This window comes from Salvelinus namaycush, chromosome 26, assembly GCF_016432855.1.
Source record: "Salvelinus namaycush isolate Seneca chromosome 26, SaNama_1.0, whole genome shotgun sequence".
Classification (NCBI taxonomy): Eukaryota; Metazoa; Chordata; class Actinopteri; order Salmoniformes; family Salmonidae; genus Salvelinus; species Salvelinus namaycush.
In genome coordinates, this window is record NC_052332.1 from 40,376,234 (window position 1) to 40,510,683 (window position 134,450).

The 134,450-nt window shown below is 43.7% G+C and overlaps 2 protein-coding genes across 2 annotated transcripts; both read left to right on the plus strand.

Annotated features, from left to right (window-relative positions):
- The first annotated feature begins 31,362 nt into the window (after nt 1–31,362).
- On the plus strand, nt 31,363–92,002 carry LOC120021164 (SR-related and CTD-associated factor 4-like). The gene is made up of 20 exons (XM_038964803.1): nt 31,363–31,505; nt 40,371–40,454; nt 55,867–55,911; nt 57,825–57,986; nt 58,651–58,792; nt 59,898–60,040; nt 60,185–60,943; nt 72,100–72,173; nt 72,305–72,380; nt 78,780–78,956; nt 80,805–80,887; nt 82,586–82,788; nt 83,360–83,460; nt 84,122–84,235; nt 84,435–84,591; nt 84,991–85,112; nt 86,591–86,792; nt 88,085–88,189; nt 90,276–90,818; nt 91,833–92,002. The coding sequence occupies exons 1-20, from the start codon at nt 31,476–31,478 to the stop codon at nt 92,000–92,002; spliced, it is 3,492 nt and encodes a 1,163-aa protein (XP_038820731.1). The 5' UTR covers nt 31,363–31,475.
- Nucleotides 92,003–111,800: 19,798 nt separating this feature from the next.
- Nucleotides 111,801–118,224, plus strand: LOC120021629 (superoxide dismutase [Cu-Zn]-like). Its single transcript, XM_038965435.1, has 4 exons — nt 111,801–111,952; nt 114,607–114,773; nt 117,006–117,123; nt 117,314–118,224. Exons 1-4 carry the CDS (start codon nt 111,881–111,883, stop codon nt 117,419–117,421), a joined length of 465 nt encoding a protein of 154 aa, XP_038821363.1. The 5' UTR covers nt 111,801–111,880; the 3' UTR covers nt 117,422–118,224.
- Nucleotides 118,225–134,450: the final 16,226 nt, after the last annotated feature.

Here is a 134,450-nt window from a genome sequence, read left to right on the forward strand (position 1 = left end):
AGATGGAGAGATGGAGAGATGGAGAGAGCGGGGGATGAAGGGTTTGAAGAAAGAGAAAAACACCCTGCTATCTTTAGGTGGATTAGGTGTCAGGATCGGCGAGGGAGGAGGAGGGGTAGACTCTTCTAGACTCCTCCCCCCTACCCTTCTGAGTTTGTGTAGAGCGCTAACGCCAGCCAGCTGGCTGGCTCCTGTCGCCGTGGAAACGCTGAGGAGATGGATGGCAACAGGCAGCACGTGCTCCTTTGTTGCTGTAGCAACCTGCCCCTGGATGTGGGCGGATACAGCATGCTGGTTGGACCGCCTCGCCGTCCTCTAGAATCTAGCTGTTGTTATGGTAGCAGACACACTGGAACCTCGTGGTAGTGGAGGGAAAGAGGGTGATGGGGGAGGTGTGAGGGAGGGTGAGGAGGAAAGGAAAGAGGGTGAGGGGGGGTGTGAGGGAGGTTGAGGAGGAAAGGAAAGAGGGTGAGGGGGGGTGTGAGGGAGGTTGAGGAGGAAAGGAAAGAGGGTGAGGGAGGATGAGGGGTTTAGGCTGTTGTTGTTATGATAGAGGGGTAAGGTGTTGTCAGGGATGTAGTGTAAAAGAGGCTTCCTGGTAGGAAGTGTTGCTAGGCACATTAGAGAGCTGTTGGTAAACAAACGTCAACAACCCTAGAAGACCCTGTTCGTCGTCTGACTCCGCCCTACACACGTCTTTCAGTCCCTGAAAAGCTACTTTTTAATGTCAACTTTAAATACATATTTAATAAAAAATAAATATCAAACCAAAACAGCATATAACTATTTATTAATGATTCATTTAATTTATTTAATCTGTCGTTCTGCCCCTGAACAAGGCAGTTAACCCACTGTTCCTAGGCCATCATTTAAAATAAGAATTTGTTCTTAACTGACTTGCCTAGTTAAATAAATAATAAAATAAAAAAACAGGATTTAATGTTTTAATGTCAACTTTAAAAACAGAGAAAGAAATACTTAAAAAATATATATATATTTAAAATAATATAATACATATAAATCAATTAGAACAATAAAAAACTTGAATGACCTTTGACTTTAGGGGCTGGTTTCCTGGACACAGATTGAGTCTTGTACTGGACAAAAAATAAAATAAAAGGACAATCTTCATTGAAAAGGCTTTTTTGTTGTTAGTCCAGCACTGGGCTATATCTGTGGATGTTAGTGTGGATGTTAGTGTGGATGTTAGTGTGGATGTTAGTGTGGATGTTGGTGTGGTGTGGATGTTAGTGTGGATGTTAATGTGGATGTTAGTGTGGATGTTAGTGTGGATGTTAGTGTGGATGTTAGTGTGGATGTTAGTGTGGATGTTAGTGTGGATGTTAGTGTGGATGTTAGTGGGGATGTTAGTGTGGATGTTAGTGTGGATGTTAGTGGGGATGTTAGTGGGGATGTTAGTGGGGATGTTAGTGTGGATGTTAGTGGGGATGTTAGTGTGGTGTGGATGTTAGTGTGGATGTTAGTGTGGATGTTGGTGTGGTGTGGATGTTAGTGTGGATGTTAGTGTGGATGTTAGTGTGGTGGGGATGTTAGTGTGGATGTTAGTGTGGATGTTAGTGTGGATGTTAGTGTGGATGTTAGTGTGGTGTGGATGTTAGTGTGGATGTTAGTGTGGATGTTAGTGTGGATGTTAGTGTGGATGTTAGTGTGGATGTTAGTGTGGATGTTAGTGTGGATGTTAGTGTGGATGTTAGTGGGGATGTTAGTGGGGATGTTAGTGTGGATGTTAGTGTGGATGTTAGTGTGGATGTTAGTGTGGATGTTAGTGGGGATGTTAGTGTGGATGTTAGTGTGGATGTTAGTGGGGATGTTAGTGGGGATGTTAGTGTGGATGTTAGTGTGGTGTGGATGTTAGTGTGGTGGGGATGTTAGTGTGGATGTTAGTGTGGTGTGGATGTTAGTGGGGATGTTAGTGTGGATGTTAGTGTGGATGTTAGTGTGGATGTTAGTGTGGATGTTAGTGTGGATGTTAGTGGGGATGTTAGTGTGGTGGGGATGTTAGTGTGGATGTTAGTGTGGTGTGGATGTTAGTGTGGTGGGGATGTTAGTGTGGATGTTAGTGTGGTGTGGATGTTAGTGGGGATGTTAGTGTGGATGTTAGTGTGGATGTTAGTGTGGATGTTAGTGTGGATGGTGGATGTTAGTGTGGATGTTAGTGTGGATGTTAGTGTGGATGTTAGTGTGGATGTTAGTGTGGATGTTAGTGGGGATGTTAGTGTGGATGTTAGTGTGGATGTTAGTGGGGATGTTAGTGGGGATGTTAGTGTGGTGTGGATGTTAGTGTGGATGTTAGTGGGGATGTTAGTGTGGATGTTAGTGTGGATGTTAGTGTGGATGTTAGTGTGGTGTGGATGTTAGTGTGGATGTTAGTGTGGTGTGGATGTTAGTGTGGATGTTAGTGTGGATGTTAGTGTGGATGTTAGTGTGGATGTTAGTGTGGATGTTAGTGTGGATGTTAGTGTGGATGTTAGTGTGGATGTTAGTGGGGATGTTAGTGGGGATGTTAGTGGGGATGTTAGTGTGGATGTTAGTGTGGATGTTAGTGTGGATGTTAGTGGGGATGTTAGTGGGGATGTTAGTGTGGATGTTAGTGTGGATGTTAGTGGGGATGTTAGTGTGGTGGGGATGTTAGTGTGGATGTTAGTGTGGTGTGGATGTTAGTGTGGTGGGGATGTTAGTGTGGATGTTAGTGTGGTGTGGATGTTAGTGGGGATGTTAGTGTGGATGTTAGTGTGGATGTTAGTGTGGATGTTAGTGTGGATGTTAGTGTGGATGTTAGTGTGGATGTTAGTGTGGATGTTAGTGTGGATGTTAGTGTGGATGTTAGTGGGGATGTTAGTGTGGATGTTAGTGTGGATGTTAGTGGGGATGTTAGTGGGGATGTTAGTGTGGTGTGGATGTTAGTGTGGATGTTAGTGGGGATGTTAGTGTGGATGTTAGTGTGGATGTTAGTGTGGATGTTAGTGTGGTGTGGATGTTAGTGTGGATGTTAATGTGGATGTTAGTGTGGATGTTAGTGGGGATGTTAGTGGGGATGTTAGTGGGGATGTTAGTGTGGTGTGGATGTTAGTGTGGATGTTAGTGTGGGTGTTAGTGTGGATGTTAGTGTGGATGTTAGTGTGGATGTTAGTGTGGATGTTAGTGTGGATGTTAGTGTGGATGTTAGTGGGGATGTTAGTGTGGATGTTAGTGTGGATGTTAGTGTGGATGTTAGTGTGGATGTTAGTGTGGATGTTAGTGTGGATGTTAGTGGGGATGTTAGTGGGGATGTTAGTGTGGTGTGGATGTTAGTGTGGTGGGGATGTTAGTGTGGTGGGGATGTTAGTGTGGATGTTAGTGGGGATGTTAGTGGGGATGTTAGTGGGGATGTTAGTGGGGATGTTAGTGTGGATGTTAGTGTGGATGTTAGTGTGGATGTTAGTGTGGATGTTAGTGTGGATGTTAGTGTGGATGTTAGTGTGGATGTTAGTGTGGATGTTAGTGGGGATGTTAGTGTGGATGTTAGTGGGGATGTTAGTGTGGATGTTAGTGTGGATGTTAGTGTGGATGTTAGTGGGGATGTTAGTGTAGATGTTAGTGGGGATGTTAGTGGGGATGTTAGTGTGGTGTGGATGTTAGTGTGGATGTTAGTGGGGATGTTAGTGGGGATGTTAGTGGGGATGTTAGTGGGGATGTTAGTGTGGATGTTAGTGGGGATGTTAGTGGGGATGTTAGTGGGGATGTTAGTGGGGATGTTAGTGTGGATGTTAGTGTGGATGTTAGTGTGGATGTTAGTGTGGATGTTAGTGTGGATGTTAGTGTGGATGTTAGTGTGGATGTTAGTGGGGATGTTAGTGGGGATGTTAGTGTGGATGTTAGTGTAGATGTTAGTGGGGATGTTAGTGGGGATGTTAGTGGGGATGTTAGTGTGGATGTTAGTGGGGATGTTAGTGGGGATGTTAGTGGGGATGTTAGTGTGGATGTTAGTGTGGATGTTAGTGTGGATGTTAGTGGGGATGTTAGTGGGGATGTTAGTGGGGATGTTAGTGTGGATGTTAGTGTGGATGTTAGTGTGGATGTTAGTGGGGATGTTAGTGTGGATGTTAGTGTGGATGTTAGTGTGGATGTTAGTGAGGATGTTAGTGGGGATGTTAGTGGGGATGTTAGTGTGGATGTTAGTGTGGATGTTAGTGGGGATGTTAGTGGGGATGTTAGTGGGGATGTTAGTGTGGATGTTAGTGTGGTGTGGATGTTAGTGTGGATGTTAGTGTGGATGTTAGTGTGGATGTTAGTGTGGATGTTAGTGGGGATGTTAGTGTGGATGTTAGTGTGGATGTTAGTGTGGTGTGGATGTTAGTGTGGATGTTAGTGGGGATGTTAGTGGGGATGTTAGTGTGGATGTTAGTGTGGATGTTAGTGTGGTGTGGATGTTAGTGTGGATGTTAGTGTGGATGTTAGTGTGGATGTTAGTGTGGATGTTAGTGTGGATGTTAGTGTGGATGTTAGTGTGGATGTTAGTGTGGATGTTAGTGTGGATGTTAGTGTGGATGTTAGTGTGGATGTTAGTGTGGATGTTAGTGGGGATGTTAGTGGGGATGTTAGTGTGGTGTGGATGTTAGTGGGGATGTTAGTGTGGTGTGGATGTTAGTGTGGATGTTAGTGGGGATGTTAGTGTGGATGTTAGTGTGGATGTTAGTGTGGATGTTAGTGTGGTGTGGATGTTAGTGTGGATGTTAATGTGGATGTTAGTGTGGATGTTAGTGGGGATGTTAGTGGGGATGTTAGTGTGGTGTGGATGTTAGTGTGGTGTGGATGTTAGTGTGGATGTTAGTGTGGGTGTTAGTGTGGATGTTAGTGTGGATGTTAGTGGGGATGTTAGTGGGGATGTTAGTGTGGATGTTAGTGTGGATGTTAGTGTGGATGTTAGTGGGGATGTTAGTGTGGATGTTAGTGGGGATGTTAGTGTGGATGTTAGTGGGGATGTTAGTGTGGATGTTAGTGGGGATGTTAGTGTGGATGTTAGTGGGGATGTTAGTGTGGTGTGGATGTTAGTGTGGTGTGGATGTTAGTGGGGATGTTAGTGTGGATGTTAGTGGGGATGTTAGTGTGGATGTTAGTGTGGATGTTAGTGGGGATGTTAGTGGGGATGTTAGTGTGGATGTTAGTGTGGATGTTAGTGTGGATGTTAGTGGGGATGTTAGTGGGGATGTTAGTGTGGATGTTAGTGTGGATGTTAGTGTGGATGTTAGTGTGGATGTTAGTGTGGATGTTAGTGTGGTGGGGATGTTATTGTGGATGTTAGTGTGGTGGGGATGTTAGTGTGGATGTTAGTGGGGATGTTAGTGTGGATGTTAGTGGGGATGTTAGTGTGGATGTTAGTGTGGTGTGGATGTTAGTGTGGTGTGGATGTTAGTGTGGATGTTAGTGTGGTGGGGATGTTAGTGTGGATGTTAGTGGGGATGTTAGTGTGGATGTTAGTGTGGATGTTAGTGTGGATGTTAGTGTGGATGTTAGTGTGGTGTGGATGTTAGTGTGGTGGGGATGTTAGTGTGGATGTTAGTGTGGATGTTAGTGTGGTGGGGATGTTAGTGTGGATGTTAGTGTGGATGTTAGTGTGGATGTTAGTGTGGATGTTAGTGTGGATGTTAGTGTGGATGTTAGTGTGGATGTTAGTGGGGATGTTAGTGGGGATGTTAGTGTGGTGTGGATGTTAGTGTGGTGGGGATGTTAGTGTGGATGTTAGTGTGGTGGGGATGTTAGTGTGGATGTTAGTGGGGATGTTAGTGTGGATGTTAGTGTGGATGTTAGTGTGGATGTTAGTGTGGATTGTAGTGTGGATGTTAGTGTGGATTGTTAGTGTGGATGTTAGTGTGGATGTTAGTGTGGATGTTAGTGTGGATGTTAGTGTGGATGTTAGTGTGGATGTTAGTGTGGATGTTAGTGTGGATGTTAGTGTGGATGTTAGTGTGGATGTTAGTGGGGATGTTAGTGGGGATGTTAGTGGGGATGTTAGTGTGGTGTGGATGTTAGTGTGGTGGGGATGTTAGTGTGGATGTTAGTGTGGTGGGGATGTTAGTGTGGATGTTAGTGTGGATGTTAGTGTGGATGTTAGTGTGGATGTTAGTGTGGATGTTAGTGTGGATGTTAGTGTGGTGGGGATGTTAGTGTGGATGTTAGTGTGGATGTTAGTGTGGATGTTAGTGTGGATGTTAGTGTGGATGTTAGTGTGGATGTTAGTGTGGATGTTAGTGGGGATGTTAGTGGGGATGTTAGTGGGGATGTTAGTGTGGTGTGGATGTTAGTGTGGTGGGGATGTTAGTGTGGATGTTAGTGTGGTGGGGATGTTAGTGTGGATGTTAGTGGGGATGTTAGTGTGGATGTTAGTGTGGATGTTAGTGTGGATGTTAGTGTGGATGTTAGTGTGGATGTTAGTGTGGATTGTTAGTGTGGATGTTAGTGGGGATGTTAGTGGGGATGTTAGTGTGGTGTGGATGTTAGTGTGGTGGGGATGTTAGTGGGGATGTTAGTGTGGTGGGGATGTTAGTGTGGATGTTAGTGGGGATGTTAGTGTGGATGTTAGTGTGGATGTTAGTGTGGATGTTAGTGTGGTGTGGATGTTAGTGTGGTGTGGATGTTAGTGTGGTGGGGATGTTAGTGTGGATGTTAGTGTGGTGGGGATGTTAGTGTGGATGTTAGTGTGGATGTTAGTGGGGATGTTAGTGGGGATGTTAGTGTGGATGTTAGTGTGGATGTTAGTGTGGATGTTAGTGTGGATGTTAGTGTGGATGTTAGTGTGGATGTTAGTGTGGATGTTAGTGTGGTGTGGATGTTAGTGTGGTGTGGATGTTAGTGGGGATGTTAGTGTGGATGTTAGTGTGGATGTTAGTGTGGATGTTAGTGTGGATGTTAGTGTGGATGTTAGTGTGGTGTGGATGTTAGTGTGGTGGGGATGTTAGTGTGGATGTTAGTGTGGATGTTAGTGTGGTGGGGATGTTAGTGTGGATGTTAGTGTGGTGGGGATGTTAGTGTGGATGTTAGTGTGGATGTTAGTGTGGTGGGGATGTTAGTGTGGATGTTAGTGTGGATGTTAGTGGGGATGTTAGTGTGGATGTTAGTGGGGATGTTAGTGGGGATGTTAGTGGGGATGTTAGTGGGGATGTTAGTGGGGATGTTAGTGGGGATGTTAGTGTGGATGTTAGTGTGGATGTTAGTGGGGATGTTAGTGGGGATGTTAGTGGGGATGTTAGTGGGGATGTTAGTGTGGATGTTAATGTGGATGTTAGTGGGGATGTTAGTGGGGATGTTAGTGTGGATGTTAGTGTGGATGTTAGTGGGGATGTTAGTGGGGATGTTAGTGTGGATGTTAGTGTGGATGTTAGTGTGGATGTTAGTGTGGTGGGGATGTTAGTGGGGATGTTAGTGTGGATGTTAGTGTAGATGTTAGTGGGGATGTTAGTGGGGATGTTAGTGTGGATGTTAGTGTGGATGTTAGTGTGGATGTTAGTGGGGATGTTAGTGTGGATGTTAGTGTGGATGTTAGTGTGGATGTTAGTGGGGATGTTAGTGGGGATGTTAGTGGGGATGTTAGTGGGGATGTTAGTGGGGATGTTAGTGGGGATGTTAGTGGGGATGTTAGTGGGGATGTTAGTGGGGATGTTAGTGTGGATGTTAGTGGGGATGTTAGTGTGGATGTTAGTGTGGATGTTGGTGGGGATGTTAGTGTGGATGTTAGTGTGGATGTTAGTGTGGATGTTAGTGGGGATGTTAGTGGGGATGTTAGTGGGGATGTTAGTGTGGATGTTAGTGTGGATGTTAGTGTGGATGTTAGTGTGGTGTGGATGTTAGTGTGGATGTTAGTGGGGATGTTAGTGGGGATGTTAGTGGGGATGTTAGTGGGGATGTTAGTGGGGATGTTAGTGGGGATGTTAGTGGGGATGTTAGTGTGGATGTTAGTGTGGATGTTAGTGGGGATGTTAGTGGGGATGTTAGTGGGGATGTTAGTGTGGATGTTAGTTTGGATGTTAGTGTGGATGTTAGTGTGGATGTTAGTGGGGATGTTAGTGGGGATGTTAGTGTGGATGTTAGTGTGGATGTTAGTGGGGATGTTAGTGGGGATGTTAGTGGGGATGTTAGTGGGGATGTTAGTGTGGTGTGGATGTTAATGTGGATGTTAGTGTGGATGTTAGTGTGGATGTTAGTGTGGATGTTAGTGTGGATGTTAGTGTGGTGTGGATGTTAGTGTGGATGTTAGTGTGGATGTTAGTGTGGTGTGGATGTTAGTGGGGATGTTAGTGTGGATGTTAGTGTGGATGTTAGTGGGGATTTTAGTGTGGATGTTAGTGTGGATGTTAGTGTGGATGTTAGTGTGGATGTTAGTGGGGATGTTAGTGGGGATGTTAGTGGGGATGTTAGTGGGGATGTTAGTGTGGTGTGGATGTTAGTGGGGATGTTAATGTGGATGTTAGTGTGGATGTTAGTGTGGATGTTAGTGTGGATGTTAGTGGGAATGTTAGTGTGGATGTTAGTGTGGATGTTAGTGTGGATGTTACTGTGGATGTTAGTGGGGATGTTAGTGGGGATGTTAGTGGGGATGTTAGTGGGGATGTTAGTGTGGATGTTAGTGTGGATGTTAGTGTGGATGTTAGTGTGGTGTGGATGTTAGTGTGGATGTTAGTGTGGATGTTAGTGGGGATGTTAGTGGGGATGTTAGTGGGGATGTTAGTGGGGATGTTAGTGTGGTGTAGATGTTAGTGTGGATGTTAGTGTGGATGTTAGTGTGGATGTTAGTGTGGATGTTGGTGTGGATGTTAGTGGGGATGTTAGTGTGGATGTTAGTGTGGATGTTAGTGTGGATGTTAGTGTGGATGTTAGTGTGGATGTTAGTGTGGTGTGGATGTTAGTGTGGATGTTAGTGTGGATGTTAGTGTGGATGTTAGTGTGGATGTTAGTGTGGATGTTAGTGTGGATGTTAGTGTGGATGTTAGTGTGGATGTTAGTGTGGATGTTAGTGTGGTGTGGATGTTAGTGTGGATGTTAGTGTGGATGTTAGTGGGGATGTTAGTGTGGATGTTAGTGTGGATGTTAGTGTGGTGGGGATGTTAGTGTGGATGTTAGTGTGGATGTTAGTGTGGATGTTAGTGTGGATGTTAGTGTGGATGTTAGTGTGGATGTTAGTGTGGATGTTAGTGGGAATGTTAGTGTGGTGTGGATGTTAATGTGGATGTTAGTGTGGACGTTAGTGTGGATGTTAGTGTGGATGTTAGTGGGGATGTTAGTGGGGATGTTAGTGTGGATGTTAGTGGGGATGTTAGTGTGGTGTGGATGTTAGTGTAGATGTTAGTGTGGATGTTAGTGTGGATGTTAGTGTGGATGTTAGTGTGGATGTTAGTGGGGATGTTAGTGTGGTGTGGATGTTAGTGGGGATGTTAGTGGGGATGTTGGTGTGGATGTTAGTGGGGATGTTAGTGGGGATGTTAGTGGGGATGTTAGTGTGGATGTTAGTGTGGATGTTAGTGTGGATGTTAGTGGGGATGTTAGTGTGGATGTTAGTGTGGATGTTAGTGTGGATGTTGGTGTGGATGTTAGTGTGGTGTGGATGTTAGTGTGATGTGGCCCCAGCCCCAACAACCATCTCCAGCCTAGAGACAGTCACCTCCAGCCCCAACAACCTCTGTCCCAGAGACAGTCACCCCTTGATCTAGAGATGGAGGGAGGGAGGGAGGGAGGGAGAGAGGATGAGAAGAGGGAGAGGTCATTAATTTTACAAGACCCCAAAACCCAAACAAGTGTCTCTCTTTACCTCTCAGACAGAATACATTAAGAAACAAGTGTCTGAGACAGTTGGACCAACAACGCACACACACAGAATACATTAAAGAGCAACCGAATTTTAAAAAAACAAACGTATCCTTTTGAAAACGGTTTATGTGGCATCGATGAGTCAGAAATGTTGTGGTTTTTTTGTGTCAAAATTGACTACAAAATGTAAATAGGATAATTGTGGTCATGAAGTCAGTATCACCCAAAACGGAGATTTGCAAGATTCAGGGATGTAGAGTAAGTCAGAGCTTTTCTTGGGTTCGGTTTGTTTAAATCCTCAACCCTGATATCATCAACCCTGCCCACAGCTGACAATATATCATCAACCCTGCCCACATGCCCACAGCTGGCAAGATATCATCAATCCTGCCCACAGCTGGCAAGATATCATCAAACCTGCCCACAGCTGGCAAGATATCATCAAACCTGACCACAGCTGGCAAGATATCATCAAGCCTGCCCACATGCCCACAGCTGGCAAGATATCATCAACCCTGCCCACAGCTGGCAAGATATCATCAAACCTGCCCACAGCTGGCAAGATATCATCAACCCTGCCCACAGCTGGCAAGATATCATCAAACCTGCCCACAGCTGGCAAGATATCATCAACCCTGCCCACAGCTGGCAGCACCCAAGAAATTATACATTTAGAGCGCAGCTGCACATGGCCCTGATTGTAATGCCCACTAGCACATGGATACAGATTGGTTTAAATAAATTGATAATAAAAATATTGTGGAAGCTGTACTGTTAGATTTCAGTGCAGCCTTTGATATTATTGACCATGAGCTGTTGTTGAGAAAACATGTTTTATGGCTTTTCAACTTCAGCCATATCGTGGAATCAGAGCTATCTATCTAATAGAACTCAGAGGGTTTTATTTAATGGAAGCTTCTCTCTTAAACATGTAAAGTGTGGTGTACCGCAGGGCAGCTCTCTAGGCCCTCTACTCTTTTCCATTTTTACCAATGACTTGCCGCTGGCATTTAACAAAGCATGTGTGTGTCCATGTACACTGATGGATGATTCAACCATATACCAATCAGCAACCACAGCTAATGAAGTCACTGAAACCCTTAACAAAGAGTTGCAGTCTATTTTGGAATGGGTGGCCAGTAATAAACTGGTCCTGAACATCTCTAAAACTAAGAGCATTGTATTTGGTACAAATCATTCCCTAAGTTCTAGACCTCAGCTGAATCTGGGAATGAATGGTGTGGCTGTTGAACAGGTTGAGGAGACTAAATTACTTAGTGTTACCTTAGATTGCAAACTGTCATCAAAACATATACATTCAATGGTTGTAAAGATGGGGAGATGTTTATCTGTAATAAAGAGATGCTCTGTTTTTTTGACACCAAACTCCACAAAGCAAGTCCTACAGGCTCTAGTTTAGTCTTATCTTGATTACTGTCCAGTCATACGGTCAAGTGCTACAAAGAAAGACCTAGTTAAGCTGCAGCTGGCCCAGAACAGAGCGGCACGTATTGCTCTTCATTGTAATCAGAGGGCTAATATACAGTTGAAGTCAGAAGTTTACATACACCTTAGCCAAATACACTTAAACTCAGTTTTTCACAATTCCTGACATTTAATCCTCGTAAAAAGTCCCTGTCTTAGGTCAGTTAGGATCACCACTTCATTTTAAGAATGTGAAATGTCAGAATAATAGTAGAGAGAATGATTTATTTCAGGTTTTTTTTCATCACATTCCCAGTCGGTCAGAAGTTTACATACACTCAATTAGTATTTGGTAGCATTGCCTTTTAATTGTTTAACTTGTGTCAAATGTTTCGGGTAGCCTTCCACAAGCTTCCTACAATAAGTTTGGTGTATTTTGGCCCATTCCTCCTGACAGAGTGGCGGCAGGTAGCCTAGTGGTTAGAGTGTTGGACTATTAACTGAAAGTTTTCAAGATCGAATCCCCGAGCTGACAAGGTAAAAATCTGTTGTTTTGCCCGTGAACAAGGCAGTTAACCCACTGTTCCCTGGTAGGCTGTCATTGTAAAAAATAATTTGCTCTTAGCTGACTTGCCTAGTTAAATAAAAGAGCTGGTGTAACTGAGTCAGGTTTGTAGGCCTCCTTGCTCGCACACGCTTTTTCAGTTCTGCCCACAAATTTTCTATAGGGTTGAGGTCAGGGCTTTGTGATGGCCACTCCAATACCTTGACTTTGTTGTCCTTAAGCCATTTTGCTTTGGAAGTATGCTTGGGGTCATTGTCCATTTGGAAGACCCATTTGCGGCCAAGCTTTAACTTCCTGACTGATGTCTTGAGATTTTGCTTCAATATATCCACAATTTTCCTACCTCATGATGCCATCTATTTTGTGAAGTGCACCAGTCCCTCTTGCAGCAAAGCACCCCCACAACATGATGCTGCCACCCCCGTGCTTCACGGTTGGGATGGTGTTCCTCGGCTTGCAAGCCTCCCCCTTTTTCCTCCAAACGTTACGATGTTCATTATGGCCAAACAGTTCTATTTTTGTTTCATCAGACCAGAAGACATTTCTCCAAAAAGTACGATCTTTGTCCCCATGTGCAGTTGCAAACCGTAGGCTGGCTTTTTTATGGCGGTTTTGGAGCAGTGGCTTCTTCCTTGCTGAGCGGCCTTTCAGGTTATGTCGATATAGTACTCGTTTTACTGTAGATATAAATACTTTTGTACCTGTTTCCTCCAGCATCATCACAAGGTCCTTTGCTGTTGTTCTGTGATTGATTTGCACTTTCCGCACCAAAGTATGTTCATCTCTTGGAGACAGAACGCGTCTCCTTCCTGAGAGGTGTGACGGCCATGTGGTCCCATGGTGTTTATACTTGCGTACTATTGTTTGTACAGATGAACGTGGTACCTTCAGGCGTTTGGAAATTGCTCCCAAGGATGAACCAGACTTGTGGAGGTCTACAATTATTTTTCTGAGGTCTTGGCTGATTTCTTTTGATTTTCCCATGATGACAAGCAAAGAGGCACTGAGCTTGAAGGTAGGCCTTTAAATACATCCAAAGGTACACCTCCAATTGACTCAAATGATGTCAATTAGCCTATCAGAAGCTTCTAAATCTATGACATCATTTTCTGGAATTTTCCAAGCTGTTTAAAGGCACAGTCAACTTAGTATATGTAAACTTCTGACCCACTGGAATTTCAATTGTTGAAAAAATGACTTGTGTCATGCATAAAGTAGATGTAAACTTCCGACTTCAACTGTGTATGCTATGCATGCCAGTCACTCTTGGATAAGCGTTGAGGAAAGACTGACTGCCTCACTTCTTGATTTTATAGAAAAACACGAATGTGTTGAAAATGCCAAATTGTTTGCATAGTCTATTTACACACAGCACGGATACACACACTTACCCCAGTATATATGCCACCAGGGGTCTTTTCACAGTCCCCAAGTCCAGAAAAAATTAAAGGAATCGTACAGTATTATACAGAGTCACGAGTGCATGGAACTCCCTTCCATCTAATATTGCTCAAAGGAACAGTAAACCTGGTTTCAAAAAACAAATAAAGCAACACCTCACGCCTCTCCTCCATGTGACCTACATGTTGTGTGTAACGCCTCTTCCTACCCAGACAACCTTTTGGTAAAGAATACAGTGATTTGTAATTAAACTGTCTGAAGGGCGCTGTGATAATACCATCCAGGGGGTTAAGAGTAGAGGCAGCTGCACTTTGCGAAATAATATCTCAATAATCAACAACAGGTAGAAACTTTGATAAATAGTATCACCATTTAAAAATATATATCTATATTTAACATTTATTTCACTAGGCAAGTCAGTTAACGTTGTATTTAGGAGGTATGCGCAAACACACACACACACACACACACACACACACACACACACACACACACACACACACACACACACACACACACACACACACACACACACACACACACGCACACACACACCACCCTGTGAAATAAATCACTCATTATGGTAAGATATTATTTCCTTGATCCAATCAGATGGTTCTAAAATCTCTACAGCAAAAACACCAGCAGTGAGAATTGATTCCGTTCTCATATAAATTAACTGATTGGGATTTGATTCAGTTCTCATATAAATTAATTGATTGGAATTTGATTCAGTTCTCATATAAATTAATTGATTGGGATTTGATTCAGTTCTCATATAAAACCAATCATTACAGAGCATAACCATGGTACTGTAAGGAGAGTTGCAAAACTTTGTAAAAATGTTACTTCCTGGTTAGAAGATTCCTGGAGTTTCAAGGGTATAACAGGAAAACTAGGAATACTCAACCCAGGATTTCTGGAAAACCAAATTTTGGGGAAATTTGACTGACTTTTGCAACCCTAATGGTAAAAAATAAAATCTATCATCAGAAAATGAACAACTGTAAGACAAATCTATCATTGGAGAGTTAACTAAGTTAAAATAGAAGACTTCACTCTAGTAGAATTAGACCAAACACGGTCGGTGGCAAGCAGGAATAAAAACAACAGGCTAAAACAACTTCACTGACGAGTCACGGTTTTGTCTCACCAGGGGTGATGGTTGGATTCGCGTTTATCGTCGAAGGACTGAGCGTTACACAGAGCCCTGTACTCTGGAGCGGGATCGATTTGGAGGTGGAGGGTCCGTCATGGTCTTGGGCGGTGTGTCACAGCATCATGGGACTGAGCTTGTTGTCATTGCAGGCAATCTCAACGCTGTGCGTTACAGGGAAGACATTCTCCTCCCTCATGTGGTACCCTTCCTGCAGGCTCATCCTGACATGAGCCTCCAGCATGACAATGCCACCAACCATACTGCTTGTTCTGTGAGTGATTTCCTGCAAGACAGGAATGTCAATGTTCCGCCATGGCCAGCGAAGAGCCCGGATCTCAATCCCATTGAGCACGTCTGGGACCTGTTGGATCAGAGGGTGAGGGCCATTTTCCCCAGAAATGTATTGCAAGTGCCTTGGTGGAAGAGTGGGGTAACATCTCACAGCAAGAACTGGTAAATCTGGTGCAGTCCATGAGGAGATGGACTGCAGTACTTACAGTTTTTTACGATTGCTGACACACTACAATTTAACTTTTCCCACAATTAGCAAAACCTTACACTCAAGGAGCAAAACACAAGGCTAGATTTGCACAACTGTAAGCACATTGTCAGCTTCACACTATTTGCAAAACATTACACACAGTGATTTGCAAAACACTAAACACACTTGTATACATCAGACACAGAAGTATATCATAATGTCACTTCCTTGCAATTCAAAAGCACTGACTGTCAAATTACCACACCTATGAGCCAATCTGTTAAACACAGCCATCAGGTGCACAAACACATGATTGCTAAATTGTAGACACACCAATCAGGTTTAAGCACTATAAAAATGCAGGAGGTAGGTTCACCTGCCTTCAACCAAAATGCCTTCAACCAATATAATCAATGTCACAGGGCAACATGGGGGTAACATCACCCTTTGCGCTGCCATTTCACAGCATGGGGTTGTCCTCCATCATGCCAAAATGGGCCTTTACAACACACCTCACATTCTCTCATTTTTGGACCGATTGCACCACATCGTCACAGTAGGTAATGAAATGCACCAGATGCAATACACGGTCTTCTGGGACAATGTGTCATTCCACCGCTCTGCTTTGGTCCAGAACTGGTTTCAACACCATCCACAGTTGACAGTACTATACCTTCCACCATACTCTCCGTTTCTAAACCCTATCGAAGAGTTTTTCTCTGCATGGCGGTGGAAGGTTTACGATCTCCAGCCCCAGGCTCAGGTACCCCTCATTCAGGCCATGGAGGACGCCTGTGACCAAGTCGACGGCGCAGCTGTGCAAGGATGGATTCGACATTCAAGACGGTTCTTCCCGCGTTGTCTTGCTAATGATGATATTGCTTGTGATGATGAAATTCTCTGGCCAGATCCAGCTAGGCGAAGAGATAATGTATAGTATGTTTACTGTAGTATTTTCTGTACAATATTGTCAGTTTTTTTCTGATAATTTTTTATGTTTGTTGTTGTTGTTATTTACTGTAATTGTAACCTGTACTGGATACAGTATTTTAAGTTTGTCTGTTGTTTGCTGAGCTAACAGTGTTATGCACACTACTGTAGTAGCATGAAAACTGGGACATGTTTTGTTGTGATTCTCCATGTTGACATGTTGACTGATTTGGGTATATGGAGAGAAATAAATGATATTTTCCTCAGTCTGCAGCGTTGGTCTTGTGTAGTGTTTGTATAGTTGCACTTTCTCTGTGTACTTCATTTACACTACTCTAATCACTGACGATTAGACTTGCTAAAAGTGTTTTAGGTTAGCAACAGCAGTGTGTAACTGGTTCAAAAAGATTGAAGTCATATGAAATGTGTGTGTTTCGTATGGTAACAAAATATCATTTTTATGAAGTCGTGTATAGTTTTGACAAAAGTGTTCCATTTTGCAAATGATCTGAAGTGTTGTGCTACTTTGGTGTAGGGTTGTGCTAATTGTGTGTAGTGTTTTGACAAACCGGGCCCTGTTTTCAAAATTGTGCTTAAACAATTGAAAAAAACTGTAATGCAGCTGGTGGCCACACCAGATACTGACTGTTACTTTTGATTTTGACCCCCCCCCCCCCCCTTTGTTCAGGGACACATTATTCCATTTCTGTTAGTCACATGTCTGTGGAACTTGTTCAGTTTATGTCTCAGTTGTTGAATCTTGTTATGTTCATACAAATATGTACACATGTTAAGTTTGCTGAAAATAAATGCAGTTGACAGTGAGAGAATTTAAAAAATATATATATTATATATTATAATTTTTTTATTTAACCTTTATTTAACTAGGCAAGTCAGTTAAGAACAAATTCTTATTTACAATATATATATATATATATATATAGTACCAGTCAAAAGTTTGGACACATCTACTCATTCAAGGGTTTTGTTTATTTGTATTATTTTCAACATTGTAGAATAATAGTGAAGACATCAAAACTACACATACTCAAAGCTGTCATCAAGGCAACGGGTGGCTACTTCGAAGAATCTCAAATCTAAAATACATTTTGATTTGTTTAACACTTTTTTTGGTTACTACATGATTCCATATGTGTTATTTCATAGTTTAGATGATCCATCTCTTTATCTATCTTGATCCATCTCTGTATCTATCTTTATCCATCTCTTTATCTCTCTGTATCCATCTCTTTCTCTCTGTATCTATCTTTATCCATCTCTGTATCTATCTTTATCCATCTCTTCACCTCTTTATCCATCTCTTTATCTATCTTGATCCATCTCTGTATCTATCTTTATCCATCTCTTTATCTATCTTGATCCATCTCTTCACCTCTTTATCCATCTCTTTATCTATCTTGATCCATCTCTGTATCTATCTTTATCCATCTCTTCACCTCCTTATCCATCTCTGTATCTATCTGTATCCATGTCTTTACCTCTGTATCTATCTTTATCCATCTCTTCACCTCTTTATCCATCTCTTTACCTCTGTATCTATCTGTATCCATCTCTTTACCTCTGTATCTATCTTTATCCATCTCTTCACCTCTTTATCCATCTCTTTACCTCTGTATCTATCTGTATCCATCTCTTTACCTCTGTATCTATCTTTATCCATCTCTTCACCTCTGTATCTATCTGTATCCATATCTTTATCTCTCTTTATCCATCTCTTTATCTCTCTGTATCCATCTCTTTATCCATCTCTTTATCTATCTTTATCCATCTCTTTATCTCTCTTTATCCATCTCTTGATCCATCTCTTTATCTCTCTGTATCTATCTTTATCCATCTCTTTATCTCTCTGTATCTATCTTTATCCATCTCTGTATCTATCTTTATCTATCTCTTTATCTATCTTTATCCATCTCTTTATCTATCTTTATCCATCTCTTTATCTATCTTTATCCATCTCGTTCTCTCTGTATCTATTTTTATCCATCCATCCAGCCACCCCAAAGACACAGTGTTTAATTTAGTAGACCAAACAAACATGCATGGTGTTAAATCTACTCCATATTGGTCATAATCCTAGACACCATATGAGCAAAACATGTTTTTCCTCCTCTGTAGCTTCTATTGTTCCTGCTGGTACAGTACAGTGGGCTGTCTGGCTGGAATTACTGGTCATCATCGCCACCTAGAGTTCATCTCTGGATATACACCTGTTCTTTTTTTTTTTACTTGGAAAATACCAGTATTAAGGAGACAAAGAACTAGCCTGAGTGCCAGTGTTTGAGCGATCATCAAATATGGTGGATAAATGAAGATGTCCCACTCATCACTCAATTGTGATCTCCATTTTTGGGGTGCTCTCCCATAGGCACCAATGCATTAGCAGCTGGGTCTGGTCTGGTCAGTTCATTGACTGTAGGCTATATGAACCGGGGGGGAAAGAGTGAGTGGGATGTCTCGCTTCCTCTTCCATCTATTATGCCTTGGGTCCTGTGTTTTGATTAATTATGTCACAGGACCTGAATTTAACCTTTCTTTTAAGCCTTTTCCAGAAATTAGAATTTGACAAAAAATAAAAGCAATTGTCTGAGGATGGTGCCGGAGGATGGTGCCAGAGGATGGTGCTGGAGGATGGTGCTGGAGGATGGTGCTGGAGGATGGTGCTGGAGGATGGTGCTGGAGGATGGTGCTGGAGGATGGTGCTGGAGGATGGTGCTGGAGGATGGTGCCGGGGTATGGTGCCGGGGTCTGGTGCTGGAAGATGGTACTGGAGGATGGTGCCAGAGGATGGTGCCAGAGGATGGTGCTGGAGGATGGTGCCAGAGGATGGTGCTGGAGGATGGTGCCGGAGGATGGTGCCAGAGGATGGTGCCGGGGTCTGGTGCTGGAAGATGGTACTGGAGGATGGTGCTGGAGGATGGTGCCGGAGGATGGTGCCAGAGGATGGTGCCGGGGTCTGGTGCTGGAAGATGGTACTGGAGGATGGTGCTGGAGGATGGTGCCGGAGGATGGTGCCAGAGGATGGTGCCGGGGTCTGGTGCTGGAAGATGGTACTGGAGGATGGTGCTGGAGGATGGTGCTGGAGGATGGTGCCGGGGTCTGGTGCTGGAGGGATGGTGCTGGAAGATGGTACTGGAGGATGGTGCTGGAGGATGGTGCCGGGGTCTGGTGCTGGAGGATGGTGCTGGGGGGATGGTGCTGGAAGATGGTACTGGAGGATGGTGCTGGAGGATGGTGCCGGGGTCTGGTGCCGGAGGATGGTGCCGGAGGATGGTACTGGACCATCTGAGATAAAAGGAGACAGTTTGATGAAAAAGCTTTAAATACAAAAAGGTTCAAATCCAGGTCATGTGACATGATTAAACAAAACACAGGGACATAATTTCATACCAACTCCTTGTCACTCAGGCCACTGTTTGGCTTGACAATGACAGCACTGTAGTTGGCAAGATCCCGAAAAGATCTTGGATCTAAGAATTATTATTAGAATTGTTTCACCTGACACCAGGCTCTTTCTCAATTGCTTAAAGAAGGACTGTGCAGGGTACTTACTGGCTGATTTCGTCTTGGTTTTCCTCCTCCTTTATGGGGGAAAAAATTACACTGAAAACAAGATTTGTGTCTTGGAGGCATGGTTTGATGTAGGTGTGTCTTGAGTGTGTCCTCACTACCCAAGGGTGTGTTTGTAAAGTCACTCTGTCAGTCTACTCCGATATGAGATCATGACAAGTAAACCATTTGTAATGGGAGCCTTTTGGGACCTGATCAAAATTAGTGCACTAAACAGGGTTCCATTTAGGCCTCAAGCCACTGTTAATAGTGTGTTAGGGTTCTCTCAACCAGTTTTTTCTCTACAGCCGATCTGTACTCCAGGGTGACTGGCTGCTACTTTGGGGCTCACTGCTGCCACCTGCTGACGGGAAGACCCCAGGACAGTAGCTGTATGGACCATAGAATGAGAGGGGCGTTAGATCAATCACATTGAAGGTCCCAGGACAGTAGCTGCTGGACCATAGAATGAGATGAGATCAATCAATCCGATCAAATGTTATTTGTCACAGGTGTGGACTAACAGTGAAATGGTTACGGGGCCTTTCCCAACAGTACAAAGAGAAAGAAAATAGAGAAATAATAGAAAAGTAAAACACGTAATAATAAATACACAATGAGTAACGATTACTTGGCTGTATATATACACAAGGGGTACCAGTACTGAGTTGATGTGGGAGGGGTACGAGGTAATTGAGGTAGATACTGTATGAACACGTAACTAGGAATAAAGTGGCAGATAATAGCAACAGCGTGTGATTTTATTTTAATTACCTAGGCAAGTCAGTTAAGAACAAATAATTATTTACAATGACGGTCAAAAAAAGTTTGTGCAACAAACAAAAAAAAAACCCGGTAAATGTAGATAAATAGTGAACCAAATAGCTACCTATCTAACTCATTATTTAGCATGGCTTGGGGCTTGCGGGGGAAGAAGTTGTTTAAGGTCCTGTTGGTTCCAGACTTGGTGTACCGGTACCGCTTGCTGTGCTGTAGCAGAGAGAACAGTCTGACTTGGGTGGCTGGAATCATTGAACATTTTTTAGGGCATCCCTCTGATAGCGCCTGGTATAGAGGTCCTGGATGGCATGGAGCTCAGCCCCAGTGATGTACTGGGACCATACGCACTACCCTCGGTAGCGCCTTGCGGTCAGATGCCAGGCGGTGATGCAGCCAGTTAAAATGCTCTCAATGGTACAGCTGTATAACTATTTGAGGATCTGAGGGCCAATGTCAAATATTTTCAGCCTCCTGAGGGGGAAGAGGCGTTGTTGCCCTCTTCACAATGATAGATCCTTAGTGATGTGGACACCGAGGAACTTGATGCTCTCGACCCACCCCAGTTCAGCCCCAACGATGTGATTGGTGGAATGCTCGGCCCTTCGTTTCCTGAAGTCCACGACCAGCTCCTTTGTCTTGCTGATGTGGAGGGAGAGGTTGTTGTCTCTGACCTCCTCCCTATAGGCTGTCTCATCGGTGATCAGGCCTACAACCGTTGTGTTGACGGCAAACTTAATGATGGTGTTGGAGTTTTGAGCAGCCACGCAGTCGTGGGTGAACAAGGAGTACAGGTTGGAACTAAGCACACACCCCTGAGGGGCCCCGGTGTTGAGGGTCAGCGTGGCTGATTTTTTGTTGCCTACCCTTAACACCTGGTGGTGTCCCGTCAGGAAGTCCTGGATCCAGTTGCAGAGGGAGGTGTTTAGTCCCAGGTTCCTTAGCTTAGTGAAGAGCTTGGAGGGCACTATGGTGTTGAACGCTGAGCTATAGTCAATGAACAGCACTCACAAAAGGTGTTGCTCTTGTCCAAGTGGGAGAGGGCAGTGTGGAGTGCAATAAAGATTGCATCACCTGTGGATCTGTTGGGGTGGTATGTGAATTGGAGTGGGTCTAGGGAGTCTTGGATAATGGTGTTGATGTGAGCCATGACCAGTCTTTCAAAGCACTTTATGGCTACAGGTAGTCATTTAGGCAGGTTACCTTGGCGTTCTTGGGCACAGGGACTATGGTGGTCTGCTTGAAACATGTAGGTATTACAGACTGGGTCGGGGAGAGGTTGAAAATGTCAGTGAAGACACTTGCCAGCTGGTAAGCTCCGAGTATGCGTCCTGGTAGTCTGTCTGGCCCCGCGGCCTTGTGAATGTTAACCTGTTTAAAGGTCTTACTTACATCGGCTATGGAGAGCGTGGTCACACAGTTGTCCAGTCTTAGTCCTATGTTGACACTTTGCCCGTTTGATGGGTCATCGGAGGGCATAGCGGGATTTCTTATAAGCGTCCGGGTTATTGTCCCACTCTTTGAAAGCGGCAGCTCTAGCCTTTAGCTCATTGTGGATGTTGCCTGTAATCCATGGCTTCTGGTTGGGATATGTATGTACGGTCACTGTGGGGATGACTTATTATTGAGGCTGATGACTGAGGTGGTAAACTCCTCAATGCCATTGGATGAATCCCGGAACATATTCCAGTCTGTGCTAGGGAAACAGTCCTGTTGCTTAGCATCCGCATCATCGGACCACTTCGGTATTGTGAGCCTCATAACTGGTACTTCCTGTTTGAGTTTTTGCTTGTAAGCGGGAATCAGGAGGATAGAGGTTTTACAAATGGAGGGCGAAGGAGAGCTTTGTATATATTTCTGTGTGTGTAGTAAAGATGATCTAAAGTTGCACAGGTGGCATGCTGGTAGACATGAGGTAAGACGTTTTTCAGTTTTCCTGAATTAAAATCACTGGCCTCTGGATGAGCATCTTCTTGTTTGCTTATTGCTTTATACAGCTCGTTGAGTGTGGTCTTATTGCCAGCATCAGTTTGTGGTGTTAAATATACAGCTACGAAAAGTATAGATGAAAACTCACTTGGACGGTCTACAGCTCGTAATGAGGTATTCGGACTCAAGCGAGCAGAACCTTGAGAATGACTTAATAGGAGAGATCTCGCACCAGCTGTTGTTAACAAAGACACACACACCAACCCCCCTTTGATCTTACCCGAAGCTGCCGTTCTCTTCTGCCGATGCATTGAAAAGCTAAGTTGTAAATTATTCGTGTTGTGTTCAGCAAATTTTAAAAGAAACGTAGGTTATTCCAGTTCTTCAGGTGCCGTTAATAGGATAGTCTCCAACAGAGCTCGTCCAGTTTATTCTCCAGTGGTACCAATAGAACAGAGGGTAGAGGCGGTTTATTCAGTTTATTCCGCCGCAGTTTCAGCAGGACGGCCGCACGTCGGCCTCTATACACGCACGTCTCTTCTGAGTGTCGGGGATTAGGGCCTGGTCCGGGGTGAGCAGTATGTTCTACACTGCCGAAACGTGGATGTAGAAATCTTTATCCAAATCCAGGTTAGTGATCTCTGTTCTGATGTCCAGAAGCTCTTCTCATCACAGGAAACGATGGCAGAAACATTATGTACAACAACAACAAAAAAGTTACAATCTGCGCAAAAAAAAAACAAGAAAAACTGGTCAGGAGGCTATAAAACGACCGCTAAACATTCTACCGACAAATTTCCACATTCTATCAATAAACATCTATCGCCATTCTCTAACATTCAATCAATCAATTTAATTGAAGATCCCAGGAAATAGATGCATGGACCACAGAATGAGACTAGATCAATCAGTCAAGTATTCATAAAGACAGAACTTATAAAGCAGAATAGATATACAGTACACTATATAAACAAAAGTATGTGGACACCCCTTCAAATTAGTGGATTCAGATATTTCAGCCACACCTGTTGCTGACAGGTGTATAAATCGAGCACACAGCCATGCAATCTCCATAGACAAACATTGGCAGTAGAATTGCCTAACTGAAGAGCTCAGTGACTTTCAACGTGGCAATGTCATAGGATGCCACCTTTCCAGTTCATCAAATATCTGCCCTGCTAGAGCTGCCCCCGGTCAACTGTAAGTGCTGTTAATGTGAAGTGGAAATGTCTAGGAGCAACAACGGGACCGCCGAGTGGTGAAGCGTGTAGCACGTAAAAAACGTCTGTCCTCAGTTGCAACACTCACTACCGAGTTCCTACTAGATCAACTAGATCTGGAAGCAACGTCAGCACATGAACTGGTCGTCGGGAGCTTCATGAAATGGGTTTCCATGGCCGAGCAGCCTAAGATCACCATGAGCAATGCCAAGTGTCGGCTGGAGTGGTAGAAAGCTCGCCGCCAGTGGACTCTGGGGTGATGGATCACGCTTCACCATCTGGCAGTCCACGGACAAATCTGGGTTTGGCGGATGCCAGGAAAACTCTACCTGCCCCAATGCATAGTGCCAACTGTAAAGTTTGGTAGAGGAGGAATAATGGTCTGGGGCTGTTTTTCATGGTTCGGGCCCCTTAGTTCCAGTGAGGGGAAATCTTAACGCTACAGCATACGATGACATTCTAGACGATTCTGTGCTTCCAACTTTGTGGCAACAGTTTGCGGAAGGCCCTTTCCTGTTTCAGCATGACAATGCACACGTGCACAAAACGAGGTCCATACAGAAATGGTTTGTCGAGATCGTTGTGGAAGAACTTGACTGGCCTGCACAGAGCCCTGACCTCAACCCCACCGAACACCTTTGGGATGAATTGGAACGCCGACTGTGCAACCTCACTAACGCTCGTGGCCGACCTCACTAACGCTCGTGGCCGACCTCACTAACGCTCGTGGCCGACCTCACTAACGCTCGAGGCCGACCTCACTAACGCTCGTGGCCGACCTCACTAACGCTCGTGGCCGACCTCACTAACGCTCGTGGCCGACTAACGCTCGTGGCCGACCTCACTAACGCTCGTGGCCGACCTCAGTAACGCTCGTGGCCGACCTCACTAACGCTCGAGGCCGACCTCACTAACGCTCGTGGCCGACCTCACTAACGCTCGTGGCCGACCTCACTAACGCTCGTGGCCGACCTCACTAACGCTCGAGGCCGACCTCACTAACGCTCGTGGCCGACCTCACTAACGCTCGTGGCCGACCTCACTAACGCTCGAGGCCGACCTCACTAACGCTCGTGGCCGACCTCACTAACGCTCGAGGCCGACCTCACTAACGCTCGTGGCCGACCTCACTAACGCTCGTGGCCGACCTCACTAACGCTTGTGGCCGACTAACGCTCGTGGCCGACCTCACTAACGCTCGTGGCCGACCTCACTAACGCTCGAGGCCGACCTCACTAACGCTCGTGGCCGACCTCACTAACGCTCGAGGCCGACCTCACTAACGCTCGAGGCCGACCTCACTAACGCTAGTGCTAGTGTCCACATACTTTTGGACATGTAGTGTATATAGATTACTTTAATAAAAGGTTCCCAGATGGTTTTGTGTTGTGATCTGCATAAAATATTTTATCAGTGCTGCTACTCACTACAGGATTTGACTTACATCGCGTCAGCATCTTGATTGTCAGAGAAGAATGCTTTAAAATGTTCACGTTAACCAAATGATGCTGGATGTACAGGAGCTACAGAGCCTTCAGAAAGTGTTCACACCTCTTGACTTTTTCCCACATTTTGTTGTGCTACAACCTGAATTTAAAATTTGAATAAATTGAGATGGTTTTTCACTGGCCTACACACAATACCCCCATAATGTCAAAGTGGTTTCTAAAAATTTTACAAATTAAAAGCAGAAATGTCTTGAGTCAGTCAGTATTCAACCCCTTTGTTATGGCAAGCCTAAATACGTTCAGGAGTAAACATTTGCTTAAGAAGCCACACATTAAGCAATAATAATAATAATAATAATAATAATAATAACAATAATAATAATAAGTGTTTAATTGTATTTTTTTTTATGACTACCTCATCACTGTATGGATCAACAACATCGTAGTTACTCCACAATACTAACCTAATTGACAGAAGGAAAAGAAGATAACATTTACAGAATAAAAATATTCCAAAACATGCATCCTGTTTGCTACAAGGCACTAAAGTAATACTGCTAAAAAACTGCAGCAAAGTAATGAACTTTGGGTCCTGAATACAAAGTGTTGTTCGGGGCAAATTCAATACAACACATTACTGAGTAACACTCTCCATATTTTCGAGCATAGTGGTGGCTGCAACATGTTAAGAGTATGCTTGTCATCGATAAAGACTGGGGAGTTTTTCAGGATAAAAAAAGAAACAGAATGGAGCTAAGCACAGACAAAATCCTAGAGGAATACCTGGTTCAGTCTGCTTTCCACCAGACACTGGGAGATGAATTCACCTTTCAGCAGGACAATAACCTAAAACACAAGGCCAAACCTACACTGTAGTTGCTTATAAAGAAGACGTTCAATGCTCCTGAGTGGGAGAGTTACAGTTTTGACTTAAATCTACTTGAAAATCTATGGTAAGACTTGAAAATGGTTGTCTGGCAACGATCAACAACCAATTCGACAGAGCTTGAAGAATTTTGAAAAGAATAATGGGCACATGTTGCAATAGACACTAAAAAGTCTGCAGGTCCAGACATCTGGATCTCTACCTCTTAAAGATAGCAGCTGGTATTATTACTGAACCTGTGGCTCACATTTTCAACTTGAGTCTCTTGACCAATTCCATACCCAGCATTTGGAAATCAGTTTATGTCCTCCCACTGCTAAAGGTTGGAGATCCCTCAGATGCTAATAACTATCGTCCTATCTCCAAACTCCCTATCCTGGCCGAGGTCTATGAATCCCTAGTGAACTCCCTATCCTGGCCAAAGTCAATGAATCCCTGGTGAACTCCTTATCCTGGACAAAGTCAATGAATCCCTGGTGAACTCCCTATCCTGGACAAAGTCTATGAATCCCTAGTGAACTCCCTATCCTGGACAAAGTCAATGAATCCCTAGTGAACTCCCTATCCTGGCCAAGGTCTATGAATCCCTAGTGAACTCCCTATCCTGGACAAAGTCTATGAATCCCTAGTGAACTCCCTATCCTGGACAAAGTCTATGAATCCCTAGTGAACTCCCTATCCTGGACAAAGTCTATGAATCCCTAGTGAACTCCCTATCCTGGACAAAGTCTATGAATCCCTAGTGAACTCCCTATCCTGGACAAAGTCTATGAATCCCTGGTGAACTCCCTATCCTGGACAAAGTCTATGAATCCCTGGTGAAGTCCCTATACTGGACAAGGTCTATGAATCACTAGTGAACTCCCTATCCTGGACAAAGTCTATGAATCACTAGTGAACTCCCTATCCTGGCCAAAGTCTATGAATCACTAGTGAACTCCCTATCCTGGACAAAGTCTATGAATTCCTAGTGAACTCCCTATCCTGGCCAAAGTCTATGAATCACTAGTGAACTCCCTATCCTGGACAAAGTCTATGAATTCCTAGTGAACTCCCTATCCTGGACAAAGTCTATGAATCCCTGGTGAAGTCCCTATACTGGACAAGGTCTATGAATCACTAGTGAACTCCCTATCCTGGACAAAGTCTATGAATCCCTAGTGAACTCACTATCCTGGCCAAAGTCAATGAATCCCTAGTGAACTCCCTATCCTGGCCAAAGTCAATGAATCCCTAGTGAACTCCCTATCCTGGCCAAAGTCAATGAATCCCTAGTGAACTCCCTATCCTGGCCAAGGTCTATGAACCTCTAGTGAACTCCCTATCCTGGACAAAGTCAATGAATCCCTAGTGAACTCCCTATCCTGGCCAAGGTCTATGAACCTCTAGTGAACTCCCTATCCTGGACAAAGTCTATGAATCCCTAGTGAACTCACAGTTAAACTTCTTAACTGAAAAGAACATACGGAGCGGGGTGCAGTCTGGCTTTAGATCGGGGTACAGCACCACAACTGCAGCTACGGCAAATTACATTAACGCACTTAATAAAAACCAACATTGTGCTGCTCTGTTTGTGGATTTATCAAAGGTCTTTGATTCAGTTGACCATGAATTGCTGCTAGCTAGACTCAGAAACATTGGTGCTTCTACACCTGCATTGTTTGCTGTTTGGGGGTTTTAGACTGGGTTTCTGTACAGCACTTTGAGATATCAGCTGATGTAAGAAGGGCTATATAAATACATTTGATTTTGATTTGAAATTTGATTTGATTGGGTCTCAGTGAAGGTGCAGTAAATTGGTTTAGGAACTATCTTTCTGACAGAACTTAATGTGTGTATATACTGACAATCACAAGTCTAGCTGTCTAGAGATTAATAGAGGTGTCCCCCTGGGTTCCGTTATAGCTCCTGTGTTGTTCTCAATTTGTATTAATGATTTGGGAAATGAGACGCAACCAGCAAAGTTACATCAATATGCAGATGATACAGTCATATATTAATGTGCTCCTTCTCTGGTTCAGGCTGTTGAAGAGCTCCAGACTGCTTTTCAGTCACTGTAGGCCTCCCTTTATGATCTCAAACTGGTCTTGAATGTACAAAAACAATTATTCATGACCTTTACCAGAGTTGGAACTCAGAGAACGTTAGCATTGTCACATCTGGTGGTTTATCCATTGAAAAAGTGTCATCCTACAAATACCTAGGTATATGGTTGGGTGACAAGTTGTCCTTTAAAGTTCATGTGGATAATCTTGTGAGGAAGCTTAAATTTATTTTTTATTTTTGTAATGAGGCTTGCTTCCCGCTTATGGCTAGAAAGAAGCTTGTTCAGGCCACTTTTCTCTCTGTAATTGATTATGGTGACTTGTTGTATATGCATACATCCTCCTCTGTCTTACAGAGACTGTACTCTGTTTATCATGCATCCTTGGGCTTCATTACAAATGCCAAGTCACTCATTCACCATTGCACCTTGTACCAAATGGTAGGTTGGACCTCACTTTATATGCTCAGAAAGATACATTTGTATGTGTTCATCTACAAAGCCCTTTTGGGTAAACTCCCTCTTTACCTCTGTAGTCTGGTCTCCTTCACCACCAGCAGTTACCATACCCGGTCTGCTAGGTGGTTGCTACTTCTTGCGACTACAGGGGGTGCTGTTCCGAATTAGCATTTTGTCGTCTCCAAATTAAACTGCCTAGTACTCAATTCTTGCTCGTACAATATGCATATTATTAATTCTATTGGAAAGAAAACACTTTCTAGTTTCATACAAAGTTGGAATGATGTCTGTGGGTGACCCAGAACTCTTTCTACAGCGAAATCCATGACAGACAGTGAAAGGTCTGAGAGCGAAGCTCTGGTTTCAGATCAGTTTTTAAGGTCTCTGTCTATCCTATGGAACGACACGAACTGCACCCGCCTTCCCCTGGATGTCAGTAACCAATGAGAAGTGGAATGGGCCTTCTCCGTAGCTCTCAGAGGTTATAAAAGACCAAGGAGTGAGAGTAGCCCCCCTTTCGACGCTCGCCCTTACGCAGGAAGGGACCTCCGGACGCCATTTTCACAGGCTCGGTTATCAACTTGAAATGTATCCGTCTGTAATTTAATTCGATATAGGACTTAGAAACATCATAAGGTAGTTAATTTAAACCGTTTTATAGGAAATTATATCCGTTTAGTGCGATTTTGAGGAATTTCTTTGTTGTGCACTCTGAAACTTTGGACACGTTTTGGAGTCCCGTTCGATCGTTAGTGGATATTTCGAAGGACAGAGGACATCTATCGACCAAAAGACGTTTATAACATAGAAAGGATACATTGCCCAAGAATATGATGGAAGAACAGCTCATAGTAAGCAATATTTAATATGATAAATTGTTGTTCTGTCGAAATATTTTAAACGCATATTTCGCCATTTTGTTTGGTGTAGCTTCACTTGGCGAACCCTGTATTGAAAAGTAAGGATAATTTTACAAATGTAAATCAGCGGTTGCATTAAGAACTAATTTGTCTTTCGATTCCTGTCAACCCTGTATTTTTTAGTCAAGTATATGATTAGCTTTCAATTAAACTAGATCACTCTGATAGATGACGTCAGACATATTGAGGCTTGATTTCCTAGTATTTTTATTGTGTAACCACGGTTTTGTATGGCTAAATATGCACCTTTTCGAACAAACTGTATATGTATGTTGTAAAATGATGTTACAGGAGTGTCATCGGAAGAATTCTGAGAAGGTTAGTGAAAAAATTAATATCTTTTGGCGATGTTGACGTTATAGCGCTCTTTGGCTGGAATCGATGCTCTGGTAACGTTTGCACATGTAGTATGCTAACTTATCGATTTATTGTGTTTTCGCTGAAAAACGCTTAGAAAATCTGAAATATGGTCTGAAATCACAAGAACTGGGTCTTTCCATTGCTATGCTTTGTCTATTTTTATGAAATGTTTTATGATGAGTAAATTGGTCATACACGTTGCTCTATCTAGTAATTCTAGTCGATTTGTGATGGTCGGTGCAATTGTAAACTGTGATTTCTACCTGAAATATGCACTTTTTTCTAACAAAAACTATCCTATACCATGAATATGTTATCAGACTGTCATCTGATGGTTTTTTTTATAGGTTATTGGCTATCAATATCTTAGTTGAGCCGAATTGGTGATAGCACCTGAAGGAGTAAGAAACTGATGGAGTTAGAATAGTGGTGTATTTTGCTAACGTGTTTAGCTAATAGATTTACATATTTTGTCTTCCCTGTAAAACATTTTAAAAATCTGAAATGGTGGCTTTATTCACAAGATCTGTATCTTTCATCTGGTGTCTTGGACTTGTGATTTAATGATATTTAGATGCTACTATCTACTTGTGAAGCTATGCTAGCTATGCTAATCAGTGTGTGGGGGGTGGGGGGTGATCCCGGATACGGGGTTGAGGTTCGGTAAAGGTTAAAGTCCCCAGGACATTCACACTATTAGGCCAGACTGCCTTCTCTTCTTGTAGACCAGAGGCATGGAATAGTCTACAATCCATAGTTCATCTAGATATGTTAGTGCCACTGAATGAATGTACAATATTGATGGGAGACTCTGTTACAGAGGAGTGTAAATGCTTTTTTTTAGGCTGGATCATGTTGTATTGTTGTATGTTTTAATTCTGAAATGTATTGATTGTTGCTGCCTTCTTGGCCAGGTCTCTCTTGAAAAAGAGCCTCTGGGTCTCAATGGGCTTTTCCTGGTTAAATAAAGGTAATAATAATCAAATCTTATACTGAACAAAATATAAACGCAACATGCAACAATTAAAACGATTTTACTGAGTTACAGTTCATATAAAGAAATCAGTCAGTTAGGTCCTAATCTACTTATTTCACATTACTGTAGCCATGGGTGGGCATAGGCCCACCCACTTGGGAGCCAGGCTTACCCACTGGGTAGCTGGCCCAGCCAATCAGAATGAGTTTTTACCCACAAAAGGGTTTTACTACAGACAAAAAATACTCCTCAGTTTCATCAGCTGTCCGGGTGGCCGATCTCAGATGATACCTCAGGTGAAGAAGCTGGATGTGGAGGTCCTGGGCTGGTGTGGTTACACGTGGTCTGCGGTTGTGAGGCCGGTTGAATGTACTGCTAAATTCTCTCAAACCATGTTGGTAGAGAAATAAACATTACATTCTCTGGCAACAGTTCTGGTGAACAAAACTTTGAGACATCTGTGGCATTGTTTTGTGTGACAAAACTGCACATTTTATTGTGGCCTTTTGTCCCCAGCACAAGGTGCACCTGTGTAATGATCATGCTGTTTAATCAGCTTCTTGATATGCCACACCTGTCAGGTGGATGGATTATCTTGGCAAAGGATAAATACTCACTAACAGGGATGTAAACAAAGTTGTGCACAAAATTTGAGAGAAATAAGCTTTTTGCGCATATGAAACATTTCTGGGATCTTTCATTTCAGGTCATAGAACCAAACACTTTACATTTTGCGTTTATATTTTTGTTCAGTATATATATATCTTCAAAACATTTCCAAAACATACATTTGACACAATTCAGATTAAATGAATACATTGTATGCCTATAAAATCAGAACATAACGGTACATTGTATTGATTCAAAAGTTCAACTGGGGCATGGTTAAATCCATATACAATACCGCCACCGTGTGGCCAAGTACTATAACTACTCCAATCCCGTCTGCTGGCCACAGATATATCCATATACAATACCGCCACCGTGTGGTCAAATGTTACAACTATCCCAATACCGTTCTGCCTTGCTCCATACCCTTCTGCAACTAGAGAGCGGACATGTTAGCCCTGTCATAACGGGGATAACGGGTAGTTGGATACTTAGTGCAGGGATTTGCTGCTAGGGAAATCATGGACGCCGTAAACGCTTTCAACCATGAGGTGAGTTGGCCCGTAGAGCGTCGAGAATGTGGGTATTTCGTCCGTCAAAAATGGGGACCGTCGTGTGTATGTGCCTCTCGCTGTTGTGAAGACGGGCGAGGAGGCCTGTTATGGAGGCCTAGCCCTAACTAGCTAGCTACCTATCTGTGTATCTTAACAGCTCTAATTCAGGATTCTTTTTGAATACTTTCTCGTTAAAAGGTGATCTTCCTTGATTTATAATTTACTTGATATGTGAAAGTTTAAACGAACGTTACGTTAGTTATCATGCATTATTGAAACGGCTACGTTGACTAGGTAGCTAACGTTAGCTTGCTATCTAGTTATCGACATCAACACGATAGTTAACAGCATGTTAACTTAGCAAGTAACAAGACTTCTGTTAGTTAGAACAAAATAACAGCTACTGTCAAAGGTTTTTTACATAACTAACGTTAGCGAGTTAATAGCTAACAATGATTCGGGTTCTGACTAGAGGGAGTACAGCGAACGTTACGACCGGAAGATAACTTTTTCGTAGTATGTTAGCAGCAGGTTAGGATAATTAGGTGTCCGGTTAAGAGACTTAGGTTAAGATTAGGAAAAGGGTTAGGGACTAGTTAAAATATGTTCTCCTAACATGCTACGAAAAGTCACGTCCAGTCCTGGCTGTACTCCTAGTTACAAACCATGATTCGGTTAAGCTAGTTAGCCAAATTGGCTAACACAGGAAACATTGAAGGGCGGTTAGCTAGCTGTACTAGCCCAATAATAAGAGAGCCTAACGTTACTTCCAATGATATATTTAAGAAATAAGGCCCGAGGGGTGTGGTATATGGCCTATATACCATGGCTAAGGGCTTTTCTTATGAACAACGCGGAGTGCCTGGATACAGTCCTTAGCCGTGGTATATTGGCCATATACACCACAAACCGCCGAGGTGCCTTATTGCTATTATGAACTGGTTACCAACGTAAAAAAAAACAACCATGTTTTTGTCATACCACTGGTACATGGTCTGATATGCCGCGTCTTTCAGCCAATCAGCATTCAGGGCTCTTACCACCCAGTTTATAAAACTACAGTATGTGTTCACTAGATGACTGACAGAGGGCGCTGTCCTGAAGGCACCGTCCACCATTATGATAGTCAAAGGAACCGCCTTCATAGGAATGAATGGGAACCTACAGTATTTCAATGTAATGTTTCAAGAACAAAAATACATGCATTTTAAGTATTTATTTGTTATGGTGGGGACTGCAACATAAGAACTCCATAAAATACATGTTTATTGAGAAATGACTGACTTCTATTCAAGTTCATACAATACTATATGTTGTATAAAAAAATGTTGGGGTGTCTGTACTGAAGGAAAAAATACATTTATCTTCCAAATCCTGTAGCAGTTGAAATGCATCACAATGTTGATTATTTTTAATTAACTAGGCAAGTCAGTTAAGAACAAATTATTATTTATAATGACAGCCTACACCGGCCAAACCCGGACGACTCTGGGCCAATTGTGCACCGTCCTATGGGACTTCCAATCACGGCCGGATGTGATACAACCTGGATTACTAGAATTTAATGCATAATCCCATAATAATGTTTTCAATATTGCCGACCAATTTAAGATCAATTTTATGGAAAAGTTATTTCCCCATGAAGTCAGTAAAAATAAATGGCAATTGTCATTCAGTAACAATTAACTTATAAACTGGTTCACCCATACACTGTAAAAACAGATTTATTTACTGGTCTTGGTGATCCAATGCTGAAAGCCCTGTATCATACTAAGTATACAAGTAGATTTACCAAATCTACACAGAGAAAAGCCCCAAAACAAATAGACTCTGTATCACGCTGAAACTGTATTATCTGAACGGACACAGGTAGAGGGCAAGACTGCGCAATTTTCCCTTGAGAAACCAAATACAATCTAACAGGTTCTCAAACAGGTACACGTATAAGCACAGGTACATCATTTTCTCGTATTCATCACACTGACTCCAAAGTTTGGTGCGTAAGCCACATAGCTTACTTCTATGGGCACTGATATGCACACGCTCCTATTACGCACAACCAGAATGACAGAGACACACAGAACTCTAACATAACACGGGAAATCTGAACAAAGGCAACCATACTCTCTGTTAGTAATTGTTGCTTGATGCCCAGCGCTTGCAAAATAAACCGTTTATATTCTTGATCACCAACATTTTTGTTGGGAGATGCATATATTTATTTATTATGGTTATCCTCTCTTTCTTCAAGTTGACGTCTGCGTTGTACCCAACCTTATAGCTGTACAGGAAAATCCACCATCGGTTCACTAGCTCACCTGACCTCTGTTGATTTGAAAGTTTGCTAGTCCAATCAGAAGGGGCGAGGTTGCGTTTCACTAGCCAATCTGTTGCGTGTATTTCTTTTGCAACAGCGATGTAACTGGTACTGTCTCTGGCTGTGTGGAGAGTACTCCTCGGACCCTGTGCCACAAAAATGACTGACATAACGTTACAAAACCCGGCCTGATCATTTCAAGTCATCAGTCTCAAGTCAAAGTCGAGTCCCGAGTCTTGATGGTCCATATCAAGTCTCAGGTTATTTTAATCAAATTTGTGACTTGACTGGTTTTAAATATCCAAATTTAAAATCAATATGCTGAAATAGGTTGTGATATTTTGAAGACCAAAATACATAAAAATTACTCAATACACACATGCCATACTTGTGTTCAGATTATTTGGTATTTTGCTAAATTAGTACCTTTTATAAACGGCTACTCACCAATATTTACCAAGTGGTCACTTGACTGGAATTGATTAGCTTGTTCTACTGTAATTAATAGATGGCGCAAATTAAAAATTACCTTGTCCGAAAGAGATTTACACGGTTATCAAAAAGTCACACCAGGGTAAGTCTACACGAAACACAGCCCTTATTTTAAGTGTTTCTATAATCCTCTTTTGGGAAAAATGAGTGGTGGAAAAACAATTAGAACCAATTTCCTTGTTTGACCGCTAGGTTTTATGGGTATTATGACACCTCCACTGTGGAGGTGTCATAATTGTTCCATTGACTTCAATTCAATATCAATTTGAGGGATTAATTGGCGCAAGCTATTAATTACAGTAGAACAAGCTAATCAATTCCAGTCGAGTGACCGGTCAAAAAATGATTGGAACCATTTCCCTGTTTTGACAGCTAGGTATTATGACTCCTACTGTGGTACTCTTTAACAGCGGCGACCGTTTTCTCTCTAAACGGACAAACCCAATGAACTTGTGTATACTACATGTCAGCCATTTATCAACGAACAGTATACTGTATCTCTGTGAGGAAATTATTTTGGTAGATAGCCAATACTGGGAAAAGGAGTCGTTTCTAAATAGCAACATTGGGTTGGCTTTCATTTTAGTGATACCCTGAAATCATGTGAGACCACACACGTTTATAAGAGGAGAGCCCAATACGTGATCTGAAAATAACAGCTGCCTATCCACTACGGACTGGCGCATGTGACAAAAACACTGGTACTAAACCAAAGATATTGATCTATTTTAAGCAATCGATTTTGTGAGATCATGATGACTAAACTTTAATACATAACCACCAATCTGAGGTAAAAATGGATGTGTTTTTCCTGTAATTTTTGTGTGGTGAAAACGTTAGTCTGTGTATTGTAGTAACATGTTCTATCCACCATAGGGACATTATTCATAATGTCAAAATAATTTTGGTTGATAGTAAATGAATTCCACTCATAGATTTTTACAACAATAACATTTGTCAATACTTTAACCAGAGAATTTTAAAATGTTCCTAAACACAATTTAACAAGACGCTCTAGACTAGAGCTTTTCCATGGTGACTGTGCAGCAGCCGGAACATTTCACGTCCCTAGCAGTAGACTGGCTGCTAACGTTAAACTACATTTTATTGTCAATGCACAATATTTGTTCAACAGTTATGAAAGGACTATTATAAAATACATAAAAACAGCAGTTAAACTGGACACACATATCACCACTTCATCTATGCTTATTAATAACATCAACAATGGGGTTATCGTTTTGTTAGCTAGTTAGCTAACTAGCATACACAGACGTTTGCTTACATGCGTTGCTATGGTTACACAGTAGCGCAAGCTGTCCTCAGCAGTCCGTCTCTCAAGATAGACCAAAAAGGACATTTTCTACATTGAACATTACGATACTTAGATATGAATTGTCTTCCCACATCCCTTGAATTGGCTGTTTTTAATGTGGGGATATTGTTTTTCCCCTTGATTCACTTCCCAAAAGGAGGAGTATGATAATGTTTATATACGGCATTGGTTACTCCCTATAGTCCAAGGACCTTGACATGTTCTGTTTAAAAGGTGAATTGGCTCTGGAAACCAAAACAGCCAAATGCTCCGTCTAAACGTCAATCGATTGGCAATTGTGGTTCGGTTCTAAAAAAAATAAATCACTCTGCTTTCATATCACATTAAAATAATTTCACAAATGCTAAATACACACTTATGTACACTGTTTTAACAGTTGCACCCAAAAGTATTTTTCAGTGATAAAATGTCTTCCGTTTATAGACAGGTGTTAGGAGACTCGGATAGCTAATTAGCACAGACTCGGTCTTCCATAAACAATGATCTGTAACATGGAGTTATGGCCGTGTGGGAACACTAACCCTATAAAAAGGTGTGTAGTAATTTAACCTTTTTGTTTTTTGAAAATAATTTCTCGCTGACTTTAAAGATGTGTTCCTTATATTTCCAAAACTGTACCGCAAGCGATGCGTGTTAAAAGCCTAGTGCAGTCAAAAAATGTTTTTTTCCTGTGTTTTTATAAAGATTTCCACACCGTGAGGTTGGAATAATATTGTGAAAATTATGATAATGCCCTTTTAGTGTAAGAGCTGTTTTGAAAAGACTGCCTGACATTTCAGCCTGTTTTGGTGGGATGGAGTTTTGGCCTGCCTTGTGACATCACCAGGTAAATGAGTTAATAGACCAATAAGAAATAGTTCCAAACCTCTCTGCCAATAACATCTAGTTTTCCACTCCCTACTCAGACCACTCCCAGAAAGTTCAGGAAACATTATTGCTTGAGAAATTGCTTTTTTGCAAAGAAGCAATAGTGCATTCAGAAAGTATTCAGACCCCTTCACTTTTTGTTAAGTTAGTCTTATTCTAAAACTTATTAAATATTGTTTTCTCCTCAATCTAGACACGATACCCCATAATGACAAATACATTTTTGGAAATGTATAAAAAAAACACTGAAATACCTTATTTACATCAGAATTCAGACCCTTTGCTATGAGACTCTACATTGAGCTCAGGTGCTTCCTGTTTCCATTGATCATCTTTGAAATGTTTCCACAACTTGATTGGTGTCCATCTGTGGTAAATTCAATTGATTGGACATGATTTGGAAGGCACACACCTGTCTATATAAGGTCCCACAGTTGACAGTGCCAAGCCATGAGGTCGGTAGAGCTCTGAGACAGGATGTGGAGGCACAGATCTGGGAAAGGGTACCAACACATTTCTGCAGCATTGAAGGTCCCCAAGAACACAGTGGCCTCCATCATTCTTAAATGGAAGAAGTTTGGAACCACCCAGACTCTTCCTAGAGCTGGCCGCCTGTCCAAATTGAGCAATCGGGGGAGAAGGGCCTTGGTCACGGAGGTGACCAAGAACCCGATGGTCACTCTGACAGAGCTTCAGAGTTCCTCTGTGGAAATGGGAGAACCTTTCAGAAGGACAACCATCTCTGCAGCACTCCACCAATCAGGCCTTTGTGGTAGGGTGGCCAGACAGAAGCCACTCCTCAGTAAAAGGCACATGACAGCCCGCTTGGAGTTTGCCAAAAGACACCTAAAGGACTCTGACCATGAGAAAGATTCTTTGGTCTGAATGCCAAGCTTCACGTCTGGAGGAAACCAGGCACCGCTCATCACCTGGCCAATACTATCCCTAAGGTGAAGCATGGTGGTGGCAGCATCATGCTGTGGGGATGTTTTTCAGCAGCAGGGACTGGGATGGAATCAGGATCGAGGGAAAGATGAACAGAGCAAAGTACAGAGAGATCCTTGGGGAAAACCTGCTCAGGACCTCAGACTGGGGCGAAGGTTCACCTTACAACAGGACAATGACCCTAAGCACACAGCCAAGACAACGCAGGAGTGGCTTCGGGACAAGTCTGAATGTCCTTGAGTGGCCCAGCCAGAGCCCGGACTTGAACCCCATCGAACATCTGTGGAGAGACCTGAACATAGCTGTGCAGCGACGCTCCCCAACCAACCTGACAGAGCTTGAGAGGATCTGCAGAGAAGAATGGGAGAAACTCCCCAAATACAGGTGTGCCAAGCTTGTAGCCTCATACCCAAGAAGAGTCGAGGCTGTAATTTCTGCCAAAGGTGCTTCAACAAAGTACGAAGGGTCTGAATTAAAAAAAAACAGTTTTTGCTTTGTCATTATGGGGTATTGTGTGTAGATTGAGGGGGAAAAAATATTTTAGAATAAGGCTGTAACGTAACAAAATGTAGAAAAAGACCAATGGGACTGAATACTTTCGAAATGCAGTTTTTTTTTTGGTTTAAAAAATATGTTTCACAGCAACTTAGATGGTACAATGATAAACAGGCACTGAATAGTGTAGTTATTCTCATTAACTGAAATTGAGCAAACAGTGTAGAATTTTTAGCAACCAGAAAATTACAGAGTGATTTCCACTAGAAAACAAAGTCAAAAAGTCAGAACAGTTTTCCCATTTAGACAGAAGTCGCACAAGCAGGAGAAATCAATAGACGAATATCACAGTCAAATCACAACACTTGCAATAATAATGTGAAACACTACAATTCCACTATTAGCGCCAGATATATTATGGACATTTTCTGAAATTACAATTCAATTTTTATTTATTTTATTGTTTGCGTAGCACCTTTTTAATTGTTACCCAGAAATGATTTGATATTGAGATAAAAACGGCTAGATTAGCCCTTTTAATGTTTAGAGAAAGCGCCAGGGCTCATAAAACTCCCCCAGTCAGAAGAGAGTCTTGTCAATAGAAGAGAGTCTTGTCAATAGGCGCTAAAGCAGTTAGCGTCTATGAATTGGGTAAGCTAGCTGTAGCTTGCAATCTACCGTCACAGATGGAACAATGAACCAGATATTTCACTGGATGTATAAATGTGAAGCATCCGTTTGGCGTTTCCAGTCACTACCAAATATGGTAGTGAGAGGAAGCACAGTGGCGGTCAGTGAGAGAAGATGGAAGGAGATGGATTTTGGCCAACATTCTGCAAAAAATTCATCGATGAACCACTTGATCTCAATACAGTGCGCTGTCTTGTATAATTTGCCCTTTGCAAACGTTTTATTTTTATTAATTTTTTAAAATCGCGCTGTTTAGGAGTGCAAATGCTTCAGAGTAGGCGTTCCCTAACGCAAATATGCAGATGCATACTAGAACGCTCCAATAGGATATCGCTAGCGCGTGCTTGGCTTTGCTCACCTCCTTGCTTGTTCTGCCCACTATGACTCATTTGATCCCATTGGAAACGACAAGCTGTGGTGTATCTTGGTTTAGTTATAAAAACATCTTTGATAGCATGGACAGACGTATGCCAGTTTTGTTGTAGACTGTTTTGAGAGAAATCATGGCTGTTTCATTTGTGCATCCTGGTATTTCTTAATTCTTAATTCCTTTCTTTTTAGTTTTTGGATTTGTGTGTATTGTTTTTTATCTATGTATTACTGTACTGTTGGAGCTAGAAACACAAGCATTAGGTATTACTGCACTGTTGGAGCTAGAAACACAAGCATTAGGTATTACTGCACTGTTGGAGCTAGAAACACAAGCATTATATATTACTGCACTGTTGGAGCTAGAAACACAAGCATTATGTATTACTGCACTGTTGGAGCTAGAAACACAAGCATTAGGTATTACTGCACTGTTGGAGCTAGAAACACAAGCATTATATATTACTGCACTGTTGGAGCTAGAAACACAAGCATATCACTGCACTGTAGGAGGTAGAAACACAAGCATATCACTGCACTGTTGGAGGTAGAAACACAAGCATATCACTGCACTGTTGGAGGTAGAAACACAAGCATATCACTGTACTGTTGGAGGTAGAAACACAAGCATATCACTGTACTGTTGGAGGTAGAAACACAAGCATATCACTGCACTGTTGGAGGTAGAAACACAAGCATATCACTGCACTGTTGGAGGTAGAAACACAAGCATATCACTGCACTGTTGGAGGTAGAAACACAAGCATATCACTGCACTGTAGGAGGTAGAAACACAAGCATATCACTGCACTGTTGGAGGTAGAAACACAAGCATATCACTGCACTGTTGGAGGTAGAAACACAAGCATATCACTGTACTGTTGGAGGTAGAAACACAAGCATTAGGTATTACTGTACTGTTGGAGCTAGAAACACAAGCATTAGGTATTACTGTTGGAGCTAGAAACACAAGCATTAGGTATTACTGTTGGAGCTAGAAACACAAGCATTAGGTATTACTGTTGGAGCTAGAAACACAAGCATTAGGTATTACTGTTGGAGCTAGGAACACAAGCATTATGTATTACTGCACTGTTGGAGCTAGAAACACAAGCATTAGGTATTACTGTACTGTTGGAGCTAGAAACACAAGGAAATCGCTTCCCCTGCGATAACCTCTGCCAAATATGTGTACGTGACCAATAAGAATAGTTTTTAATTTGAGGTGTACCTACCATAGGAATCAACTCGAAGCGTACCGTTGACTATGTACAGACCCACTGTGCGACAGAGCTGCAGGTGACCTCTTTTTTCTTTGTTGGTCATCTATCTCCCTCTCTCTCTCTCCCAGCTGTTCTCCTTGATGGACATGAAGCCCCCAATATCTCGAGCCAAGATGATATCCATCACTAAGTCAGCCATCAAAGCTATGAAGGTAAGTTGTGTGTGTGGTATGAGAGTAGTGGCGTTATAAAATCTGTGCTTTGTGGAGGTAGAGAAGTCATGCTCTCGACAGGGACAGCGAGAGTGTGTGTGTGTGTGATAAAACAACTCAACCAGCGCCGTCTGCTTTGTTCAGTGTCGGACCATAAGTCTAAGAAAACACCATGTGTTTCTGTTACAAGTCTAAGAGCCAGACACAGATTAAAAGGTTACTGTGAGATTCTGACAACTAAACAATTTCCCCGATCCAATTCTAACTAGCGTTAAGGTAAATCCATTTTGAATTCAATCACTTTTCGATAGCATCCATTTTGTTTTTAACAAAACTTTCCATACATGTTTTCCCGTGGAAGAAGTGGTCAGAAAGTGATGTTTTTGGACCTGAATGCCAAAATATTCACGAGATGATAAAAGGTGCTCAAAGTTGATCCATTTTTGCATTACATGAGACAGCCATGTCTACATCACTGGAATATATGAAGGGTTGAGTTTGATATCATTTAAAAAGCTTACAAACAGCATTGTCAAACTATTTCATATTATTATTGTTATTAAAATGTTTTTAATAACAATAACAATGAACCTTAACCAATAACAGTTTACCGTAGTTCTCTAGAACAGTTGAGCCTGTCACATGTTTGTTTTGTAAATTACACAGCAGGAGAAAGAGAGGGAATTGATGAGGCCAGCTGTGTGTTTGGTTTAACTTGCTAGTTATCTCAGTAAGTGTCTGAATTAATACGGAGACGGGCATCATATAGTGTTAGCTTTCTGCTGTGCTAGTTATCTCAGTAAGTGTCTGAATTAATATGGAGACGGGCATCATATAGTGTTAGCTTTCTGCTGTGCTAGTTATCTCAGTAAGTGTCTGAATTAATATGGAGACGGGCATCATATAGTGTTAGCTTTCTGCTGTGCTAGTTATCTCAGTAAGTGTCTGAATTAATAAGAGGACGGGCATCATATAGTGTTAGCTTTCTGCTGTGTTTGAGAAGTCAAAGCGCTTTGGATAAGTTCTTGATTTCCTTGCGTTTTTAATCCTCCTTTGCTCCTCCCTCTTCTCCGAGCAGAGCAGGCAGGCCCGTTGCACCAGCGACTCCACACAGACACAGTGTTGACATGCTGTTCCAGAGCCAGTACTGTTCTTCCTCCAGACTCCACACAGAGTGTAGACATGCTGCTCCAGAACCAGTACTGTTCTTCCTCCAGACTCCACACAGACACAGGGTGTAGACATGCTGTTCCAGAGCCAGTACTGTTCTTCCTTCAGACTCCAGACTCCACACAGACACAGTGTGTAGACATGCTGCTCCAGAGCCAGTACTGTTCTTCCTCCAGACTCCACACAGACAGAGTGTAGACATGCTGCTCCAGAACCAGTACTGTTCTTCCTCCAGACTCCACACAGACACAGTGTAGACATGCTGCTCCAGAACCAGTACTGTTCTTCCTTCAGACTCCAGACTCCACACAGACACAGTGTAGACATGCTGCTTCAGAACCAGTACTGTTCTTCCTCCAGACTCCACAGACACAGGGTGTAGACATGCTGCTCCAGAACCAGTACTGTTCTTCCTTCAGACTCCACAGACACAGGGTGTAGACATGCTGCTCCAGAACCAGTACTGTTCTTCCTCCAGACTCCACACAGACACAGTGTAGACATGCTGCTCCAGAACCAGTACTGTTCTTCTTCCAGACTCCACAAAGACACAGGGTGTAGACATGCTGCTCCAGAACCAGTACTGTTCTTCCTCCAGACTCCACACAGACACAGTGTTGACATGCTGTTCCAGAGCCAGTACTATTCTTCCTTCAGACTCCACACAGACACAGTGTGTAGACATGCTGCTCCAGAGCCAGTACTGTTCTTCCTCCAGACTCCACACAGACACAGTGTAGACATGCTGCTCCAGAACCAGTACTGTTCTTCTTCCAGACTCCACAAAGACACAGGGTGTAGACATGCTGCTCCAGAACCAGTACTGTTCTTCCTCCAGACTCCACACAGACACAGCGTGTAGACATGCTGCTCCAGAGCCAGTACTGTTCTTCCTCCAGACTCCACACAGACACAGCGTGTAGACATGCTGCTCCAGAACCAGTACTGTTCTTCCTTCAGACAAGCATGTGTCTAAACGTTGTTCATTTGCACAATGTCTCTCGTTCACATTCGCTTGTAAATGTCCAAACTCACCAAAAATGACATTCGGTAGCTTCTACCTACAGTATATATGGTTATACCTTCCTGTCTGGTGGTAATGTGATTTCCATGGTAACATGTCAGTGGTCATACCTTCCTGTCTGGTGGTAATGTGGTTACCTTGGTAACATGTCAGGGTGGTCATACCTTCCTGTCTGGTGGTAATGTGGTTACCTTGGTAACATGTCAGAGTGGTCATACCTTCCTGTCTGGTGTCCCGTATGCAGTATTAGTTCCCTGGTCCTGGTCCAGAATACACAGGGTTTCTCCCTCCCCATATTGACTGATACCTGATCCTGGTTCAGAATACACAGGGTTTCTCCCTCCCCATATTGACTGATCCTGGATCAGAATACACAGGGTTTCTCCCTCCCCATATTGACTGATACCTGATCCTGGTCCAGAATACACAGGGTTTCTCCCTCCTCATATTGACTGATACCTGATCCTGGTCCAGAATACACAGGGTTTCTCCCTCCCCATAATGACTGATCCTGGTTCAGAATACACAGGGTTTCTCCCTCCTCATATTGACTGATACCTGATCCTGGTGCAGAATACACAGGGTTTCTCCCTCCCCATAATGACTGATCCTGGTCCAGAATACACAGGGTTTCTCCCTCCCCATATTGACTGATACCTGATCCTGGTCCAGAATACACAGGGTTTCTCCCTCCCCATATTGACTGATACCTGATCCTGGTTTAGAATACACAGGGTTTCTCCCTCCCCGTATTGACTGATACCTGGTCCAGAATACACAGGGTTTCTCCCTCCCCATATTGACTGATACCTGATCCTGGTTCAGAATACACAGGGTTTCTCCCTCCTCATATTGACTGATCCTGGTCCAGAATACACAGGGTTTCTCCCTCCCCATATTGACTGATACCTGATCCTGGTCCAGAATACACAGGGTTTCTCCCTCCTCATATTGACTGATCCTGGTCCAGAATACACAGGGTTTCTCCCTCCCCATATTGACTGATACCTGATCCTGGTCCAGAATACACAGGGTTTCTCCCTCCCCATATTGACTGATACCTGATCCTGGTCCAGAATACACAGGGTTTCTCCCTCCCCATATTGACTGATACCTGATCCTGGTCCAGAATACACAGGGTTTCTCCCTCCCCATATTGACTGATACCTGATCCTGGTTCAGAATACACAGGGTTTCTCCCTCCCCATATTGACTGATACCTGATCCTGGTGCAGAATACACAGGGTTTCTCCCTCCCCATATTGACTGATAACTGATCCTGGTCCAGAATACACAGGGTTTCTCCCTCCCCATATTGACTGATACCTGATCCTGGTCCAGAATACACAGGGTTTCTCCCTCCCCATATTGACTGATACCTGATCCTGGTCCAGAATACACAGGGTTTCTCCCTCCCCATATTGACTGATCCTGGTCCAGAATACACAGGGTTTCTCCCTCCCCATATTGACTGATACCTGATCCTGGTCCAGAATACACAGGGTTTCTCCCTCCTCATATTGACTGATCCTGGTCCAGAATACACAGGGTTTCTCCCTCCCCATATTGACTGATACCTGATCCTGGTCCAGAATACACAGGGTTTCTCCCTCCCCATATTGACTGATCCTGGTCCAGAATACACAGGGTTTCTCCCTCCCCATATTGACTGATACCTGATCCTGGTCCAGAATACACAGGGTTTCTCCCTCCCCATATTGACTGATACCTGATCCTGGTCCAGAATACACAGGGTTTCTCCCTCCCCATATTGACTGATACCTGATCCTGGTCCAGAATACACAGGGTTTCTCCCTCTACATATTGACTGATACCTGATCCTGGTCCAGAATACACAGGGTTTCTCCCTCCCCATATTGACTGATCCTGGTCCAGAATACACAGGGTTTCTCCCTCCCCATATTGACTGATACCTGATCCTGGTCCAGAATACACAGGGTTTCTCCCTCCCCATATTGACTGATACCTGATCCTGGTCCAGAATACACAGGGTTTCTCCCTCCCCATATTGACTGATACCTGATCCTGGTCCAGAATACACAGGGTTTCTCCCTCTACATATTGACTGATACCTGATCCTGGTCCAGAATACACAGGGTTTCTCCCTCCCCATATTGACTGATACCTGATCCTGGTCCAGAATACACAGGGTTTCTCCCTCCCCATATTGACTGATCCTGGATCAGAATACACAGGGTTTCTCCCTCCCCATATTGACTGATACCTGATCCTGGTCCAGAATACACAGGGTTTCTCCCTCCCCATATTGACTGATACCTGATCCTGGTCCAGAATACACAGGGTTTCTCCCTCCCCATATTGACTGATACCTGATCCTGGTCCAGAATACACAGGGTTTCTCCCTCCCCATATTGACTGATACCTGATCCTGGTCCAGAATACACAGGGTTTCTCCCTCCCCATATTGACTGATACTGGTCCAGAATACACAGGGTTTCTCCCTCCTCATATTGACTGATCCTGGTCCAGAATACACAGTGTTTCTCCCTCCCCATATTGACTGATACCTGATCCTGGTCCAGAATACACAGGGTTTCTCCCTCCCCATATTGACTGATACCTGATCCTGGTCCAGAATACACAGGGTTTCTCCCTCCCCATATTGACTGATACCTGATCCTGGTGCAGAATACACAGGGTTTCTCCCTCCCCATATTGACTGATCCTGGATCAGAATACACAGGGTTTCTCCCTCCCCATATTGACTGATACCTGATACTGGTCCAGAATACACAGGGTTTCTCCCTCCCCATATTGACTGATCCTGGATCAGAATACACAGGGTTTCTCCCTCCCCATATTGACTGATACCTGATCCTGGTCCAGAATACACAGGGTTTCTCCCTCCCCATATTGACTGATACCTGATCCTGGTCCAGAATACACAGGGTTTCTCCCTCCCCATAATGACTGATCCTGGTCCAGAATACACAGGGTTTCTCCCTCCCCATATTGACTGATACCTGATCCTGGTCCAGAATACACAGGGTTTCTCCCTCCCCATATTGACTGATCCTGGTCCAGAATACACAGGGTTTCTCCCTCCCCATATTGACTGATACCTGATCCTGGTCCAGAATACACAGGGTTTCTCCCTCTCCATATTGACTGATACCTGATCCTGGTCCAGAATACACAGGGTTTCTCCCTCCCCATAATGACTGATACCTGATCCTGGTCCAGAATACACAGGGTTTCTCCCTCCCCATATTGACTGATACCTGATCCTGGTCCAGAATACACAGGGTTTCTCCCTCCTCATTTTGACTGATACCTGATCCTGGTCCAGAATACACAGGGTTTCTCCCTCCCCATATTGACTGATACCTGATCCTGGTCCAGAATACACAGGGTTTCTCCCTCTACATATTGACTGATACCTGATCCTGGTCCAGAATACACAGGGTTTCTCCCTCCCCATATTGACTGATACCTGATCCTGGTCCAGAATACACAGGGTTTCTCCCTCCCCATATTGACTGATCCTGGATCAGAATACACAGGGTTTCTCCCTCCCCATATTGACTGATACCTGATCCTGGTCCAGAATACACAGGGTTTCTCCCTCCCCATATTGACTGATACCTGATCCTGGTCCAGAATACACAGGGTTTCTCCCTCCCCATATTGACTGATACCTGATCCTGGTCCAGAATACACAGGGTTTCTCCCTCCCCATATTGACTGATACCTGATCCTGGTCCAGAATACACAGGGTTTCTCCCTCCCCATATTGACTGATACCTGATCCTGGTCCAGAATACACAGGGTTTCTCCCTCCCCATATTGACTGATACCTGATCCTGGTCCAGAATACACAGGGTTTCTCCCTCCCCATATTGACTGATCCTGGATCAGAATACACAGGGTTTCTCCCTCCCCATATTGACTGATACCTGATCCTGGTTCAGAATACACAGGGTTTCTCCCTCCCCATATTGACTGATCCTGGATCAGAATACACAGGGTTTCTCCCTCCCCATATTGACTGATACCTGATCCTGGTCCAGAATACACAGGGTTTCTCCCTCCCCATATTGACTGATACCTGATCCTGGTCCAGAATACACAGGGTTTCTCCCTCCCCATATTGACTGATACCTGATCCTGGTCCAGAATACACAGGGTTTCTCCCTCCCCATATTGACTGATACCTGATCCTGGTGCAGAATACACAGGGTTTCTCCCTCCCCATATTGACTGATCCTGGTCCAGAATACACAGGGTTTCTCCCTCCCCATATTGACTGGTCCTGGTCCAGAATACACAGGGTTTCTCCCTCCCCATATTGACTGATCCTGGTCCAGAATACACAGGGTTTCTCCCTCCCCATATTGACTGATACCTGATCCTGGTTCAGAATCTCTCTCCATTCAGAGACATCAGTATCTAGCCTGTCTGTCAGAGTGTCAGGTCTCTCTCCATTCAGAGACATCAGTATCAAGCCTGTCTGTCAGAGTGTCAGGTCTCTCTCCATTCAGAGACATCAGTATCTAGCCTGTCAGAGTGCCAGGTCTCTCTCCATTCAGAGACATCAGTATCAAGCCTGTCTGTCAGTGTGCCAGGTCTCTGTCCATTCAGAGACATCAGTACCAAGCCTGTCTGTCAGAGTGTCAGGTCTCTCTCCATTCAGAGACATCAGTATCTAGCCTGTCTGTCAGAGTGTCAGGTCTCTCTCCATTCAGAGACATCAGTATCAAGCCTGTCTGTCAGTGTGCCAGGTCTCTGTCCATTCAGAGACATCAGTACCAAGCCTGTCTGTCAGAGTGTCAGGTCTCTCTCCATTCAGAGACATCAGTATCTAGCCTGTCTGTCAGAGTGCCAGGTCTCTCTCCATTCAGAGACATCAGATTCAAGCCTGTCTGTCTGTCAGTCTGGACTTCATCACATCATCTTGCTAGTCTCCATCTGCTGGCTTCATACATGTTTCTGTGAACACACACACACACACATACATAGTGACTGTTCTATTACCAATGGCAGTTAGGATAGGTAATATTTGACTCACAAACAAGTACTATGTTGAAGTTTGAACAGGTCAGACTAAACCTACCTAATTCTGTTCTCCTTACCTGCTCACCTGGTGAGCAGGTAAGAGGTGAGGCTGGAGGTGAGGTCTTTGCCAGAACCCCGTTGATGGCATAGCAGCATAGATCAGCTCCTGGCCTCTCATCAAAGATACTGGTCGGTCACACCCAAACACACACACATACACACACTGATTACATTATCAATGGTGGTTGTGACTAGCCTGGTAGAACCAAGATGATCGCTGCTTTCAACTTTCTATTTCACTTCAGATATCATCAAATGTGTAGTGAAATAGAATGATAAACACAGATCAGGCTGGTTCCACCAGGCTAGGTTATACCCTGGACATTATATGGTGATCAGGCTGGTTCCACCAGGCTAGGTTCCACCCTGGACATTATATGGTGAACACAGTGACCAGGCTGGTTCCACCAGGCTAGGTTCCACCCTGGACATTATATGCAACTAATAAGTAGAAAATAAGCAACAAATAATGTCAGTTTACATAAACTATGTTTCACGATTGAGCCTGAAAGCTGTTGTCGCTGACAGGTGAAGGTTGCTGGCCGGATACTGGCCAACGTGATTGTCTGTTCCATTCATAGGAATGTTCACAGTGAGGTCATGTCTGACTGTTCCATTAATAGGAATGCTCACAGTGAGGTCATGTCTGACTGTTCTATTCATAGGAATGCTCACAGTGAGGTCATGTCTGACTGTTCTATTCATAGGAATGCTCACAGTGAGGTCATGACTGTCTGTTCTATTCATAGGAATGTTCACAGTGAGGTCATGACTGTCTGTTCTATTCATAGGAATGTTCACAGCGAGGTCATGTCTGACTGTTCTATTCATAGGAATGCTCACAGTGAGGTCATGTCTGACTGTTCTATTCATAGGAATGTTCACAGTGAGGTCATGACTGTCTGTTCTATTCATAGGAATGTTCACAGTGAGGTCATGTCTGACTGTTCTATTCATAGGAATGTTCACAGTGAGGTCATGACTGTCTGTTCTATTCATAGGAATGTTCACAGTGAGGTCATGACTGTCTGTTCCATTCATAGGAATGTTCACAGTGAGGTCATGTCTGACTGTTCTATTCATAGGAATGCTCACAGTGAGGTCATGTCTGACTGTTCCATTAATAGGAATGTTCACAGCGAGGTCATGTCTGACTGTTCCATTCATAGGAATGTTCACAGTGAGGTCATGTCTGACTGTTCCATTCATAGGAATGTTCACAGCGAGGTCATGTCTGTTCTATTCATAGGAATGCTCACAGTGAGGACATGTCTGACTGTTCTATTCATAGGAATGTTCACAGTGAGGTCATGACTGTCTGTTCTATTCATAGGAATGCTCACAGTGAGGTCATGTCTGACTGTTCCATTCATAGGAATGTTCACAGCGAGGTCATGTCTGCCTGTTCCATTCATAGGAATGTTCACAGTGAGGTCATGTCTGTTCTATTCATAGGAATGCTCACAGTGAGGTCATGTCTGACTGTTCTATTCATAGGAATGCTCACAGTGAGGTCATGTCTGTCTGTTCCATTCATAGGAATGCTCACAGTGAGGTCATGTCTGACTGTTCTATTCATAGGAATGTTCACAGTGAGGTCATGACTGTCTGTTCCATTCATAGGAATGCTCACAGTGAGGTCATGTCTGCCTGTTCCATTCATAGGAATGTTCACAGTGAGGTCATGTCTGTCTGTTCTATTAATAGGAATGTTCACAGCGAGGTCATGTCTGACTGTTCCATTCATAGGAATGTTCACAGTGAGGTCATGTCTGTCTGTTCTATTAATAGGAATGTTCACAGCGAGGTCATGTCTGACTGTTCCATTCATAGGAATGTTCACAGCGAGGTCATGTCTGACTGTTCCATTCATAGGAATGTTCACAGTGAGGTCATGTCTGTCTGTTCTATTAATAGGAATGTTCACAGCGAGGTCATGACTGTCTGTTCCATTAATAGGAATGTTCACAGTGAGGTCATGTCTGCCTGTTCTATTCATAGGAATGTTCACAGCGAGGTCATGTCTGACTGTTCCATTCATAGGAATGTTCACAGTGAGGTCATGTCTGCCTGTTCCATTCATAGGAATGTTCACAGTGAGGTCATGTCTGCCTGTTCCATTCATAGGAATGTTCACAGTGAGGTCATGTCTGCCTGTTCTATTCATAGGAATGTTCACAGTGAGGACATGTCTGTCTGTTCCATTAATAGGAATGTTCACAGTGAGGTCATGTCTGTCTGTTCCATTAATAGGAATGTTCACAGTGAGGTCATGTCTGACTGTTCTATTCATAGGAATGTTCACAGTGAGGTCATGTCTGTCTGTTCCATTAATAGGAATGTTCACAGTGAGGTCATGTCTGTCTGTTCCATTAATAGGAATGTTCACAGTGAGGTCATGTCTGTCTGTTCCATTCATAGGAATGTTCACAGCGAGGTCATGTCTGACTGTTCCATTCATAGGAATGTTCACAGCGAGGTCATGTCTGACTGTTCTATTCATAGGAATGTTCACAGTGAGGTCATGTCTGACTGTTCTATTCATAGGAATGTTCACAGTGAGGTCATGACTGTCTGTTCTATTCATAGGAATGTTCACAGTGAGATCATGTCTGACTGTTCTATTCATAGGAATGTTCACAGTGAGGTCATGACTGTCTGTTCCATTCATAGGAATGTTCACAGTGAGGTCATGTCTGACTGTTCCATTCATAGGAATGTTCACAGTGAGGTCATGTCTGACTGTTCCATTCATAGGAATGTTCACAGTGAGGTCATGTCTGTCTGTTCCATTCATAGGAATGCTCACAGTGAGGTCATGTCTGTCTGTTCTATTAATAGGAATGTTCACAGTGAGGTCATGTCTGACTGTTCTATTCATAGGAATGTTCACAGCGAGGTCATGTCTGACTGTTCCATTAATAGGAATGTTCACAGTGAGGTCATGTCTGTCTGTTCCATTCATAGGAATGCTCACAGTGAGGTCATGTCTGTTCTATTCATAGGAATGCTCACAGTGAGGTCATGTCTGACTGTTCCATTCATAGGAATGCTCACAGTGAGGTCATGTCTGTTCTATTCATAGGAATGCTCACAGTGAGGTCATGTCTGACTGTTCCATTAATAGGAATGTTCACAGTGAGGTCATGTCTGTCTGTTCCATTCATAGGAATGTTCACAGTGAGGTCATGTCTGACTGTTCCATTAATAGGAATGTTCACAGTGAGGTCATGTCTGACTGTTCTATTCATAGGAATGTTCACAGCGAGGTCATGTCTGACTGTTCCATTAATAGGAATGTTCACAGTGAGGTCATGTCTGTCTGTTCCATTCATAGGAATGCTCACAGTGAGGTCATGTCTGTTCTATTCATAGGAATGCTCACAGTGAGGTCATGTCTGACTGTTCCATTCATAGGAATGCTCACAGTGAGGTCATGTCTGTTCTATTCATAGGAATGCTCACAGTGAGGTCATGTCTGACTGTTCCATTAATAGGAATGTTCACAGTGAGGTCATGTCTGTCTGTTCCATTCATAGGAATGTTCACAGTGAGGTCATGTCTGACTGTTCCATTAATAGGAATGTTCACAGTGAGGTCATGTCTGACTGTTCTATTCATAGGAATGCTCACAGTGAGGTCATGTCTGACTGTTCTATTCATAGGAATGTTCACAGTGAGGTCATGACTGTCTGTTCTATTCATAGGAATGTTCAGTGAGGTCATGTCTGACTGTTCTATTCATAGGAATGTTCACAGTGAGGTCATGTCTGACTGTTCTATTCATAGGAATGTTCACAGTGAGGTCATGACTGTCTGTTCTATTCATAGGAATGTTCACAGCGAGGTCATGTCTGACTGTTCCATTCATAGGAATGTTCACAGTGAGGTCATGACTGTCTGTTCTATTCATAGGAATGTTCACAGTGAGATCATGTCTGACTGTTCTATTCATAGGAATGTTCACAGTGAGGTCATGACTGTCTGTTCTATTCATAGGAATGTTCACAGTGAGGTCATGTCTGACTGTTCCATTCATAGGAATGTTCACAGTGAGGTCATGTCTGACTGTTCCATTCATAGGAATGTTCACAGTGAGGTCATGTCTGTCTGTTCCATTCATAGGAATGCTCACAGTGAGGTCATGTCTGTCTGTTCTATTAATAGGAATGTTCATAGTGAGGTCATGTCTGACTGTTCTATTCATAGGAATGTTCACAGCGAGGTCATGTCTGACTGTTCCATTAATAGGAATGCTCACAGTGAGGTCATGTCTGTCTGTTCTATTAATAGGAATGTTCATAGTGAGGTCATGTCTGACTGTTCTATTCATAGGAATGTTCACAGCGAGGTCATGTCTGACTGTTCCATTAATAGGAATGCTCACAGTGAGGTCATGTCTGACTGTTCCATTAATAGGAATGCTCACAGTGAGGTCATGTCTGACTGTTCCATTCATAGGAATGCTCACAGTGAGGTCATGACTGCATGATGTTGATGAGGGCCCCCTTGCTGGTCTTGTCGATACTGCATGTTCAGCTGCAAACTGGACATCTATACAACTGCAGCAGGCACTCTTATGAGGCGGTGTTGACTGGGAGGGCCTGTGACAGGGAGATAAGACAGCCAAGTGGTAAATTTGAATTTTGTTCCAAAGAAAGGACAAATATTTTTGCTAATGACTCTACTAGTCGTATCTGCTTGGCCTACTAGTTTATCAAGCCTGGTATTTTTTATACAACTTTTCACATAACACATTACCTGTCGTTGTTGATGAAGCCGCCAGTGTCCTCAGGGCAGTAACTCAGGTCACTATCAGAGGCCTCGTGATGGTGTGTCCTTTACATAGGAGTCGGGGGAGACTGGCAACAACGGAGGAGGTGTTACCGGGGTACTTATATCATAGGAGTCGAGGGAGACTGGCAACAACGGAGGAGGTGTTACAGGGGTACTTCTATCATAGGAGTCGAGGGAGACTGGCAACAACGGAGGAGGTGTCACAGGGGTACTTCTATCATAGGAGTCGAGGGAGACTGGCAACAACGGAGGAGGTGTCACAGGGGTACTTCTATCATAGGAGTCGAGGGAGACTGGCAACAACGGAGGAGGTGTTACAGGGGTACTTCTATCATAGGAGTCGAGGGAGACTGGCAACAACGGAGGAGGTGTTACAGGGGTACTTCTATCATAGGAGTCGAGGGAGACTGGCAACAACCATTGTGTCGCATGGCACTTTCATTCTGAGGTCTTGCTTGACAAGCTGTTAAAATAGCAAGTGAACAGTGAATGCAATTTATTTTTGGAGGTCGGTAAACCATTGCAATCACATTTCTGGACATGTTATGATACCCACCTTTGCTCCTTCTGGTAGATTCCGGTGTCCGTTCAACTGTGCACTTTGCCTAACAGAAAAACAGGGTCGACGATTGTCATCATCCCTCAATTATAAACATAGCTCGAGAAATAAGGAAATCTCGTTTGGAAGTTAATTCTATGCTTTATAGACTGACTGGCTGACGCCGTTTACACTCTTTTTACATTTAAAAAAATGTATTTAACCATTATTAAACTAGGCAAGTCGGTTAAGAACAAATTCTTATTTACAATGACGGCCTAGGAACAGTGGGTTAACTGCCGTGTTCAGGGGCAGAACAACACATTTTTACCTTGTCAGCTCGGGCATTCAATCTAGCAACCTTTCGGTTACTAGTCCAACGCTCTAACCACTAGGATACCTGCCTCCCCCTCTTTCAATGGACACTATGCAACCAACTGTGACATGTTTTGCTATGGCCCTGGGTTGGTTTGAGTTTGTTGCTGCTAGTTAATACGTTGTTGTCGACATGAGTTAGCTAGTACCACCACATCTGCATACAGTATTTATTTGTGCCCTAGTGCCCTAATGTGACTGTTTCGTCTAAATTACACTAACTTAGACTGGCATGGAAATACGATGACATTGCTAAAGTAGGGAAATAATTTTAATGTTACTAGCCAAGTTCTTCAACAATATATAGTAATGCTAATGTTAGCTGGCTAAGATACAGTAGTCCCCTCATAGTTAGCTGGCTAAGATACAGTAGTCCCCTCATAGTTAGCTGGCTAAGATACTGTAGTCCCCTCATAGTTAGCTGGCTAAGATACTGTAGTCCCCTCATAGTTAGCTGGCTAAGATACTGTAGTCCCCTCATAGTTAGCTGGCTAAGATACTGTAGTCCCCTCATAGTTAGCTGGCTAAGATACTGTAGTCCCCTCATAGTTAGCTGGCTAAGATACTGTAGTCCCCTCATAGTTAGCTGGCTAAGATACTGTAGTCCCCTCATAGTTAGCTGGCTAAGATACTGTAGTCCCCTCATAGTTAGCTGGCTAAGATACTGTAGTCCCCTCATAGTTAGCTGGCTAAGATACTGTAGTCCCCTCATAGTTAGCTGGCTAAGATACAGTAGTCCCCTCAATCATAGTTAGCTGGCTAAGGTCTAAATTCAATCTGGCGTCATCACAATTATTTGCCTTCCTTTGAAATGTTATCGTGTTTCCAAGCCAAATCTGAGTTGTACTGAGGTAGGCTAATGTTAGCCAGCTAACTAGTTGGTAGCTAGCTAGCTAACGTCAGCTATGCTAGCGACGATAATGATGATTAAATATACATAACAATCAGTTTATGGTCTAGCTACCGGTATACTCACCACCACTGGGGACCAAGTCCAACCACCTATTCAGCAGGCCATGCTAACCATAGTTGTTGGCTGTGCATCCTGCAGGAAGCATGCAATCAATGCATGGTCAATCCTTATAAGGCTTTTCAGTCTCAAACGGCTGTGATCCTTTTGAACGTGTTGGGGGTGATGAAATAACGGCGTCCCATTCAATGAAGGGAAGCGAAGTGGGCAGAGGGGCGATTTGCATGGGGACCTTGACAAATGGGGGGGCATGGTTGACAAGATTGTAATCCAAACCCGACTTTCATTTAGGGGCGCGTTCGTAAATTCGCTCTGGCTATCTACTCCGATTTCAGAGCACTCTTAGGGGATCAATATCATGCCAAATGTATTCACAAATGTAAATCGCTTACATTTGAGGATGGGTGATTTACATTTGTGGAAAGTGATTCACATTTGTGAATACATTTGTCATGATATTGATTCCATACACTCTCGTTTTGACTGTGCCAGAACGCAGAATAACTGATGAATTTACGAACGCTCAACAACTGTTGAAAATGGCCGGTGTCGGTAAACGTAATTTAAATGAATTTACGAACACACCTTTAGTTGTCGTGACTCAGGTTCCAAACTCCATTTTAGACCAGACTGACTTTATGACCAAAATCATCCTATTTACACTTTGTAGTCAATTTTGACATTCTAATAAATGTTTCTGACTCATATCGATGCCACTTGCCGTTTTTCAAAGTAATTAGTTGGTTTTTAGCGGCAGTCACTCTTTAAAGGTAAAAAACAACAACTAATTGTTTTTTTAAATCAAGAAATGTATGAAATAGAAACCCTGTTTGTAAGCTTTTTAAATGATATCAAACTCAACCCTTTTATATATTCCAGTGATGTAGACATGGCAGTCTCATTTTATCTCCTGAATGTTTTGGCCTTCAGGTCCAAAAACATCCCTTTCTGACCTTCTTCCACGGCAAAACATCTATGATTTATTATAATTGTTTTAAACAAAAGAATGTAAGAAAAGTGAATTTAAAATGGATTTACCCGTTAGTGCAATGACTGAACGTCTCCAGGTAGGGTAGCATTAAAAACATTATTTATTTAACCTTTATTTAACTAGGCTAGTCGGTTAAGAACAAATTCTTATTTACAATGACGGCCTACCGGGGAACAGTGGGTTAATTGTCTTGTTCAGGGGGCAGAACGACAGATTTTGACCTTGTCAGCTCGGGGATTTGATCATGCAACCATTCGGTTCAAAGTCCAACGCTCTAACCACTAGGCTACCTGCCGCCCCAGCATACACCAGCATCCTTTTAATGAAGCCTTGTCCTGCACTAGAAAGCAGGCTCCATTTGAAAAGAGAATTTTAGATTTTAGTCCTTGACTAGGCTTCCATCTGTGTCTGTTACTAAAACTCTCTGACATCTGTTTTCTTCTCTTCCAGTTATATAAACACGTGGTCCAGATTGTTGAGAAGTTCATTAAAAAGGTGAGGTGCCTCCACACATCCTATCTTCTACACTGTATGCTATACTTTAGGGATAGTCAACTCTTATCCTTACGAGCTCCTAATTACTGCTAGTTTTCTGTTCTACCTGATAAGTAATAAAACCCAGCTGGTGACCCAGGTCTAAATCAGTCCCTGATTTAAAGGGAAAGAATTTAAGAAAGCAGTGGAACTGGCTTGGACGTCCAGATTTGAATTAGAGGCCTATACATTATCCACATCCTAAACTTCCTAGCATTGGGGGTTGTTTCTGGATATGGAGTGTTGATGTGTTGGCTGTTACACTGAAGACTCACTTTTACATATCTATATATCTCGCTGTCTGCCTGTCTCGCTGTCTGCCTGTCTCGCTTACGCTGCCTGTCTCGCTGTCTGCCTGTCTCGCTGTCTGCCTGTCTCGCTGTCTGCCTGTCTCGCTGTCTGCCTGTCTCGCTGTCTGCCTGTCTCGCTTACGCTGCCTGTCTCGCTGTCTGCCTGTCTCGCTGTCTATCTGTCTCGCTGTCTGCCTGTCTCGCTGTCTGCCTGTCTCGCTGTCTGCCTGTCTCGCTGTCTGCCTGTCTCGCTGTCTGCCTGTCTCGCTGTCTGCCTGTCTCGCTTGCGCTGCCTGTCTCGCTGTCTGCCTGTCTCGCTGTCTGCCTGTCTCGCTTGCGCTGCCTGTCTCGCTTGCGCTGCCTGTCTCGCTGTCTGCCTGTCTCGCTTACTGTCTCGCTGTCTGCCTGTCTCGCTGTCTGCCTGTCTCGCTGTCTACCTGTCTCGCTGTCTGCCTGTCTCGCTTACGCTGCCTGTCTCGCTGTCTGCCTGTCTCGCTGTCTATCTGTCTCGCTGTCTGCCTGTCTCGCTGTCTGCCTGTCTCGCTGTCTGCCTGTCTCGCTGTCTGCCTGTCTCGCTGTCTGCCTGTCTCGCTGTCTGCCTGTCTCGCTGTCTGCCTGTCTCGCTTGCGCTGCCTGTCTCGCTGTCTGCCTGTCTCGCTGTCTGCCTGTCTCGCTTGCGCTGCCTGTCTCGCTTGCGCTGCCTGTCTCGCTGTCTGCCTGTCTCGCTTGCGCTGCCTGTCTCGCTGTCTGCCCGTCTCGCTGTCTGTCTTGCTGTTGTGGTGGAAAATCGTCTTAGAAATATAAAACTTACAAGAACTTGTGAATTCAATAAAGGCTTTTAATACAAAATATCATAAGCCGTGCTGGTCCGCGGAACAGCCAACTTCCCTGAGCACTCGCTCTGTTTTTATACACATACAGCATATGAGTCCATCCCACATGCAAATGAAGTTACTTCCCTCAGTCCATCTGCTTTCGGTTAGGTTATAATGGTGGCGGGACCCTTTCATGTCCTAAAAATAATATATTTATTATGCCTATAGTCCATCTGTTGGTCAGTTGGCTGGCACCCTCCTTCGTGTGTCCCTCTGACATTGGTATGTCCAGCTGTCCTATGGGCCTATGTCTTTGGCCTTTGTACTTCCCTCATCAGAGCTAGCAGATGCACCAAGTGTCATCTTCTCCTCCTGTGGTCTGATGTACACATGTCCTTGCTCTATAGTATTACATCTGTCCCTATATGTAACATTAACTCCCACACTGTCTGTCTTACTGTCTCTCTCTTTGTCTGTCTCCTCTCTCTCTCGTCTGTCTGTCTGTCTGTCTGTCTGTCTGTCTGTCTGTCTGTCTGTCTGTCTGTCTGTCTCCTCTCTCTCTCGTCTGTCTGTCTGTCTGTCTGTCTGTCTGTCTGTCTGTCTGTCTGTCTGTCTGTCTGTCTCCTCTCTCTCTCTTTGTCTGTCTGTATGTCTCTCCTCTCTCTCTCTCTCTCCCTCTCCATTTAATTTTCAATTGACTCTCTTTCTGTCTGTATCTTACTCTCTCTCCCCTCTCTCTTTCCCCTGCCCCCTCCCCCGTCTCCCCCAGTGTAAGCCGGAGTACAAGGTGGCAGGTCTATATGTTGTAGACTCCATCGTCCGACAGTCCCGTCATCAGTTCGGCGTGGACAAGGACGTGTTCGGGCCACGGTTCACCAAGAACATCACGGGAACGTTTGAGAACCTCTGTCTCTGTCCCACTGAAGAACGGGTAAGACCATGCTGACGGTGGAAATGATGATGATGATGATGGTTATAATGGTGGTGAAACAAGTTATAATGGATACTTGAGGACGCTGTACTTTCTCATAACAAATCTCTCTCTCTCCTCCTTTCTCTCTCCTCCTTTCTCTCTCTCCCTTCCTTTCTCTCTCTCTCTCTCCCTTCCTTTCTCTCTCTTCCTTCCTTTCTCTCTCTCCTCCTTTCTCTCTCTCTCTCCTCCTTTCTCTCTCTCTCTCTCTCTCTCTCTCTCTCTCTCTCTCTCTCTCTCTCTCTCTCTCTCCTCCTTTCTCTCTCTCTCCTCCTTTCTCTCTCTCTCTCTCTCATTATCCTCCCCTCTCTCTCTGTCTCACTATCCTCCCCTCTCTCTCTCTCTTTCTCTCTCTCTCTCCTCCCTTCTCTCTCTCTCTCTCCTCCTTTCTCTCTCTCTCCTCCTCCTCTCTTTCTCTCTCCTCCTTTCTCTCTCCTCCTCCTCTCTCTCTCTCCTCCTTTCTCTCTCTCTCTCCTCCTCTTTCTCTCTCTCTTTCTCTCTCTCTTTCTCTCTCTCTCTCTCTCTCTTTCTTTATCTCTCTCTCCTCTTTCTCCCTCTCTCTCCTCTTTCTCTCTCTCTCTCTCTCTCTCTCCTCTTTCTCCCTCTCTCTCCCTCCTATCTGTAGAGTAAGATAGTGCGTGTGTTGAATCTGTGGCAGAAGAATGGTGTGTTTAAGATGGAGATCATCCAGCCTCTTCTAGATATGGCTATATCTGGTTCCAGCAGTGCTGCAGCTGCAGACACCGAGATGGACGACCCAGACCCAGGTACTGTCTGTTAGCCCAGACCCAGGTACTGTCTGTTAGACCAGACCCAGGTACTGTCTGTTAGACCAGACCCAGGTACTGTCTGTTAGACCAGACCCAGGTACTGTCTGTTAGCCCAGACCCAGGTACTGTCTGTTAGCCCAGACCCAGGTACTGTCTGTTAGCCCAGACCCAGGTACTGTCTGTTAGCCCAGACCCAGGTACTGTCTGTTAGCCCAGACCCAGGTACTGTCTGTTAGCCCAGACCCAGGTACTGTCTGTTAGACCAGACCCAGGTACTGTCTGTTAGCCCAGACCCAGGTACTGTCTGTTAGCCCAGACCCAGGTACTGTCTGTTAGCCCAGACCCAGGTACTGTCTGTTAGCCCAGACCCAGGTACTGTCTGTTAGACCAGACCCAGGTACTGTCTGTTAGCCCAGACCCAGGTACTGTCTGTTAGCCCAGACCCAGGTACTGTCTGTTAGCCCAGACCCAGGTACTGTCTGTTAGACCAGACCCAGGTACTGTCTGTTAGACCAGACCCAGGTACTGTCTGTTAGCCCAGACCCAGGTACTGTCTGTTAGCCCAGACCCAGGTACTGTCTGTTAGCCCAGACCCAGGTACTGTCTGTTAGCCCAGACCCAGGTACTGTCTGTTAGCCCAGACCCAGGTACTGTCTGTTAGCCCAGACCCAGGTACTGTCTGTTAGCCCAGACCCAGGTACTGTCTGTTGGCCCAGACCCAGGTACTGTCTGTTAGCCCAGACCCAGGTACTGTCTGTTGGCCCAGACCCAGGTACTGTCTGTTGGCCCAGACCCAGGTACTGTCTGTTAGCCCAGACCCAGGTACTGTCTGTTAGCCCAGACCCAGGTATTACTGTCTGTCTGTTAGACCAGACCCAGGTATTACTGTCTGTCTGTTAACCCAGACCCAGGTATTACTGTCTGTCTGTTAACCCAGAACCAGTTATTACTGTCTGTCTGTTAACCCAGACCCAGGTATTACTGCTGTCTGTCTGTCTGTCTGTCTGTCTGTCTGTCTGTCTGTCTGTCTGTCTGTCTGTCTGTCTGTCTGTCTCTGTCTCTGTCTGTGTGTGACTCATTCTCTTGTTCTTCTGTCCTCCAGGTTTCCCCTCATCCCCCTCACCAGTAAAGGGTCCAGTCACCTCAGTAACAGAAAACACAGTTGTGGCGCCTGTCCCTCAGCTTCAGAACTCTGACGCATTCGCTGCTGTCGCTCAGCTCTTCCAGTCCTCAAAGGGACAACAGGTGTGTCTGAGTAGATTTTTTCCCTCAACAACTTTTATTTTTGCTAGTCCCATCTTCAGGCTTCCCCAGTGTCCTAACTCCACTTTCTCTCTCTCTCTCTCTCTCTCTCTCTCTCTCTCTCTCTCTCTCTCTCTCTTTCTGCAGCTTCAACAAATGCTCCAGAACTTCCAACAAATTCCGTTAAAGCCTCAGACTCATCCCTTCCCGCCCCAGACCCACAGCCACCCCCAGGCTCATCCCCAGCCGCATCTTCAGGCTCCACCCCATCCCCAGCCGAATCTCCAGGCTCCACCCCATTCCCAGCCGCATCTCCAGGCTCCACCCCATTCCCAGCCGCATCTCCAGGCTCCACCCCATCCCCAGCCGCATCTCCAGGCTCCACCCCATCCCCAGCCGCATCACCAGGCTCCACCCCATCCCCAGCCGCATCTCCAGGCTCCACCCCATCCCCAGCCGCATCTCCAGGCTCCACCCCATCCCCAGCCGCATCACCAGGCTCCACCCCATCCCCAGCTGCATCACCAGGCTCCACCCCATCCCCAGCCGCATCTCCAGGCTCCACCCCATCCCCAGCCGCATCTCCAGGCTCCACCCCATCCCCAGCCGCATCTCCAGGCTCCACCCCATCCCCAGCCGCATCTCCAGGCTCCACCCCATCCCCAGCCGCATCTCCAGGCTCCACCCCATCCCCAGCCGCATCTCCAGGCTCCACCCCATCCCCAGCCGCATCACCAGGCTCCACCCCATCCCCAGCCGCATCACCAGGCACATCCCCAGCCTCCAGCCAACCTCCACCACCTCCACTCCCAGCCCCATCTCCAGACCCTCACCCCGGCCGCTCAGCGACTCCCCCTCCCCTCCAGCGAGCCCACCCAGCAGAAAACAGCGTTTGACAAGGTGGCTGTGAGTTCCCTTTCTTACTATCGACCTGTAACCGCAGAGTGGGGTTTACCTCCTAGTCCCACAGGGGTGTTAGTGACGGGGGTAAAGGTGATTCAGAATAGTTTTTATTTTGTTTGTTTTGATGGCGTTTCAAAATGATCGTTGTTATGGGAAATGTCTTGTCTCTAGTAATGGTAGCCAGGGATATGTTGAACAATACAACAACCTAACCTAGATTTAGATTTAAATGAGAATAACCAGAAGATTTATTTAACCAGGTCAGTGATTTAGAACACATTCTCGTTGACAGTAACGACCTGACCAACACAAGAGAAAGACACTGTGCAGCAAAGCATTTCTGAAAATCTCAACACACACAGGGAAAGTATTCAGACCCCTTGACTTTTTCCACATTTTGTTACGTTACAGCCTTATTCTACAATGGAATCAATCTACACACAATACCCCATAATGACAAAGTTAAAACAGGTGTTTAGACATTTTTGCAAATGTATTAAACACCAAAAACAGAAATACCTTATTTACATAAGTATTCAGACCCTTTGCTATGAGACTCTACATTGAGTTCAGGTGCATCCTGTTTCCATTGATCATCCTTGAGATGTTTCTACAACTTGATGGGAGTCCACCTGTGGTAAATTCAATTGATTGGACATGATTTGGAAAGGCACACACCTGTCTATATAAGGTACCACAGTTGACAGTGCATGTCAGAGTTAAAACCAAACCATGAGGTTGAAGAGATTGTCTGTAGAGCTCCAAGACGGGATTGTGTCGAGGCATAGATCTGGGGAAGGGTACCAAAAAATGTCTGCAGCATTGAAGGTCCCCAAGAACACAGTGACCTTCATCATTCTTAAATGGAAGAAGTTTGGAACCACCCAGACTCTTCCTAGAGCTGGCCAGACGGCCAAACTGAGCAATCGGGGGAGAAGGGCCTTGGTCAGCGAGGTGACCAAGAACCTGATGTTCACTCTGACAGAGGTCCAGAGTTCCTCTGTGGAGATGGGAGAACCTTCCAGAAGGACAACCATCTCTGCAGCACTCCACCAATCAGGCCTTTATGGTAGAGTGGCCAGACGGAAGCCACTCTTCAGTAAAAGTCACATGACAGCCCACTTGGAGTTTGGCAAAAGGTACCTAAAGACTCAGACCATGAGGAACAAGATTCTCTGGTCTGATGAAACCAAGATTGAACTCTTTGGCCTGAATGCCAAGCGTCACATCTGGAGGAAACCTAGCACCATCCCTACGGTGAAGCATGGTGGTGGTGGCAGCATCATGCTGTGAGAATGTTTTTCAGTGGCAGGGACTGGGGAACTAGTCAGGATCGAGGGAGAGTTGAACGGAGCAAAGTACAGAGAGATCCTTGATGAAAACCTGCTCCAGAGCGCTCAGGACCTCAGACTGGGGCGAAGGTTCATCTTCCAACTAGACAACAACCATAAGCACACAGCCAAGACAACGCAGGAGTGGCTTCGGGACAAGTCTCTGAATGGCCTTCAGTGACCCAGCCAGAGCCCGGACTTGGACCCGAACATCTCTGGAGAGACCTGAAAATAGCTGTGCAGCGACGCTCCCCATCCAACCTGACAGAGCTTGAGGGGATCTGCAGAGAAGAATGGGAGAAACTCCCCAAATACAGGTGTACCAAGCTTGTAGCGTCATACCCAATAACACTCGAGGATGTAATCGCTGCCAAAGATGCTTGAACAAAGTACTGAGTAAAGGGTCTGAACACTTATGTAAATGTGATATTTCAGTTTTTTATTTTTAATAAATTAGCAAAAATGTAGTTAGTATGCCAAAAGTTCCTGGATGTCGTACAAAATTTTCCAAAATATGAAGTATACACGCCAATGGCACTATTTCCGTACTTTAGGGCCCATAATGCAGTTCTTCAAGAATTGGGCGTGGCTTTACATCGTTTTCAGATTTGAAGAAAATGCAGGAAAATATGCAGCCTAAGTCCGACGAGAGCAGATAGAAATTCGTTGCTTTGACTAATTATGACAAATGTTAAGAAAATGTTGAGCAATGTAATAAAGTAATTACTTTTCAAATAAGTTACGTTAAGCTATCGTTACGAAACGCATATCATTACAGCAGTATGTACCGGTATGTTAGCTAGTTACCTCGTTAGTTGGCTACTAATACATCAAACTTGCCAGTATATTAACTATCTGCTATCTAAAGTTCAATTCAGAAGTTTACATACACTTAGGTTGGAGTCATTAAAACTCGTTTTTCAACCACTCCACAAATTTCTGCAGGAGGGACTGGTGCACTTCACAAAATAGATGGCATCATGAGGCAGGAAAATTATGTGGATATATTGAAGCAACATCTCAAAACATCAGTCAGGAAGTAAAAGCTTGGTCGCAAATGGGCATACTTCCAAAGTTGTGGCGAAATGGCTTAAGGACAACAGAGTCAAGGTATTGGAGTGGCCATCACAAAGCCCTGACCTCAATCCTATAGAACATTTGTGGGCAGAAGGCTGAAAAAGCGTGTGCGAGCAAGGAGGCCTACAAACCTGACTCAGTTACACCAGCTCTGTCAGGAGGAATGGGCCAAAATTCACCCAATTTATTGTGGGGAGCTTGTGGAAGGCTACCCGAAACATTTGACCCAAGTTAAACAATTTAAAGGCAATGCTACCAAATACTAATTGAGTGTATGTAAACTTCTGACCCACTGGGAATGTGATGAAAGAAATAAAAGCTGAAATAAATCATTCTCTCTACTATTATTTCACATTTTTAAAATAAAGTGGTGATCCTAACTGACCTAAGACAGGGAATTTTTACGAGGATTAAATGTCAGGAATTGTGAAAAACTGAGTTTTAATGTATTTGGCTAAGGTGCATGTAAACTTCCAACTTCAACTGTTGCTACCCAACGTTTATTGACTTGATTATTCCCGTCATTCTTAGCTTAGCTAAATGGTATGGCGCGTTCTCAATGAACATTTGGGTGCGTTCGTAAATTCACTCTGGCTATCTACTCCGATTTCAGAGCACTCTTGTCTGAGTACCAGAGCACAGAATAATGAATTAACAAACGCTCAACACCCGTTGAATATGGCCGGTGTCAGTAAACATCGGCAAAAAAGGCGGAATTAAATTGCTGCCAGCAGCACAGTTAGTCACCAACGCTCTGGATAACATGACAACAGCCTAACCAGCTTCTGCTAGAGCGAGTAAAATGGTCAGAGGGGTCTCATTTGTCTCTGGAAGTAGCTAGCAATCTAGCCAATGTTAGCTTGGGTCCCTGACTGCTGTTGTAAGGCCCAGAAAGCTCAAATCAACCCTACTCCTCGGCCCGAACGTCCAGTGTGCGCTCCGAGAGCGAAACGCACGGGATTTAGAAACGGACAATCTGACAACGCCATGAATTTACAAACGGACAATCTGACAACGCTCTGAATTTACGAGCGCACTCTGGCACTCCACATTTGAATTTAAGAACACACCCGAAGTCGTAAAATGTCTAACTAGCAATTTGTTATGCTAACTAGCTAGCAGGAGGTTGCATAGCAACCGCATCAACTTCCTGTAGACAGGCGAAGGCGAAGAGCTAATACGCTCAACTGAAAGTAAACTGTTAGTTTACAGTATACTAAAATGAACTAATAGTATGTAGTGTATAAACTCATTAAGTATGTAGTATACAGTATACTAATACAGGTATTCATTAAGTGTGTAGTATACAGTATGTTAGTATGGGTATTCATTAAGTATGTAGTATACAGTATGTTAGTACGGGTATTCATTAAGTATGTAGTATACAGTATGTTAGTACGGGTATTCATTAAGTATGTAGTATACAGTACGTTAGTACGGGTATTCATTAAGTATGTAGTATACAGTATGTTAGTACGGGTATTCATTAAGTATGTAGTATACAGTATGTTAGTACGGGTATTCATTAAGTATGTAGTATACAGTACGTTAGTACGGGTATTCATTAAGTATGTAGTATACAGTATGTTAGTACAGGTATTCATTAAGTATGTAGTATATATTCATTAAGTATGTAGTATACAGTACGTTAGTACGGGTATTCATTAAGTATGTAGTATACAGTATGTTAGTACGTGTATTCATTAAGTATGTAGTATACAGTACGTTAGTACGGGTATTCATTAAGTATGTAGTATACAGTATGTTAGTACGGGTATTCATTAAGTATGTAGTATATATTCATTATGTAGTATACAGTATGTTAGTACGGATATTCATTAAGTATGTAGTATACAGTATGTTAGTACAGGTATTCATTAAGTGTGTAGCATACAGTATGTTAGTACGGGTATTCATTAAGTATGTAGTATATATTCATTAAGTATGTAGTATACAGTATGTTAGTACGGGTATTCATTAAGTATACAGTATGTAAGGGAAGTCCCCCCCCAATTGTACAAAATAACATGGCAACTTATTGGCACCGAGCGCAGCATATACACGATGGACAAGTACACTACTTCTGGCGGTGTTTCATCCAAAGTTGATGGCAAATGCCATATTGCAAATGAGCTGTGTAACACTCCAAAATTCCTATAGTGGGCGAGTTTGTTCTATTTAAATTTTTCATAGGCTTTATGTAACGCAAGTCAAGACCCAAGAGTAAAATTTTGAGATTTTGAAAGTTTTGGCAAAAACTTATCACCCCCTTAAAATAGTGCTTTCTGGACCGTTTTTCGAAATTCTTTCGAGTTTTATGTCAATTACACATGTGTAAGAACTATATGAAAATACTTTTTTCAAATTTTATTAACATAATTTTTTTTGAAATTTTATTTGAACTTAAGGTATATGTTTTGTGCATTTGGAATGTGATTTCATAGGAAGTCAAAAGTCAAAAATGTCAAAAATTTGGAAAAAACGTATCACCCCCTTTAAAAAAGTGCTTTCTGGACCGTTTTTTGAAATTCTTTCGAGTTTTATGTCAATTACACATGTGTAAGAACTGTATGAAAATACTTTAGTCACATTTATTATCATAATTTTTTATAAATGTTTACTTGTACTTAAGGAATATGTTTTGTGCATTTGGAATGTGATTTCATAGGAAGTCAAAAGTCAAAAATGTCAAAAATTTGGAAAAAACGTATCACCCCTTCATAGTCGAAAATAACATTTTTTTTTAAAAGGCCAAAATGAAGCATTTAAAACTGTATTGAAAATCGTGCGTGGTAACCCAAAACATGAAACAGAATATTTTTTGACTTTTTTTGAAAACCTCCATAAATCACTCAGGCCAGCACCCATTGATTTTTGCCCGTAGTATAGTGCTCCCAGAGCGGGTATGGAAGTCTGGATCCCCCCTAAAAGCATTTAAGGCTCTGTGTGTCTTTAAGCACCATACTTTTTCATTCCATCCTTGCTGTGTGTGTCTGTGTGTGTGTGTGTGAGCTTTTCTTTGACATCTGATTAGAGAAATGACTGATTTACACTTCATGAGGGTTGCCTAATCACACACTTAAAGTTTTGGAAAGATCTGACTTTTTTAACCCTTTGAAACAGCACCTATGACCCCATTTTAAGGCACTTCCGGTTGGCACAGGAAGCTATAAGTAAACACCTATCCTGATCGGGGTATGCTTTTACAGAATCCTGAGTTTTAAGTCTATACGTTAAGAACTGACTGATTTACACAGGGTTGAATGCACTATATATCACAAACTGCTGGTTGGGTAAAACACTTTTAGGGTGATTTTATCACTTCCGGTTGCTCCAGGAAGCTTAGAATCAACACAGGTAGACCTCATAGTGGCTTGATGGATTGTCATTGAAGACAGGTTCATAAGACATTCATAACCCACATAGGGTTTATTTAAAGAATGCACGTTACATTTGCATATGATTCAACAGTGAAAAACATCACATCATATTGCAAACATAACACACTGTTGAATCATATTGCAAACACACACTGTTACATTTGCAATATGATGTGTTGAATCATATTGCAAACATAACACACAGTGTTACATTTGTAATATGATGTGTTGAATCATATTGCAAACATAACACACAGTGTTACATTTGCAATATGATGTGTTGAATCATATTGCAAACATAACACACAGTGTTACATTTGTAATATGATGTGTTGAATCATATTGCAAACATAACACACAGTGTTACATTTGCAATATGATGTGTTGAATCATATTGCAAACATAACACACAGTGTTACATTTGTAATATGATGTGTTGAATCATATTGCAAACATAACACACAGTGTTACATTTGCAATATGATGTGTTGAATCATATTGCAAATGTAACGTGCATTCTTTAAATACTTTAGAAATACAAAATTGAACGTCCTGATGACCTCAGGATGGCCGGGCAGTGTTAGTGGTTCCTCTCCATCGCTCGTTGCGTGGTAATTTCATCATGTCGATTTTGGTGATGGTACCCCCCCGTTGAAACATATTGCAAATGCACAAAAGTCAACGAGCAAGTCAGTGTCCATCAGTCAATTGGATATTGTCAGACACCAAACTGATACCATCTGACACTAAACTCACTTTTTCCAACTCCTTTAGAAGCCAACTATAACATATTTCAGAGCAGGCCCAAAATTCACAGCGCCTTCCATTTAAACCATAATAAAACAAATAATACGTAGTTATGTTCTAGCTGCGGGTCCAGTTCTCACATTATGTTTAGCCCTATGTGAGGCGACCTCGAATCCCAAGTTTCGGCTCGATAGGTCATTCGGTGCCCGAGCAATACCTTAATTGGTGCTGAAAATCCACTTTTTTCATTGCCTTGCTACGGGGTCCTTGAATGAGCAATCAAACAGGCTCGTTGGGGTCTGACTCTATGGGCCGAGCCGGTTTCAATGCACCTAGTCTTGAGACTCTGGGACTTTTCTAAATGTCGTCAGTTTCGTTGAGCTGAAAATGAATTGAAAACATAGCAAATACACGAGGCTGTTTATCGGTCTGAGAACCTTCTAGAGCCACATAACTCACCGTGCACAATCGACCTGAGGTCTAGAACAGGTTTGTAAAGTTTCAGAACTCTAAGTCTGACGGTTCTTTAAAAGTTGGAACAAAAGTAACTACTACAGGCACTGTCTGCCTCTTAGCCCCTCAGTGTGTCCCTCCATCATTTCTGTTTGGGTGTGTAAATTTTTCTTTGAAATCTGATGGGACTAATGACTGATTTACAGTTCAGGAGGGTTGCCTAATCACAATTATGAAGTTTTGGAAAGATTTGACATTTTTAACCCTTCAAAACAGCCCATTTGACACCAATTATGGCACTTCCGGTTGGCACAGGAAGCTGAAAGTAAAGACATATACTCACTGGAGTATGCTGTTACAGAATCCTGAGTTTTAAGTCTATATGTTAAAAATTGACTGATTTACATAGGGCTGAATGCACTATTTCTCTCAAATTGCAGGGTGCTTATTGCAAACACTTTTAGGGTGATTTTAACCACTTCCGGTTGCTCCAGGAAGCTTAGAATCGACACAGGTAGACCTCATGGTGGCCTAATGGACTGTCATCAAAGACAGGTTCATAAGACATTCATAACCCACATAGGCTTCAGGTTGAATTTAGGGGAGCAGTCAATGTATTCCTATGGGGCGAAATGTCATTGTAAACTGTTTGATGTAAACACCTTCTTTTAACTGTGAAGGGTTAATGCCACAAGCTCAAGGATAGGCTTGCACAGATCGGGAGGACCTTAAGAACATTCCTGAGGTGAAATTGTGTTTCTAACCTTAACGGTTCTCTCTCTGTCTCCCAAAAGCAAATAAAATTGACATTGAGGTCAAAAGGTCATTCGTGTCCGTTCTCTTGTAACGGTCGCTGCGCTCAGACCGAGCGAGCTACGGTCAAGCGGGGCATCCCGTTGAACTCGGCACGGCCTGGAGAATATGGCGATGTCATTTTAGTGGTGATTTCAGAATGCTATTTTGGTGCATTCATGGAAGGCGCTGTGAATTTTGGGCCTGCTCTGAAATATGTGATAGTTGGCTTCTAAAGGAGTTGTAAAAAGTGAGTTTGGAGTCAGATGGTATCAGTTTGGTGTCTGAAAATATCCAATTGACTGATGGACACTTGCTAGTTGACTTTTGTTGACACTTGCTAGTTGACTTGCTAGTCGACTTTTGTACATTTGCAATATGTTTCAACGCGGGGGTACCATCACCAAAATCGACATGATGAAATTTCACGCAACGAGCGTTGGAGAGGAACCACTATCACTGCCCGGCCATCCTGAGGTCATCAGGACGTTGACTTTTGTATTTCTAAAGTATTTAAAGAATGCACGTTACATTTGCAATATGATTCAACATCACATCATATTGCAAATCTAACGTGCATTTGCAATATGATGTGATGTTGAATCATATTGCAAATGTAACGTACATTCTCTTAAATACTTTAGAAATGCAAAAGTCAACGGTCTGATGACCTCAGGATGGCCGGGCAGTGATAGTGGTTCCTCTCCATCGCTCGTTTCGTGAAATTTCATCATGTCGCTTTTTCCTCATGGTACCTCCCCGTTGAAACATATTGCAAATGTACAAAAGTCAACGAGCAAGTCAGTGTCCATCAGTCAAATAGATATTTTCAGACACCAAACTGATACCATCTGACTCCAAACTCACTTTTTCCAACTCCTTTAGATGCCAACTATAACATATTTCAGAGCAGGCCCAAAATTCACAGCGCCTTCCATTTAAACCATAATAAAACAAATAATACGTAGTTATGTTCTAGCTGCGGGTCCAGTTCACACATTATGTTTAGCCCTATGTGAAGCGACCTCGAATCCCAAGTTTCGGCTCGATAGGTCATTCGGTGCCCGAGCAAAACCCTAATTGGTGCTGAAATTCCACTTTTTTCATTGCCTTGCTACGGGGTCCTTGAATGAGCAATCAAACAGGCTCGTTGGGGTCTGTCTCTATGGGCCGAGCCGGTTTCAACGCACCTAGACTTGAGACTCTGGGACTTTTCTAAATGTCGTCCGTTTCGTTGAGGTCAAAATGAATTGAAAACATGGCAAATACACGATGCTTTTTATCGATCGGAGAACCTTCTAGAGCCATATAATTCACCGTGCACAATCGACCTGAGGTCTAGAACAGGTTTGTAAATTTTCAGAACTCTAGGTCTGACGGTTCTTTAAAAGTTGGAACAAAAGTAACTACTGCAGGCACTGTTTGCCTCTTAGCCCCTCAGTGTGTCCCTCCATCATTTCTGTGTCGGTGTGTATTTTTATTTTTTTTAATCTGATGGGATGAAGGACTGATTTACAGTTCATGAGGGTTGTCTATTCACATATATGAAGTTTTGGAAAGATTTGACATTTTTAACACTTCGAAACAGCCCATTTGACACCAGTTATGGCACTTCCGGTTGTCACAGGAAGCTATAAATAAACACATATCATCACTGGAGTAGGCTGTTACAGAATCCTGAGTTTTAAGTCTGTATGTTAAAAATTGACTGATTTACATAGGGCTGAATGCACTATTTCTCTCAAACTGCAGGTTGGCTATGGCAAACACTTTTAGGGTGATTTAACCACTTCCGGTTGCTCCAGGAAGCTTAGAATCGACACAGGTAGACCTCATGGTGGCCTGATGGACTGACATCAAAGACAGGTTCATAAGAAAATCATAACCCACATAGGCTTTAGGTTGAATTTAGAGGTGCAGTCAATGTATTCCAATGGGGAGACATTTCATTGTAAACTATTTGATGTAAACACCTTCTTTTAACTGTGAAGGGTTAATGCCACAAGGTCAGGGTTAGGCTTGCACAGATCGGGAGGACCTTAAGAACACTCCTGAGGTGAAATTGTGTTTCTAACCTTAACGGTTCTCTCTCTGTGTCCCAAAAGCAAATGAAATTGACATTGAGGTCAAAAGGTCATTTGTGTCCGTTCTCTTGTAACGGTCGCTGTGCTCAAACCGAGCGAGCTACGGTCAAGCGGGGCATCTCGTTGAACTCGGCACGGCCTAGAGATAATAGTAATGCCATTGTGGGCTTTGTGTGTCGTTAAGCACCGTACTTTTTTACTCCATCTTTCCTTTTTGTGTGTGTGTGATTGTGTGAGAGAGATTTTCTTTGACATCTGTTGGGAAAAATGACTGATTACAGTTCATGAGGGTTGTCTAATCACACAAGTGAAGTTTTGAAAAGATCTGACCTTTATTACCCTTCAAACCTGACCCTGTGGCACCATTTTAAGGTACTTCCAGTTGACATAGGAAGCTGAAATTGAACACATACCCTCCTTGGTGTAGGCTCTTATATAATATTGAGTTTTAAGTCTTTATGTTAAGAACTGACTTATTTAAAGAGGGTTAAATGAGTGTGTGTTATTTCATAAAATCATATAAAATCACAGGATTCTCGCAGAGCTTCGAGACCCACTTTAAAAATGTACGTCTGAACACACTGCAACTGGATCTGTGATTTTTTTGGAAAAAAAAATCCTCTCTGTGAACATCACCAAACGGTCAATGTACGATTTCTCTTAAATTACGATAGATAAATGGCTGGTTCTTTTTTTCCTGACACCGTATGCTTATGTACTTTGACATGAAGCGGTCAAATTAGCACCCTACTTGCGTTTTAACCCTTTAATCCCAGAAAAATGGCCATAACTCAAAAAGCGCCGAGGTCTCGACGCCATCTCGTTCGGGGCCAACTGCCCATTACTCCAAACCTACGCTCGCCGAGTTTCGTCTTCGAAATATTTTCAGTTTAGGAGAAAAGGCCGCGCTCGTTTGCCACGTGCTCGTGCGCCTGCAATATGATTTATTTTCCCTCTTGTGGGAATTTTCGAGAATGCAGAAAAAAGTCAAAAATTTGTCATTTTTATAAAACGGAAACCGAAATTCCGAAACGTTTTTTTGAGTGACTTCCTGAAAGAGCTCTCCGCCGCCCACGGCCCGACGCCGTCCGCGATTTTCTGCGACGTATTAAGACGTCAGGTAAGGGACCGTACATTTGCAATGGGACTTTCTTCACTAACCATACGGCTCCCGTCTCAGAGTTCCCTTAAGGTATGTTAGTACGGGTATTCGAACACAGCTATTGACAACACGCAGGCTTGGAAATGGAAAACAATGTGTGTGAGTTGAACCTTGTCTCTTCTCGTTCGTCTAGACGCTGTTGGACCGTTTTGACTATGACGATGAGCCTGAGGGAGCCGACGAATCAAAGAAGCACCAGACATCTTTGTAAGACCCTCCCCCTTGTACTGTGTGTGTGTGTGTGTGTGTGTGTGTGTGTGTGTGTGTGTGTGTGTGTGTGTGTGTGTGTGTGTTGTGCATCTATATGTTAACTGTGTGTATTTGTTTCATTCTGACAGTACCCAGCAGCCTCCAGGTTTCCCCCAGCACTTTCAACAACACATGATGGGCATGATCCAAGACCTCACACACCAGGTAATAAACATGGTACAAGACCTCACACACCAGGTAATAAACATGGTACAAGACCTCACACACCAGGTAATAAACATGGTACTAGACCTCACACACCAGGTAATAAACATGGTACAAGACCTCACACACCAGGTAATAAACATGGTACAAGACCTCACACACCAGGTAATAAACATGGTACTAGACCTCACACACCAGGTAATAAACATGATCCAAGACCTCACACACCAGGTAATAAACATGGTACAAGACCTCACACACCAGGTAATAAACATGATACAAGACCTCACACACCAGGTAATAAACATGGTACAAGACCTCACACACCAGGTAATAAACATGATACAAGACCTCACACACCAGGTAATAAACATGATGCAAGACCTCACACACCAGGTAATAAACATGGTCCAAGACCTCACACACCAGGTAATAAACATGATGCAAGACCTCACACACCAGGTAATAAACATGGTCCAAGACCTCACACACCAGGTAATAAACATGGTCCAAGACCTCACACACCAGGTAATAAACATGGTACTAGACCTCACACACCAGGTAATAAACATGGTACTAGACCTCACACACCAGGTAATAAACATGGTACAAGACCTCACACACCAGGTAATAAACATGGTACTAGACCTCACACACCAGGTAATAAACATGGTACAAGACCTCACACACCAGGTAATAAACATGGTACAAGACCTCACACACCAGGTAATAAACATGATCCAAGACCTCACACACCAGGTAATAAACATGGTACAAGACCTCACACACCAGGTAATAAACATGATCCAAGACCTCACACACCAGGTAATAAACATGGTACAAGACCTCACACACCAGGTAATAAACATGGTACAAGACCTCACACACCAGGTAATAAACATGGTACTAGACCTCACACACCAGGTAATAAACATGGTACAAGACCTCACACACCAGGTAATAAACATGGTACAAGACCTCAAACACCAGGTAATAAACATGGTACAAGACCTCACACACCAGGTAATAAACATGGTACAAGACCTCACACACCAGGTAATAAACATGGTACAAGACCTCACACATCAGGTAATAAACATGGTACTAGACCTCACACACCAGGTAATAAACATGGTACAAGACCTCACACACCAGGTAATAAACATGGTACTAGACCTCACACACCAGGTAATAAACATGGTACTAGACCTCACACACCAGGTAATAAACATGGTACAAGACCTCACACACCAGGTAATAAACATGGTACTAGACCTCACACACCAGGTAATAAACATGGTACTAGACCTCACACACCAGGTAATAAACATGGTACTAGACCCCACACACCAGGTAATAAACATGGTGCTAGACCCCACACACCAGGTAATAAACATGGTACAAGACCTCACACACCAGGTAATAAACATGGTACTAGACCCCACACACCAGGTAATAAACATGGTACTAGACCTCACACACCAGGTAATAAACATGGTACAAGACCTCACACACCAGGTAATAAACATGGTACAAGACCTCACACACCAGGTAATAAACATGGTACAAGACCTCACACACCAGGTAATAAACATGATCCAAGACCTCACACACCAGGTAATAAACATGGTACAAGACCTCACACACCAGGTAATAAACATGGTACTAGACCTCACACACCAGGTAATAAACATGGTACTAGACCTCACACACCAGGTAATAAACATGGTACTAGACCTCACACACCAGGTAATAAACATGGTACTAGACCTCACACACCAGGTAGTAAACATGGTCCAAGACCTCACACACCAGGTAATAAACATGGTACTAGACCTCACACACCAGGTAATAAACATGGTCCAAGACCTCACACACCAGGTAATAAACATGGTACAAGACCTCACACACCAGGTAATAAACATGGTACTAGACCTCACACACCAGGTAATAAACATGGTACAAGACCTCACACACCAGGTAATAAACATGGTACAAGACCTCACACACCAGGTAATAAACATGGTACAAGACCTCACACACCAGGTAATAAACATGGTACTAGACTTCACACACCAGGTAATAAACATGGTACAAGACCTCACACACCAGGTAATAAACATGGTACTAGACCTCACACACCAGGTAATAAACATGGTCCAAGACCTCACACACCAGGTAATAAACATGGTACAAGACCTCACACACCAGGTAATAAACATGGTACAAGACCTCACACACCAGGTAATAAACATGGTACTAGACCTCACACACCAGGTAATAAACATGGTACTAGACCTCACACACCAGGTAATAAACATGGTACTAGACCTCACACACCAGGTAATAAACATGGTACAAGACCTCACACACCAGGTAATAAACATGGTACAAGACCTCACACACCAGGTAATAAACATGGTACAAGACCTCACACATCAGGTAATAAACATGGTACTAGACCTCACACACCAGGTAATAAACATGGTACAAGACCTCACACACCAGGTAATAAACATGGTACTAGACCTCACACACCAGGTAATAAACATGGTACTAGACCTCACACACCAGGTAATAAACATGGTACAAGACCTCACACACCAGGTAATAAACATGGTACTAGACCTCACACACCAGGTAATAAACATGGTACTAGACCTCACACACCAGGTAATAAACATGGTACTAGACCCCACACACCAGGTAATAAACATGGTACTAGACCCCACACACCAGGTAATAAACATGGTACTAGACCCCACACACCAGGTAATAAACATGGTACTAGACCCCACACACCAGGTAATAAACATGGTACTAGACCTCACACACCAGGTAATAAACATGGTACAAGACCTCACACACCAGGTAATAAACATGGTACAAGACCTCACACACCAGGTAATAAACATGGTACAAGACCTCACACACCAGGTAATAAACATGGTACAAGACCTCACACACCAGGTAATAAACATGGTACTAGACCTCACACACCAGGTAATAAACATGGTACTAGACCTCACACACCAGGTAATAAACATGGTACTAGACCTCACACACCAGGTAGTAAACATGGTCCAAGACCTCACACACCAGGTAATAAACATGGTACAAGACCTCAAACACCAGGTAATAAACATGGTACAAGACCTCACACACCAGGTAATAAACATGGTACAAGACCTCACACACCAGGTAATAAACATGGTACAAGACCTCACACATCAGGTAATAAACATGGTACTAGACCTCACACACCAGGTAATAAACATGGTACAAGACCTCACACACCAGGTAATAAACATGGTACTAGACCTCACACACCAGGTAATAAACATGGTACTAGACCTCACACACCAGGTAATAAACATGGTACAAGACCTCACACACCAGGTAATAAACATGGTACTAGACCTCACACACCAGGTAATAAACATGGTACTAGACCTCACACACCAGGTAATAAACATGGTACTAGACCCCACACACCAGGTAATAAACATGGTACTAGACCCCACACACCAGGTAATAAACATGGTACAAGACCTCACACACCAGGTAATAAACATGGTACTAGACCCCACACACCAGGTAATAAACATGGTACTAGACCTCACACACCAGGTAATAAACATGGTACAAGACCTCACACACCAGGTAATAAACATGATCCAAGACCTCACACACCAGGTAATAAACATGGTACAAGACCTCACACACCAGGTAATAAACATGGTACTAGACCTCACACACCAGGTAATAAACATGGTACTAGACCTCACACACCAGGTAATAAACATGGTACTAGACCTCACACACCAGGTAATAAACATGGTACTAGACCTCACACACCAGGTAGTAAACATGGTCCAAGACCTCACACACCAGGTAATAAACATGGTACTAGACCTCACACACCAGGTAATAAACATGGTCCAAGACCTCACACACCAGGTAATAAACATGGTACAAGACCTCACACACCAGGTAATAAACATGGTACTAGACCTCACACACCAGGTAATAAACATGGTAGAAGACCTCACACACCAGGTAATAAACATGGTACAAGACCTCACACACCAGGTAATAAACATGGTACAAGACCTCACACACCAGGTAATAAACATGGTACTAGACCTCACACACCAGGTAATAAACATGGTACAAGACCTCACACACCAGGTAATAAACATGGTACTAGACCTCACACACCAGGTAATAAACATGGTCCAAGACCTCACACACCAGGTAATAAACATGGTACAAGACCTCACACACCAGGTAATAAACATGGTACAAGACCTCACACACCAGGTAATAAACATGGTACTAGACCTCACACACCAGGTAATAAACATGGTACTAGACCTCACACACCAGGTAATAAACATGGTACTAGACCTCACACACCAGGTAATAAACATGGTACAAGACCTCACACACCAGGTAATAAACATGGTACAAGACCTCACACACCAGGTAATAAACATGGTACAAGACCTCACACATCAGGTAATAAACATGGTACTAGACCTCACACACCAGGTAATAAACATGGTACAAGACCTCACACACCAGGTAATAAACATGGTACTAGACCTCACACACCAGGTAATAAACATGGTACTAGACCTCACACACCAGGTAATAAACATGGTACAAGACCTCACACACCAGGTAATAAACATGGTACTAGACCTCACACACCAGGTAATAAACATGGTACTAGACCTCACACACCAGGTAATAAACATGGTACTAGACCCCACACACCAGGTAATAAACATGGTACTAGACCCCACACACCAGGTAATAAACATGGTACAAGACCTCACACACCAGGTAATAAACATGGTACTAGACCCCACACACCAGGTAATAAACATGGTACTAGACCTCACACACCAGGTAATAAACATGGTACAAGACCTCACACACCAGGTAATAAACATGGTACAAGACCTCACACACCAGGTAATAAACATGGTACAAGACCTCACACACCAGGTAATAAACATGATCCAAGACCTCACACACCAGGTAATAAACATGGTACAAGACCTCACACACCAGGTAATAAACATGGTACTAGACCTCACACACCAGGTAATAAACATGGTACTAGACCTCACACACCAGGTAATAAACATGGTACTAGACCTCACACACCAGGTAGTAAACATGGTCCAAGACCTCACACACCAGGTAATAAACATGGTACTAGACCTCACACACCAGGTAATAAACATGGTCCAAGACCTCACACACCAGGTAATAAACATGGTACAAGACCTCACACACCAGGTAATAAACATGGTACTAGACCTCACACACCAGGTAATAAACATGGTACAAGACCTCACACACCAGGTAATAAACATGGTACAAGACCTCACACACCAGGTAATAAACATGGTACAAGACCTCACACACCAGGTAATAAACATGGTACTAGACCTCACACACCAGGTAATAAACATGGTACAAGACCTCACACACCAGGTAATAAACATGGTACTAGACCTCACACACCAGGTAATAAACATGGTCCAAGACCTCACACACCAGGTAATAAACATGGTACAAGACCTCACACACCAGGTAATAAACATGATACAAGACCTCACACACCAGGTAATAAACATGGTACTAGACCTCACACACCAGGTAATAAACATGGTACTAGACCTCACACACCAGGTAATAAACATGGTACTAGACCTCACACACCAGGTAATAAACATGGTACAAGACCTCACACACCAGGTAATAAACATGGTACAAGACCTCACACACCAGGTAATAAACATGGTACAAGACCTCACACACCAGGTAATAAACATGGTACAAGACCTCACACACCAGGTAATAAACATGGTACAAGACCTCACACACCAGGTAATAAACATGGTACAAGACCTCACACACCAGGTAATAAACATGGTACTAGACCTCACACACCAGGTAATAAACATGGTACTAGACCTCACACACCAGGTAATAAACATGGTACTAGACCTCACACACCAGGTAATAAACATGGTACAAGACCTCACACACCAGGTAATAAACATGGTACAAGACCTCACACACCAGGTAATAAACATGGTACTAGACCTCACACACCAGGTAATAAACATGGTACAAGACCTCACACACCAGGTAATAAACATGGTACAAGACCCCACACACCAGGTAATAAACATGGTACTAGACCTCACACACCAGGTAATAAACATGGTACAAGACCTCACACACCAGGTAATAAACTGCTCTTTCTCTCTATTTGTGTCTCTCTCTTCTTTCCGTTTCCTCTTTCTCCCCCCTCTCTCTCTGTCAGAACACACACACACAGTATTAAAACTCCCCTGTCTTTCTCCCTCCATCCAGATACCTCTCCCTCCCAACGGCCAGCTCCAGGGCTATGGTCTGCTGCCGGGCCAGGCCTACCCAGGAATGGTGGGTCCTCCAGGCCAGCCCCTCCCTGGTACAGCACCTCCGGGCTTCCCTGGGGGATACCCTCCAAATAAGGACGCCTTCGGCCAACACGTGGGCCAGCAAGAACAGGTGAGATTAGTACATTAATAGATTTGAATTAGGTTCGGTGGATTTTTATTAGACATGAATGGTTAAAAACATGAACATAGTAATCCCGCACTTAATATAATAGCTATGGACCAGTCCAATCTTTATATATTTATTTTATTTGACCTTTATTTAACTAGGCAAGTCATTTAAGAACAAATTCTTATTTACAATGACGGCCTACCAGTGGGTTAACTGCCTTGCAGGACGACAGATTTGTACCTTGTCAGCTCGGGGATTCGATATAGCAACCTTTTGGTTACTAGTCCTCTTACCACTAGGCTACCTGTCTCTAACCGCTAGGCTACCTGCCTCTAACCACTAGGCTACCTGCCTCTAACCACTAGGCTACCTGTCTCTAACCGCTAGGCTACCTGCCTCTAACCACTAGGCTACCTGTCTCTAACCGCTAGGCTACCTGCCTCTAACCACTAGGCTACCTGTCTCTAACCGCTAGGCTACCTGCCTCTAACCACTAGGCTACCTGCCTCTAACCGCTAGGCTACCTGCCTCTAACCGCTAGGCTACCTGCCTCTAACCACTAGGCTACCTGTCTCTAACCACTAGGCTACCTGTCTCTAACCGCTAGGCTACCTGTCTCTAACCGCTAGGCTACCTGTCTCTAACCGCTAGGCTACCTGTCTCTAACCGCTAGGCTACCTGTCTCTAACCGCTAGGCTACCTGTCTCTAACCGCTAGGCTACCTGTCTCTAACCGCTAGGCTACCTGTCTCTAACCGCTAGGCTACCTGTCTCTAACCGCTAGGCTACCTGCCTCTAACCGCTAGGCTACCTGTCTCTAACCACTAGGCTACCTGCCTCTAACCACTAGGCTACCTGTCTCTAACCGCTAGGCTACCTGCCTCTAACCACTAGGCTACCTGTCTCTAACCGCTAGGCTACCTGCCTCTAACCACTAGGCTACCTGTCTCTAACCGCTAGGCTACCTGCCTCTAACCACTAGGCTACCTGTCTCTAACCGCTAGGCTACCTGCCTCTAACCACTAGGCTACCTGCCTCTAACCGCTAGGCTACCTGCCTCTAACCGCTAGGCTACCTGCCTCTAACCACTAGGCTACCTGTCTCTAACAGCTAGGCTACCTGCCTCTAACCGCTAGGCTACCTGCCTCTAACCGCTAGGCTACCTGCCTCTAACCACTAGGCTACCTGTCTCTAACCGCTAGGCTACCTGCCTCTAACCGCTAGGCTACCTGCCTCTAACCGCTAGGCTACCTGCCTCTAACCGCTAGGCTACCTGCCTCTAACCACTAGGCTTCCTGCCTCTAACCACTAGGCTACCTGCCTCTAACCACTAGGCTACCTGCCTCTAACCACTAGGCTACCTGCCTCTAACCGCTAGGCTACCTGCCTCTAACCGCTAGGCTACCTGCCTCTAACAGCTAGGCTACCTGCCTCTAACCGCTAGGCTTCCTGCCTCTAACCGCTAGGCTACCTGCCTCTAACCGCTAGGCTACCTGCCTCTAACCACTAGGCTACCTGCCTCTAACCGCTAGGCTACCTGCCTCTAACAGCTAGGCTACCTGCCTCTAACCGCTAGGCTTCCTGCCTCTAACCGCTAGGCTACCTGCCTCTAACCGCTAGGCTACCTGCCTCTAACCACTAGGCTACCTGCCTCTAACCGCTAGGCTACCTGCCGCCCCAAAATAGTCATATGATTTGGAATATTAAATTACTCAGTTAATGTGTATCACTTCTCAGAACTCATCACGCATTGCAAGTGTTCTTCCTGTTCCACATGCAACAATGTAGTGGTACTAACATATTTACAAACTTATTTGATGTTGTAAATGTTATGGTTTCTGCTTGTCAGGATATGAATATGGACCTGGACCCCCCCTCCATGAAGGATGGACGACACCGACCGGATGGCAGGAAGTCACCATCAGGATCTAGGTGAGTGCTGGTCAGGTGGCCAGTCCCTATTGGTTAATGGCTAAAGACAGCGTTCAAATGGCCAGTTTCTATTTTTTAATTGCTAAAGACTGTGTTCAAATGGCCAGTTTCTATTGGTTAACATCTAAAGACAGTGTTCAAATGGCCAGTTCGTATTGGTTAACGGCTAAAGATGGCGTTCAAATGGTCAGTTTCTATTGGTTAACATCTAAAGACAGTGTTCAAATGGCCAGTTCGTATTGGTTAACAGCTAAAGACAGTGTTCCAATGGCAAGTTCCTATCAGATCCTGAAATTAACTTTTTGGTTAATTAAGCAGCCAAAATATATTTTGCCATAATAAAAAAATTAAGTAAGCATTCATTCTGATGTTTCTAAAAACAAGAAATCTATTACTAGTAAAAAGTAATGTGGTATATTGCTCATTGAGTCTTTTAACCAATGTACTTTAAAATAAATCATTTAGCTACAATAGTGAAAACAGATTCTACAACTGAACATCAAGAATCAACAGTGTCCTGCCCTGCCACAAAGTGCTGAGGTATCACGGTTGGATAAGAGCGTCTGCTAAATGACTTAAATGTAAATGTAAATGTATATTGAAGCAATAAGGCACAGAAAGGGGTGTGTGTTATATTGGCCAATATACCACGGCTAAGGTCTATTCTTAGGCACGACATGTCGCGGATTAAATGTAGAAGCACACAAATAAATGTAGGAGAACAATTTTAAGTATTTGAGTGTTTTTTTTTAAATTTTATGATAAGAAATTACCTGAAAGTTAATGAATGAAATGTTTTTGGAGTGTTTCGTGCGTCTCGCTGCCCCTTTAAGGGGCGGGACGTTACCGCGGTAACCGGGCACTCACAGCCACCTCGTGATGAGAAGAGAATCTCCAGTCTCTTGCAGCAGTTGCAGAAAACTTAAGCTAACATTGAAAAATAAAATATAGAAACCTAGCGTGTGAATTGGGGATGCCAACAAAAGACGAAGACTTACACTTTTAGAATACTTTCTTTAGGATTGAAGAATAATTAACTCTTCCCAAATACTGTGTGTGACCACCCACCAACGTGGCTGGTGAAATAGACTTTCTTACTCGCAAATTACGAAATCTACCCGCATTTGGCGGAAGTTAATTTCCAACCCTGGTTCCTATTGGTTAATGTTCAAATGGCCAGTTCTTATTGGTTAATGTTCAAATGGCCAGTTCTTATTGGTTAATATTCAAATGGCCAGTTCCTATTGGTTAATGTTCAAATGGCCAGTTCCTATTGGTTAATGTTCAAATGGCCAGTTCCTATTGGTTAATGTTCAAATGGCCAGTTCCTATTGGTTAATGTTCAAATGGCCAGTTTCTATTGGTTAATGTTCAAATGGCCAGTTCCTATTGGTTAAGAGCCTTGATCAGCCTTGATCACATGAAATTATGATCAAGGCTTTATCCGCAATTTTATATTCCATTGTTGTGCGACTCGAGCACAATTCCCTCCCGCATTTTAAGCCCTGCTTACCCAAACTCATGGTTTGTTGTGAGAATTTTTTCTCTCCCCCATTTCAAAATGTCCAAGATAAGCTAACATCCTCTCCAGACCTTGTGTTGTTGCCTACCTTACGTTGCTCCAAGGTGTGGGATTTCCGAGGCTAGCCAAGCAGTAATATAAGCGGTATGTGATTTGTGTCTGTTCTCTCTCTCTAGGTCTCCTAAGAGGAGGCGGTCGCGGTCCAACTCTAGAACACAACGGTCCAGAAACAGACGCTCTCGCTCACGGTCCAGAGACCGCCGCAGACACTCCCCACGGTCACGCTCCCAGGAACGCAGGGAGAGAGAGAAGGAGAAGGAGAAAGAGAGGGAGAGACGGCAGAAAGGACTGCCACAGCCCAAGGCTGACACGCTGAGCGGTGAGACAACTCTCTCGCTCTCCTCTCTCTTTATTCACCTAGTCAGTCTATGTCATGGAAAGAGCAGGTGTTCTTAATGTTTTGTACACTGTGTGTGTATATATATATATATAATATTGGTTCCCTTTCCAATGTGAATCACTGTCACTTAATCTGTCATTATTTCTCTCTTTCTCCCTGTCTCTCTCCCTGTCTCTCTCTCTCTCTCCCTGTCTCTCTCTCTCTCTCTCTCTCTCTCTCTCTCTCTCTCTCTCTCTCTCCCTGTCTCTCTTTCCCTGTCTCTCTCCCTGTCTCTCTCTCTCTCTCTCTCTCTCTCTCTCTCCCTGTCTCTCTCTCTCTCTCCCTGTCTCTCTCTCTCTCTCTCCCTGTCTCTCTCTCTCTCTCTCTCTCTCTCTCCCTGTCTCTCTCTCTCTCTCTCTCTCTCTCTCTCTCTCTCTCTCTCTCTCTCTCTCCCTGTCTCTCTCTCTCTCCCTGTCTCTCTCTCTCTCCCTGTCTCTCTCTCTCTCCCTGTCTCTCTCTCTCTCCCTGTCTCTCTCCCTGTCTCTGTCCCCATGTCCCCCCGCTCCTCCAGTGTGTAGTACCACTCTGTGGGTGGGTCAGTTGGACAAGAGAACACAGCAGCAGGATGTAGCCTGTCTACTGGAGGAGTTTGGACAGATAGACTCCATCAACGTAAGTTTAGTGTGTGTGTGTGTGTGTGTGTGTGTGTGTGTGTGTGTGTGTGTGTGTGTGTGTGTGTGTGTGTGTGTGTGTGTGTGTGTGTGTTTAATCCACACACTGACTCTTTAGGTTGTTCTTAAATAATTCAAATTTAGAATCTCTGATTTCTTGTGCCAATATCTTCCAATTCACTTGGTAAGCTCCTTCCTCTCCTCTCCTCCCTCCTCACCTCTCCCCTTGTCTCCTCCCCTCCCTCTCTCTCCCCTCCCCTCTCTCTCCCCTCTCCTCCCTCCCCCCTCTTCTCTCCTCTCCCCTCTCCTCCCCTCTCTCCTCTCCCCTCTCCTCCCCTCTCTCCTCTCCCCTCTCCTCCCCTCTCTCCTCTCCCCTCTCCTCCCTCCTCTCCCCTCTCTCCCTCCTCCCTCCTCTCCCCTCCCCTCTCTCCTCTCCTCTCTCCCCTCCCATCTCTCCTTCTCCTTCCCTCTCTCCCTCTCCTCTCCCCTCTCCTCCCCTCTCTCCTCTCCCCTCTCCTCCCTCCTCTCCCCTCTCTCACTCCTCCCTCCTCTCCCCTCCCCTCTCTCGTCTCCTCTCTCCCCTCCCATCTCTCCTTCTCCTTCCCTCTCTCCCTCTCCTCTCCCCTCCCTCCTCTCCCCTCTCCTCTCCTCTCCTCTCTCAGATGATTCCTCCCCGAGGTTGTGCCTACATTGTCATGGTCCACAGACAGGATGCCTTCAGAGCTCTGCAGAAACTCAGCAGAGGATCCTACAAAGTCAACCAGAAAGCCATCAAGGTATGTGGGCTCTGTTCGAATAAAGGGCCGGTTTCCCGGACACAGATTAAGCCTTGCCTTGTGCTAGACATCCTAAAAAAGCAAGTTCAATTAAGTGCTTCTTAGTTTATGACTAGGCTAAGTCTGTGTCCGGGAAACCGGCCATGAAAGTAAATATGAATATTGATTTAATATGTATATTATCGTCTCTCGTCCCCAGATCGCGTGGGCGTTGAATAAAGGTATCAAAGCAGAGTTGAAGCAGTACTGGGATGTAGAGCTGGGCGTTACCTTCATCCCCTGGTCTAAGATACGACAGGACCAGCTAGAGGACATCAGAGAGGGAGGGACGCTGGACCCAGACACACTGGACCCAGGTAATAACACACACTGGACCCAGACACACTGGACCCAGGTAATAACACACACTGGACCCAGGTAATAACACACACTGAACCCAGACTCAGCGAATATGACGAGCAGCACCACAGATATAGAGATGAACGCGATGCAAGACTTCATTGTCACACAAGAGTATCTGCACCTGTTTACAGGTGTGTTTCACGCTGCTACAACGATGTGGCAGCTACGGGGCCAAAAACAGCAGACAAGTTTTGCCTTGCGGTTCAATGCTCTCACACACACACACACACACACACACACACACACACACACACACACACACACACACACACACACACACACACACACACACACACACACACACACGGGTACCTGTATAGTACCTGTCTGACCACGTGTCCCTTGTTTGACAGAGTGGAGGAGTGTTCAGAGTAACCAGGACACACCAGAGGAGTTCAGACAAAATGGCAGCTCTGAGCCGTTAGCCACGGTGGAGGACACAGCTGGGGCCGCACCTGTAGCCACTCCTGTACAGGTAAATATTTTAGTTTGTTCCCTTTATCATAGATACCTATGCTCTACCTCAGTGAGCTAACACTTTTTTCCAGATTCTGTATGGCACCCTATTCCCTATATAGTGCACTACTTTAGACCAGAGCCCTATTCCCTATATAGTGCACTACTTTAGACCAGAGCCCTATGACACCCTATTCCCTAATAGTGCACTACTTTAGACCAGAGCCCTATGGCACCCTATTCCCTATATAGTGCACTACTTTAGACCAGAGCCCTATGGCACCCTATTCCCTATATATAGTGCACTACTTTAGACCAGAGCCCTATGGCACCGTATTCCCTATATATAGTGCACTACTTTAGACCAGAGCACTATGGCACCCTATTCCCTATATATAGTGCACTACTTTAGACCAGAGCCCTATGGCACCCTATTCCCTATATATAGTGCACTACTTTAGACCAGAGCCCTATGGCACCCTATTCCCTATATAGTGCACTACTTTTGACCAGAGCCCTATGGCACCCTATTCCCTATATAGTGCACTACTTTAGACCAGAGCACTATGGCACCCTATTCCCTATATATAGTGCACTACTTTAGACCAGAGCCCTATGGCACCCTATTCCCTATATATAGTGCACTACTTTAGACCAGAGCCCTATGGCACCCTATTCCCTATATATAGTGCACTACTTTAGACCAGAGCCCTATGGCACCCTATTCCCTATATAGTGCACTACTTTAGACCAGAGCCCTATGGCACCCTATATAGTGCACTACTTTAGACCAGAGCCCTATGGCACCCTATTCCCTATATATAGTGCACTACTTTAGACCAGAGCCCTATGGCACCCTATATAGTGCACTACTTTAGACCAGAGCCCTATGGCACCCTATTCCCTATATATAGTGCACTACTTTAGACCAGAGCCCTATGGCACCCTATTCCCTATATAGTGCACTACTTTAGACCAGAGCCCTATGGCACCCTATTCCCTATATAGTACACTACTTTAGACCAGAGCCCTATGGCACCCTATTCCCTATATAGTGCCCTACTTTAGACCAAATGGCACCCTATTCCCTATATATAGTGCACTACTATAGACCAGAACCCAATGGAACCCTATTCCCTATATATAGTGCACTACTTTAGACCAGAGCCCTATGGCACCCTATATAGTGCACTACTTTAGACCAGAGCCCTATGACACCCTATTCCCTATATAGTGCACTACTTTAGACCAGAGCCCTATGGCACCCTATTCCCTATATAGTGCACTACTTTAGACCAGAGCCCTATGACACCCTATTCCCTATATAGTGCACTACTTTAGACCAGAGCCCTATGGCACCCTATTCCCTATATAGTGCACTACTTTAGACCAGAGTCCTCTCCAATATTTAGTGAATAGGGTGCCATTTCAGTGGGTTCCACTTGGGTCACTCTACAACCCTCTGTCTAACAGGCTCCTCCCTCGTCGTCTCCCCAGGTACATCCGGTCCAGGTGCAGTCGATGGGAGGTGTAGGTTCTCTCCAGCAGCACCCCTCCTTCCCCCCTGGGCCTGGCCCTCCTGGTGGTCCCCCCATGGGCCTGCCTCCCCCTTCCTTCCCCCCTGGTGTACCACCCGGACCTCCTCCCTCCTTCATGAGACCGGGACCAAGGTTCAACCCCATGCAGATGATGCCACCAGGTAACACTACAAGATATCTCTCCATCAAGATATCTCTCTCTATCAAAACCTTTCTCTCTCTCTCTATAAAGATCTCGCTCTATCAAAACCTCTCTGTCTCGATATCTCTCTATCAAGATATCTCTCTCTCTATCAAGATCTCTCTCTATCAAAACCTTTCTCTCTATAAAGATATCGCTCTATCATAACCTCTCTGTCTCTATCTCTCTATCAAGATATCTCTCTCTCTCTATCAAGATCTCTCCATCAAGATATCTCTATCAAAACCTTTCTCTCTCTCTCTATAAAGATATCTCTCTATCAAAACCTCTCTGTCTCGATATCTCTCTATCAAAACCTTTCTCTCTCTCTATAAAGATCTCGCTCTATCAAAACCTTTCTCTATCAAGATATCTCTCTATCAATATATCTCTCTATCAAGATATCTCTCTCTTCTCTCTCCCTCTCTATTTCAATCACTCATTCTCAAACATCTATCTATCTACTGTATCTATATAAAGCTGTCCATCTCACAAGCCTGAGTCTTTCTCTCTCTAAGAGTACTGTTCTCAATTCAATTTCAATTCAAGGGGCTTTATTGGCATGGGAAACGTGTTAACATTGCCAAAGCAAGTGAGGTAGATATTATACAAAAGTGAAATAAACAATACAAATTAACAGTAAACATTACACATACAGAAGTTTCAAAACAATAAAGACATTACAAATGTCATATTATATATATACAGTGTTGTAACAATGTACAAATGGTTAAAGTACACAAGGGAAAATAAATAAGCATAAATATGGGTTGTATTTACAATGGTGTTTGTTCTTCACTGGTTGCCCTTTTCTTGTGGCAACAGGTCACAAATCTTGCTGCTGTGATGGCACACTGTGGTATTTCACCCAGTAGATATGGGAGTTTATCAAAATTGGATTTGTTTTCGAATTCTTTGTGGATCTGTGTAATCTGAGGGAAATATGTGTCTCTAATATGGTCATACATTTGGCAGGAGGTTAGGAAGTGCAGCTCAGTTTCCACCTCATTTTGTGGGCAGTGAGCACATAGCCTGTCTTCTCTTGAGAGCCATGTCTGCCTACGGCGGCCTTTCTCAATAGCAAGGTTATGCTCACTGAGTCTGTACATAGTCAAAGCTTTCCTTAAGTTTGGGTCAGTCACAGTGGTCAGGTATTCTGCCACTGTGTACTCTCTGTTTAGGGCCAAATAGCATTCTAGTTTGCTCTGTTTTTTTGTTAATTCTTTCCAATGTGTCAAGTAATTATCTTTTTGTTCTCTCTCTCTCCACCAGGTTTCCTTCTGCCTGGGTCGATGCCCCTGGGCCCCTCTGGCCCCCCTCCCTCAGCAGCAGGGGGTGTAGGGGGAGTTGAGCTGTCTCTGGATCCAGCCGGCCTGGGTTTGTAACCTTAACCAGAGATCATAGTAGAATAGTCTTTTACTAAAAGTTGTAGAGTAAGAGGACAGAGTAGATTGGAACCCAGAGAGTCGATTGAAACGCAGAGATGTTAATCAGACCATGTTACTGTCTCTAGTAGTTACCTGATAGAGATGTTAACCAGACCATGTTACTGTCTCTAGTAGTTACCTGATAGAGATGTTAACCAGACCATGTTACTGTCTCTAGTAGTTACCTGATAGAGATGTTAATCAGACCATGTTACTGTCTCTAGTAGTTACCTGATAGAGATGTTAATCAGACCATGTTACTGTCTCTAGTAGTTACCTGATAGAGATGTTAATCAGACCATGTTACTGTCTCTAGTAGTTACCTGATAGAGATGTTAATCAGACCATGTTACTGTCTCTAGTAGTTACCTGATAGAGATGTTAATCAGACCATGTTACTGTCTCTAGTAGTTACCTGATAGAGATGTTAATCAGACCATGTTACTGTCTCTAGTAGTTACCTGACAGAGATGTTAACCAGACCATGTTACTGTCTCTAGTAGTTACCTGACAGAGATGTTAATCAGACCATGTTACTGTCTCTAGTAGTTACCTGATAGAGATGTTAATCAGACCATGTTACTGTCTCTAGTAGTTACCTGATAGAGATGTTAACCAGACCATGTTACTGTCTCTAGTAGTTACCTGATAGAGATGTTAACCAGACCATGTTACTGTCTCTAGTAGTTACCTGATAGAGATGTTAACCAGACCATGTTACTGTCTCTAGTAGTTACCTGATAGAGATGTTAATCAGACCATGTTACTGTCTCTAGTAGTTACCTGACAGAGATGTTAATCAGACCATGTTACTGTCTCTAGTAGTTACCTGACAGAGATGTTAACCAGACCATGTTACTGTCTCTAGTAGTTACCTGATAGAGATGTTAATCAGACCATGTTACTGTCTCTAGTAGTTACCTGATAGAGATGTTAATCAGACCATGTTACTGTCTCTAGTAGTTACCTGATAGAGATGTTAACCAGACCATGTTACTGTCTCTAGTAGTTACCTGATAGAGATGTTAATCAGACCATGTTACTGTCTCTAGTAGTTACCTGATAGAGATGTTAACCAGACCATGTTACTGTCTCTAGTAGTTACCTGATAGAGATGTTAATCAGACCATGTTACTGTCTCTAGTAGTTACCTGATAGAGATGTTAATCAGACCATGTTACTGTCTCTAGTAGTTACCTGATAGAGATGTTAATCAGACCATGTTACTGTCTCTAGTAGTTACCTGATAGAGATGTTAACCAGACCATGTTACTGTCTCTAGTAGTTACCTGACAGAGATGTTAACCAGACCATGTTACTGTCTCTAGTAGTTAATCAGACCATGTTACTGTCTCTAGTAGTTACCTGATAGAGATGTTAACCAGACCATGTTACTGTCTCTAGTAGTTACCTGATAGAGATGTTAATCAGACCATGTTACTGTCTCTAGTAGTTACCTGATAGAGATGTTAACCAGACCATGTTACTGTCTCTAGTAGTTACCTGATAGAGATGTTAACCAGACCATGTTACTGTCTCTAGTAGTTACCTGATAGAGATGTTAATCAGACCATGTTACTGTCTCTAGTAGTTACCTGACAGAGATGTTAACCAGACCATGTTACTGTCTCTAGTAGTTACCTGATAGAGATGTTAATCAGACCATGTTACTGTCTCTAGTAGTTACCTGATAGAGATGTTAACCAGACCATGTTACTGTCTCTAGTAGTTACCTGATAGAGATGTTAATCAGACCATGTTACTGTCTCTAGTAGTTACCTGACAGAGATGTTAACCAGACCATGTTACTGTCTCTAGTAGTTACCTGATAGAGATGTTAATCAGACCATGTTACTGTCTCTAGTAGTTACCTGATAGAGATGTTAATCAGACCATGTTACTGTCTCTAGTAGTTACCTGATAGAGATGTTAATCAGACCATGTTACTGTGTCTAGTAGTCTAGTAGTTACCTGCCAGAGATGTTAATCAGACCATGTATATTAACCTGTATTCTCTGTCTCTGTTCCCTCATCAGGTAACCAGGTGCCTGGTCCTCCAGGGGGCTCACCAGGCGGTCCCATCCCACTGTCTGGAGGTCTTCTTGGGGCTCGCCCCGGCATGATCCCCCTCCAGCGCCCTCCAGTCCACTCTCCTGGTCCGGTCCTCCCCCCACCTCACATGCAGCGCTTCCCTCCTCCCCACGGTGGCCCACATGGCCCCCACCCCCCTCGGGGCCCCCCCCACCACAACATGCCACCCCAGATGATGCCCCCCAACAGGGGCCCCCACCCTCACATGATGCACCACGATGGCCCCCCTCCGCCGCCCGGGGGCCCACGAGGGTTTGGGATGGGCATGCCCCCTTCCCATCCCATAAGGGGTCCCTTCCCTCCCCACGGGCCCCTCCCTGGGGGGCCCCCACCACCTTTCATGAGGGGGGGCCCTCGAGGGCCAGAGGGGCCGGAGGAGATTGAGGGGAGGGGGCCCCCCAGGGGCGAGAGACCTGGGTTTAGGGACAGAGATCCAGATAGGGAGCGAGAGAGGGACTGGGAGAGGGATAGAGAGAGGGAGAGGTTTGGTGGAGGGGGGAGGCGGTTTGGGGACGGAGGGAGAGGAGGAGGAGGATGGGGAGAGAGGATGGAGGAAAGGGAAAGGTTTGGGGGGTGGCAGGAGGATGGGGGAGAGCCGAGAGGAGGGGGAGGGTGGGAGAGAGATAGAGACAGGCGGGACTGGAGAGAGAGACGAAGCAGTCCTGATGGAGAGAGGGAGCGAGGGAGAGGAGGAGACGGAGAGAGTGAGCGCGGAAGGAGTGCGGGAGGAGAGAGGGAGCGAGGTAGAGGATCAGAGGTAGGGGAGAGGGGGAGAGGAGAGGTAGGAGAAAGGGGGTTGGGGGAGAGGGGGAGAGGTAGAGGAGAGGTTGGAGAAAGGGGTGTAGGAGAGAGGGGTGTAGGAGAGAGAGGGAGAGGTAGAGGAGAGGTAGGAGAAAGGGGTGTAGGAGAGAGGGGGAGAGGAGAGGTAGGAGAAAGGGGTGTAGGAGAGAGGGGGAGAGGTAGAGGAGAGGTAGGAGAAAGGGGTGTAGGAGAAAGGGGTGTAGGAGAGAGGGGGAGAGGTAGAGGAGAGGTAGGAGAAAGGGGGGTGGGAGAGAGGGGGAGAGGTAGAGGAGAGGTAGGAGAAAGGGGTGTAGGAGAGAGGGGGAGAGGTAGAGGAGAAAGGGGGTTGGGAGAGAGGGGGAGAGGTAGAGGAGAGGTAGGAGAAAGGGGGGTAGGAGAGAGGGGTAGAGGAGAGGTAGGAGAAAGGGGGGTAGGAGAGAGGGGGAGAGAGGTAGGAGAGAGGGGGCGCGGCGGGAGTGAGGGAGGAGAGGGAGAGCGGCAGAGGCGACCGAGGAACAGAGAGAGGACATCTCGTTGGGACACAGACGATCGACTAGGAGACAAAGCAGAGGTAGAACCAGAGAACGTGGAACTCAAGCTCCGGAACTCTGACGACAACAACACAGAAACCCTCCCACCTACTACTACTACTACTGTTGTTGCTGCTGCTACGACAGAACCCTCTAAAGAACCTCCTACGGATTCTAAAGATTCCACTGTAGAACCCTTCCAATCCCAACAGAAGGTGGAATCGGAACCCTCTGGCCTCCCTGTTGAAGTGACTGGTACAGAACCGCGCGTGGCGTGTGTTTCTGGATCTACAAGTCAACCTCAGCCCATAGAGAAAACACATGCGGATGAGACACAGGAGACTGAGGCAGTCATAGGCTAGTGGCTACCAAATGAAACCTTTTTTTTTTTTTTTTTTTGTTAGCCTAGGTGCCAGTCTGTTTCTGCCTTCATGACAACTCCTGTCACTAACTCCTTTGTGGAATTGTCATGTTTGGCTTGATATTTACTGCAATGGAGCTGGCAAGAGCACAAACGGATCTGGGACCAGGCTAGTTTGATGTTGCCCCTCAACCACAGATATAGAATCAGATTCCCCTTATCCCTCCAATTGTAACCTTAGCCATAGGGGATGGTAATATACAGAGCATTCGGAAAGTATTCAGACCCCTTGACTTTTTCAACATTTTGTTACCTTACAGCCCCGATCAATCTACAAACAATACTCCATAATTACAAAGCAAAAAAATAAATATAAAACTGATATCACATTTACATAAGTATTCAGACCCTTTACTCAGTACTTTGTTGTAGCACCTTTGGCAGCGATTACAGCATCCAGTCTTCTTGGGATGCTACAAACTTGGCACACCTGTATTTGGAGATTTCTCTCATTCTCTACAGATCCTCTCAAGCTCTGTCAGGTTGGATGGGGAGCGTTGCTGCACAGCTATTTTCAGGTCTCTCCAGAGATGTTCGATTGGGTTCAAGTCCGGGCTCTGGCTGGGCCACTCGAGGACATTCAGAGACTTGTCTCAAAGCCATTCCTGCGTTGTCTTGGCTGTGTATTTAGGGTCATTGTCCTGTTGGAAGGTGAACCTTCACCCTAGTCTGAGGTCCTGAGTGCTCTGGAGCAGGTTTTCATCAAGGATCTCGCTGTACTTTGCTCCGTTCATCTTTCCCTCGATCCTGACTAGTCTCCCAGTCCCTGCTGCTGAAAAACATCCCCACAGCATGATGCTGCCACCACCATGCTTCACCGTAGGGATGGTGCCAGGTTTCCTCCAGATGTGACTCTTGGCATTCAGGCCAAAGAGTTCAATCTTGGTTTCATCAGACCAGAGAGTCTTGTTGCTCATGGTCAGAGTCCTTTAGGTGCCTTTTGGCAAACTCCAAGAGTGCTGTCATTTGCCTTTCACATATGAGTGGATTCAGTCTGGCCACTCTACCATAAAGGCCTGATTGGTGGAGTGCTGCAGAGATGGTTGTCCTTCTGGAAGGTTCTCCTATCTACACAGAGAACTCTGGAGCTCTGTCAGAGTGACCATCAGGTTCTTGGTCACCTCCCTGACCAAGACCCTTCTCTCCCGATTGCTCAATTTGGCCGAGCGGCCAGCTCTAGGAAGAGTCTTGGTGGTTCCAAACTTATTCCATTTAAGAATGATGGAGGCCACTGTGTTCTTGGGGACCTTCAATGCTGCAGACATTTTTTGGTACCCTTCCCTAGATCTGTGTCTCAACACAATCCTGTCTCGGAGCTCTACGGACAATTCCTTCGACCTCATGGTTTGGTTTTAACTCTGACATGTCCTGTCAACTGTGGGACCTTATATAGACAGGTGTGTGCCTTTCCAAATCATGTCCAATCAATTGAATTTACCACAGGTGGACTCCAATCAACTGGTAGAAACATCTCAAGGATGATCAATGGAAACAGGATGCACCTGAGCTCAATTTAGAGTCTGATAGCAAAGGGTCTGAATACTTATGTAAATAAGGTATTTCTGTATTGTTTTTTTATATATATTTGCTATATAAAAACAAAATGTAAATAACTTTTTTGCTTTGTGATTATGGGGTATTTTGTGTAGATTGATGTTTAAAAAACAACATTTTAATCAGTTTTAGAATAAAGGCTGTAATTAAATGGAAAAAGTCAAGGGGTCTGAATACTTTCCCGACGGCCCCTGGATATGTCCCCTGGGCGCCCTGGTCAGTGTACTGTAAGCTGCCATTTAGGATGTAAGTGAATATCTGATCCTGGATCAGTGGGTTACAGGTCACTTCTACATATTTTCCCTAATAGTCTCTCAATGGCCTCCTTCACTTGTCTCCTTTCCTTCATGACCACACTACAGAGAGGATGTGTGCTAGGCATCAGCAGTAATATGGATGTCAACTAAAACCCACCCAGTTCCTTACATCCATCAAGTGGTCATGAAGGAAAGTAGACGAGGAAAGGACGGGTTTTTTTTTTTTTGTTGAAAGTATTGTTGGAACAGGGTCATCTAAATAATCTGTTCTCGTCTCCTCCACTTCCCGCTCTGAATAGACAACAGGTGCATTCTATTCCAAATAGGGTGCCAGTTGTGACATAAACAAAGCAATGTGGTTAGATGTGTTCACTTGTCCAATCGGTTGCAGACAAAGTAAAGAAAGGAAGCCAGGAGTCCATACTGTAACTGGAAGGACTGTTTTAGTGCTTTTATCTGACGGACTCTGACCCCTGACCTCTGAGTTAACTACGCCCACTTTGGAGCTGGAATGTTGTTTTGAAAACACTTGACAAACCCAAGTTCAATTCAGGGTTGTATTCATTAGGTACCAAAATGGACTGAAACAGGGAGGAGCTACCTGCACTTGTCCAATAAGAAATGCTAATTTTCGCTTTCCTGCTGCAAAGCATTTTGGTACGGTGCGCACTAATGAATACGACCCAGGTGAAGCGAAAAGGAGAGGTCTGAGGGTGTTTAGATGCTGTAAATAAGCTTTTTTATTGCCAGTTGCCAATCAATATGTTGTTAATTTTGAGCATCACGACAGGAAAAAATTAACAAAAGGCCCCTTTTTTTTGCTGTACTGTTTTTCATTTTTAACTGGTAAATGTTACAGCAAGGCTTTAGGATATGAAAAGTTTGTTTTAATTTTTAAGTTAAAAGAAAGAAACAATGGAATTAAATATCCAATATTTCAGCGATAGGGAAATTGTTTTTAATAATAAACTATTTTCGTACCAGATCTAGCCTTTTTCTGATTTGTTGATTTGATTTCTCAAACCATGATGAGAAGTCACCCCCCTCTTTGCTGAGCTCAATAACTAATCTGTTATCAACCTTTTCGAAGTGATATTTCACTACAAATATCAAAGTTTGTTAGATTGTTTTCAGACCTTAGAAGTGGTCTTTATGTAGAGTATATTCCGACGTGAAAACTTCAGAAATACATCCTATTGTCCTGCCTATCTTCCTCCTAAAGTTTTTGAACAGGGTCCATGTGTCACGTTTGTTTGTTGATCCAACTTTAATCAGCTTATTCCTGACTCTGTGTTACAACACTGGTGTTGAGGGTTTGATACCTGGACCAAGTTATACTAGATAGGCATACTAGACCTATAGAACAGTGTGAACTGGAAAGGAAGTGGCCTTATCTGGACCAGAATGGCCCATAGGGCAGAAGCCCTTATCTGAACCAGAATGGCCCATAGGGCAGAAGCCCTTATCTGAACCAGAATGGCCCATAGGGCAGGAGCCCTTATCTGAACCAGAATGGCCCATGGGACAGGAGCCCTTATCTGAACCAGAATGGCCCATAGGGCAGGAGCCCTTATCTGGACCAGAATGGCCCATAGGGCAGGAGCCCTTATCTGAACCAGAATGGCCCATAGGGCAGGAGCCCTTATCTGAACCAGAATGGCCCACAGGGCAAGAGCCCTTATCTGGACCAGAATGGCCCACAGGGCAGGAGCCCTTATCTGGACCAGAATGGCCCACAGGGCAGGAGCCCTTATCTGGACCAGAATGGCCCATAGGGCAGGAGCCCTTATCTGGACCAGAATGGCCCATAGGGCAGGAGCTGACTGTGCCTTCGGGAAAGTATTCAGACCCCTTGACTTTTCCACATTTTGTTACATTACAGCCTTATTCTAAAATGGATGACATTTTTTAAAATCAATCGACACACTACCCCATAAGACAAAGCAAAAACCGTTTTATAGACATTTTTGCTCATATGTAAAACCCCCCCCAAAAACATATCACATTTACATAAGTATTCAGTACTTTGTTGAAGCACCTTTTGGCAGCGATTACAGCATCCAGTCTTCTTGGGATGCTACAAACTTGGCACACCTGTATTTGGAGATTTCTCTCATTCTCTACAGATCCTCTCAAGCTCTGTCAGGTTGGATGGGGAGCGTTGCTGCACAGCTATTTTCAGGTCTCTCCAGAGATGTTCGATTGGGTTCAAGTCTGGGCTTTGGCTGGGCCACTCAAGGACATTCAGAGACTTGTCTCAAAGCCATTCCTGCGTTGTCTTGGCTGTGTGTTTAGAGTCATTGTCCTGTTGGAACGTGAACCTTCGCCCCAGTCTGAGGTCCTGAGCGCTCTGGAGCAGGTTTTCATCAAGGATCTCTCTGTACTTCGCTATGTTCATCTTTGCCTCGATCCTGACTAGTCTCCCAGTCCCTGCTGCTGAAAAACATCCCCACAGCATGATGCTGCCACCACCACCATGCTTCACCGTAGGGATGGTGCCAGGTTTCCTCCAGATGTGACGCTTGGCATTCAGGCCAAAGAGCTCAATCTTGGTTTCATCAGACCAGAGAATCTTGTTTTTCATGGTCTGAGAGTCTTTAGGTGCCTTTTGGCAAACTCCAAACGGGCTGTCGTGCCTTTTACTGATGAGTGGCTTCCGTCTGGCCACTCTACCATAAAGGCCTGATTGGTGGAGTGCTACAGAGATGGTTGTCCTTCTGGAAGGTTCTCCCATCTCCACAGAGGAACTTGATCACATCCCTGACCAAGGCCCTTCTCTCCCGATTGCTCAATTTGGCCGGGCGGCCAGCTCTAGGAAGAGTCTTGGTGGTTCCAAACATCTTCCATTTAAGAATAGAGGCCACTGTGTTCTTGGGGACCTTCAATGCTGCAGACATTTTTTGCTACCCTTCTCCAGATCTGTGCCTCCACACAATCCTGTCTCTAAGCTCTACGGACAATTCCTTCGACCTCATGGCTTGGTTTTTGCTCTGTCAACTGTGGGGACCTTATATAGACAGGTGTGTGCCTTTCCAAATCATGTCCAATCAATTGAATTTACCACAGGTGGACTCCAATCAAGTTGTAGAAACATCGCAAGGATGATCAATGGAAACAGGATGCACCTGAGCTCAATTTCGAGTCTCATAGCAAAGGGTCTGAATACGTATGTAAATAAGGTATTTTTGTATTTGCAAAAAATGTCTAAGCGTGTTTTTCCCGCTTTCTCATTGTGGGTTATTGTGTGTAGATTGCTAAGGATTTTTTTTATTTAATTTAATACATTTTAGAATGAGGCTGTAACGTAACAAAATGTGGAAAAACCAAAGTTGCCCGAATACTTTCCGAAGGCGCTGTATCTTTTGTTTCTGTAGCGGGAGGCAGCATGATTGACAGGTAGGCGTACACCCTCTGGACAGGACGCTAGTCTGTTGCAGGATTTTAGGATACAAGTTAAATTATCATACTGCAAAGGTAATAACCGTGATTTAATTTACATGACCAGAGTTCATCTATCCATGTAAAGTTTAATCCATATCACCAGATTTGTGACCTATGATCCGCCCTGGTTGTACATGCTTTGTACATCGTATGCCCTCAGAGGTGGTAGAGTAGTCCGTTCTTCCCCTGACCCCAATACTGTGAATCAGGTTTGAGTAGTCGGCGAGGTAACTTTGGTCAATTTTGAGTTCAACTCAGGATAACCAGTCGCACGACTCACCTTTTTAGCCAGGTATATTTCTATGGCAACGAATCCTTCAATATTCACCTGTTCCTGGGCAGGCTAATTCCATTTATCGAGTTTGTAATCAGATTCTCTCCCTCTCGCAAAGATTGCATCATCGTCCCCTTCATTAGAGAAATATTTTATTAAATCACAAGTTTTTTGGTGTGTTACAATACCACTACTAAATTACGGATGAAGCCCGAGCTGGAATGTGAAACTAACTGAAGCTGGCTAGTTTGAGAAAATCCAGAGATCTAGCTAGCGTCGTAGAATACAACTCTGGTTATGTGTTTAGTTGTTCCAGTTTGACCCAATTTTAATCGGCTTATTCTTGATACCAAACCTACAACTCCAAATGTTGTAAAACAGCTCAGAAGTGAGCTGATTTAAAGTTAACACACATACCCTAGACATAGTACTATATAGACTTGTGTATTTTATTATTTATTTAAATATACCTATTTACTGTATTTTGAGTATTTCCTAATAATGTGGCTGAAATCAACGACTTTAATTGGATGTATTTGAAAGTATTGTAGCCCCGACCAGCACTCGGAACTCGTGTCCAACAACTGTCAAGCAAACACGTTAACCTAACCGTTACGCCAAGAGGTCTAAACCTCTTGAAGAGGTTGCTAGATGTTTGGTTAAGGTCGCTACAATAATCTTCCTTCGGGAGAGCGTGTCCCCAAGCTTCTCTAAACCAAGTCGCTCATGTGTACACGCCTCTCTTGGGTTAAGGTCGCTACAATAAAACTTCCTTCGGGAGAGCGTGTCCCCAAGCTTCTCTAAACCAAGTCGCTCATGTGTACACGCCTCTCTTGGGTTAAGGTCGCTACAATACCCCCCCCCCCCCCCTTCCTTCCTTCGGGAGAGCGTGTCCCCAAGCTTCTCTAAACCAAGTCGCTCATGTGTACACGCCTCTCTTGGGTTAAGATCGCTACAATATTTTCCAAATACATTATTTCAAATACTCTTAAGGACCTGGGTCCAAATGCATGGGAGTATTAATTTGTATTTGAAAATAATCTTGTGTTTTTGAGTATTTTCAAATACATTGCAACACTTTCCAATACTTATATTTTATTTGAAAATACATCTGAATACTTACTTCAAAATGTATGTGAATTTAATTTAAATAGTATTTGAACCAAGGTCTGGTACTATGTGTGTTAACTGTAAATTGATTTAAGATAAAGTAGCTTTATCCGAGCCAAAGCAAATCACATGTATTTGTCACATGGCCGAATACAACAGGTGTAGACTTTACCGTGAAATGCTTACTTACAAGCCCTTAACCAAAAATGTTCTAAAAAGTTCATAGTAACACAGTAAAATAACAAGGCTATATACATACAAGGGGTACCATTACCGAGTCAATGTGCAGTGGTAGAGGTAGTTGACGTAATATGTACAGTACCAGTTAAAAGTTTGGACAGACCTACTCATTCAAGGTTTTTTTTAGTTTTTTTTTTTACTATTTTCTACATTGTAGAATAATATTGAAAGCATCAAAATGATGAAATAACACATATGGAATCATGTAGTAACCAAAAAAGTGTTCAATCAAAATATATCACCCTTTGCCTTGATGACAGCTTTGCACACTCTTGGCATTCTCTCAACCAGCTTCACCTGGAATGCTTTTCCAACATTTAGGCCTGATTCACGCAGTCTTCTCTGAACAGTTGATGTTGAGATGTGTCTGTTACTTCAACTCTGTGAAGCATTTATTTGGGCTGCAATCTGAGGTGCAGTTAACTCTAATGAACATATCCTCTGCAGCAGAGGTAACTCTGGGTCTTCCTTTCCTGTGGCAGTTTCATCAGAGCGCTTGATGTTTTTTGCAACTGCACTGGAAGAAACTTTCTAAGTTCTTGAAATTTTCCCGGATTGACTGACCTTCATGTCTTATAGTAACACGTTTGAAGGTAAGACAGACAATGACGAAGTAACAAAAGTTTATTAATTTGAACATGGGCAGTCAAAGGTACAGGACGGCAGACAGGGTCAGGGTCAGGCAGAGTTCGGTAATCCAGAGTAGTGGGGCAAAGGTACGGGACGGTAGGCAGGCTCAGAGTCAGGGCAGGCAGAAAAGGTCAAAACCGGGAAAACTAGAAAACAGGCACTGTAGGCTCAGGGTCAGGGCCGGCAGAGGTCAGGAATCCAGAGTACAGGAGCAAGGGGGGAAACGCTGGTAGGTATGAATGAACAAAACGAACTGGCAACAGACAGAGAACACGGGTATAAATACACAGGGGATAATAGGGAAGATGGGCTACACCTGGAGGGGGGTGGAGACAATCACAAAGACACGTGAAACAGATCAGGGTGTGACATTAAAGTAATGATGGACTGTCGTTTCTCGTTGCTTATTTGAGCTGTTCTTGCCATAATATGTACTTGGTCTTTTACCAAATAGAGCTATCTTCTGTATACCACCCCTACCTTGTCACAACACAACTGATTGTCTCAAATGCATTAAGAAGGAAAGAAATTCCACAAATTAACTTTTAACAAGACACACCTGTTAATTGAAATGCATTCCAGGTGACTACCTCATGAAGCTGGTTGAGGGAATGCCAAGAGTGTGCAAAGCTGTCAAGGCAAAGGGTGGCTACTTTGAAGAATCTCAAATATAAAATATATTTATTTGATTTATTTAACACTTTTTAGGTTACTACATGATTCCATATGCGTTATTTCATAGTTTTGATGTCTTCACAAATATTGTACAATGTAGAAAATAGTAAAAATAAAGAAAAACTCTTGAATGAGTAGGTGTGTCCAAACTTTTGACTGGTACTGTATATACACTGCTCAAAAAAATAAAGGGAACACTTAAACAACACAATGTAACTCCAAGTCAGTCCCACAGGGCACATTTGTGGCCTGCTGGAGGTCATTTTGCAGGGCTCTGGCAGTGCTCCTCCTTGCACAAAGGCGGAGGTAGCGGTCCTGCTGCTGGGTTGTTGCCCTCCTACGGCCTCCTCCACGTCTCCTGATGTACTGGCCTGTCTCCTGGTAGCGCCTCCATGCTCTGGACACTACGCTGACAGACACAGCAAACCTTCTTGCCACAGCTCGCATTGATGTGCCATCCTGGATGAGCTGCACTACCTGAGCCACTTGTGTGGGTTGTAGACTCCCTCTCATGCTACCACTAGAGTGAAAGCACCGCCAGCATTCAAAAGTGACCAAAACATCAGCCAGGAAGCATAGGAACTGAGAAGTGGTCTGTGGTCACCACCTGCAGAACCACTCCTTTATTGGGGGTGTCTTGCTAATTGCCTATAATTTCCACCTTTTGTCTATTCCATTTGCACAACAGCATGTGAAATGTATTGTCAATCAATGTTGCTTCCTAAGTGGACAGTTTGATTTCACAGAAGTGTGATTGACTTGGAGTTACATTGTGTTGTTTAAGTGTTCCCTTTATTTTTTTGAGCAGTGTATATATATGTGTGTGTGTATAAAATATGTTTCATTGCTTCATTCACACCTGCACTGTTGGAGCTCGAATCTGAAGTATTTCACTATACCCTGCAACTATATCTACAGCCCTGTGCATGTGACTAAATAACAATGTAAACTAATCGATGATGACCAGATTTTCCAGAACTTTTCAGTACTCTGGCGCATGTCAAATGTTTGTTTTTCTAGTGGTAGAATAGATGAAGCCTGAGAAAGCCACATCCTCGCAGACGGTATTTCAGGTGTTGAACACAATAACAGATTACATTTTTTGGCGGGCTAAATAGACCAGAACAGTGTGTTCGGTGAATGAGCAAATTGTCTAAGATCTTCTAAATGTATAAATGAACCTCATTCTAATAAAACTGGATTCTGTTGTCCAAAATACATGCAGAAAGGTGCCAATATCTTGTTGACATTTGAAACATAAATGTGATGCACCGGTTAACATTCTGTTAAAGGCGATCTGGTTCTATGAAAGATTTTAAAAGGGAGTTCTTGTATGTTTATAGAGATACAATCGGGGTAGATCCTTTCGGCAGTTAGCGGTCCAGTCTTCATCACCAAATGGACTCCCAGTGTCTCTCTCCCGAATATGTCTCAATGCGTCATAGGATGAGGCACTTCTGCTTGACAGGATAGAATATACGTCAAAGATTTTAAAAAAACTTCCGAGGAGTAAGATTAGAATTTAAAAAAATTCAACCTCAGTAATTTGAAAACATAGTTTACCCACTTTTTCTTCTGGCCCTCTACAAAAATGTCTAAAATACCCTTTGTCTTGAGTCAGGGTTAAGAGTTCATTACATCATGACTTTCAGTTCATTACATTATGACTCTCAGTTCATTACATTATGACTCTCAGTTCATTACATTATGACTCTCAGTTCATTACATTATGACTCTCAGTTCATTACATTATGACTCTCAGTTCATTACATCATGACTCTCAGTTCATTACATTATGACTCTCAGTTCATTACATTATGACTCTCAGTTCATTACATTATGACTCTCAGTTCATTACATTATGACTCTCAGTTCATTACATTATGACTCTCAGTTCATTACATTATGACTCTCAGTTCATTACATTATGACTCTCAGTTCAGAGCTATATATAACATGTCTTCATTCTCTAGAAGCAATCAACATCTCAATCCATTTATGTGACAGACAGGAATTTGTAGACGCAAGTCAGGCATTACTAATCAATTATGAACAATCCCGTTCTCATCCTTACATTAACAGGCATCGCTTGCGGTACAGTTTTGGAAGCATAAGGACCTTATCTTTCATATCAACGAAAAATAATCTTCAAAAAACAAAAAGGTTAAATTACTACACACCTTTTATAGGGTTCGGGTTCCCACACGGCCATAACTCCATGTTATGTTTATGGAAAACAGACGGCAGACAGAGTGGACTACCTGTGCTAATTAGCTATCTGCGTCTCCTGAATCACCTGTGTGTTGTCGCTGAAAAATACTGTTGGCTGCAACTGTGTTAAAACAGGTTCAAACAGTGTACACTACAGTAAATAAATATTTAGCATTTGTGAAATTATTTTGAAGGGATATGAAAGTACAGAGGTTTATGTTTAGAAAACCATACCACAATTGATAATCGATTCACGTTTAATCAATCAATCGATCAATCAAATTTATTTCTAAAGCCCTTTTTACATCAGCCGAAGTCACATAGTGCTGTACAGAAACCCAGCCTAAAAGCCCCACCAAGCAATGCAAATGTAGAAGCACGTTGGCTAGGAAAAACTCTCTAGGAAGAAAAATAGAGAGGAACCAGGCTCTGAGGGGTGGCCAGTCCTCTTCTGGCTGTGCTGGGTAGAGATTATAACAGTACATGGCCAAGATGTTCAAACGTTCATAGATGACCAGCAGGGTCAAATAATAATAATCACAGTGGCAACAGGTCAGCACCTCAGGAGTAAATGTCAGTTGGCTTTTCATAGCTGAGCATTCAGAGTTAGAGACAGCAGGTGCGGTAGAGAGTCCAAAACAGCAGGTTCGGGACAAGGTAGCACATCCGGTAAACAAGTCAGGGTTCCATAACCGCAGGCAGAACAGTTGAAACTGGAGCAGCAGCACAACCAGGTGGACTGGGGACAGCAAGGAGTCATCCGGCCAGGTAGTCCTGAGGCAAGGTCCCAGAGCTCAGGTCCTCCGGGATGGGAGGGAGAGAGAGAGAGATAATTAGATGGAGCATATTTATATTCACACAGGACACCGGATAAGACAGGAGAAAGACTCCAGATATAACAGACTGACCCTAGCCCCCCGACACAAACTATTGCAGCATAAATACTGGAGGCTGAGACAGGAGGGGTCGGGAGACACTGTGGCCCGGTCCGAGGATACCCCTGGCCAGGATATAACCACACCCACTTTGCCAAAGCACAGCCCCCACACCACTAGAAGGATATCTTCAAACCACCAACCTACTACCCTGAGACAAGGCCGAGTACAGCCCACGAAGATCTCCGCCACGGAACGAACCCGAGGGGGGAGCCGGAACAAGAAGATGCAGTAGTCTAATCTAGAAGTGACAAAAGCATGAATGAACTTTTCTGCATAATTTTTGGACAGAAAGTTTCAGATTTTTTTTGCAATGTTACATAGATAGACCTTAGTGCTGCTTTTGACACCATCGATCACCACATTCTTTTGGAGAGATTGGAAACCCAAATTGGTCTACACGGACAAGTTCTGGCCTGGTTTAGATCTTATCTGTCGGAACGATATCAGTTAATCTCTGTGGATGGTTTGTCCTCTGACAAATCAATTGTACGTTTCGGTGTTCCTCAAGGTTCCGTTTTAGGACCACTATTGTTTTCTTTCACTATATATTCTACCTCTTGGGGATGTCATTCGGGAAACACAATGTCAACTTTCACTGCTATGCGGACAGGGTTGGGTAGGTTACTTTCAAATTGTAATCTGTTACAGTTATTAGTTACCTGTCCAAAATTGTAATCATTAACGCAACTTTTGGATTACCCCAAACTCAGTAACGTAATCTGATTACATTCCATTACTTTTAGATTACTTTCCCCTTAAGGCATTAGAAGAAGACAAATGTATGTTACCAATTGAACAACATCTATTAACGGATAAATCAATGTTAAAGTTTACATAGCTGGCCATATATGGATGTTAAATTTTACTTTATGGTTTGGTTATGTAGGTTTCATCTAACCCATCGCTTTCTACTACATATAATACGATTAAATTATATCTTTACATTAAAAACCAAAACAGAATTCTAGTCATTCCAATAAATGGTATACCCTTTGATCTTCGAGAATAGGACCTTGAAATATGGAAGTATAGATTAGCCAAATTGTTTTACCTGAGCATATCTCCAAAACTAAGGACTTATTAGCCAGCCCTACTCTGTTGTTTATGATTTTGTTGTCATGGAGAACTAATTGGGCTCATTGATTAGAGATGAAACATAAATGCTGCGCTCATGGAATGGCATGCTTTGAGCACTACTGAAAAGTGTTATTTACATGTGATAAATGAATGCCATATGCTGTATTTGCTTTAGGTCTGTTGTTTACCTTTTAGTTGGTGACACTTTGATATCTTTATAATATGCAGCTCTTTAAAGGGAAAATCAACAAATGAAACGATAGCAAAATGGTCGCTCCGCCTCTGTTTTGGTAAAAAGCTGAGGGATGGGCCTGGAGAAGTGTAAAATACTCTCAGATGAATAGACAGAGCTATGGATGCAAGGACTGTTTTAACCATGTTATGAGGCTATACAGTGTTTGTTTACATTTACAATGTTTACAAACTTTGGAGTAAAACAAGCTTATATTTTGGGTTCTTGTGGAATGTGACAGTTGAACTAAGCTCATGAGGCATTTATAAGTTATATTCTTCAAGAATTATACATATATATACACTGCTCAAAAAAATAAAGGGAACACTTAAACAACACAATGTAACTCCAAGTCAATCACACTTCTGTGAAATCAAACTGTCCACTTAGGAAGCAACACTGATTGACAATAAATGTCACATGCTATTGTGCAAATGGAATAGACAAAAGGTGGAAATTATAGGCAATTAGCAAGACACCCCCAATAAAGGAATGGTTCTGCAGGTGGTGACCACAGACCACTTCTCAGTTCCTATGCTTCCTGGCTGATGTTTTGGTCACTTTTGAATGCTGGCGGTGCTTTCACTCTAGTGGTAGCATGAGACGGAGTCTACAACCCACACAAGTGGCTCAGGTAGTGCAGTTCATCCAGGATGGCACATCAATGCGAGCTGTGGCAAAAAGGTTTGCTGTGTCTGTCAGCGTAGTGTCCAGAGCATGGAGGCGCTACCAGGAGACAGGCCAGTACATCAGGAGACGTGGAGGAGGCCGTAGGAGGGCAACAACCCAGCAGCAGGACCGCTACCTCCGCCTTTGTGCAAGGAGGTGCACTGCCAGAGCCCTGCAAAATGACCTCCAGCAGGCCACAAATGTGCATGTGTCAGCATATGGTCTCACAAGGGGTCTGAGGATCTCATCTCGGTACCTAATGGCAGTCAGGCTACCGCTGGCGAGTACATGGAGGGCTGTGCGGCGCCACAAAGAAATGCCACCCCACACCATGACTGACCCACCGCCAAACCGGTCATGCTGGAGGATGTTGCAGGCAGCAGAACGTTCTCCACGGCGTCTCCAGACTCTGTCACGTCTGTCACATGTGCTCATGTGCTCAGTGTGAACCTGCTTTCATCTGTGAAGAGCACAGGGCGCCAGTGGCGAATTTGCCAATCTTGGTGTTCTCTGGCAAATGCCAAACGTCCTGCACAGTGTTGGGCTGTAAGCACAACCCCCACCTGTGGACGTCGGGCCCTCATACCACCCTCATGGAGTCTGTTTCTGACCGTTTGAGCAGACACATGCACATTTGTGGCCTGCTGGAGGTCATTTTGCAGGGCTCTGGCAGTGCACCTCCATGCACAAAGGCGGAGGTAGCGGTCCTGCTGCTGGGTTGTTGCCCTCCTACGGCCTCCTCCACGTCTCCTGATGTACTGGCCTGTCTCCTGGTAGCGCCTCCATGCTCTGGACACTTTGCTGACAGACACAGCAAACCTTTTTGCCACAACTCGCATTGATGTGCCATCCTGGATGAACTGCACTACCTGAGCCACTTGTGTGGGTTGTAGACTCCGTCTCATGCTACCACTAGAGTGAAAGCACCGCCAGCATTCAAAAGTGACCAAAACATCAGCCAGGAAGCATAGGAACTGAGAAGTGGTCTGTGGTCACCACCTGTAGAACCATTCCTTTATTGGGAGTGTCTTGCTAATTGCCTATAATTTCCACCTTTTGTCTATTCCATTTGCACAACAGCATGTGAAATTTATTGTCAATCAGTGTTGCTTCCTAAGTGGACAGTTTGATTTCACAGAAGTGTGATTGACTTGGAGTTACATTGTGTTGTTTAAGTGTTCCCTTTATTTTTTTGAGCAGTGTATATATTTAATTTATAAGTTCAAAATTAGATGTAGCAACTACAGATTGCCCATTTAAGTCTATCAAAAGTGTGTGAGTTTGAGCATGTGTCCATTAGGCCTGTGGATTTTTTTTTATCCCCATGAATTAGATTGAGTACGGTAATAAAAGCCCCACTTTTATTCCATAGGCTGGGATCTGCACTATGCAGCTGTTATTCCATAGGCTGGGATCCGCACTATGCAGCTGTTGCAAGAGCTCATTTTTCCCTGGCTGTCCACTGGTTTCAAAAACAATGATTGATAGGCAGCTTAAACTTCTTGAATTCAACCATTATTGGGTTCAAATACACATTTAGATTTGTGAACAGCCATCCGCAACAACCACAATCCGTGTCTTTGCTGACATTTTCAACCACTCCCTGGCCTAGTCTGTAATACCAACATGTTTCAAACAGACCACCATAGTCCCTGTGCCCAAGAAAGCGAAGGTAACCTGCCTAAATGATTACTGCCCCGTAGCACTCACGTCGGTAGCCATTAAGTGCTTTGAAAGACTGGTCATGGCTCACATCAACACCATCATGCCAGAAACCCTAGACCCATTCTAATTTGCATACCGCCCTCACAGATCCACAGATGATGCAATCTCAATCGCACTCTACACTGCCCTTTCCCACCTGGACAAAAGGAACACCTATGTGAGAATGCTATTCATTGACTACAGCTCAGCGTTCAACACCATAGTCCCCACAAAGCTCATCACTAAGCTAAGGACCCTGGGACTAAACACCTCCCTCTGCAACTGGATCCTGGACTTCCTGACGGGACGCCCCCCCCCCAGGTGGTAAGGGTAGGCAACAACACATCTGCCACTCTGATCCTCAACACGGGGGCCCCTCAGGGGTGCGTGCTCAGTCCCCTCCTGTACTCCCTGTTCACCCATGACTGCGTGGCCAAGCACGACTCCAACACCGTCATTAAGTTTACTTACGACACAACGGTGGTAGGCCTGATCACCGACAATGATGAGACAGCCTATAGGGAGGAGGTCAGAGACCTGGCAGTGTGGTGCCAGGACAACAACCTCTCCCTCAACGTGATCAAGACAAAGGAGCTGATCGTGGACTATAGGAAAAGGAGGGCCGAACAGGCCCCCCATTAACATGGACGGACTGTAGTGGAGCGGGTCGAGAGTTTCAAGTTCCTTGGTATCCACATCACCAACAAACTATCATGGTCCAAACACACCAAGACAGTTGTGAAGAGGGCACGACAACACCTTTTCCCCCTCAGGAGACTGAAAAGATTTGGCATGGGTCCTCAGATCCTTAAAAGGTTCTACAGCTGCACCATCGAGAGCATCCTGACCGGCTGCATCATCACTTGGTATGGCAACTACTCAGCCTCCGACCGTAAGGCGCTACAGAGGGTAGTGCGAACGGCCCAGTACATCACTGGGGCCAAGTTTCCTGCCATCCAGGACATATATATTAGGCGGTGTCAGAGGAAAGCCCATAAAATTGTCAGACTCCAGTCAACCGAGTTATAGACTGTTTTCTCTGTTACCGCACAGCAAGCAGTACCGGAGCGCCAAGTCTAGGACCAAAAGGCTCCTCAACAGCTTCTACCCCCAAGCCATAAGACTGCTGAACAATTCATCAAATGGCCACCCGGACTATTTACATTGCCCCCCCCCCCCCCCCCTTTGGTTTTACAATGCTGCTACTCGCTGTTTATTATCTATCCATAATCACTTTACAAATTTCCCCGACTAACCTGTACCCCTCCACATTGACTCTGTACCGGTACCCCCTGTATATAGCCTCCACATTGACTCGGTACCGGTACCCCCTGTATATAGCCTCCACATTGACTCGGTACCGGTACCCCCTGTATATAGCCTCCACATTGACTCCGTACCGGTATCCCCTGTATATAGCCTCCACATTGACTCAGTACCGGTACCCCCTGTATATAGCCTCCACATTGACTCCGTACCGGTACCCCCTGTATATAGCCTCCACATTGACTCAGTACCGGTACCCCCTGTATATAGCCTCCACATTGACTCGGTACCGGTACCCCCTGTATATAGCCTCCACATTGACTCCGTACCGGTACCCCCTGTATATAGCCTCTACATTGACTCAGTACCGGTACCCCCTGTATATAGCCTCCACATTGACTCGGTACCGGTACCCCCTGTATATAGCCTCCACATTGACTCAGTACCGGTACCCCCTGTATATAGCCTCCACATTGACTCCGTACCGGTACCCCCTGTATATAGCCTCCACATTGACTCTGTACCGGTACCCCCTGTATATAGCCTCCACATTGACTCAGTACCGGTACCCCCTGTATATAGCCTCCACATTGACTCAGTACCGGTACCCCCTGTATATAGCCTCCACATTGACTCCGTACCGGTACCCCCTGTATATAGCCTCCACATTGACTTGGTACCGGTACCCCCTGTATATAGCCTTCACATTGACTCTGTACCGGTACCCCCTGTATATAGCCTTCACATTGACTCTGTACTGGTACCCCCTGTATATAGCCTCCACATTGACTTGGTACCGGTACCCCCTGTATATAGCCTCCACATTGACTTGGTACCGGTACCCCCTGTATATAGCCTTCACATTGACTCTGTACCGGTACCCCCTGTATATAGCCTCCACATTGACTCAGTACCGGTACCCCCTGTATTTAGCCTCGTTGTTGTTATGTACATTTCTTGTGTTACTTTTTGATTGATTACATTTTTTAAACTTTTGTTTATTTAGTAAATATTTTATTAACTCTATTTCATGAACTGCATTGTTGGTTAAGGGCTTGTAAGTAAGTATTTCACGGAAAGGTCTACACCTGTTGTATTCGGCGCATGTGACAAATAAAATTGTATTTTATTTTTATGGAATGGTCTGCCTATCCATGTGAGAGACGCAGACTCGGTCTTGACATTTAAGTCTTTTACTGAAGACTCATCTCTTCAGTAGATTCTATGATTGAGTGTAGTCTGGCCCAGGGTTGTGATGGTGAACAGCAAGGCACTGGAATGACGAACCACCCTTGCTGTCTCTGCCAGGCCGGCTCCCCTCTCTCCACTGGGATTCTCTGCCTCTGACCGACCCTATTACAGGGGCTGAGTCACTGGCTTACTAGTGCCCCTCCATGCCGTCCCTGCGAGGGGTGTGTCACTTGAGTGGGTTGAGTCAAAGATGTAATCTTCCTGTCTGGTTTTGCATGATCTTTCCTGTCCGGTTTAGCATGTAAATCTTGGTGGGGCATTTAAAAAAAAAATATATATCTTTAGATGGGTGCCAGCAAAGCCACAACACAACACAACACTAAACAATACATGAATTGCACTATAACGGTGACAAACGGTGCCCACAAACTGTTAGGGCCTACATAAAGCTGTCCCAACAGCAGTACCAACAGCTTAACACTGCTACACCTGGCTATCAGAGGAGCCTTGTCGGGCAGTGAAACAGTTCATTCAGCCTCTTTAAAAAAAACATAGCTGATATGGCTGACTTGCTTAAAGAAATGTGGTTTCTACTGACGGTTGAGATGTACAAACTATGGCATAAGGGAACGATGAGCGGATAAGAGGCATTCCGAAATTTCGATTAAGACATTAATGACCGAGCTAGGACGGACGTAGTCAATATAACTATGTGTTCAGCACTTTTGAAATCTACAGCGACAGAATTCAGAACATGGGCCGTTCTTACAGTGTTCTCCCTGTACACCAAGTCAGAACCGTAGGATAAATAAAGGGGCATATAAAACAGACAATGAAAGCTCTTACAATATTTGATGATGACATTTCTCTAAAACAGGCTATAGGCTACATGTGCACCACCAAGTCAGTTAAGGTTAAGTTATGAGGGGAAAAGGGACCAAATTACTAGGGTGAAGCACATGGGCTACTAACAGCTTACTACACGACATAGTATTACTTTCTTAGCTTCAGTATACACATCTCCCTGGCATATTACATAATTTATGCAGCATTTTTGGACTCAGCGTGTTGTGCTGTGCTCACTTGAACAGGTGGAGCGGCGGTCCTTCTTGAGGGCAAATTTTGTCATCACAGTCTGGCATTCTCTGGATTTATGATGCTTTCAAGACAACTGGGAACCTTGAAAAAATACAAGGTAGAATCATGACGTCAGTGATCTTCAGGTCGGGGGCCTTAGAAAGAGGCCAGAGTTCCCGACTTGCAATTCTGAGTTGGATGACTGTTCAAAACGTATGTTCCAATCGGAGCTCGTTTTTTGCAGAGTTCCCTGTTGTCTTGAACTCACGGAAGTCTGAGATTTCCCAGTTCTGAGTTTCCAGTTGTTTTGAACGTGGCAGAAGTCATGTTGGATTGACAGCCTGGCCAATGTTGAATGTTTATCCTTTTAAGCTTGGAAAAGAGACCCTTAAACCCAGACTTGGACCACACACCCACTCCACTGAATAACAAGCTAGTGATTGCTTTGCAATGCTTGGCAGTTAGCTAATGATTCTTTCCAAACCACTCATTGTTGAATTTGTGATTTCTAACTTGTGTAATGTTTATGTCCAATGGCCGATGAGCACCGATACGTTTTTATCTATAATTTATCTTCATTTGACAAGGATTGAAAAGGATTTGCCTGTAGATTTGTCGACTTGATTCATGACGAAGACTCCTAGCTTGCTCGCTAAGATTTTCAAAGTATGATCAGTCCAATCAAAGCTACGATCGATATAAAGTGATTTGACATGTGGCCAATGACCTTAAGGCTTCTTCCATTGGGAACTTCTAATGGAACTCTATGGCAGCACCCAAGGGGCTTGAATTCCCGAGCTCTCACTATAGATTTTTCGGTGAAGTAGTGTCCCCATGAGTGAAACAACACTGAGTTAATCACAGCGCAACTAAATAACATTACCAACCCCTACGCTCCGTATTTTCTGCTGGCTGCCCCACCACCACAGAAAGCACTGAGCTAGGCTAAAACATCAGCATTTTGGAGCTGCCTTTTATTTTTTGCTAAACAAGGTGGGGCTCACCTGCCCTGAATGACAGGTTGCCACTGTTTGTACATTGTGTTCCCCAAAGTTATGTATCGTTCAAAATGTATTTAAACAAGCCTATAAACAAGTCTTCTCATTAGCCAATCAGATCTCTGCTCACCCATCCCCACGCCCTTGATTGGACAATATTATCCCCACGCCCCTGATTGGACACTATTAGACGAAAGATACTCGATTTTTTAGCTTGCAGAAATTTCGTATTCGGGACTTGAGATCTTTAGGTCAGGCAAGTAGGACGTGTAGAGATGGCGTTGAAGGCTGTTTGCGTGCTAAAAGGAACCGGTGAAGTTACCGGGACCGTATACTTTGAGCAGGAGGTAAAATATTTAGTTTATAAGGAAAATACATGCATGCACTTTGAGACGCAGTCTGTGTAGATGGGCCTCGTTCAACTAGCTAACGTTAGCAACTTGGCTATCTTAGCTAACTAACGTTATTTGTCAGAACTCTTGCAGATAATTTATGTAACTGTTTAGTTGCTAGCTCACTAGCTAATTATTTTTGCCTGACCACGTTTAACGCTAACTAGCTAGCTTTGTATCTGACTAACGCCAGTTTCATTCAAAGTTCAATCATGCAAACTATTTACTTGCTAGCCTGCTGACGTTAACTACTGTAGCCATAGCATGTGTGACAGCCTTTGATACCAGTCTCGTAACCTGTAGTTGCACCTTTAACCCCTCGTTGTAAATGATCAACTCAATATAGGTAGATAGCGTAGCCATAGCTAGTATTCTGTAAGCAGGGTGGGGGGAATTATATGCGTTAAATGCTAGCTAGTTCTGCCTGTTACACACTTAACGTTTTAACTAGGAAGTCTGGGGGTCTCTAGCTAAACCTTAGCTAGCTGACGTTAACGAAAACCAATGCAAGTTACAAACACGTTACTGTAGCTACTAACACACGGCGTGTAACGGTTTAATAAATGGCGACCTTTTTTGCTGAGTCATTCTATCCTGTGCGCCAGTCCGTTTCTGCTCTCATGCCAACAGAGAGCACATACAGATATGGGACCAGGCTAGAGTCATTCTGCCTTGTCCACCCCATTTCCCTTGAACCTTGTCTGGTGTGTGTTAATCTAACTGTCATGCCAAATTTGCACTGAGAAGGCGTGTGGTCGTTGAGGCCACCAAACTAGCGGTAACTGTTAGTTACCGCTAGCATGTCAAGTGTCCAAAAACAGCTAGCTACATTTGTTTTGTTGGTGCTATGCTAGCCTGAGTGTCTGTTTGTGCTGTCATGCCAAACACTGATACTTAGGGTGCGTTCGTAAATTCACTCTGGCTATCAACTGCGACTTCAGAGCACTCTCGTTTGACTGCAAGAGCGCAGAATAACTGATGAATTTACGAACGCTCAACACCTGTTGAATGTGGCCAGTGTCGGCAAAAAAAGCGAATTTAAATGATTGCCAGCAGCGCAGTTAGTCACCGACGCTCTAGATAACATGATAACAGCCTACCAGCTCTGCTGGGGGCGAGTAAATTGGTCAGTGATGTGATTTGTGTCTAGAATTAGCTAGCCAACGTTAGCTAGTTAGCTTGGGTGCTTGACTGCAGTTGTGTGGTCAGAGCGGATCATCGACCAGAGCTTCCAGTGTGCGGCTCCAGAATGAATTTAGGAACACCCTTAAATAGAGATTAAAAACTGGGTGGTTCGAGCCGGTTGGTTGGGTGGTTCGAGCCGGTTGGTTGGGTGGTTCGAGCCGGTTGGTTGGGTGGTTCGAGCCGGTTGTTTCTGGGTGGTTCGAGCCGGTTGTTTTTGGGTGGTTCGAGCTGGTTGGTTGAATACTGATTGGTTGACAGCCGTGGTATATCAGACGAATGACACAACATGTATTTTTACTGTTCTAATTACATTGGTAACCCATTTTGAATATTTTTGTTCAGTATAGATTTTTAATTACATGTTTTCTTACTTCATCTAGCTAGCCAACATAGTCATGCTTCGCCTATTCGTCTCTAAGATAAGCATGTTTGTGCACCACTATCTAGCTATACACCAGCACTGGTACCAGGCAGTATTTGCTAGCCAGCTACGTTTGCGCTGACTCTTAAAACATTCAGAAAGCTAGATAGCCAGCTAACTAGCGATTTTAGCATTAGGTGCTAACACATTATTATTATTTTAGCAACACCTTGCAAAGGAGAGAAACTAGCAGATGGTAGTTGGCAAGACGGTAAGATACACAAACTAATGGTGTATTGGAGAGCAACATGTCATCAAGCCGGTCAAACCATGCTGAGTGAGCAACAAAGTCCCACTGACTCCGTGGTTGAGCCAACCGCTCTCTCCCTTGGGGGCAGGCGGGGACCGAGAGACTGAAAAACAGCTTCTATCTCAAGGCCTTCAGACTGTTCAACAGGCATCACTATTATTGAGTGGCTGCTGCCAACATACTGACTCATCTCTAGCCACTTTAATAATGGAAAAAATGATGTAATGTATCACTAGTCACTTTAAACAATGACACTCATCTCATATGTATATACTGTACTCTATACCATCTACTGCATCTTGCTTATGCCGTCCGGCATCACTCATTTATTTTTATCTACGTATTCTTATTAATTCCTTTACACTTGTGTGTGTGTATAAGGTTTTTGTTGTTCAATTGTTAGATTACTTGTTAGATATTACTGCATGGTTGGAACTAGAAGCACAAGCATTTCGCTACACTCGCATTAACATCTGCTAACCATGTGTATGTGATGATTAAAATTTGAATTTGAGGCAGGGCTTGGTGTGGTTAGTGGCATGCATGAGGAGAGGGGGATAGACGACTCGAGTAGCAAATGGAGTAATCGATTTAAAAACGTACATTTCACATGTAACAAACCAAACATTGAAATACTGTTATAGAAGGTAAAGTGAGAACTCAAATCGGTCCATGCGTCAATACTGGTGTATATAGTAAAATACGGTGTACAGCCCTAGTGTGTGTACAGGCCTATAACTTGTCTGTCTGTAGGGTGCTGATGCTCCAGTGAAGCTGACGGGAGAGATCTCGGGTCTGACCCCGGGGGAACATGGCTTCCACGTCCATGCCTTCGGAGACAACACCAACGGTTGTATGAGTGCCGGACCCCACTTCAACCCCCACAACAAGACCCACGGAGGACCCACTGATGCTGTTCGGTTAGTCTGACCCCATGACTGAAGGAGTTAGGCCTCCTGCTAGACCAGGAGTTTTGCAAATCCTCTCCTCGGATAATCCCAGCCGTTTCGTGTACATAATTCAGGGAGACGACACAATTGTGAAACGTCTGGATGGTCCCAGAGTTTTTGAAAGCTATTGTGCTAGATGGCCACACTAGTAATGATTTAATGGTGCAGCTGTTTATACTATTCAACAGACAGTTATACAAAGACCTATAGAATGGTTGTAATGAAGCACATAGAATTCTAGTTAATGTAATGACCCATAGCATGTATAACTCTTGGCAGTCTTGCCCTTTTTATCTTCTAATAGTCTATGGGACAGACTCACTATCTTAAGTGGAGAATCTCTCTGTTGCCTTGACCCCTCACGTCCTCTCCTCCCCTCAAAACCATTAATGTTCTGACCTCGTCCAATGTTTTGAGGCGGCGAGTAGTGAGGGATTTAGTGATGGGGGGGGGGGGGGGTGAATTGATGGTGTCAAAAAGAATATCCATATATTTAATTATCGTTTGGACAATATTGCAGTTGTATTTTTGCTCTGGTCTGTACTCAAACCAAAATTCCAGTCTTTCCCTTCATAGCTTGTTCTCAACTTTTTATATAGGAAGTTAATTTGTTTTCAGCACTTGTTTATTACCGTGATTGAGCAACATTTGTTCTCATGGCTCTGTCTTGTCCCTCTGCAGCAGGACATATGCTGAGCAATATGTTTGGAACATTGAATCGTAATACATGTAGAATGGTGAGAATCGGATCCATATCGTATCGGCACCTAAATTATCGTGATCATATTGTATCGTGAGGTCCCCTGGCAATTCATAGGAATCAAATAAATGCATTTGCGATTGTCCCTCTGATTCTATGCCTCTCGCGTCACATGTAGGCGTCAGCAACTGTCCTTATGTTCCCGTGTTGGCTCGACCAACTGATGCCCAGCAGAACCATCCTAGTGGAGAGATTGCATGTTGGAAGCTCAATGATTGGCTCTCGGGCCTGATCCCCATAAATAGCAGTAACATTCGGAAAGTATTTAGACCCCTTGACTTTATCCACATTTTGTTACGTTACAGCCTTATTCTAAAATTGATTATAATTTAAGTCTATATAATTGGACATGATTTAGAAAGGCACACACCTGTCTATATAAGGTCCCACAGTTGACAGTGCATGTCAGAGCAAAAACCAAGCCATGAGGTCGAAGGAATTGTTCGTAGGGCGCCAAGACAAGATTGTGTCGAGGCACAGATCTGGGGAAGGGTACAAAAACATGTCTGAAGCATTGAAAGTCCCCAAGAACAGAGTTAGAGGCCCTTCTCCCAAGATTGCTTAGTGTGGCTGGAAGGCCAGGTCTAGGAAGAGTCTTGGTGGTTCCAAACTTCCATGTAAGAATGATGGAGGCCACTGTGTTCTTGGACCTTCAAAGCTACAGATGTTTAATGGCTTGGTTTTTTCTCTGACATGCACTGTCAACTGTGAGACCTTATATAGACAGGTGTGTGCGTTTCTAAATCATGTCCAATCAATTGAATTTACCACAGATGGACTCCAATCAAGTTGTAGAAACATCTCAAGGATGATCAATGGAAACAGGATGCACCTGAACTCAATTTAGTCTCATAGCGACGGGTCTGAATACTTAAGGTGTTAATGTTTTTTCAAAAATGTCTAAACCTGTTTTAGCTTTGTCATTGTGTGTAAATGAATGTAATCATTTTTTGAATAAGAGGATAACTTGTGTAAAGTCAAGGGGTCTGAATGCACTGTAGACCGTCAACGAATCATACGGTCTGAACGAAGACTCAGCGACATGACTTTTCTACGAGCAACCGAATGAGCCGCAGATAAAAAAAACATTAAGAGCACTGATGCACTGATGCCCTTCACGCTGCTGCAAGTTGACGGGACCAGAGCAGCAGAGAAGTTTAACCTCCAATTCACATTCTTAGTTGTCGGGAAGTCTGCTGGAATTTTCTGTTTACGTCGCTTACTCTACCTGTTTCTAAATGCTACGTTGACTCTTGTTGAGTAGATCTGTGATGGAATCAAATGAGGTCACATGTAACAATAGTGGTTTTGAGAAATGGCAGCCACCTACTCTTGGCTCTCATTGTTTTGCTACCGGTGTGCACTTTTGGGGGGAGGGGTGGGGTACACTATTCTAAAACTGTACTCTTTCCTCTGACATCATATCCTGTCTGTGTTGCTAGGCACGTAGGGGACCTTGGCAACGTGACTGCAGGAGCTGACAGTGTGGCTGAGATCAACATCCAGGACGAGATGCTGACTCTCACTGGAACCGACTCCATCATCGGCAGGACCATGGTGGTACGACTCGTTTTTCAAACGTCTCATTAGCTGACCTGCTTTGAGCAGACTTTTTATTCCTAATGAACACAGCCACACTTCAAGTTCTCTACATAAACACAACCCTGTTTTTCCCCACCCTTAATCTCCCCTCTTGCGCTCTCTGTCCTCGCTCTCTCTTTTGCGTCCCTCCACCCCCTTTTATCATTAGATCCATGAGAAGGCTGATGATCTGGGAAAAGGAGGCAACGACGAGAGTCTGAAGACTGGCAACGCTGGCGGTCGCCAGGCTTGTGGAGTTATTGGCATTGCCCAGTAAACAGACAATCCCTTACTGGGAGACCTGGAACACACTAGCCTCTGCTTGAAGACCACTGTAGCTACCCCCCCCATAGAAGGCCCTGTAAAATACATTTCTACCCCAACCCTTTACCTATACCTTTATGGCAACTCATCTGACAGAACTGTGTGTCCCAAATGACCCCTTGTGTTTATATAGTGCACTACATTTGAACAGGGTCCGTAGGACTCTAGGCCCGTAGGACTCTGATCAAGATTAGTGCACTATATTATATGGGTTAGGGTGCCATATGGGACAGAGACCCTGGGTTCTGAGGGCTTTGACTCGGGAGACACACAGCCAGGACGTTGAGGTTGTAGCGGTGATCCAAATGACTCCCTATTTAGACCAGAGCCAATCTGGTAGTAGCTCCCCCCCCCGTGCCCTCTGATAGGCTAGGTGGAAGTTAACATATTGCTACCATACCTATAAAAATTCAGATCAAGTGCTCTACGATGCAGCGGCTAGGGGTTGTTTTGGGATTTGGTTTCTAATGACCGCAGAATATAAAGAGCTTATTAAAAGTTCGCTATCAACCGGTATATCTGTTGGTCCTGCTAAGACGGTCGTTGCTTCCTGCCTATATGTGATTTGTATTATTCTGATGTATGCTGTCCCAAAGCAGTGAACATGTTATACATTTTTTGTGAGTCGGAAATGGCACCCTAGACCCTCTGTAGTGCTCAACTTTTTTTGATCGTGGGGCAATTTTGGACACATTCATTTTGATGTTCACTTTGAGTACCAAGCTGCCAAATAAAGAAATACATTGTCACTGGTGATACTTGTGTTATGTTGCTGGTGTTCTATGTTTATCATTGGCTTTGGAATCCCGTGTAGGAGATTCGGATGGAAGTTAACGTGAGACAGGATGGTCGTAGTCGAGGACTACATCTGTAGGCAGGGATAATTTGGTAATGTGTTATTATTATTTTTGTCCTTTTTTATGTAATTTTTCTGTAGCATCCTGAGTAAGCATTAGTGCCAGTTTTGAATAGAACAACCTATACAAATATTTGTTGACTCAAAAGTGAAAGGTTGTGTACCAACTATCTCTGCAGTCACAAGGGTTGTTGACCGCTGTGTTACTGCTTACACACAACAACAAAAAAGGCCTCCGACTGTCGAACTCTGTAGTGCATTGTGAAAAGATTGCTCTTGTCATGTTTTTTTGGTGCCACTAGATGGTGCCACCGCCCTGTCTGTTCCAGTCACAGGGAATGGTTTGAGACAGTGAGGAAGAGGTGAAGCCGGTGGTATAACTCAGCTCTTGTCTCTTAACAGGTGGTGGTGTTAAAAATTCTCCCCATTCAAGACTTTTTATAATAGCGATTAATGAGTGTTGCATTTAGTCAACAACAAAAATAGAATGACTTAATTGATCAAATATAATTTTCGTAATGCTTAGTTTGTACTGCAATGAGTAGGAAACGTTGACATCCTGGCAACTTGGAGAGAAAAAACACTTCACCCGAGTTGTGCCTGTTCACACGTTGGGTTGTGGCGGGCAGGACTTTATTTTTCCAGCTGGTGATTTGTTAAGGAAATAACTGGTCAGTCTCACGGTAATTTACCATTTAATTAACATATACACATTTAACATTCTGGCTTCCACACACAGCCTACAAGCCACTAATGCTGAACTTTGGAACATCTAAATATTTAAAGTCTAAATGTGTTTTATATAGCCTACACCTTCACAATAAATCTTTTATTTTAGATGGGTCTAAAGAAACATGAAGAAAATAGTTATTTCAGAAGAATAGAAAAGCGTACTCTGAGTTGTCTGTTAGGCTCTGATAAATGGCAAGAAGAGTTGGCTTAACGAACAGCAAAATACGCTAGCCTATGTCAATCTACTATCTCACATAGACCTATTGTATTGGTTAAATTGTCCTTCTGTGCAAAAAATAAATATTCACAACATACTTTGGGATGTGAAAAATCCCAAATGAATACAATCACCCATCAAAAAAAAGCAATGATGCAACAGATCAGAACTTTCAGCTTGAAACGTTAAACTATTTCTTCACATAAACGCAGCAATGCGTACACGGTAGTAGGCTATCAGCGCAAATGTTCCAAAATGCAATCAATTAGCGGGATAACACTGTTCTGAAATGACCGCAAATGTAATTATGCATGTAATGCTTTTATTATAAAGGTGCATTCTTATGGTGAAAATATAATCAAACCTTATGCCAGTGAAAATGACCTTCCCCAAACTAGAAACTCAGGCACCGCTTATGTATGCCAGTTAGGCTCTACACCGGTTGTAAAGCAGATTATTGTGCTTAATTTCAATACGTTATTTGGCCACTTTAGTTGTGATACAAACCTTATCAAAACATATAGACGTATTGGCTAGGTTGCATGAGGTGTGTGACTATGGCCTTGGAAAAAGTCAACAAAAGGCATTGTTTCTTGCCTTACTGCACACGCTGGGCATCATTCACAAGTGATAGACTAATATTGTCACCCATCAGACTATTCTTAATGTCTTTACATACAGTATACTAAATAATATATGTGTGAAATTAGTTTTTATTTAGAATGTACCATTATCACGCACCTGTCTTGGAACAGGGTCATGGGAAAATGCACTTAAATAGCGAATGGAGGACGCTTTTCCCGTGGTTTATTTTCATGCCAGCCAGGTAGGCTATACTCCTGTTGTAAAGCGAAGCAATGTGCTTAATATTAGGAAAGTTTATAAATATAGTAGGCCTAGCTTATAGAAAGCTGATGGGATCCTCCTCTTTTTAATAGAGGCCATCACTCTATTTTCTCCCGCAATTGCATAGCCTATAGAAATGTTTAGCAACATGAGATCATGGCTCTCATGAATTGTTTTATGTTTCAAAATACATTTGCACTGATGTCAGAGTGATTAGAAGGACAATAGAGTCCTGAGTAGCTGGCAGTTAACAAGTTTGGTAGGCTACTAATGACCAGCAGCAGCATCAGAGCTGGGAGAAGCCTAGTTACCGTGACTAAACAGTCACGTGGAATTTGACTGCGGTCATGACTCGTGAGCGCCGCTGTGGCGGTAATACGGTCACTGTAACAGGCCTAGTCACACACCTATCTGCCCTATCATTGGCTAGAATGGTCCCACCTGATCTCGCCTCCTCCTCACTGCCTTCCATCTTTGAAGACATTGTTAGAGTGGCCACTCGACGATCTGGTCAATATCATGGATTATCATGGTGAGCAGGGTTGTGGTTATTTAGAGCTATGGTTGGATTTAAATCCATTTCGATTCATAAAGTAAACTGAAATTCCAATGTTTTTTTTTATGAAAAATTATTTTACTTTAAGATGCTCTATGCAGTAATCGCTCCGCCATTTATTTCCTGGTTGCTAAAATTGTAATACTTCGCTTAATTTCAGTTTATGTGACAAAACAAGGAAGTATAGTGTAGAGAATCATTGTACCATCTAAATCGCTGTGGATTTTCCATAACCAAAAATATTGTATTTTCATGTTTCAAGCTGGTGTACAAAACTGAAAGTAAAAGACGCAAAAAAATGAAACTTAAGAACGGGAAGCATAGAAATAGGGCACATAGAACAGATCTACCTCTTCTTAGACTGGCTTTCAATGAGAATGACAGATCTATTACATACATTAAATATAAAAAAGAACATGACCCAAGTCCAGCTCAGTTAATTCCCACCATTGTGATGCAGAGTTGTCATAATGCTGCAGCAAATGTACATTATCCCAGGGGGCGTTGGAAGACACAATGTAAGTAACCTAATTTATGTCCCTCTTACTGCCCAGAATGTCTCTACTGATCCTACAGCTATTGTATGCAGTAATCATATGCCTATGAAGCAGAGTAATACTGTTAGCACTGAGGCGGTGTGCCCTAGGAGGAAGTCCACTATGTTGCAGCCCACCCTGCACTAACATACATAATGTCTACCTCGGCTAACCTTCACAGTAAAGCAAGGAAACTGCAAACTGTAACTAGTGCCTGCAACCTGGTTCAGGTTATTAATCAACCTACCAGGGTAGTTACAAACAGCACAGGAATGAAATCATCAACATGTATTGATCACATCTTTACTAGTGCTGCAGATATTTGTTTGACAGCAGTGTCTAAATCCATTGGATGTATTGATCACAATATAGTAGCCATATCTAGGAAAACCACAGTTCCAAAGGCCGGGTCTAATATAGTGTATAAGAGGTCATACAATACGTTTTGTAGTGATTCCTATGTTGTTGATGTAAAGAATATTTGTTGGTCTGTGGTGTGTAATGATGAGCAACCAGGCGTTGCACTTGACACATTTATGAAATTACTTATCCCAGTTACCAATAAGCATGGACCCATTAAGAAAATGACTGTAAAAACGGTTAAATCCCCGTGGATTGATGAGGAATTGAAACATTTTATGGTTGAGAGGGATAAGGCAAAAGAGATGGAAAATAGATCTGGCTGTACAACCGATTGGCAAACGTACTGCAAATTGAGAAATCATGTGACTAAACTGAATAAAAAGAAGAAACTACACTATGAAACAAAGATAAATGATATAAAGAATGACAGTAAAAAAGCTTTGGAGCCCCTTAAATGAAATTTTGGGAAACAGGTAAACTACCCTCCATCATTCATTGAATCAGATGGCTCATTCATCACAAAACTCACAGGTATTTTTTAATTGGCAAGGTTAGCAAACTTAGGCATGACATGCCAGCAACAAACGCTGACACTACACGTCCAAGTATATCTGACTAAATTATGAAAGACAAGCATTGTAATTTTGAATTCCGTAAAGTAAGTAAGAGGTGAAAAAATTATTTGTCTATCAACAATGACAAGCCACCGGGGTCTGACAACTTGGATGGAAAATTACTGAAGATAATAGCAGATGATATTGCCACTCCTATTTGCCATATCTTCAATTTAAGCCTACTAGAGAGCGTGTGCCCTCAGGCCTGGAGGGAAGCTAAAGTCATTCCGCTACCCAAGAATAGTAAATCCCCCTTTACTGGCTGAAATAGCCGACCAATCAGCCTGTTACCAACTCTTAGTAAACTTCTGGAAAAATGGTGTTTGACCAGATAAAAGGCTATTTCACAGTAAACAAATTGACAACAGACTTTCAGCAGGCTTATAGGGAAGGACATTCAACAAGCACAGCACTTACACAAATTACTGATGATTGGCTGAGAGAAATCGATGATAAAAAGATTGTGGGGGATGTTTTGTTAGACTTTGACATTATCGATCATAGTCTGTTGCTGGAAACACTTGTGTTATGGCTTTACACCCTCTGCTATAATGTGGATAAAGAGTGACCTGTCTAACAGAACACAGAGGGTGTACTTTAATGGAAGCCTCTCCAATATAATCCAGATAGAATCAGGCATTCCCCAGGGCAGCTGTCTAGGCCCCTTACATTTTTAATCTTTACTAACGACATGCCACTGGCTCTGAGTAAAGCCTGTGTGTCTATGTATGCGGATGACTCAACACTAAACACGTCAGCTACTACAGCGACTGAAATGACTGTAACACTTAAGAGCTGCAGTTAGTTTCCGAATGGGTCGCAAGGAATGTCAGTACTAAATATTTCAAAAACTAAAAGCATTGTATTTGGGATAAATCATTCACTAAACCCTAAACCTCAACTAAATCTTGTAATGAATAATGTGTAAATTGAGCAAGTTGAGGAGGCTAAATTGCTGCAGTAACCCTGGATTGTAAACAGTCATGGTCAAAACATATTGATACAACAGTAGCTTGGATGGGGAGAAGTTTGTCTATAATAAAGCCCTGCTCTGCCTTAACAACACTATCAACAAGGCAGGTCCTACAGGCCCTAGTTTTGTCGCACCTTGACTACTGTTCAGTCGTGTGGTCAGGTGCCATAAAGAGGGACTTAGGAAAATTGCAATTGGTTCAGAACAGGGCTGCACGGCTGACCCTTGGATGTACACTGAGAGCTAATATTAATAATATGCACGTCAATCTCTCCTGGCTCAAAGTGGAGGAGAGAGATTGACTTCATCACCACTTGTATTTGTGAGAGGTATAGACATGTTGAATGCACAAAGCTGTCTGTTTGAACTACTGGCACACAGCTCGGACACCCATGCATGCCCCACAAGACATGCCACCAGAGGTCTTTTTACAATCCAGAACAGACTATGGGAGGTGCACAGTACTACATAGAGCCATGACTACATGGAACTCTATTCCACATCAAGTAACTGATGCAAGCAGTAAAATTAGATTTAAAAACGCTTGAATGGGACTGTGAAGCAACATGAACATAGACACATGCATACAAACACACAATAACATACGCACTATACACACACGTACACATGGATGTTGTGTTATAGATATGTGGTAGTAGAGTAGAGGCCTGAGGGCACACTTAAAATGTTGTGAAATCTGTTTATGAATGAAATGATAGGCTACAATGACTTTTGTCATGATCATACACGCTGCAATGTAACTAAAGTTCCTTGAGTTTTCTTTTGCGGGTGCCTTGACATTATCTGGGTAGACATTTGTGGTTTCTAGCTAACGTTGCATCAATCAAAGCATTGGAGCATGTGGTGAAGCAAAACTTTAGTGGTCAAATCGTTCATCTTGGGGTGGTGGGGGGGGGGGGGGTAGCAAAATGCTATCATATTACACAATTATACCATTTATAAAATGGTCACATATCTTTTTTTTTTAATACAGACTAGCTCAAAAATAAGTCAAAATTGACAAATGATCCACTTCCCCTATGATAATAATTTTTTGGGGGGGGAAAAGTGGGGGTGCAAAAAAAACTAATTTGAACCTCCTATTTTCTTTGTTCCAGGCAGCCAAGTGGACACAAGGCTCATTTCAGTCAAGAAGAGGAATAACTTTGCAGCTGGTGGGTGGTAACGTTGAAATAAAACCCAGCATTGAAACGAGACATAGGTTGAAAGGAATTTGTCAAATAAAAGACACAGCATTCGCACGGCTTTGCCTGATTCCATTAATGGCTGCCGTGGCTACTTCTATTCTAGCACGAGGACGGAAAAAACCCCGGCAGTTTACTTAAAAAACTAACATGAATGAAAAGGGATCTTTTGAAATTCAGCAGGCTGTGGAATAAATATGCTTTTAGAAGTGCCGTATTTATTTTATGATTTATCGTTAAGTGTGTTTATTAATGCACGAGCACCTTTTCCCCCCACTCCTATCCCTCCTATCCCTCCTATCCCTCCTATCGCTCCTATCCCTCCTATCCCTCCTATCGCTCCTATCCCTCCTATCCCTCCTATCCCTCCTATCGCTCCTATCCCTCCTATCCCTCCTATCCCTCCTATCGCTCCTATCCCTCCTATCCCTCCTATCCCTCCTATCGCTCCTATCCCTCCTATCGTTCCTATCCCTCCTATCCCTCCTATCGCTCCTATCCCTCCTATCCCTCCTATCCCTCCTATCCCTCCTATCCCTCCTATCCCTCCTATCGCTCCTATCCCTCCTATCGCTCCTATCCCTCCTATCGCTCCTATCCCTCCTATCCCTCCTATCCCTCCTATCACTCCTATCCCTCCTATCGCTCCTATCCCTCCTATCGCTCCTATCCCTCCTATCCCTCCTATCCCTCCTATCGCTCCTATCCCTCCTATCCCTCCTATCGCTCCTATCCCTCCTATCCCTCCTATCGCTCCTATCCCTCCTATCGCTCCTATCCCTCCTATCCCTCCTATCGCTCCTATCCCTCCTATCCCTCCTATCGCTCCTATCCCTCCTATCCCTCCTATCCCTCCTATTGCTCCTATCCCTCCTATCCCTCCTATCCCTCCTATCGCTGCAGCTTGTTGCATTGTGGTGGCTATAGACATACAATTCATGGAAGGGTTTTGAAACCTCTAACCCTGACAATTTGACTGTTAAATGTATGGGTACGCTAGCAATGCCTGACAGTCTTGACTTGGATGGGAACAGCCCTCTATGGATTATTTGTCTATGGTTGGTTGTGCCTGTCGGATTGTCTTAAGCAAATTTCTAAATACAATCGTGTGAAAAACTTTAGTTTTGAAAGGAGACGCTGTCATTACTAATTGTGTGATATAGTGGCCTGCTATTCACCCCTCTTGACATTTTTCCTATTTTGTTGCCTTACAACCTGGAATTAAAATGCATTTTTTGGGGGTTTGTATCATTTGATTTAAACAACATGCCTACCACTGAATATGCAAAATATTTTTTTATTGTGAAACAAACAAGAAATAAGACAAAAAAACTGAACTTGAGCGTGCATAACTATTCACTCCCCCAAAGTCAATACTTTGTAGAGACACATTTTGCAGCAATTACAGCTGCAAGTCTCTTGGGGTATGTCTCTATAAGCTTGGCACATCTAGCCACTGGGATTTGTTTTTGTTTTTTTGTAGCTCCTTCAGGGTTATCTTTGGTCTCTTTGTTGCCTCTCTGGTTAATGCCCTCCTTGCCTGGTCCGTGAGTTTTGGTGGGCGGCCCTCTCTTGGAAGGTTTGTTGTGGTGTCATATTCTTTCCATTTTTTAATAATGGATTTAATGGTGCTCTGTAGGATGTTCAATGTTTCGTATATTTTTTTTATAACCCAACCCTGATCTGTACTTCTCCACAACTTTGTCCCTGACCTGTTTGGAGAGCTCCTTGGTCTTCATGGTGCTGCTTGCTTGGTGGTGCCCCTTGCTTAGTGGTGTTGCAGACTCTGGGGCCTTTCAGAACAGGTGTATATATACTGAGATCATTTGACGGATCATGTGACACTTAGATTGCACACAGGTGGACTTTATTTAACTAATAATGTGACTTCTGAAGGTAATTGGTTGCACCAGATCTTATTTAGGGGCGTCATAGCAAAGGGGGTGAATACATATGCACGCACCACTTTTCAGTTTTAAATTTTTTTAGAATATAGTTATTTTTTTCATTTCACTTCACCAATTTGGACTATTTTGTGTATGTCCATTACATGAAATCCAAATAAAAATCAATTTAAATTACAGGTTGTAATGCAACAAAATAGGAAAACCTCCAAGGGGGGTGAATACTTTTGCAAGGCCCTGTAGGTATTTTAACATTATCATTTTTTTTACACACATTTTTGGTGGGTTAATTACATTTTTAATCACTCATCTTCCTCAAATGAAGGGGATGATGACAATCTTTGCAAGAGGGAGGGAATCTGATTTCATTGGTCCTCAACTCGATAAATGGAGTTAGCCTGCACCGGAACAGGTTAGTTGTGAAGGATTTGTTGCCATAGAAATTTACCTGGCTAAAAGGTGTGCCACTTTTGTGGTATCGGTTTATCCTGAGTTCAAATTAGATTTGATCTAAGTCACCACCAGTTCTCTGATTTTCTAACCCTAGAGGGCGGTGTACAGCTGTGCCTGATAACAGGTAGACAGACTACTGTGGATCTACAGGCTTTAACGCGGCACACCGGTCAAAAGTAGTGCACTATATAAGAAATAGGGTGCCATTTAGGGGGACAGCCTGAATGTACAGAATGTTCTTCTGAGATGCTTTTAGTCCTATATCTCTGTTCTATATGAAACTGATGACCTGTTGATGCTTTAGAAAGACTGATCAACATGTTCCTCAACATGTTCTCATTCTTAAAGGTAACTTTTCCCTCTTATTGTAGAAACCACACCGTGTGTAGTAGTGTAACCGTCTACACAGCGTTACCTTAGAGTTACCGTATAAGTACATATACAATGCCTTCGGAAAGTATTCAGACCCCTTGAATTTTTCCCCCCAAAAAATTACGTTACAGCCTTATTCTAAAACGTATTAAATAGTTTTTTTCCCCTCATCAACATACACACAATACCCCATAATTACATTTTTACTAACTTATAAAAGAAATATCACATTTACATAAGTATTCAGACCCTTTACTCAGTACTTTGTTGAAGCACCTTTGGCAGCGATTACAGCATTGATTCTTCTTATGTATGACGCTACAAACTTGGCACACCTGTATTTGGGGAGTTTCTCCCATTCTTCTCTGCAGATCCTCTCAAGCTCTGTCAGGTTGGATGGGGAGCGTCGCTGCACAGCTATTTTTAGGTCTCTCCAGAGATGTTCGATCGGGTTCAAGTCCGGGCTCTGGCTGGGCCACTCGAGGACATTCAGAGACTTGTCCCGAAGCCACTCCTGCGTTGTCTTGGCTGTGTGCTTAGGGTTGTTGTCCTGTTGGAAGGTGAAACTTCACCCCAGTCTGAGGTCCTGAGCACTCTGGAGTAGATTTTCATCAAGGATCTCGCTGTACTTTTCTCCATTCATCTTTACCTCGATCCTGACTAGTCTCCCAGTCCCTGCCGCTGAAAAACATCCCCACAGCATGATGCTGCCACCACCATGCTTCACCGTAGGGATGGTGCCTGGTTTCCTCCAGATGTGACGCTTGGCATTCAGGCCAAAGAGTTCAATCTTGGTTTCATCAGACCAGAGAATCTTGTTTTGGCAAACTCCAAGCAGACTGTCATGTGCCTATTACTGAGGAGTGGCTTCAGTCTGGCCACTCTACCACAAAGGCCTGATTGGTGGAGTGCTGCAGAGATGGTTGTCCTTCTGGAAGGTTCTCCCATCTCCAAAGAGGAACTCTGGAGCTCTGTCAGAGTGACCAACAGGTTCTTGGTCACCTCCCTGACCAAGGCCCTTCTCTCCCGATTTCTCAGTTTGGCCGGGCAGCCAGCTCTAGGAAGAGTCTTGTTGGTTCCAAACTTCTTCCATTGAAGAATGATGGAGGCCACTGTGTTCTTGGGGACCTTCAATGCTGCAGAAATATTTTGGCACCCTTCTCCAGATCTGTGCCTCGACATAATCCTCTCTCTGAGCTCTTTGTCCTCATGGCTTGGTTTTTGCTCTGACATGCACTGTCAACTGTGGAACCTTATATAGACAGGTGTGTGCCTTTCCAAATCATGTCCAATCAATTGAATTTACCACAGGTGGACTCCCATCAAGTTGTAGAAACATCTCAAGGATGCTCAATGGAAACAGGATGCACCTGAACTCAATTTTGAGTCTCATTGCAAAGGGTCTGAATACTTAAGTAAAAAAGGTATTTCTGTTTTTTATCTGTAATAAATTCGCAAACATTTCTAAAAACGTATTTTCGCTTTGTCTTTGGGGTATTGTGTGCAGATTGCTGAGGATTTTTTTAAATTTATTGAATCCATTTTAGAATCAGGCTGTAATGTAACAAACTGTGGAAAACGTCAAGGGCGTCCTAATACTTTTAGAAAGGCACTGTATATGGAAGTAGTTTAATGCCCCCAAAAAGGCTTAAATGTGGGTAGAAAATAATACAAATAATTTCCTGATCTTTCATTTGTCTCTCAGATATAGGACATTAAAACAAACTTCCATTTTATATATTTTTCTACTATCTGTTTTGCCAAGTATGAATTTTTTATTCAATGTGTTTCTATGGGCTAATAGCAGTAAGGACAAATTCAGTGTTTTATCAAAAACATTTTTGATGTATTTCACTACAGCGGCCCTAAAATCCAAAATCAAATAACTAAATGATCCATGGTACGACCGTCTTAAAACAATTCCATGTGTCCGCTTATTAGAAACACATCCTCGGCCCTTAAACATTACTTTATTTATATAACTACATAAATCTTCCAAAACTGAGTGAGTAAACCCAAAAAGGGTGCACGTACTCCACCACATAGACTACCTGCAGTTTTGAGCTAGTGGGCAAATAGCAGGGGACAAACAAAAACGGTTGCCACGGCAACAGGGCAGCATAGCCACAGGCTTCATTCCCCCCCTTCCCCCTCAGCACTGAGTCCTTTCTCTATCCCACAGAGGCAAAACTTTAAAAAAACACATTGAGGAAAAGCTTGTAAACAATAACTACTAAAGAAAAGGCCAGAAACCCTTTTTTTGCAGACCTCTACAGAAATGGTGATGTGAGTAATCCCATCTTTTTCACTGACCAGCCAAATGCATGGCACTCAGTACTGCCCATCCATGAAGAAAGAGGTAGCTAGACAACCCAGACAGCACCACGACACAAATAAACCTCTATAAGAATGACATCTTTTCCCAACTTTTTACAAACAGCTAATATTCTGACCCTCTTTCCCCAACAAATTAGACAAAAAGGTAGATGAGAGCATACGACATCTTCCTCTACTTCTCTGCTATTCACATCTGAAATCAGAACAAAAAAATAATATTCTACCAATCGAACAATTTATGCTATTTTTGAGGAACTGACTAATTTTCTTAATAACTTTTTGAAACATCTGCATTTTAGAATATGACATCGTTCTCTTCTTCTCTGGCTATTCAAATCTAAAATCAGAACACTTCTTCCACTACCACAAATATACTGTTATAAAGAACTAAACTAGACCACAGGTTTACTTCCTGTAAAGTTCCACATCCAATTATGATAAGTTGGGGATTGAAAAAGCGTCTGCTCTTCGTTTCATACAAACACACACCCAAATCTGGAGTGGGTGGACGTCTCTTCTTCACTAAACATCCGACTTCATATTTTGATGCTGCTATTAGACAGCTGTGGCCTAATTTCGCCGATACACACACAGCTGGCCAGCGTATGGCTGCTGAAATAACATGTTCCAAAAGCCTTTAGTTCTTTTCATGGGAATAGCAGAGGATTCTTACTATTTTCTATGTCCTCCCTCTTCCTATCCTCTCCTCCCCATTTCTCATTTCCTCTCCCCCTTGCTCTTCTCCCTTCCCCTCTCTTCTCCTTTCCTATCCTCTCCTCCCCTTTTCTTATTTCCTCTCCCCCTTTCTCTTCTCCCTTCCCCTCTCTTCTCTTCTCCTTTCCTCTCCTCCCCTTTTCTCTCCTCTCTCTTTCTCTCCTATTCTCCTCTCCCCCTCTTTCCCTCTATTCTCTCTAGGGGTAATGAAAGATCGGAGAGCCTTCGATAGAGAAAGAAAGCCCTTGGGAACAGATAGAGGCAGGCTATAGAACGCTCATGAAATTGTTGGCATTGAAAATGCATGAACCGTAATGATGGTTAGGCAAGCTATAGTGAGTGCAGACGCAATTGAAGGGATTGGAATTGACCCCCACCCCACTCTAACCGACACACACACACACACACACACACACACACACACACACACACACACACACACACACACACACACACACGTTGTGATGCAATACCCATAATGTGCTTTGAGAGAGGATATACTGTACCGAGCCTTCAGAAAGTATTCATACCCCTTGACTTATTCCACATTTTGTTGTGTTACAGCCTGAATTCAAAATGGATTAAATCAACTTTTTTTCTTTCGCCCATCTACACACAATACCCCATAATGCAAACATGTTTTTAGAAATGTTAGCAATAAAAGAAAATGAAATACAGAAAGATCTAATTTATATAAGGATTCACACCCCTGAGTCAATATTTTGTAGAAGCAGCTTTGGCAGTGATTACAGCTGAGTCTTTCTGGGTAAGTCTCTAAGAGCTTTCCACACCTGGATTATGCAACATTTGCACATTATTCTTTTAAAAAAATCTTTAAACTCTGTGAAATTGGTTATTGATCATAGCTAGACAACCATTTTCAGGTCTTGCGATAGATTTTCAAGCATATTTAAGTCAAAACAGTCTTGCTTCTTGGTAAGCAACTCCAGTGTAGGTTTGGCCTTGTGTTTTAGGTTATTGTCCTGCTGAAAAGTGAATTTATCTCCCAGTGTCTGGTGGAAAGCAGACGGAACCAGGTTTTCCTCTAGGATTTTTTTTCTGTGCTTAGCTCCATTCTGTTTCTTTTTTTATCCTGAAAAACTCCCCAGTCCTTAATGATGACAAGCATACCCATAACATGATGCAGCCACTACTATGCTTGAAAATATGGAGAGTGTTACTCAGTAATGTGTTGTATTGGATTTGCCCTAAATGTAACACTTTGTATTTAAGACAAAAAAGTATGTTGCTTTGCCATGTTTTTTGCAGTATTACTTAAGTGCCTTATTGCGAACAGGATGCATGTTTTGGAATATTTTTTATTCTGTACAGGCTTCCTTCTTTTCACTCTGTCATTAAGGTTAGTATTTTGGAGTAACTACAATGTTGTTGATCCATCCTCAGTTTTCTCCTATCACAGCCATTAAACTCTATAACTGTTTTAAAGTCACCATTAAGGCCTCATGGTGAAATCCCTGACTGGTTTCTTTCCTCTCCAGCAACTGAGTTAGGAAGGACGCCTGTATCTTTGTAGTGACTAGGTGTATTGATACACCATCCAAAGTGTCATTAATAACTTCCCCAGGCTCAAAAGGATATTCAATGTCTGCTTTTTTAAATTTTACCCATCTACCAATAGGTGCCCTTCTTTGTGAGGCATTGGAAAACCTCCCTGTTCTTTGTGGTTGAATCTGTGTTTGAAATTCACTGCTCGACTGAGGGACCTTACAGAGATGAGGCAGTCATTCAAAAATCTGGTTAAACACTATTTTTGCACACAGAGTCCATTCAACTTATTATGTGACTTGTTAAGCATATTTTTACCCCTGAACTTATTTAGGCTTATTTAGACATTAAAAATGTCTAAAAACATAATACTCAGTTTAATCAATTTTTTAAAAACTGTCGAGGGGTGTATTCATATTTATTATGGATCCCCGTTAGTTCCTGTTGTCAAGGCAGCAGCTACTCTTCCTGGGGTTTATTATGGTTCCCCATTAGTTCCTGCCAAGGCAGCAGCTACTCTTCCTGGGGTTTATTATGGATCCCCATTAGTTCCTGTCAAGGCAGCAGCTACTCTTCCTGGGGTTTATTAAGGATCCCCATTAGTTCCTGCCAAGGCAGCAGCTACTCTACCTGGGGTTTATTATGGATCCCCATTAGTTCCTGTCAAGGCAGCAGCTACTCTTCCTGGGGTTTATTATGGATCCCCATTCATTCCTGCCAAGGCAGCAGCTACTCTTCCTGGGGTTTATTATGGATCCCCATTAGTTCCTGTCAAGGCAGCAGCTACTCTTCCTGGGGTTTATTATGGATCCCCATTAGTTCCTGTCAAGGCAGCAGCTACTCTTCCTGGGGTTTATTATGGATCCCCATTAGTTCCTGTCAAGGCAGCAGCTACTCTTTCTGGGGTTTATTATGGATCCCCATTTGTTCCTGTTGCCAAGGCAGCAGCTACTCTTCCTGGGGTTTATTATGGTTCCCCAATAGTTCCTGCCAAGGCAGCAGCTACTCTTCCTGGGGTTTATTATGGATCCCCATTTGTTCCTGTCAAGGCAGCAGCTACTCTTCCTGGGGTTTATTATGGATCCCCATTAGTTCCTGTCAAGGCAGCAGCTACTCTTCCTGGGGTTTATTATGGATCCCCATTAGTTCCTGCCAAGGCAGCAGCTACTCTTCCTGGGGTTTATTATGGATCCCCTTTAGTTCCTGCCAAGGCAGCAGCCACTCTTCCTGGGGTTTATTATGGTTCCCCAATAGTTCCTGCCAAGGCAGCAGCTACTCTTCCTGGGGTTTATTATGGATCCCCATTAGTTCCTGTCAAGGCAGCAGCTACTCTTCCTGGGGTTTATTATGGATCCCCATAAGTTCCTGTCAAGGCAGCAGCTACTCTTCCTGGGGTTTATTATGGATCCCCATTATTTCCTGTCAAGGCAGCAGCTACTCTTTCTGGGGTTTATTATGGATCCCCATTAGTTCCTGTCAAGGCAGCAGCTACTCTTCAGGGGGTTTATTATGGATCCCCATTAGTTCCTGTCAAGGCAGCAGCTACTCTTCCTGGTGTTTATTATGGATCCCCATTTGTTCCTGTCAAGGCAGCAGCTACTCTTCCTGGGGTTTATTATGGATCCCCATTAGTTCCTGTCAAGGAAGCAGCTACTCTTCCTGGGGTTTATTATGGATCCCCATTAGTTCCTGTCAAGGCAGCAGCTACTCTTCCTGGGGTTTATTATGGATCCCCATTAGTTCCTGTCAAGGCAGCAGCTACTCTTCCTGGGGTTTATTATGGATCCCCATTAGTTCCTGTCAAGGCAGCAGCTACTCTTCCTGGGGTTTATTATGGATCCCCATTAGTTCCTGTCAAGGCAGCAGCTACTCTTCCTGGGGTTTATTATGGATCCCCATTAGTTCCTGCCAAGGCAGCAGCTACTCTTCCTGGGTTTTATTATGGATCCCCATTTGTTCCTGCCAAGGCAGCAGCTACTCTTCCTGGGGTTTATTATTGATCCCCATTAGTTCCTGCCAAGGCAGCAGCTACTCTTCCTGGGGTTTATTATGGATCCCCATTTGTTCCTGTCAAGGCAGCAGCTACTCTTCCTGAGGTTTATGATGGATCCCCATTAGTTCCTGTCAAGGCAGCAGCTACTCTTCCTGGGGTTTATTATGGTTCCCCATTAGTTCCTGCCAAGGCAGCAGCTACTCTTCCTGGGGTTTATTATGGATCCCCATTTGTTCCTGTCAAGGCAGCAGCTACTCTTCCTGGGGTTTATTATGGTTCCCCAATAGTTCCTGCCAAGGCAGCAGCTACTCTTCCTGGGGTTTATTAAGGATCCCCATTAGTTCCTGCCAAAGCAGCAGCTACTCTACCTGGGGTTTATTATGGATCCCCATTAGTTCCTGTCAAGGCAGCAGCTACTCTTCCTGGGTTTTATTATGGATCCCCATTTGTTCCTGCCAAGGCAGCAGCTACTCTTCCTGGGGTTTATTATTGATCCCCATTAGTTCCTGCCAAGGCAGCAGCTACTCTTCCTGGGGTTTATTATGGATCCCCATTTGTTCCTGTCAAGGCAGCAGCTACTCTTCCTGAGGTTTATGATGGATCCCCATTAGTTCCTGTCAAGGCAGCAGCTACTCTTCCTGGGGTTTATTATGGTTCCCCATTAGTTCCTGCCAAGGCAGCAGCTACTCTTCCTGGGGTTTATTATGGATCCCCATTTGTTCCTGTCAAGGCAGCAGCTACTCTTCCTGGGGTTTATTATGGTTCCCCAATAGTTCCTGCCAAGGCAGCAGCTACTCTTCCTGGG

Bases quoted from the DNA above. Each gene is read 5' to 3' on its own strand.
- LOC120021164 (XM_038964803.1), top strand. From the start codon at position 31,476: ATGGACGCCGTAAACGCTTTCAACCATGAG. The intron at 72,174-72,304 runs GTAAGACCCTCC...TCATTCTGACAG, and splicing joins AAGAAGCACCAGACATCTTT to TACCCAGCAGCCTCCAGGTT. The intron at 85,113-86,590 runs GTAAATATTTTA...TCGTCTCCCCAG, and splicing joins CTGTAGCCACTCCTGTACAG to GTACATCCGGTCCAGGTGCA.
- LOC120021629 (XM_038965435.1), top strand. From the start codon at position 111,881: ATGGCGTTGAAGGCTGTTTGCGTGCTAAAAGGAACCGGTGAAGTTACC. The intron at 111,953-114,606 runs GTAAAATATTTA...GTCTGTCTGTAG, and splicing joins CCGTATACTTTGAGCAGGAG to GGTGCTGATGCTCCAGTGAA. The intron at 117,124-117,313 runs GTACGACTCGTT...TTTTATCATTAG, and splicing joins TCATCGGCAGGACCATGGTG to ATCCATGAGAAGGCTGATGA.